Here is a 106,801-nt window from a genome sequence, read left to right on the forward strand (position 1 = left end):
CCCTGATGTAGGGGATGCAATAGAACCTTTTTTATGGGCGGTGATAGTATGGTTTAATTATGGGTTATGCAGGAAGATGAGTGAAATATGAAAAGGTTAGGGCTTAGGGTTAACGTTAACTGCTTGCAGACAAATTATAGATAAGTTGTCAGCAACAGTTGTTAGGAGGCCACTGAGCAAACATAATTAGGCTATTCTCATCCCCCCAAACCAGTCTATATCACTGGTTCATGAAAACAGGGATAGTGAATGGAGGAGGCTGTGAGTTTGCCTTGATCTTTGATTCTCCCTCACTTGGAGAGAGCAGGATTCCAGAAATCAAAAGCCAGGAGGGAATTAGCAGAGCCTGGGGGCAAATAAATATATTCCTAGGACTGGAATACAAGATTACCCCTTATGTCTGTGAGCACATTTTCTACGTGCAGTGAGAGCACTCTGGCTACCTTGGAGGGCAACTTGTTCATCCCTAAAATGGTTGCTATGAAACATGGGAGAGATCTGTGGCTACATGAATACCTACACTTAAGGTTGGGATCCAAGGTGAATTAGTTTTATTCTCTGTCTTACCTAGGATTAAGAGTCAGTGAACACAGCAGGATTAAATATGTATAGGATGAAGCTTGTGTAATTTTAGGACATGACTGTGGCTGTTATATTTCTAAAGACGTTTTCAAGGAAGTGCAAAGCTGTTTGTATCATATTACAAGTTAGAGACTTTTCCAGGAATGCTGTGTTGCAAAACTACAACTGGAGCAAGTTTCTTGCAATCCAAGAAACGCACGTGTCTTCTTTGTCTTATTCTTCTAGGAATTTTCCAGGGTGGCAGCAGTACGAAACCTTCAATCACTTCTAGATAATAAATTGCCTTAGAAAAATTATTATATAGCTTTACAGCCTTCAGTAATCAGTCATGTATGACAAAAAGATATGAAATATTATAAAATAATCTAAAAATTACATAGTTATAAAACCTTAAAGTTAAGGCAGTTCTTTCCTACCTAAAGCAATGATGGCTGTAAGAAATTTTGCAGCTTATCAGGTTCTGATCTGATAACGTGAAGCAAATAAAACAGAACAGGTGATACTTCTGTTAACGAGCAGCTTAGTGAAGGCCAGGTGCATTCTTAGCTTGCTTTCTTAAACATGAGAACTTTTTTTTTTTGCAAATTATATTTACAAAATAATACTGTTTTGAAACCCTTGATAAAAACAACTGTGATCCACTTTGTTATGATGTTTGTTCCAGCTAATTCATATGTCAGCAGGAACCAATGCTGGCATGAAAGGTACTGCCCCAACTATTGCTCCCTATCCTGCATCTTGATTCCATTTGCCAAAAAGTGCTCACTCTGATTAGGGACACGTAGCAAGTACTGTATTAATTCTCTGGCCTTCTGTAGCCTTCTTTAGCATGTTCACCAACTACCATAGCAGGAAAAAAACACAACCCACCAATTAGTGCACTGGAGCAAGAATGGGGCAGGCTCAGTTGCAAGGCTCTATGCTTCCTGTGCTGCTCCTGCAACATCTGATTTAGTTGTAACCTCAGTGGAATAAAGATTTTTTTTTAAAAGTAAACCTAGTAGAGAAAGTGCTGAGTCACAAACAGGATATAGGATTTATATAGGATTTCTCTTCATTTCTTTATCTATATATCTTCATAACTTTGGATCATCATTAAACAGTTGCAAGTTGAAGACTACCTGCATATAGCCGAAACAACTTCATTAATTTCTTTGGGCATTCATAACATCTCAGGACAATTCAGAGTGCCTGTCTGTTTACGGTGTCAAATACCTTTGTCCAGTTAGTGAAGACAGAATAAAGAGGCTTGTTCTGCTTGATGCTCTTCTCCTGGACTTGCCTCATGGTAAATATCATAGCTGCTGTACTCCATGCTGGCTGAACGCCACAATGCACCTCTGGGAGGTTCCTTTTCAACACAGTGACAAGTCTGTTTAGGAGAATGCAGGCAAAGATCTTTCCTGTGATGGGCAGCAGTGAGATAGCGCTATAATTTCTGCAGTCTGATTTGTTTTCCTTATTTTTGTTAGAGGGTCACAATGGCATCACGGAAGTCATTAGGCATCTCCCCTGTGGACCAAATGTGTTCCAAGATGTCTTGAAACCCTACAAGGCATTTGGGATTAGTGCCCATTGAAAAAGTGCTCAGCCGAGTAATTTTTTTTTCAGACCTTTCTGGTCTTTGATCAGGCTCAACCCATCAGATGACAAGGGGAGCATCCTGATTTAGAAGGACCATAAATCCCCTGTGCGCCATACAACCAGAGAAATTACAATATTAATTATAAAATACTAAAGTCAAGTATTATAATTACACTAAAATCAAGGCAAATTTAAAATCACTCTTAACAAATTCCAAGTCAGTTTAGTTAACAGTGCAAAATTTGGCATACGGTTTTCCTAGCTTCTGGGAGAAGGGAATCAAAGGCATCTCCATAGGAATGCATTCCAGCTTTTCCCCACCGACTAGACATCCAAGACTCTGGCAGCTAGCAGCTCTTTGAAACAATTTCTTTTTCTGATCCAAGTAGGACACTGAGCTTGTCGATCAGAAGGTCGGCAGTTTGGCGGGTCGAATCCCGAGTGCTGCGTAACAGAGTGAGTGCCTGTTACTCGTCCCAGCTTCTGCCAACCTAAGCAGTTCGAAAGCACGTAAAAATGCAAGTAGAAAAATAGGGACCACTACGGTGGGAAGGTAACAGTGTTCCGTGCGCCTTTGGCGTCTAGTCATGCCGGCCACATGACCACAGAGACGTCCTCGGACAAGCGCTGGCTCTTCGGCTTTGAAATGGAGATGAGCACCGGCCCCTAGATTCAGAAACAACTAGCATGCCTGTGCGGGGGAACCTTTACCTTTATCTTTATAGTAGAAGTGCTGGTTTCTCAGATAGTCACAGCCCAAAGTTAGAGTTTTGAAGGTCATACAGTAGGTAGTTGGTAATGTCTGCAGATCTTTTTTTTTATTGAAAAGTTTTACAATACATTTTATCTTTAACAATCCCCCCCTCCCTCCACCCACCCCTACCTAACCCCCCCTATCCCTCCCCCCCATTCCCCCCTCCCCCCCCCCCGACTTCCCAGAGCTAAGTACAAGGTATAAAAACAAAGAACAATCATAAACATCCATATGCTAACAACAATAAACTATTAAGTCTATCGCACTCTAGCTCATATGAGATGACTACAAGCAATACTAATATTACATATAAAAGGAAAGAAAAAAAGAGAAAAAAGCTTATTCAAATGCTAAGTGAAACTTTTTAGTCCCATATTTGTTCTGGATATAATCAATCCACTTTTTCCACTCCATAATATAACGTTCTTGTGAATGATCTTTCAAGTAAGCCGAAATCTTTGCCATTTCCGCCAGGTCAGAAACTTTTAGAGTCCATTCTTCTATAGTCGGCAGTTCCTCCTTCTTCCAATATTGACCTATTAAGAGTCTTGCTGCTGTGATTAAATTCAACATCAACTTAATGTCCACAACAGTAGCATCTGTAATTATACCCAATAGAAACAATTGCGGACAAAACTTTATCCTTTGCTTGAAGATCTTCTGCATATTCCACCAAATTTTTATCCAAAAAGCCTTAACCTTTTTGCAGGTCCACCATATATGAAAATAGGTTGCATCTTCACCACCACATCTCCAACATTTAGGTTGATAGTTCGGATACATACTTGCAAGCTTTTTAGGATCTAAATGCCATCTATAAAACATTTTATAAAAATTCTCTCTTAGATTTTGGGCTTGGGTAAATTTTACGTTCCTCACCCAGATCTTTTCCCACGTGTCCATTGTAATAACTTCTTGAATATTCTGGGCCCATTTTATCATACAGTCTTTAACAAGTTCTGTTTCTGAGTCAATATCTATCAATGCAAGATAAATCCGTTTAATATGTGCTGGACCCTGATTTCTAATTTGCTTTATCAAATTTTCATCAGTCATTGAGAAACCAATTTTCTGATCTTCTTTCCACCTGGCACGTAATTGACCATATTGAAACCAAGTTTGAACGATCTTCTCATCTCGCAAGAGATTGTACGGCTTCAAACACCAGACGTTCCTCTCCAAGCTTAAGATCTCCTTATACGTAGTCACATCATGTTTGAAGCCAACATTTATATTTTCTATTGCATGTTTCGGGATTGCCCACAACGGCATCTTGTAGTCTAACTTATGTCTATACTTCTTCCATACTCTCAACAATGCCTGTCTTAAAATATGCACTTTAAACACATTATCTACCTTCTTATCATACAACAAATATGCATGCCAGCCAAATAACAAGTCGTGGCCCTCAAGATTTAATAATCTCCCTTGTGTCAAATTAATCCAATCACTTATTCCTGACAACGCAGCAGCTTCATAATATAATTTAAGATTAGGCATTTTAAGACCACCTCTTTCACGAGTATCCTGCATAATCTTAAGTTTAACTCGTGGCCTTTTCCCTGCCCCCACAAATTTATTGATACCCCGTTGCCATTCTTCCAGATTAGAGTCTTTTTTAAGAATCGGTATCATTTGGAATAAAAATAAAAATTTAGGCAGGACATTCATTTTCACTGCTGCAATTCTTCCCAGTAAAGACAATTGCAATTTTTCCCAGCTCTCCAATTCTTTTTGAATTTTTCCCCATAACTTTTCATAATTATTTTTATATAACTTTGCATTTGAGGGTGACAAATACACCCCCAAATATTTAACCCTTTTAACAATCTCAAATCCAGTTAATCCTTCTAAAAGGGCCTTTTGCGCTGCTGTCATATTTTTGGCTAAAATTTTTGTTTTTTGTACATTAACCTTAAATCCAGAAACCTTCCCATATTGCATTATTATCTCCATCAGGTCCACAACAGAGTTTTCTAGCTGGGTCACCGTAACAACCAGGTAATGTCTGCAGATCTTTTAGTGTAACCATCATATGATGTCTGGCCTTGGCACCAGTAAGCAGCCTTGCTGCCACATTTTGTATCCATTGCAATTTCCATATGCAGATAAAGTGCATAGATACTTTAAGGCCAGCCTCACTTTAAAGCACAGCCAGTAGTCAAGACATAATGTAAGTAAAGCATACAGTAGTTAACTGTCCCTAAGTCACACCAACTGAGAAAAAGCCAGAGTTGCAACTAATCTGATGTTAAAAAAATAGAACTTCACTGTCATCTTGATTTCCTAGTTAGTCTGCAAGTTTTAACGAAAAGACACCAGCCGTAAGGCTGACCACCTTTCTCTGCAGTTTAAACATTTGCTTCTAGGCCATGCTCCAGTCCTCATTTTCTCCCATCTCTCTGTGTACTGATCAGGAAGTCACTGAGGGTTGTTTCATTTCTGCATGTTAACCTTGTTAACTGCTAAGCTTGTAAGCCGCCCTGAGTCTTCGGAGAAGGGCGGGATATAAATGGAATTAAAATAAAAAAATAAATAAAATAAACCTCATTGCAGGATCCAATCTGGGTCGCTCATTGGGTCCATTAGCCTCATTTATTGTCCACATCAAGTCCCAGCAAATACTGTTCCTTATATTTCAGGCACCACTCCATCAGTGACGGCAGATGCAGTTTACCAGGAACCAGGAGGGAGGAGGAGACTTATCTACATCAGTCTAAAACAGGGGTAGGCAACCTTGGCTCTTTTATGACTCGTGGACTTCAACTCCCAGAATTCTTGAGCCAGCCATGCTGGCTCAGGAATTCTGGGAGTTGAAGTCCACGAGTCATAAAAGAGCCAAGGTTGCCTACCCCTGGTCTAAAATAACCAATAGGAACCTTTCAAATCTCACTTATTCCTGGTCACCTGACTTGCCTCAAACAGGATGGATGGCAAATTATAATATATTTTAAATATCTTGGGGTTGTCTCTGATTCTTCATAAGGGGGAAAAATAATAGTAAAGCTCAGCTGACTAAAGTCTCTCTCATTCATGGGCTGGGGATAAGAAGAAAACAACATTTTGTGGGGGATGGCAGAAATCCCCAAGCTTTTTGTTATCATTAGGATTGCTAATCTTGCTGCAAAAATCTGTAACATGGCTAGATGGCAGCAAGAGAGACAGATGGCTGCCACTGACTGATCATCCAGGCATTCGCTGTCCAGATCAGGTAGTCCTAAAATCCAGCATAATAATTGGATCAAGTTGTGGAAGTTTTACTTGGAAGTTGCGGTTTGTGTAGCAACATTTTTTTATTTGTTTTGTTTATTGACTTTGACTCCTGGTGACAAGTTTGTGCTGTTTTCTTGGTAATGTTTTCGGAAGTGGCTTGCCATGACCTTCCTGAGAGAGGCTGAGAGAGAATGACTGGCCCAAGTAGAGGCAGTTTACTCACAAGGAAGCAAGAACCAAGCTACTCTCTTTCACATAGCACAGTACAAAAGTGATTTATAAACATATTTGGGGCAGACAGATAACTGAGTCATAGCCACAAAAGGAGCAAGCCAAACAAAAATAGAAACAATGGGTCATGAGTACATTTCTATAGTAGAAAATAGAAAATGCCTGACAGGATTAAGGTGTTTGCTTCTTCTGCAGCTAATAAACGCTCAAGGCATTGCAATAGAAAAATGTCAAGCCACATTTGGGCAAAAGGAAAATAAGTCTTTTTGGGGAAAAAGGAAAAAAAAGAGCATTCATTAAAAAAAATCCTACCCAGAAGCTGTCATAGGAACTAACAAATACCCAGAGGCTTACTCAGTGTAAGTGCACCTGAAAATACAAACCCTGAAATTGAGTGTCTTCTCAAAAATGCCAAACTGATATGCTGGTTTGATGCTATCATTGTCACATTTCTGTTACTGCTCCATAACATGTACTTGCAAATTCAACAGGAGTTTCTATATAATATTCCTAAAGGAATAAATAGATTCCTAAATAAATAATATTCCTAAGGGAACCCTAACCACAACTGAAAAAGGAATAGTATACTCATTCAAAATCTGTGCCAAACTACTATCTCCCAAACTCCAAGTTTTTAATGCGGGCAAGATGCGATTAACCAACCTATACACCCTAAAAGCAATATAGGCATAGCTATTTAAAAATAACAACAAAGAATTTGTTGTATTGTTCCACAAACTACACTCATAGCCATCCAGATAACCCGTTCCTCTGGTTAGTACTCCCCAAATTCCAAGCCCAAGTTTGATACCTGATTTGATTTAGTTCCATTCCATTACTCTTAATGAATATAAACAAAACAAATTAAAAATGAATATAAAGACTACTCCTTGCAGTTTCCTTGGCAAAGTTTTGGAAAGATTTTGCCATGGCCTTCTTAGGTTTGAGAGACAGTGACTAGAATGTATCATGATGTGTGGAAGTCAAATGTCTGGTGTTTTATATTTCATGAATAATCAACAGGTTGTTTTTTTTAATAATTTGAAGAATATCTGTTAAAATATTTTGCCTGTTGTCACATTAGAGAACTTCAGGAAAATATATTTATTTCAAACCCAACTTGCTGATGGATGCCATGTTAATTTGATATTATACTGCTGCAAGGCCAGCAAAATCAGAATGTTTGCTTATCTACCCAGCTTCACTTAAAAGTACCTCTCACTTGTATGACAAGAACACTGACCAAGTACAGGGTCTCTGCCATTAGAGGCTTTGCAAACATGGAGTGCAATAACCCTAAACTGCCTGAGTAAATAAAAGCAATTACTTTGAAGAAGAGATCCTATTATCTTCAGCATTGAGGAAATCAATGAATGGAGGGAACTTGCATGTTATCTCACTGTGCTGTGAGGGTAGGACATGTAACCTGCCTCCTGCGCAGCCCCTCCCCCCCACGGCCCCATTTGACCTGTTTTCTTCGTGACCATGTCAGTAATGATGCAGTATGGCAGGCAAATGGGCATTGTGCCAATACTGAAAAAAATGTGATAGAAATGCCTACAGTGGTATGACCTTGTTCTATGAACAGTACTCTACAGTGTTGCCTGCATAGGAAGATGGCATAATAAAACTAATAATCTTTATTCTTTATTAGGTTATTTGGGGACTTACATAAACATTCCTTAAAAAAAATTAAAAGCAGACAGATGTAATCCATTATTTTGTTTGGAAGCATGTCCCTATAGGAAAAAATATATATAATCTGGGGGGTATAAAGAGCATCCAAAATAGTGAAAGGAAGTAATTCTGTTTATATTGCAATAAATAGGAGTGATGCTAGCCAAGGCAACCAGTTTGTGAATTAACAAGTCACCGTGCTTGAAAAATGCCCCAAATTTCAATGGTGTCACATTACCTTATCCCATAATGTGATTCATTGCTATGAAAGTAGGTGAAAATAAGAGTGGTCCCCAGAACTGAGTTAGTGAAAAGTAGGTAAGACTTTCCCCACAAAAAGAGAGCATGCTGATGCAAAACAAACGTTTTCAGCATTAGAACTGTCAGCCACACATAGCACCCCCACAGCTATTATTTACGTATTATCTTTCTATTACATCTGAGCACTCACAGCTGATAACAACATTAAATATGAAATATTAAAAATCAAGGGCATAAAAGAATGCTTCACTTAGCAATTAGAAACATGGGCAAAGGAGATATGATTTGATTGCTCTTCTAAAGGTAGAGAACAAAGACAAGTGTTGCTGGACTGCATTCTGCAGCCTGGGAATGGAGGGGAAAGTCTTCTCCATCTGCCAGGAGAGCAGAAGCTTCTTCAGCAGGACTTTCTTTTCGATTTTAACGCCCAAGCAAGTTCATAATTAGAGAGGTAATCCCTCATCTGGTTAGATTCTAAGCCAGGGGTGTCAAACTCAATTTCATTGAGGGCCGGGTGGATATGGCCAGGGTAGGCGTGGCCTGCTGGGTAGGCGTGGCTAGTGCACGTATGGCCTATTGGGTGGGCATGGCCAGCTCTACATCGTTGGCATCAAGGGTGCCTATGGGGGCCTGGGCAGGAGTGGGACAGATCTGAGGGTCTCTGGCAGAAGGAGGGTCTCTGGGCAGGGGGCCGTTCCCTCACTGTTTCCAGGATGGCTTCGCGGGCCACATGAAAGCACTTCGCGGGCCGGATCCGGCCCCCGGGCCTTGTGTTTGACATGTCTGTTCTAAGCCATTTGGGGGCTTGAAGGTTAATACCAACATCTAAAATTGTACCCAGTAAATACTGTAATTGTTTCATACAATGATTGTTTGATTCCTTTATTTTGTATGAATTAGTCTAGTGGCTGAATTAACAGCAGGTTTTGTTTCCAGATGCTTTTCAAAAAATAGTTGCACACACAGTATGTTGCCGTAGTTGAGGGAGAATGTAGCCATAGCATAGATAACCATTGCCAAAATTGATTAGCTCAGAATCAGTTGCAGGCATTAGTTTATTTATAATTGGGCAAAGATGTTCCCCAACTTTATCTCTCTCTGATGATGAAGAAAATCAAGAAAAAGTTAACTTCAGGCCCATTCTTCCAAGGAAAATGCCATGCATCCAAAACTTGTCGAATTTTGAATCCTGGATCAAGTTACTTCTTGAGCAAAGCAGCTTTGTATTGTCTGGATTCAGTTTTACTTTAATTTCCTTCATCTGATCCCTTAATAGATTTGGCTATATTCAAAAATATCAGTTGGTTTTTTGCACTTAGATGGCAAGGAGCAATATAATTAGATATTATTAATATATTTATAATCTCAATTAATGACAAAGTACAAGAGTGAACAAAGCATGGCTACAATGTAAGGAGATCATTGGACTGTTTTCTGATTGATGCATGCCAATCTAAGGTGTATAAAACAATGGTATGTCCAGTAGTTTTATAGAGCGCCAAGTGCTGGCCAATCACCAAATGCACTGAGCACTCTTTACCCACCATGGAGATGTGCATGCTTCATTGGTCATTAGGTATTTCTCTTCGTGACCATGTCAGCAATGATGCAGTATGGCAGCAAATGGGCATTGTGCCAAAACTGAAAAAAATGTGATAGAAATGCCTACAGTGGTATGACCTTGTTCTATGAACAGTACTCTACCGTGTTGCCTGCATCGCCTTCCACTTTAACACAGATGGCAAGCACCCACATGGAAGCCAAAGCAAAGATGACAAGATGGAATAAATGCAGACATGAAAATTGCCCAGTTGGTCCCGGATGCTGTGTTTGATAGTGCAAGATGGTGTTTGTCGATCGAAAAAGTAACCTGCAGGAATAATGCTAGGAAGATAATTTACTCACTCCAAATTTCTGAATGATATCCCCAGCAGTTGCATGCAAATGTTGAATAACACTAGGGGCAGAATGGAAACCTTTGGAAAACCAAACATCAGTGTTTTATAAATGTTGGTCAGTAGTTCCCCCTCCCCACATGCCATATTCCATTCTGAACATGGTCCAGAAGCACTGCATAACAGTGCCCAAGGCTTAACCCTTCTCAATAATCGAGAAAGTATACCATAGTTGATGACAACCAAGTCAAGATTTCTTGAGACCACCAAGAAATCTTAAAGAAGTATCCAAGTTGCAATCTTTCCTTCTGACTGGTGTGGCTTCATTACCATAATATAGCTAAACCCTGGTTGAAATGGGTCTAGATTACCAGTAGCATCCGTTTTTGAGCAGGCCAGAGCAAATCTGACTTTTGAAAGAGAGCTTTGAAAGCTTTCATTTTCAGAAAAGTGTGCATTTAGCATTTGTTTAAAACTCCAGAGTTATGCAAGAGTTGCAGAAGTACGACACAATTTTTCAAAACTAGGCTTCCAGGTGAGCCTGCTAAACAGTATTGCCTGGACTTGCAGAGTTGAGGCTTCAGGAACCATATTCATTTCAGACAATCATGCTCTTGTGAAACCTGACGCCTCTCCAGCAATTTCCATGTGAAAGGTGAAAAAAAATGGCAGTGAAAAGAATAGGCTCATACCTACACATACGTCAGGAGATTCTGGGCTGATTCATCCTCTCTAGGCTGCCAACAACATAGGCCTTTGAGTTGAACAGCATGTCACACCTTGAAATTCCGCTTGGTTGCTGTAAACGTAAGGGGGAAATGCCACTTTAGCACCAGTTCAGCTAAGGATGACTTGACATTGTCGTATACATGAGCTGACAGCATTGGGATTTTTGTCCCTTGGTTAGTTGCATGAGAGGAAGAGCCCTAGAATCATATTTTCAAAAGCAGAAGATTAACATTATGACATTACCATTGTTTCAATTAGCCCAGAGAGACTCAACATGGTATTGGTGGATACCTGCTTTAGTGCTTGGCCAAGCCTCCTGCCTCATCTGATTTTATTTTATTCTAATTAAAAAGAAAAAAGGAGGAGGAGGATATGGCATAATGCAGTGCAGAAGATGCTTTTAGCATCATATTTATGCATCAGAACACATTTTAACAGAATAAGAGAGTTGGAAGGGACCTTGGAGGTCTTCTATCTAATCCAACCCCCTGCTCAGGCCGGAAACTATATACCATTTCAGACAAATGGTTGTCCAATCTCTTCTTAAAAACTTCCAATGTCGGAGCGTTCACAACTTCTTCAGGCAAGTTGTTCCACTGATTAATTGTTCTGTCAGGAAATTTCTCCTTAGCTGTAGGTTGCTTCTCTCCCTGATTAGTTTCCATCCATTACTTCTTGTCCTGCCTTCAGGTGTTTTGGAGAATAGCTTGACTCCCCTCTTCTTTGTGGCAATCCCTGAGATATTGGAACACTGCTATCGTGTCACCCCCAGTCCTTCTCTTCATTAAACTAGACCACAGGTCGGCAACCTGCGGCTCCGGAGCCGCATGCGGCTCTTTGAGCCGTCTCTTGCGGCTCCCAGCCGCCCGGTGCGCGCGCACCTCTTCCAACGGGCAGTGGTGCGCGCGCACCTCTCCAAATGGAGAGTGGCACCGCCCGTTTGGAGAGGTGCACGCGCACCTCCCCGAATGGGTGGAGGTGCGCGCGCACCTCCCCAAACCTTTGGAGAGGTGCGCGCGTACCTCCGCGCGAATGGGCAGCGGTGCCGCTCTTTGAGGAAGCTGCTGCGGCCCGTCTGCGAAGCTGCCGCTTTCGGCAGCTTCGCAGACGGGCCGCGGCAGCTTCCTCAAAGAGCGGCGCCCCTGCCCATTCCGAGAGGTGCGCGCGCACCTCTCCGAACGACCGGAGGTGCGCGCGTACCTCCGCGCGAATGGGCAGCGGTGCCGCTCTTTGAGGAAGCTGCCGCGGCCCGTCTGTGAAGCTGCCGAAAGCGGCAGCTTAGCAGACGGGCCGCGGCAGCTTCCTCAAAGAGCGGCGCCCCTGCCCATTCCGAGAGGTGCGCGCGCACCTCTCCGAACGACCGGAGGTGCGCGCGTACCTCCGCGCGAATGGGGAGCGGTGCCGCTCTTTGAGGAAGCTGCCGCGGCCCGTCTGTGAAGCTGCCGAAAGCGGCAGCTTAGCAGACGGGCCGCGGCAGCTTCCTCAAAGAGCGGCGCCGCTGCCCCTTCGCACGGAGGTACGCGCGCACCTCCCCAAAGGTTTGGGGAGGTGCGCGCGCAACTCCGGTCGTTCGGAGAGGTGCGCGCGCACCTCTCGGAATGGGCAGGGGCGCCTCTCTTTTTGAGGAAGCTGCCACGGCCCGTCTGCGAAGCTGCCGAAAGCGGCAGCTTCACAGACGGGCCGCGGCAGCTTCCTCAAAGAGCGGCACCGCTGCCCATTCGCGCGGAGGTACGCGCGCACCTCCGGTCGTTCGGAGAGGTGCGCGCGCACCTCTCGGAATGGGCAGGGGCGCCGCTCTTTGAGGAAGCTGCCACGGCCCATCTGCAAAGCTGCCGAAAGCGGCAGCTTTGCAGACGGGCCGTCGCCGTCGGGCAACCGGGAACCGGTTCCATCTCATTTTTTAAAAAATGGCAGCCGCGTGCGTCCGCGCATGCGCAAAAAACCTTTTTGTGCATGCGCGTGCATGGACACACGCACGCGGCTCCCTCTTTTTTTAATTTGTGATGGAACCGGTTCCCAGTGGCTCTTTTTCTTTTTTAGGTTGCCGACCCCTGAACTAGACGTTTCCAGTTCCAGCAATTGTTCTTTATGTTTTAGCCACCAGTTCCCTAATCATCTTTGTTGCTCTTCTCTGCACTCTTTCTTGAGCAAGGGTGTCAAACTCACTGTGTCACGTGACGTGTCGTGACATATCATGGCTTTTTTCTCCTTGCCAGAGCTGCAGTGGGCGTGGCTTCCACATGACTCATCTGGCCCACGGGCCGGCAGTTTGACACCCCTGTTTCTAGAGTCTCAACATCCTTTTTACATTGTGGCAACCAAAGCTGGATGCAGGTGCAAGTATGATCTTACAAAGGCATTATAAAGTGGTATTAACACTTCACATGATCTTGATTCTGTCCCTCTGTTAATGTATGTAGCCTAGGACTGTGTTGGCTTTTTTGGCAGCTGAAGCACACTGCTGGCTCATGTTTAAGTGATTGTCCACAGTCAATTTGAGCTTAAATAAATATCCAAAGAGAATAAAAAAAAACTATTTGGTTGAAGCCCAGTGCTTTGGAAATGTGCCTTCTTAACTAGAAAAAAAAACAGGTGTAATTTTGAGGGGTAGTAGAGGGGTGGTGAATTACTAGTAAAGGTGGCGGCTGGCAGACCTGGGTTTAAAACATCTAAACTGCTAGAGGGAAGCAAAGAGATTTATTTTACAGCCCATTATATTTTTATAAATAAACATATCTAATAAACATATCTAATGCTCCTATTTTCCTAATTACAACCCTGTAAAGTGAGTTGAGCTGAGAGAGCGTGACTGGCCCAAGTTCACCCAGCTGCCTTTCATGCCTAAAGCAGATTAGAACTCATGGTCTCCCGATTTCTAGCCTGGTGCCTTAACTACTGGACCAAACTGGCTCTTATACAGGTGGTCCTCAACTTATGACCACATTTGAGTCTAAAATTTCTGTTGCTAAGCGAGGCAGTCAAGTGAGTTGCACCTCATTTTACAATCTTTTTTGCCATAATTGTTAAGCAGATCACTGCAGTTAAGTGAATCATGTGGTCGTTAAGCAAATCTGCCTTTCCTCATTAACTTTGCTTGTCGGAAGCCAGCTAGGAAGGTTACAAATGGTGATCAAATGACCCCAGCAACTTCTCATAAATACACGCCAGTTAGCAAATGACCGAAGTTTGGTCACGTGTTCATGGGGATACTGCAACGGTTATAAGTGTGAAAATTGCTCATGAGTAATTTTTTCCAATACTGTTGTATTTTCAAAGGTCACTAAATGAATGCTTGTAAGTCAAGGACCACCTGTACAGAAAATGCTAACTAATTGGTGGTATTAAGTGGTTTTCTTGTTTTTCTGCAACCAAATCCAGTAGCCCTAGTAAATTAGGTGTTTTGTGATAGGCCACACAGCCCATGGCAGCCATTTTGTCACCAGAGAATTCTTCTCATAAGAGCCATTTTGTGAGAGCATCCATGCTGTGGTCCATTTAGTGCAGGGGTAGGCAACCTTGGCTCTTTTATGACTCGTGGACTTCAACTCCCAGAATTCCTGAGTCAGCCATGCTGGCTCAGGAATTCTGGGAGTTGAGGTCCACGAGTCATAAAAGAGCCAAGGTTGCCTACCCCTGGTTTAGTGGCTCCATATGCTGATCCTAAAAGATTTGAAGATAGAGACTTCTTTCTTCAGAGGATTGGTCCCCACTTACAAAATAATTGAGAATTAAGCAACTACTAGCCTATTATGAATAAACTGATTGTAAATAATAGTCTTTATTATCATGAACTTGATTAATGGGTTAAAAATAAATTCATATTCTGTGTTTGTAAATGTTCAGTTAATACACTGAATATATTTCATGCAAAGACATTTACTATTTTTAACAGATGACATTTCCCCCCATTTACAACACTGACAGTGTGTTTTGACTTATGCGAAAAAATGTACACTTTAGTTTCCAAAGTCTGTTAAAATATTAATTACAATTCATGTGTGCCTGCCAAGGGCAGCTGAACAAAGGGCTACAACTTGATCCCATGACTTCTGGCCACTCAGCCCGTGTTGAAGTACAAAGCTCAAACTGCTAGCTTTGAAACCAACATAAGATACTCAACCAGGTCATACGTCTCTTTCCAATAAACATTGAGTAGACATGATTAAGATAGCAGCCAGCAACAGATTAAAACGGCATGTTATAAACTGCAGTAATCGAAAACTTCAGTCCAGTTTCCTTCTTCCAGAGATTCCCTGGAAACAGATAATTACAATCTTTTTACCTGTAGTCAGGCTGAACCTCAGCACACTTCTTAGCCTGTCTAGACATGGTGTTTTTCAACTTTGCCCACTTTAAGGTCTGTGGACTTCAACTCCCGGAATTCCTCAGCCAGCATGGCTCCCCAGAAAGACCTTTGCTATAGTGCTTCTACAAAGGTTTCTGTCCCAGGAATAATTGCTGGTGATGGTAGTCTCTGAAGGACCATAGCTATAATTCTATGAGAATTTTTGGGAAGCAACTGTGAAACTCAGCAGTGCTTACTTCTGGCAATGTGTGTTTCATTTGTGAAAGACATTGAGCTTAAATCAAAAGAAAAAAATTGCCTGCTCAAATTTAACCATTGGCTTTTTTAAGTCAAATCGTAACATGTTCTTGCAAAGAGGTGCTATTGTTTGTATTGTTAGCATGATGTCAAAGTAGAAGATTGATGAGACAAATTGCAGTAAAACTTGAATTCCTTAGAGCAAGGAAGACCCATCTGATATCCTGTGTAGCAGATGATGCCAGTGTCTGAGAGGTATCACTTTTTTTCCTTAGTTCCTCAGTTCTGAAACAATTGCTATAATAGCATAGACCCGTGTTTTTCAATCTCGGCAACTTCAAGGTTTGTGAATTTCAACCCCAGAATTCCCCTGCCAGATTCACAGACTATCCAGTTCCAGGAACTGAAATCCACAGATCTCAAAAGTGCCAAAGTTGAAAAACACTGGAGTGGGGAATATGAAGATAGATTTGAAGAAGCAATGCAAAAGCAGTAATATACTAAGCACAAGTTTAGACCTGAAAAAAGGAGAAGATGAAAACAAAAAACAATCCCTTGCAATTGCTATGCCTTGCTTCTCTTACCTATTGGCAGGGGGCGGGAGGGGGGCAAAGATTCAGAGAAAAAGAGAGAAAATCTCTGTCAAACTTTCACAATTCTATTATTATACCATGCAACAATAAAGTGGAGTTCCAGCAGTCTTTGTCAAATGTTTTCTGCTCTGGCCTACTTCAAATCTTTACTCATTATTTTTTTTAAAAAAGCATTTACTGTATTATACCATATTTTCTGTATTCATCCCCTTGTGTCTTCTTAGACATCATTTGATGCACTTCATTTATTTATTTTTTATTTTATGGGAAGCACAGTTTGAACAGGAAAAAACAACAAGCCTTTGTTACCCACTCTTTTAATTGAAAAATTTGTCTAGCTGGTTCACTGACCCAATCAGTCATAAAATAATCCATGATATTCTTTAATGCAGGTGGTTCTCATTATTTTGATCAAATCTTGAGGTCCAGGAGAAGAGCCTTTTCTGTCATGGCTCCTGTTCTCTGGAACATCCTGCCCCCCCCAAACCAGGTGAGATCCCATCCTTTTGGCTTTCTGAAAAGGCCTGAAGAAATTGGCCTGGTCCCCAATGAGGGTATGTCATTCTAGAGGTGGCTAATGGACTGGAGAAGACCCATTTCCCTTCCATCCCCAATGCGCATCTTACTCCCTTCCTCTCTGTCATGGTCAATTTTAATTTAATGTGTTTATTGTTTTAATGTTTTATATTGGCGTTTTTATTGATTGTAAGTTTCACCTTGGCGAGATAGGTGGCATATAAGTTTAATAAACAAAAGTAGATACCAGGACCAATTTAACAAATGGCATACTTTCTGCAAAGTCAAACAACCCTCTGCCATTTTGTGCCTATGTAAAACACACAAACAAGTCCAAAACCTTGGATAAACTTCACCTGGTCAGGTACTTTGTATTTTTGGGCTATGAATATTAAGATCATGGGTAAAAATAGCCGCCTGTTGGGTTACCAGATTTGGGCTAAAAAAATTTTGGATAACCACTAAAGAGCAGCATAGAATAGGCTTCCTGTCTCTCTTTCCTGCCCCTCTACTCATCATACAGATTTGTTTGGTCCAGATATGGAAACCTAGTTAGGAAAAAAGAAATTATTAACTGATTTCCTCTCACCTTGTGAACTTTTTCAGAACAGCTAAGTGACTTTGATGTAAAAGTGAAAAGAAGAAAAATGCAAAGAAAACCTTCATCTGCTGCAGTTAATAGGAAGTTAAGCAAACTGTGGAAGAGGAATTCTGTGTATCCACAGCTAGTAGGAAACAACGTCACAGGAACATCTACAAGCTGAAAATGTTAATATTTGAAAGGGGTTATTCAGTAAATATTTCAGAATATCCTTTCCGTGGGAAAGGACATTATTAAAAAAAATATGCTGTGCAGGCATTCCAATTTTAATTCTTCTCTTTTTAGAGTCAAACCAGTACTGTTCATTTACTATCTTATTCCGTTGCAGTGTCTTGATTCGGTGTTTTTCTATTCTCATTTAACTTGTCCTGTAATCAGAGGGCAATGAATTGCTATAACAGAAATAGAAACATCTCTAATACAATCGGGATATTAGATATTTTAGAAGCTGTGGGCATGGTCACTCGCAAAAGATTCATTCAACAGAACAGTAAACTGAGGCCATTGCTCTCTGCTACTTCTACTACAGTAAATCCTTATAAATTTCCTGCCTCTCCAGCTCACCTTTGTCTCCTTTTTGATTTTACAAGAAACCCTGCACTGGCTGCACACGCCCATCATTTTAATTTTCTTGGAAATAAAAGCAATGTTAAAAAGCCTACAGCTTTGCCACATGCCCATTTTCTGTTTAAATATATAATGTGTGTGGGAAGGAAGATATAGGTGCTCTTTTTAAATAATTACATCAAGCAGACCCTTGTACAGTCAAGAAAAGTATCTGTAGCCACAATTAGTATCATGTGGCATCGAAAAATTAAACTCATAGCCACAGCAGTGTGATAGAAACTCAGTCTGTTTTTCATGTTTTGATGTACCCTGGGGACACCCTTGATAAGTTAATTGTGTTATAATAGAATATTGAAGGTGGCAAGGGGGTGACAATAAGCATTGGGTTTTTTTACTTATCTCAAATCAGAACTTAATAGCTAAACAGGATTTTGAGCTCAGCCTACTCAACAAATCTGTTAATTCCTCCGTTGTTTCACATCTTCATTCAAGGGAAAGGAGTTAGCTTTGAAGATTACTTTGCCCCACTGGGATCTGTTCCTTCAGCCCCATATGTGGTACGCTATAGGCCAGAACAAAGCAAAAGGTATTTATTCAGGCAATTTCCCAAGCAGGTCAATTATAATGAGACACAGCCCTGAGGTCGATCTTGTTAGCTCTTAATTGTGAGGAAATGTGTACACACACCAAGAGCAACAGGTGAGAAAATCTTTCTGATGTTTATGTTGGTGTGAGAGAGAGATGTTTCCATGGCCATTTGGCTGGCATGACTATATGCTGAATGTGCTTGGAATGCTGTTACCTTTCCATCAATGTGATATCTATCTACTAGTATTTACATGCTTTCAAACTGCTAGATTGACAGGAACTGGAGCAAGTAATGGAAGCTCACTTTGTTGCCTGATACATTACTTGGTCTCAAACTGTGTCTTAAGCCATTATATGCATGTTTACTCAAAAGGAGCGAGGTTCTACCAAGTTCAATGGAGCTTATAGTGTAGCAGACCGTGAATTAGCAGACTTGGAATTGCTAATATATTTCCTCTCTGCGGTGCTTTTTAATCTTTGTTTTCTTGCAGACGTTTTATTAGGTAACATCTTCAGCGTGTATCTCTTCTGAGCCCTTGGCTACAGCTTTACCTGGAGATGGTAAACTCTGTGTGTACATACATGTGTGTTAATTTTCTCTAATGACTGTAACAACAGAGATATTACTGGCATTGTGAGAAATTGTAATGCACATCAGGTGAGTTCCCAAACAGTAGATTCACATCAGTCTTTATTTAACATGTGCCAGGGTGGCTGCAACAACAGGTATGATGTTATCAATAATCACAATAGAAGCTGTGTATATCTTTCAGGAACAAATTTTGTAATGTATTGGTCTTAATTGCTGCAATCAGTTGCATAATGTTTTGACCTTAATTGCTGTACTCAGTTGAATGATTACTTAACGGCTGTATTGTTTGAAACCCAGACTGCTGGTCTCCAGGATTGTTAACTGTGTTTTGGGCGGGAATTGTTATTTTAAATCTATTGGTTGCCGCCTAGAGGTGATCTGTATATATAGCTGTTCAGCAGCCGTTAGGGCTGCTTCTGTTGTTACTGAATAAACATGTTTGCTGTTTCACCGCTCTGCCTTGTTAGTGCCTAACCGAACCAAGAACTTAACAGTGGCGACGAAGGTGGGATGTGCTGCTTAATGAAAAGAGCCAGAAGTCACTAGGGGGTGAGGCCAGCAACAGAGCCCCGCAGGAACTACATTCCCCCCCACCTTCGGTCTGCCAGCAAGCCACGCTGGGGACCACCAGGCCCTAAGGATCTGTTCTAGGGCCTGCACAGAAGCCTAGCAGCATAAGGCATTGTGAGCAAGAAAGAACTCACCATGGCCAAAGTTGGCAAATTGGAGGAATTTGATGTGGCACATCCCAAGAGAACGAGTTCTTACATCTCTCACATTGAGAATTATCTGCAAGCTAACCAGGTTAGTGAAGATGGTTTGAAGGCTGCAACACTCCTGTGTGTGTGTGTGGCCCGGCTACGTTCGACATAGCCAAGAACCTGGTCGCCCCTACTCCGCTCGAGTTGGTCACCTACACAGATCTCAAAAAGAAGCTCAAGGACCACTTCGAGCCGAAACTGTCCATCATAGCTTGGAGACATGCATTTGACCAGCGGGAGCAACAGCCTGGTGAGTCTGCAACCAAGTTCATAGCCACCCTCTGACAGGCATCTCAGCTATGCAACTTTGCAGACCTAGAGGAAAGACTGAGGGACCGTCTAGTCTGCGGACTTAGAAACAGAGAGCTTTAGCAGAAGTTATTTGCGAAGGAGTCTCTCTCACTCCAAGATGCCTTGAAGGAGATGATGGTCGATGAAGCCGCCGGAGGGGCCCTTAAAGCTTTGTGGTCCTCCAAGAACACCCCCAGTCCAGAGACCGTCCACCATGAGTACACAGAATGAGCGGAAGATTCTGACATGGACCTTGAGGTTGATCAGCTGTGGAAGCAACCGGAGAGGGGACAGAGGCTAGCTGACAAGGCAGTGTCCTTCCCTTGATGCAAGGGCTGTGGAGGCCACCATAGACACTCAGAGTGCCAATTCTGAGCAGCAACGTGCCAGGCATGTGTGCAAACCAGGCCACATTGCCGCCATCTGCAGAGGTCGCCAGAGGGACGGACCGCAAGAAGAAGCATTCAGGAGAGGTATCGGGCCCCCAGGGCAGCACAGAGTAGGGTTTTGCTCCAGCCGGAGGAGTGTGTTCACAACTGGTGCCCATCGCCCCTTTAAAGAGAAGCTTAGATTCAATGTCAAGCTTCAGGGAGTTCCATGCAACATAGAACTGGACACAGGGTCAGCCCTATCCATAATTTCCCCAGGGACCTTCAAGCACATTTGCAGTCGCAGCGGCAGATGAGCTAAACTCAGGCCATCTAACCTTTTGCTGATGGATTTCCAAAACTCCTGCCTAGCAGTCAAAGGAGAAGCTATGCTCAATGTACAGTTCAAGGGTGTTGAGGGTCCACTAGACATCGTAGTAGTGGAGGGCCAGCGCACAAGCCTCATCGGCTTAGACTGGTTTGATGCCTTGGGCATCCAAGCAACCGGCATTCACCAAATGCAAGCGGCAGACCTGTCGACAGTTTGCCAGGAGTTTGCCGATGTCTTCAGCTCAAGTCTAGGGAAGTACAAGGGTCCTCCTATAGCCCTTCATCTTGATCCTACTGTAACCCCAATACGGATCAAGCCTCGTAGAATGCCTTTTGCCCTCAAACCCAAAATTGACGCAGAGCTGGACAAGCTGGTGCAACAAGGGTTGTTGCAGCTAGTAGACAGTGGGGTGTGGGAGACCCCCATAGTCACGCCACTTAAGGCCAATGGTGAGGTGCGCATATGCGCAGATTATAAGTGCACTATCAACAGGGCACTTCAATAGCATGCATATCCAGTGCCTGTAGTCAGCCATATTTTGGCGTCACTACAAGGAGGCCGCGTATTCGCCAAATTAGATTTGGCACAAGCCTACCAGCAACTGTCCGTGGACGGGGCCACGGCAGATGCTCAGACCATTGTCACTCACAGGGGGGCTTTCAGGATTAAGCGCCTACAGTTCGGGGTTAGTGTAGCCCCAGGTCTTTTCCAGGGAGTGATGGAGCACACCCTCAAGGGCATCCCAGGGGTGTGCCCCTATTTCGATGATGTCCTCATAGCAAGGGAGTCAGTGGAGATTTTGGCAGAACGGCTTAAAGCCGTCCTTCAGTGTTTCCGTGAAGCGGGGCTGAAACTAAAATGGGAGAAATGCAAGATTGGAGTAGATTCAACCGAGTTCCTTGGTTTCTGCATCGATGTTGCAGGCATTCATCCGGCAGACTCCAAGCTCCAAGCAATTCAGCAGGCCTCCAGTCCAAAGTCTAAGGGGGAGCTTCAGGCCTTTTGGGGGCTTTTGAACTTTTACCATGCCTTTCTTCCACACAAGGCCGCAGTGGCAGAGCCATTACACTGGCTCTTGGACAAAAAGGCACAGTGGCAGTAGACTAGCATACATGAGAAAAGTTCACAGCAGTCAAATCACTCCTGTTTTCGAACTCAGTCCTCACCCATTTTAATGAAAGGTTGCCTGTCTGCATCGCTTGTGATACATCTCCATATGGGGTTGGGGCCGTATTGAGCCACTTGATGGCTGACAGGAGACAGACTCCCATCGCTTACTACTCTAGGACTCGGTGGAACGCAATTACGCACAAATAGACAAGGAGGCACTTCACGGACCACAAGCCACTTCTAGGGTTGTTCACCATGAACAAGCAGACACCTCAGATTTTATCTCCACGAATGCTGAGGTGGTCTATCTTCCTTTCAGCCTACAGCTACAGGCTGATTCATAAACCGGGCAGGGAAATGGGCCATGCAGATGGCCTTAGCAGGTTGCCCTGCCACACGTAGAGCCAGATCCCGCTCTGGCTGCACACAACCTGGCTATCCAAGATTTGCCGGAGTCTCACCTTCACGCGGGGGGACATGGCTGCTGAGACAGCCTCTGACAAGATGCTTAGCCGCGTGTTGAATTGGGTGCACACAGGATAGCCGGACAAATGTCCAGGGCCAGAATTCCAGAGTTTCCACATGAGGAAAGACGAGCTCTCAGCTCATAAGGGGTGCATTCTTTGGGGGAGTCGGGTCATAGTCCTGAGCTCGTTGAGGCCCAGGGTTTTAGAGTCGCTGCACGAGGGACATCCAGGAATAGTCCAGATGAAGGCACTCGCGAGGAGCTACCTCTGGTGCCCTGGGCTAGATAAAAATATTGAGGCCCAAGTACATGGCTGTTACAGTTGCCAGCAATCCAGGCCCAAGATGTCTCAAGCTCCTGTCCACCGATGGGAAGCCACACACGCACCGTGGTCAAGAATCCACATTGACTTTGCAGGGCCATTTCAGGGACAGCTATTCCTCATTGTGATGGACAGTCACTCCAAATGGTTAGAGGTCACACCAGTCCCAACTATGACTACTGCCAGGACCATCCAGCAACTGCGCAGGATCTTTGCAACACATGGGTTGCCAGACGTGCTGGTCTCTGACAGTGGGGCTCAATTTACCGCTGCAGAATATCAGTTCTTTCTCAGGGCTAACTTAATAAGACATGCCACTTCGGCCCCCTTTCACCCAGCCACAAATGGCCAAGTGGAACGCATGGTCCGAACAACCAAAGAATCCTTAAAGAGGATCGTCACAGGGGACTGGAACCACAGGCTGGCAGACTTCTTACTCTGCCAACGCACAGCTCCCTGCACCTCAACGGGCAGAAGCCCAGCGGAACTGAGATAGGGCCGGCGCTTGATTACTAAGCTGGATCGGCTACACCCTGACCGAGTTGCCTTGGACACAGCACAACCAAAACCACCGCGAAGTTTGCAAGTTGGTGACCGGGTTTGGGCCTAGAATTATGGTCACGGGGCATTGTGGGTGGTAGCTGTGGTTGCTAAGGTGTCAGGGCCACTTTCGTATGAAGTGGTCCTGGAAGATGGTCGAGTAATTCGACAGCACATAGACCATCTGCTTCGGAGGCTAGCGAACCAGTCCCTGGCTGAAGACTCTCAAGCGGGCCAAGCAACAAATCTGCATGCGTTTCAATATCAACAGCCCAGTTGCAATTAGCACAAAAAATGTAGATCAGTTTCAAATAGATTTGAGACTGACTGGAAAATAGAAATACTAGCAGTGTGGAAATGTCTTATATATGCCTTTCCACAGGGAAAGTGTATAAGAAATACTTAAAAATCACCAAATAGGGCACACCGACTATTCTTTATAAACTACTTTAAATATTTTTTTAAAAAAGGAATATAATGGGAAATATTCATTACGAAAAATGAAGTTAAATGAAATGGTATGTTAGATGTACTGTAGTATATAGTAACAAAAGAAAATGTAATCTTACTATTAGCAAATCATGGGGAAGGGGATATAAATAGGAAATGCAGATGAGGTTTAATTTACAAATATTATACGCTGTGTAATTAGAATGAATTCTGTTTTACAAGAGGAAAACTTTCCAAAAGATGCTTTACTTGGGCAGTATACCAACATAAAGTTTTTCTTTATTTGAAGCTCACTCCCCACCCCATCTCATTTTAATCAAAAGAATAATAATTTGTCTTATATCGTAAAGAGGTCTCTTTATAAATGGAATAGAATGTTGTTAGTTGCGAAGTCGTGTCCGACCCATCGCGACCCTATGGACAATGTTCCTCCAGGCTTTCCTGTCCTCTACCATCTTCTGGAGTCCATTTAAGCTCACGCCTACTGCTTCAGTGACTCCATCCAGCCACCTCATTCTCTGTCGTCCCCTTCTTCTATTGCCCTCAATCTTTCCAAGCATTAGGCTCTTCTCCAGTGAGTCCTTCCTCCTCATTAGGTGGCCAAAGTATTTGAGTTTTAGCTTCAGGATCTGGCCTTCTAAAGAGCAGTCGGGGTTGATCTCCTCTAGGACTGACCGGTTTGATCGCCTTGCAGTCCAAGGGACTCGCAGGAGTCTTCTCCAGCACCAGAGTTCAAAGGCATCAATTCTTTTGCGCTCAGCCTTTCTTATGGTCCAACTTTCACTGCCATACATTGCAACTGGGAAGACCATAGCCTTGACTATACGCACTTTTGTTGACAGGGTGATGTCTCTGCTTTTTAGTGTGCTGTCTAGATTTGCCATGGCTTTCCTCCCCAGGAGCAAGCGTCTTTTAATTTCTTGGCTGCAGTCCCCATCTGCAGTGATCTTGGAGCCCAGGAAAATAAAATCTGTCACTACCTCCATTTCTTCCCCATCTATTTGCCAGGAATTGAGAGGGCCGGATGCCATGATCTTAGTTTTCTTAATGTTTAGTTTCAACCCAACTTTTGCACTCTCCTTCTTCACTCGCAACAAGAGACTCTTCAGTTCCTCTTCACTTTCTGCCATTAGAGTGGTATCATCTGCATATCTTAGGTTGTTGATATTTCTTCCAGCAATCTTAATTCCAACTTTTGACTCCTCTAGCCCTGCCTTTCTCATGATGTGCTCTGCATATAAGTTAAATAGGCAAGGCGACAGTATACAGCCTTGCCGGACACCTTTCCCAATTTGGAACCAATCAGTGGTTCCGTGTCCAGTTCTCACTGTTGCTTCTTGGCCCGCATATAGGTTTCTCAAGAGACAAATAAGATGTTCTGGTACTCCCATCTCTTTAAGAACTTGCCACAGTTTGTTATGATCCACACAATCAAAGGCTTTAGCATAGTCAATGAAGCAGAAGTAGATGTTTTTCTGGAACTCTCTAGCTTTCTCCATGATCCAGCGTATGTTGGCTATTTGATCTCTAGTTCCTCTGCCTCTTCGAAATCCTGCCTGTACTTCTGGTAGTTCTCGATCCACATACTGCTGGAGTCTAGCTTGTAGGATTTTAAGCATAACTTTACTAGCATGAGAAATGAGTGCAATGGTGCGATAGTTTGAACATTCTTTGGCACTGCCTTTCTTTGGAATTGGAATGTAAACTGATCTTTTCCAATCCTGTGGCCACTGTTGAGTTTTCCAAATTTGCTGGCAAATTGAGTGTAGCACTTTTACTGCATCGTCTTTTAAGATTTTGAATAGCTCAGCTGGAATACTGTCACCTCCACTAGCTTTGTTGTTGCTCAGCTTTTCTAAGGCCCACTTCACTTCACATTCTAGGATGTCTGGCTCGAGGTCAGTGACCACCTCATTGTGATTATCAGGGACGTTAAGCTCATTCTTGTATAGTTCTTCTGTGTAATTTTGCCATCTCTTCTTAATCTCTTCTGCCTCTGTTAGGTCCCTGCCATTTTGGTCCTTTATCATGCCCATTTTTGCATTGAACGTTCCCTTCATCTCTCCAATTTTCTTGAAAAGATCTCTGGTCCTCCCTATTCTATTGTTTTCTTCTATTTCTTTGCACTGTTCATTTAAGAAGGCATTCTTATCTCTTCTAGCTATTCTCTGGAATTCTGCATTCAATTGGGCGTATCTTTCTTTTTCTCCCTTGCCTTTTGCTTCCCTCCTTTCCTCAGCTATTTGCAAAGCTTCCTCAGACAGCCATTTTGCTTTCTTGCATTTCTTTTTCTTTGGGATGGTTTTGGTTGCTACCACTTGTACAATGTTGCGAACCTCTGTCCATAGTTCTTCAGGCACCCTGTCTATCAGATCTAATTCCTTAAATCTATTTGTCACCTCTACTGTATATTCAACGGGGATATGATTTAATTCATACCTGACTGGCCTGGTGCTTTTCCCTACTTTCTTCAGTTTAAGCCTAAACTTTGCAACAAGAAGCTCATGGTCTGAGCCACAGTCAGCTCCTGGTCTTGTTTTTACTGACTGTATAGAACTTCTCCATCTTTGGCTGCAGAGCATATAGTCAATCTGATTTCTGTGTTGACCGTCTGGTGATGTCCATGTGTAGAGCCGTCTCTTGGGTTGTTGGAAAAGAGTGTTTGCTATGACCATCGTATTCTCTTGACAAAATTCTATCAGCCTGTGCCCTGCTTCATTTTGTACTCCAAGGCCAAACTTGCCTGTTATTCCGATTATCTTTTGGCTTCCTACTTTAGCATTCCAATCCCCCATGATGATAAGGACATCATTTTTTGGTGTTAGTTCTATAAGGTGCTGTAGGGCTTCATAGAACCGGTCAATTTCATCCTCTTCAGCACCGGTGGTTGGGGCATAGACTTGGACTACTGTGATATTGAATGGTTTGCCTTGGATTCGAACTGAGATCATTCTGTCATTTTGAGGATTGTATCCCAGTATTGCTTTTCCTACTCTTTTATTGACTATGAAGGCTACTCCATTTCTTCTGAGGGATTCTTGCCCGCAGTAGTATACCTGATGGTCATCTGAATTAAATTCACCCATTCCTGTCCATTTTAGTTCGCCGATACCTAAGATGTCGATGTTCAGTCTTGTCATCTCTTGTTTGACCACGTCCAGCTTGCCTTGGTTCATGGATCTTACATTCCAGGTTCCTATGGAGAAAAAATCTTTACAGCATTGGACTTTCCTTTCACCACCAGTCATATCCACAGCTGAGCGTCCTTTCGGCTTTGGCCCAGTCGCTTCATTCTTTCTGGAGCTACTAGTACTAGCCCTCTGCTCTTCCCCAGTAGCATATTGGACGCCTTCCGACCTGAGGGGCTCATCTTCCAGCGTCATATCGTTTTGCCTTTTGGTACTGTCCATAGGGTTTTCATGGCAAAGATATAGAATAGGATTACACTAAACATGTTTAATATCTCTCATCATCTCTTTTTGGCTCTTTAAATAATTTTATTATCCAGAAGAACTTTCTATTTTCAAAAAAAGCTGTGAAGCAGAAGTGAAGGAAAACAAGATTTCAGTTTTAGATATCTGTGAGCATTGTGTGGCTTTTCCTTGCTTTGAGTAAACACCCACCTCAACTTATAACAAATATCACTCAAAGTTAACTGAATGATTACAAATGGACATATAAAATTTAATTGATCTTGCCTTACCGCAAATATTCAATTACACAGAGACATAAAAGCAAACATGGGCAAAATCACTTCAATTGAACTCTACAAATATGGCTATGGCTAAAAGCCCCGTGTCCCACAAAATAAATCAACAGTTTAATTCATACATTACATATAAATATAACCATGAGTGCATTCATTCTTAATAGAGAAACATCTTATATTTACTCATTTTTATCTGTAGCAAAACCTCAATTTTCTACAAAAGACAGAAATTGTCATGCCTGTTTACAGATACAAAAATTCTCTTGATACAATATATTCCTTCCAATTCTGAATTATTAATGAGAGCATATTCAGTTTTCATCAACAAGATCTATTTAATCTTTAATCTGTAAATGCATGATTATTTACAGTTACTAGAGTTTATTAAAATTATTAGGTTTTTCTTTTAGGAAGGATTCTTTTTGGGTTTGCTTCAACATAAACAATCTGTTCAACATTTCTCAGGATTCTATTGCTATGCAATATACATAATACTAATAATAATTATAATAATAATAGTGGTAATAAGAACTGCACACAATAGATAAAGAAATCAAATAGCAAAGAGCCTAAGTGTTCAAAATTCCAGACAAAACTATGTGCTAGCTAGCCTGTTGAAGAACTAACCTTCTCAGCTTCATGCTGTCTAAACTCGGTATTGCAATTTGCATTATCCTAGCCAACATGTCAGGAGGTTGGGGAAGGCTGTGACAGAAAAGTCATGAGCCAGCCAACAATGCAGGTTTATCACTTGAATGCCATTTTGAAATGAGCTTCATGTGGATGTTTTTTTCTCTCTGCTATTATTAATGTTTATATTTGCCCAAAATATTTTTGAGCCCTATAAAAGACATTCAAAGTGATTAATAAAAGCAATATACAAACCTAACCATATTAAATAAAGTAGGAGTCTGACCATAAGGAATCAAGAGTAAATGTAAGGTCACATATCTTGGCTTAGGATATTCATAGATATCATGATCAATACTTTGAATAATATTGCAAAATAAACATGTAGCCCAAATAAAAAGAAATAACAAGTAGCCTATTGGCTAGTTGTAGTAGGTAATGTCTGTCTCCTGATTGACTACATCAGTTTCTCCTCAAAACATATACTGAATTCATTTCACACTTGTGCAACTAGCACTGGCATTGCAGTGTGGGTGGACTCCATTAGGAATCCCATTATGCTGTCTGGCTCACATATTGTCTTAAGTTATGTTTTTTGTAATAACTTTTTGTTGACTAAATTACAGTCTTCTTAAACTGCCATTTTGGGGTTTGCATAGCTTGGAAATCTCTGCAGAAAACAAACCACTTAATGTCCTAACCTGTTAAATGAACCAGCATTATTGTTTGCTAGCAGCTTGCAGAGCTTATTTTTGGAAGCATCTATGCCATAGATCTTGCAAATGGACTCTAATTTATAATGGAAAATGGTGAGAAAACAATCTCTGTTTCATGTATTAAAGTGGCAGGCACCTACATTTTGGAACAAAGAAAATAATAGTGTTTGAAATTGCAGTAAGAATTGAAGCCCAAAGTCACTAATAACCCGTTTTGATGCTTAATGCTTCTTTAACTATAATCATTGGGTAGATGAGCTAGTTTCATATCATAATAAAAAGAAATTAAATAAAGTATGCAAAAATGTCCTTTTACCTATTTTCCCTTACAAGAGATTGAATATGCTCAACAAAAATTTAATTTAGCACCAAGATTGCTTTTCTTAGTGATATATTTATATACATATAGCCTTTTCAGGTTGGCTTCACCATATGCTTTGTGTTATGCACGCACATAGATATCTAATCATACCACTGTATATCCTGAATATTATATATAATATAATCTATGTACACATTTACAACCCTTCAAAATACACTGCACTTATATATACATATATTTCATCAGTGGGCTACACATAGTTAAAGAAAGTTCTTCACAAAGCAAGAAACAAGAAATTGTAGCAGAAAATTATAGTCTCATGCTCTGGGCAGCTGTAAACATCACAACAATCCAGTCCTACACTTTTCTGAAACTCCTATAAGCACCAAAGAGTTTGGAGGTTCTGAGCTGATAAAGAAACTTACACACATATTTAATGGATATGGGAATGTGTTGATAATATAACAAGTTCATTTTAATTGTGCTTTGGTTATATATGCAAATTCCATTTTAAAAAAATAAATAAAATCAAAGTCTATTCTTCTGTTTCAAGTGCAGTGTTGCAGCCAAATGGCCTGATTTATCAATTGATAATTCTTATTTATTTATTTTTTTAAAAAAGGTATTCTTGTTTGGAAAAATAAAATGACTTCTTCCTTAAAAACACATTTACATCCTGAGGACAAAAACAAGAGGTTTTGTATTTAGAGCCTTCACTGAAAGATCCCACAAGGAGCCCAACAAATTAGGTTTCAGATTTCAGTAAGAGTGAGTTTGTAAGTTCCAGCAGCTTCTTCTATCTGTAACTGGAAGGTGTCTTCATTGGAATAATGCTTCACAATATTATCATCCATATTCACTAAAATACTAAGAAAAAAATGGGGTATTAAGAACAGGACATATCACAGCTGAACCAAAAACTGTCAGAATCAAAACAAGTTAGCATCTTTGGACCTACTGTCATAATCAGCAGAATATTCTGATTAGCCTAGCAAAGTAATGCACACTTCTCAATGAGAAAATTATATTATATTAAGCAAAGACTTTGTACTTTCCACTTAACAAGACAAAAAATGCCAGTATAGACTAGTTTCTAAGCAAGCCATGGAGGCAATTTAATCAGTCCAAGGCAGTATAAGTCTATTAGCCAGAAACCTTGAAAACGCTAAGACATTAAGGTAAATGTCATAACTTCTATAGGTATCAACCTTTTTTTTTAACCTCGTGGAGCCTATCCTGTTTTAGTTCACTGTAAATAAAAAGGTCATTTGCAAACTATAAACAAGCTTAAATTTCAGAATCAAAATTCTGAAAGCTCAAAGATCTCTTAGAAATGTAAGAAGTGTTCTAGGGGTGTGGGGTATAGAAAAGGTTGGGAACCACTTATGGGCCGTGGCCCACTACTGGGCTGTGGTCTCTTGCCCACCAGGCCATGTGAGTGGCTGGTCAGTGTGTGTGTGTGTGTGTGTGTGTGTGTGTGCGTGCGTGCATTCATGCATGCATGCAGTTCTCCTTTGGCTGGCACTAGCCGAGGCATGAGCCATGAGCCTTGCACCGGCGTTAGTCAAGCTATGAGCCTTACGCTGGTGCTATTCGAGCCATGTCCCAGCACTAGCAGCTCCATTTACAGAGCATGCATGCTCACGGCCCTGTTCGTGCACACGCACGCGCAGTCACATTAGCATGTATACACATGCACACACAAAGGTGCTTGCCCCTTCCTTTCCCACCAGGCCACCCACCCAGAAAGGTTGGGGAACCCTGGTCTAAGGCAATCTTTTAATTCCTGGAACAGATAAAACAAAAATTTTCACATGTCAATTGAAAAAGGCGTTATTTGCTACAAATGTGCTCTTTTTCTGTTGTAACCTAATATCCAAGCTATTAAAAATATCTTATTTGGAAAATTAAATCACAGTAAACTAAGTAAAATGATTAATATCTATATTGAACCCTACTTTATTGGAATCTATCAGCAGATAGATTAAAATCAGTGTAGGAAAATTTCTTACAAAATGTTATTGAGGAAGAAGATTAGAACAAGAGTTGGATTTCTAAGTCCATATTCTCATTCCCTGCCTAGATTAGAGAAAATTATATCAAAATGATTTACGCATTTTGCATGACTCCAATGAAAGAGCGAGAGAGAATTAAAGATAAATCTCTGCTCAGATACAATAATGAGAAGAACATATTTTCATTTGTATGGAGTATACCCAAGGATTAGAAACTTGGGGGGCTTAAAACTACCGTAATAGAAATGGGTGAAATCATCAATCAGGAAATCAAGGTATAACCATAGTTAACTTTGAGGAGAATATTAATTGGTGATAACCAAAAAATTGGAGGCCCATAATGTTATTCTTAAATGGACTTTGATATATAGTGATGGCAGAAAATATTGATTAGTTATACCCTCAAACCGGACACCTTAAGCCATATTCCATTTTTTAAAATATGGCAAAAGATGTGGTTCTTTTCATTAATTTTTGGGAAAAACCCTCTGGCAAAGAGCTGCTTTTGTTATACTCAGATATGGAAAAGTAGGTTCAGTTCTAGAAAAGTTCTAGAAGTGTAGGTAATGTTCTGCTTTAAAAATGTTTGTAATTTATACAACCTTTAAAACAATGGAAACAGAATATCGGACTATTTTGTATGTTGTAAATACATTTCATGTTAACTTATTTTGGTTAATTAATAATTGTTAATAATTATCGATAATCAGTCATAGCTTATTAATAATAATTAAATTCATCAATTACAAAAGCTATTCCCTCTCACAATACTTTTTATTGTAACCAAATTTCTGGCTTTTTGAGAACTTCACGGTATGTGCAGTCTGCCTTAAATACAAAACTCCCAGTTTGCTAAGTAAATAATTTGATATTATGAAAGTATATGCAAGCTGCTGCCACCCTTCCTTTTCAACGAAAATGGAGAAGATACAGATTGAGGGAAGTGAGAAGCTGGCTGTATGCAAGATGAAAAGTATAAAAACCGCACACCTATTGAAAAATTTAATTTATGTATACTCACCCTTTTTTACATTTCTTGAAGACTTTTCCTATTTTGTCCAAGGGGACATCATATTTGTCAGATATCTAAATATAAAAATCAAATTAAAAAGGTTAAATCTTTGAACCACAGAAGGGAAAATACTTTTATACTATACACAACAGCAGGATTACTTGCTAATACCTATGATAAAATGTACATTAGAACTGAAATCATGATTTAAATTCCCATCACATATAGCAAAAAAAGAGCACAATATAAATATTCTCATATGCTGTCATTGACTATTTTTATTGATTTCTATTTGTATTGTATCTCACCTTTATTATTTTTACAAATAACTCAAGGCAACGAACATACCCAGCATACCTCCCTTCTCCTATTTTTTCCACAAGACCAACCCTGTGAGCTAGGTTGGACCAAGAGAGAATGAATGGCCCAAAGTCACACAGCTAACTTTCATGGCAATCGTTCTGACTTTGTGAGTTCATTCTTATTAGAACAGAAATTTCTGGAGGAATGGTTGTATCCAGGGCTTTTTTTGTCATAGAACTCTCAGAACGGAGTTCCAGCACCTTTTTTGGATGGAACCTTGTAGGGTAGGCAAGGTGGGTTGTATGGCACCTTTTTCTTTTACAAAAAAAGCATTGGTTGTATCTACGTCTTATCGATTCATGCATCAAGCCAGCCAATATTTAACAATATCTAGTTTATAAATCATAGTTTCAGACTCTAGTTTCCTCACTGATCACAAATTATGGCCTCCCAAGTCAGAGAACAGACTGAATTAAGCAAAATTCTTTAGCTGCAATTTGGTGTGATATCTGAACTGAACTAATCTCTGACATATACTGTTGAATTTCTCAACAACTGTGCACAACTCATTAACAATAGTATCACAAAGTCTACATATAACTAAATAAATAACTAAATTAATTCAAAATGTTCAGTTATCTTGAATTTTACACAAAGCTGAATATTTGACATTAATTTAATCCATAATTTTTGTTTCACCATTTCTAATAAATCTGTTTCTGGAGGGCATTTCACACGACTAAAAATTTCAAGCAAGTGATTCCTCTTACAAAAAAGGAAATGATACAGTCATAAGAAAAGTGAATTCTTTCCACCAATGAATTACAGGACATTTTCCAGATTCACCTTTTCCTACTGTTATAACCACAAGAATTGTGGCAAAGGTATTGTTACTGCGAGCCGCCCAGAGTTGCTTAAGATGGGTGGCCATATAAATCTTTTAAATAAATAAATGACTTGGACAATTTCATAAACTTTTCAGCTAGCAATCCTTGGAGCAATTCTGAATAGTGTCATTCAACAAGAGAATTGGATACAGGTAGTCTTTGACTTACAACAGTTCATTTAGTGACTGTTTGAAGTTACACCACTAAAAAAGTGACTTATGACCGTTTTTCACACTTATGATCATTGGAGCATCCCTGTGGTCATGTGATCAAAATTCAGATGCTTGGCAACTGACTCGTATTTATGACGGTTTCAGTGTCTCAGGGCCCTGTTATCACCTTCTGACAAGCTAAGTCAATGGGGAAGCCAAATTCACTTAAGAACTGTTACTAATTTAACAACTGTAGTGATTCAGTTAACAACTGTGACAAGGAAGGTCGTAAAATGAGGCAACAACCAATGTTTCACTTAGCAACATAAATTTTGGATTCAATTGTGGTCATAAGTCAAGGACTACCTGTACCCTTTCTGATGCATGGAACCCTCATAAAGTGAGATGAATGGAGGGGAGTACTGATTGGCTTCCACGGAGAACCCATCTCAGTGTCCTGTTTTCCCCACCCCCACCCCATTAGAGGTCCTGGATTACTATGAGAACTGAGAAAATAAGTGCAAAATGCCATTCTGATGTTGTGCTAATTGCATCTGAAAAACTTTAGGAGCATTTTTGTTAAAGCCAGTGGGTAATATCAAGCAAATCTCTATGACTAACACCTAGTTTGCACAAAGAATGGTCACGCAATATATTGACAAATGTAAAAGCAGCAGATACATAGAGCTAATACAGTTAATTCTCCAGGATGGCTTTCCGTCTTCATCTCCACCCAGACCAGGGGTAGGCAACCTTGGCTCTTTTATAACTTGTGGACTTCAACTCCCAGAATTCCATGCTGGCTCAGGAATTCTGGGAGTTGAAGTCCACGAGTCATAAAAGAGCCAAGGTTACCTATCCCTGACCCAGACACATCCAAACTGACTATCTGTTATTTTATAGACAGACTTATGGCAGCTAAATCCTGTCCACAGGGGTTCTGTATCAATTTCAGAGAAAGTATAGGGTTTGGGAACAGGGTCAGATCAGAGAGTCGGATTCAACTCTAAAACCAACATTCTAGAAATCAGTCCTGTTAAACTTACTGAATACCAAGTACTGGTAAATATGTACCAGTCCAGTGAAAGTAGCCTAAATAAAGCTTTTCTTATATATCTCCCATGTTAACAACTTCGACATTTTTTTTAATTTTCAGTTTTTCATTGATTCTGTCTTTTTATAGTAGAATTTACATATACCTATGACCATGAAGATGCATATGCAAAAAATGTCTTCATCCAGTTTTGCAGCATGGGATAGAGATAAAAGAAAGAGAAATAAAATGTATACTTTAAAAATGTAATGAAATGTGATGAAACTGTGATGAACATATAATTCAACTTACAATATACATTTCTTGATAATGAATGCTAAATTTGGGGTGGAAAAAGTTACATTTCTGAAACTTGCAGTTACAGAAGTTGCTTGCCAAACAGAATTCATTTTCTAAGGAAAGTGAAAATTCAGACAACTAAATTTTCTCCAGATAAAAACCACTTCTTGGATGATCAATATGACTGAATACAATCTGTAGGTCTTCTAAAAATTACATTGGTGCCCTTCCCTGCTCTCAGAGGGCTGTGTGGATTAAAAGTATTACCAGTACTTTGTCTTGTTCCTTCTAATCCCTGAATATGTGTCTTCTTCACAAACTATGTTAGCATAGATAGAGTGCTAGAAAGAAATTGGTTTAGCCTGTCTGGTTTATATATCAATTAGAAAAATCTAAAATTATTCTCTAGTCTTTGTATTTCCTCCCAAATGTGCATTTGGCTTAACAAGTGAATAAATAACATTACCTACCAATGAAAATAGATGCCCAGCAAAATTAAAATTAATTACTGTAAATATATACCCATCATTCTATTTCCTTTTGGGATAGGCAATCTTAGGCCACATACAGAACAGAGAGAAAAAAATAGTACACCAATGAAAATAAGGTGTGAAGTGAGAAAAAGAAAATGAAATATAACAAAATATAGTTAATACCCTTTACTATACTTGTCCATATCTTTCTATCCTTGCAAACTACCCTTGCATCTACTACAGTATTCACATTAACCATCTTTCGAATTTAAAATTTCTTATTTCCCTCTTTCTCTCCTCATCCCCATTCAGTCATGACTCCTGTTTCTCAACCTTTCCATTCTTCCGTTCTTTATTTGATTTGCAAATTGAACCTCTCGCACTCTCTCTAAATGTTCAAACATCAGTTATTTTTTATTTAATAATTCATAGGCCGCCTATCTCATATACATGACTCTGGGCAGCTAACAATTAAAAGAGAGTGAAAACAATAAAAACTACCAAAATTAAAGCAACAAAGTAGCATAAGAATAGCCCTTGAACAGCCTTATAAACACAAACTAATCATGAAACAGGCATGGCTCTGAAATGTTTCTGTATCGATCACTCAGTTTTTTGTTTTCAATCTATATTCATTCAACACTCATTCATTATTGATATAATTCTTAAGTACACCATTCCACTTTATTCAACTCTTATGTTTCTGCTCGCATACCCAGCCAATGTTATATTGTTATACTGTATAACATTACAATTGTTATACTTCCATTAAATAGCGTGAGTCGAAGCACAAATCCCTATTTTCCATATGCCACGATTAGCACCAGGCAGTCCTATAAATATTGACTTCTGTCTTCCATTATGGTTATAGTCAATTAAGGTTTTCACATAATTCTTTTTAGGAAGATAGAGACACTGTATTCCTGGCCATCCATAAACACACTAGTGGTCAGGTTCAAATGTTATCCTAAGCGTGCTTATACGTTTCTATGCAAGATAGGATATCCCAGCTAGAAATAATACTGTTGCTTGAATCCCACCAACTAGAAGGTGCATGTTCTATGCCAGAGGTCCCCAACCTTTGGGGCACCAGAGACCGGTTCTGTGGAGAAAGGTTTTTCCATGGATGGGAGAGTGCATGGTTTTGTGTGCTGCCTGCATCCCGCAGATGGGTTTTTGCTTATTTGTGCAGACTGGTTGCTGGTATGCCATGCCCCGATACCGGCCCATGGACCAGGGGTTGGGGACCCCTGCTCTATGGTAACACACAATAAGAATGGAAGTCCAAATTTTTTGTAAGAATTCAGGCACTTGAAAATCCTACACTTAGAAAGAATACAGTAGCTATTTAGATTAAGTACAAAGAAGAAGATATGTAGGTTTCTCCATTTTTTTCTTCAAGTATGATAATAAAAATCCTTACAACTTACAGCTTCGATAAGACCTTTCAGAGATGGAACTTTAAGCATAAGTGCATCAAATACTTCTTCTGATTCTTTCCGGACATACAACAACACTAAAAGAAAGGTAAAAAAAGCAAATAAAATAAAATAAAATAAATTATAAACACTATTTTCTCTGTTTGCCAAAAGCAGGTGACAAAATGTACAAATAGTACGTTTAATATTGCACTGGCCTTATTTTGCTTTGACAAAGCAAGGCAGAATACAGTATATACACACCCTTTCCCAATGCTTAGTTAAACACACTCCAGATTATGTCACCACAGTACAGTATAGCATAGTCTGGCCTCTAGTCCCCTGTAAATTAACCTCCACTGCCGCTGGCAGCAGGCAGAACGTTTGTTCTGAACAATGAGCCAATTAACACTCTGGTACTTGATTTTTTTTTCCTTCAGTTTGTTCAGTGGTTCCTCAAATATACTGAAGGGAATTGATTGTGCAAAGGAGGATGGGATTTAGAAGTCAAGCCACTGCTATATTTAAGTCCGTTTTTTTAAAAAAAATAAACTAAAAACGCATAAAAGATTGTGAAGGAAGAGCTCAGTGCTTCCAACTTATTGCTATTCATCCTTCCATTATTAATATATTACGTGCGTTTCAACATTGCCTAGACAATTAACAAGGACTTTGTGTTATCACGGAATAAACTGTAGAGATTAAAATACATTACTGATCTTTAATAATGTAAACATAAATATTTTTTAAGTTAGGGAAAAAAAACCTTTAAACTTCTACTTACTTTCAAAAGAAAATATTCCCTGTAAGAAAAAGTGATGCCTGGTAGTAATCTAGGATGGAGTTGAACCTTCTGACAATCAGAAGTCTCACTAAATTAATCCAGTTAAACACAATTATCATGTGCTTACATTTTTCCCCCCTTCTGTCAAGTTAGACATGCAACTCAGCAACAGAGGGGGAGGAGTCTCTACAGGATATAACCATGTTTTAGGGGAGAGTGGCAGCATCTGTACCCTTGCTCCATTAGGACAAGAATCATGTGCAAGTATACGGCCTAAAGAGGTTCAACATACCGTACAAGGGACTCTACAATTATGCTGCTATACTTCAATTCGTATTTTGAAGAAACACACTAGTTAATTAACATGTGGCTAAGAGTACAGGAATCTGCTTTATGCTGAATTAAAATGTTGGCCCATCTAGTCCAGTGTTTTTCAACTTGGCAACTTCCAGATGTGTGGACTTAACTCCTAACTCCCCAGAATTTCTCAGATGGCATGTTAGGGAATTCTGGGAGCTGAACTCCATACATCTTGAAGTCAACAAGATTGAAAAATACTGACAGACGAGTGTAATATTGTCTAACCCGACAGGCATTGTTTGCCAGGTATAAAAAAAAAGCTTTCCTAGCCTTACCAGGAAAAACTGAGGATTTTCCCCCTCTTGTAGTTAGATACTCAAATAAATTAGAATGTAATCAGGCTTTGCTTTTCTTTACAATTTTTGTATCTTGTTCTGAAAAAACTGATGAGACTAAGCTCACTTAAAGCCAGAAAGTTCAACGTAATATATTGATTAGTCCTCAATTTACTTCTCCCAAACAACTGATATCAAAGTCCTCTTTGCTCTGTATGATAGCATAATCTAAATCATAGGTGTGCTACTGTTATATTAACAACATGTCAATCAACAAGGGCGAGTTCAAAACTCCAAAGTGAGTCAGGGAAAAAAAATCCTTGAAGCGAAGGAGTTTTTAAGGAGAAGTGAGGTCTGAAAGAATACACAGATAAGGTTCTTGAATTCTCAACAAAAACTAGTGACTCATTTTGTGACTTGCACCAAAAGAGAAAAACAAGCCAACTGACAGCGCTTGCCTTGTTGAAAAGTCACAGGGAGAAAATGTGACATTCTTCTTGACTTAGCTGCTTTTGGACTTTGGACCTGACTCCCAAGTACACGCTACTTAGACAAGGTCTTATTTCTCATGAGTGCCTAGGTCTACGGGCTCTTCTGTAAAACATTATAGGAACTCCAGCTCAATTCTTTCTCATCTTCTTCCTGACTAGTTAATCAAATGATTGCTTATACATAAGAGGTTAATGTTAAGTAAGGCCACTCCAAAGGTATCTTGTATCCACATATTCATTCGGTATCAGGAAAGGAAAGGAGAAGGAAAAAATAGCAACTTTGGGATCTTTCTATGCAATCTGAGTGTATTTATTTATTAGCTGTGTATTCAACAACTATTTGGGAATTCTAGGTTGAGAATATATTCATCTTCCTCCTATTTTTTTCCCCTACATTAAACTTACGAGATAGAGTAGGACCGAAAGACATTCGGACAAAATAACCCAGTGACCTTCTATAACTGAGGTGCACTTGACCCGGTTCTCTTGACTCTTAATCCAGTGTATTTACTACAGCATACTAGCTTGTATGCAGTGAAGAGTTTTTCCCATAATACTAAGGCAAAATACCTCTTGCAGCACCAATTTCTCGATGATACTTTTTTTTTAATACCATGAAATCCTTGTTTAAAACCTGCAGGCTGGAGGCCCTCTGATTAGCACATCACAGAGATACGGTAGGACTTGGCCCCAGGGGCTATAGTTAGCTTGCCCCATGCCTCTTGCAGAAGCTGTATAAGTCCAAACTGGATCAACCAATTCAATGTCATGCATAAGCAAAGTTCTAACAAGGCAAAGTTTGGTCTATCTTGATGATTTATTAATCACCTGGTTTGGGGTTGGGAGATGTGCCAAGAAGATGAGGGGAAATGAGGAATGGAACATGACTGGGAGGAAAATATTTTTATATATAACTGACAGGAGGCAAAATGGTAGGAAACTGCTACTTGGCCATTTCAGGGGAAAGAGGCCTTCCTTTCAGGTTGCAGTCTAACCAAGGCAATCAAGAAAGCAATGAAGGTAAGCCCTCTGACCCACCTGTTTTTTTTACTGGCAGATAAGTTGCTAGTGTAACATCTATTATCTAGGGTGCAATCTTGAATGAAAGCACGGACCTGGCAAGTGATAGAGGCCTGTCTGAGAGCTCTTCAAGCAATTGCCTAATTTGTGATGCAGCAGGCTATGGGTGGCAAGCATACGTTATAGTCAACAGGACTTCTCTCCTACTGATCCAATGCTCCATCCAACAATCTTCCAATTCTAAGTGCTAGTTGCTCTGTTTGAGTGGCTGAGACAGCGTAGAGACAACAACAGTCACAAAAGTCTCTCCTCCTGAATAATTTGGGGTGACCTTTGGCTTAGCACTGGACAGCCCCAGACCTCTTTTCTTGGAGGGCTTCCATGTCCAGGCTGAGATTGCTTAGACATAACTGTACAAAAGATTTGTACTGAATGATCCTCACTGAGGTTGCCTGCTAATTGCCAACCCAGCACTATTTAAGATCCTGGTCTTCTCCATTATAACAAAGGTCCCCAACCTTTTGAACACCAGGGACCAGCTCCATGGAGAGAGGTTTTTCTGTGGACTGGAGGGGGCATGGTTTCATGTACTGTCTGCATCCCATGGATGGGGCTTTGCTTGTTTGCGCAGCCTGGTTTCTGGCATGCTGCGGCCCAGGGCTGGTCCATGGATCTGGGGTTGGGGACCCCTGCATTATAATACAGTTCTGAATATCTTTGGGCCTGTCTGAGGGATCACTTGTCTCACTAGAGAACCTGCTTAATTATTTAGTAGGAAAGACCCTTTTGAAGATTTATTTATTAAATAAATTTATACAGCTGCTCACCTGGCTCCAGGTGGCTTACAGTGTTAAAAGAAGACCACACTCCCAGAAGCTCAGCTATCTAGTACATAAAAGAGGAGGACTCCTCTGATCCCCAACTATGGGTAGGAGATGTATTTAGCCCCCACTCTTCCAGTAATTAGAAAAATGCCAAAAATACAATTCTTTTGACAGACTGAACGATTATACTGATTTAGTCTCAATTCTATTGTTCGGGTTTGTATTTGGTTTTCCTACTGTAAGCTGTTTTGAATGCTTATTAAAGCAGAAAGATGAAATATAAAGTAAATTTAATAACAACCAAAATCCCTTGAGGAATGGATTACCTCTTTTTGGTTCTTCTATTCGGGATATCTTAATTGGACTAGCAGCAAATTCATCTTCATTTATGTAAGCCCCCCTCTTCATGGTAGACCTGGAAGAAAATCAGCCAATCCATTAACCAACCCAAGCAACATTTTAGCATTACTGCAATCACCAGGCAGAGGAGTGTCCCTAAACATTTTAAGGCATTGAAGAGAAATGAGCTGAGAATATAAAATTCCAAGATCCTCTAGTTATCCCATTTCAGTTAAGCATCTAGTTAAGATGCTAATAACCAATATAATCAAGAGAGAATATGTTTAACACACTTCTGTTAACTGCTAGAAGGGCCTTCATTTTATTGTAAGGGTCCTGAAATTAGGCTATCACATTATGTCAGTATGATTTCATAACTAAGAACTAGAATGGGGAGAGCCAGGTTACAATCCAACATCAGCCATGCAAACTCACTGGGTGACTTTAAGCCACTCACTATCTCTCAGCTCATCCTTGGGCATTCAAAGAAAAGGCAGGCTATAACTACAGTAAATAAAAAAGCCACATAATGTTGGCATTGCAGAAAAGTAAAATATATCTTTTCATATGCTCATCTCAGTACCTACTTTCCTTATATGGAGTTTAGATTTGTGATCAACTTATCCAATTAGAGAACACTGGCCAGACAGTCTGTTCCTCAACAACTATTAACTGGAAATCCATTCACTAGATGTGTTGGCAAATTAACCTGAAACTACCTCATGCAAAAGAAGTACTCTTCCGCTGAGTCACTGACTTTCCCCCATGCTGCAGCCCAAGCATTAAACTGTTCACAAGGTTGCACTGAACAGAAAATTGAGAATACACATAAATCAGCTGGTGTATTTGCAAACTTTATTCTGCATGGCATAATTCCCTGTCAATACAGACAGGAAGGCGTCATTGTTTATTGCTATAGAATAAACTAACAGGTACAAGTGCGGAAGTCAAGGTGATTCATCCATATCTGAAAACTGTCTTCTGACTGAATCCTTCTGCATTGCAGATGAGATGGTAATAAACTGGCTGAACTAGCCATTGGTAACAAGGAGACACGATCACAGAAGTAGAGTCAGTCTGAGAATGGCATAAAGGATGCATGAGGAATGATTACTTTTCCAAAACTGAAATGTTTGTTGGCTTCTCTGATGCCACACTCTATAGTTGGAGAAAGATTTAAAAAGCAAATATGGAGAACAGTTTCTTCTTTCTTCTTTTTCTTCTTTTTCTTCTTTTTCTTCTTCTTCTTCTTCTTCTTCTTCTTCTTCTTCTTCTTCTTCTTCTTCTTCTTCTTCTTCTTCTTCTTTTTCTTTTTCTTCTCCTCCTCCTCCTCCTCCTCCTCCTCCTCCTCCTCCTCCTCCTCCTCCTTCTTCTTCTTACAGGTAATCCTTGACTTACTATAGGTAGTGCTTGACCACAATTGAGCTCAAAGTTTCTGTTGCTAAGTGAAACTTTGTTGTTAAGTGAACTTTGCCCCATTTCACAACCTTTCTTGCCACAGCTGTTAAGGGAATCACTGCAGTTGTTAAGGCAGTAACATGGTTGTTAAGTGAGATCTGGCTTCCCCATTGACTTTGCTTGTCAAGAGGTCACAAAAGACAATCACATAACCAAGGGACACTGCAACCATCATAAAATGTGTGTTAGTTACTGAGTGGCAGAAGATTGATCACATGACCATGGAGAGGCTGCAATGGTCATAAGTGTGAAAAACAGTCATCGGTCCCTCTTCAGTGCTGTTGTAACTTTAAAGGTCACTAAATAAACTGTTGTAACTCAAGCACTACCGGTATGATGTAAAATAATTTACTAGCCCAATGAGAAACTGTTCAGGTAGAAGTAAAATTCTTACAATCTCTGACCAGGACAGCGACAACAGGACTGATATAATAAAGAAGACCACAGGAACTACATATAGGTTGACTCAGCCTTCCATCCTTCCGAGGTAGGTAAAATGAGGACCCAGATTGTTGGGGGCAATTAAGCTGACTTTGTAATAATGCCGCTTGGGGTGTGTGTGTGAAAGCCCTCATAAGCAGGCATTATACATAGAATGAAGGCTACTGCTAAGCTTGTAAGCCGCCCTGAGTCTTCGGAGAAGGGCGGGATATAAATGGAATTAAAATAAATAAATAAAAATATAGTCCAATATTTCTAGACAGCACCAGACGGGGAAGGCTATGCTGTATTATACTGCATATTCTGGCCCAGTTAGAAAGCCACTTAACAGGTACAAAAATAGCTAGAGCAATCTGTAAATATGATTGGAACATGAGTGAGAAAAATACTAAGAGAACTTACCCTTCTCCCTCCATTTCATCAGATGCAACAGTAAAACTCTACAAGGGAAAGAAGCTATTTTAAATACTCTAGAACCATGTTGACAAGTTATCAATAGTATAAGCATCATCACAAAGCATGCTGCTATACTGTTGTCCTTCGCAATGTTTTTTTCTGTGGACCAGTTAAATGGTATTCCACTACATTAAATAAATAAATGCAATAGACCACATTGAATAAAGTCTAAAACCTCTATTCGTGTCAAAGAATTTACTCAGTTTCCCAAGCGTTCTTGGCTTATGCTGTGTTTTGTTTTTGTTTTGCTTCTACCTTTCATATGGTAGTCTTACTATTTTTCCAGTTGGAGCTCAGTTTTTATGTGATGGTAACCAAGATTAATTCCCTATACAATACAAAGTATTCTTTCATTTCCAGCTAACTCATGACAAATAGAAATTGTTTCAAAGGGAGTTTGTTTTAATCTTCTGGACTGCAGCTTTGAGAATTGTGTGAAGTTTTTTAAATATAGAGGGTGTCTATTGCTGTTTATAATTCTATTTTGTGTCAAATTTGCTCTAGTTTAACATCTAGTTTAAGTCTCATTGAGATGCTCTGGCATGAGAAAGTGCATTATTTCTTTAGCTGCAAAAAATAAAATGATTTAATTAATTAAATTAGTGCATCTGTACAGTATATGACACTGCGATATAAATAAAGACAATATAGACAGAATATTTTCCAAAAAAAACCCCTCTGCAAGGTTAGAATGCATCAAAACGGAGTTAACCTTATTAATGCTGCCTTCAGGATCAATCTTTGGTTTTCACAAAAGAAAAATACACAGATATATCTTAAGTGAGTGGTTTGCAAGCCACTTGCATGTCCAGCTTCTTTTTGTGGTTCCTAAAGCTTTCTAAATTATCTGGTCAGCATAATCTCCATTAAAATATCTCTTTTGCTTAATTCTCCAAACATCCTCTCTGCAAAGGTAATGCTAAGCCCTCCGTCTCCAGGGATACCGTATCACCATCCAATGTTTAAAAAGGCCAAGGAATTATTGCCTGTCTCTCAAACTGCCAAAAGGGCAACCAATTAATTGCACACAATTAAGATAACAAGGATCCGCTCTCTCCCCCACCCCCTTTTTTAAAATCGCTGTCCTCCTTTGACAAAAATTAGCAAGAAAGAAAACTTACATGAGCTCCACGCTGAATATTTGAATAATGAACATCAGGTATGAAGAGAACTGGCTGAGTATCAAGATCCATAAATGGCTTGAAGATGGTGATATCTGTTCGCTTATGGGAGGGAAGCATGGGTACTTTGACATCAGAAACTGGTAGGGAAGAAAAGAAATAAGGGGCTCTTAAAATTAAGAATGTCTTCTTTTTAAAACACTGAATTGTGAAGCCTGCTCAATTTTAAACTTCTTTGTTGTTGTTGTTAGCTGCGAAGTCGTGTCCGACCCATCGCGACCCCTTGGACAACGTTCCTCCAGGCCTTCCTGTCCTCTACCATCTTCTGGAGTCCATCTAGGCTCATGCCTACTGCTTCCGTGACTCCATCCAGCCACCTCATTCTCTGTCGTCCCCTTCTTCTATTGCCCTCAATCTTTCCCAGCATTAGGCTCTTCTCCAGTGAGTCCTTCCTTCTCATTAGGTGGCCAAAGTATTTGAGTTTTAGCTTCAGGATCTGGCCTTCTAAAGAGCAGCCAGGGTTGATCTCCTCTAGGACTGACTGGTTTGATCGCCTTGCAGTCCAAGGGACTCGCAGGAGTCTTCTCCAGCACCATAGCTCAAAGGCCTCAATTCTTTGGCGCTCAGCCTTTCTTATGGTCCAACTTTCACTGCCATACATTGCAACTGGGAAGACCATAGCCTTGACTATACACACTTCTTACACAGCTGTATTTAGCAATATAAATTGCGGCTGGAGCTAAGACGTTCTCCACCACTGATACATATTGCTGTTCCACGTGCCACTTTTTGTATTTCTCAATTCTTTGAAAGCTGGACTCATCTTTCCTTCCCCTCAACCATAAAACCCCGCAAGCAAAGAGGGAACATTCTGGGCCATTAAGTATTCGCCTTCAGCTGACCAATAGGAAAGGGCAAAAAAAGCATTACCCAATCAGTGTCCAACCCCAAAGGTACCCCAGATTCCTGAGCATCAAAATTCCCTTCCCAACCACTCCAGACAACTGAGAAATAAAAGAAATAACCATTGCTTCTCTTCCCATCCATATGTTTAGTACATGTTGTGTGCATCTGTCAATTTGCAAAAATAATTCTGAGTGGTTGCTGTGAGAAGAAGCTTTCAATTAAAGTACAGCTTACGAGTTCAGTGACAGACATTAATTTATTTTGTCCCATGGCACTCTTACAGTTTGGCTCTGAATCCATTTCTTAACTATGCAAAAGTTTAATATTATGCTTATCGTATAAAGCAAGTCTGTTATTTGTTTATCATTTGTCTGTTCACATCCTGCCTTTTGTATTTTGATAAACAATTCACTATGATCACAGACATGGGGTAAAAAATATCTTAAATGGCAAGACAAATCTCATACATTTCCTATATTTTACAATAAGATGTTATATATTTAAAAACTGAAATCCCATCTGATTTTTTGATATTCTTCCCTGAAATTTCATGCGAGAACATTGAAATCTTGTAAAATTTGGCAAACTAATAAATTTTCAGCCAGAGACAGATAAAGGCATAATGATAAAGGTAAAGTCATGTTTGACTCTAGGGAGCAGTGCTCATCTTGGTTTCTTATCCGAGGGAGCCAGCGTTGGAAAAGGTTCCAGCATGACTATATGCCGAATGTGCACTGAATGCTGTTACCTTCCCACCAAAGTGATACTTATTCATCTACATGCATTTGCATGCTTTGCAACTGTTAGGTGGGCAGGAGCTGGGACAAGTAACGGGAGCTCCACCACTGCATGGTACTCGGGTCTTAAAGCCAGGCTGTCAGTTTTTCAGCTGACAAGTTCAGCATCTTTAACTAGCTGATAAGCTCAGAATCTTTAACTGTTCAACCCCTAGTTATAGTTTTAGACATAAATAAATATAGGTATAGATATACAGTAGGTATAGACCTGTATATATGTTACTCTTACCCCAAAAAGATTCAACTTGGTTACATTATTCCTTTTTCAAATGGAATATTTTTACCTCTTAACTTGAACCAATGGAACCAGTAACTTAATTATCCCTAGTCAATGTAGGAAACTTTCTTTTTCTCAAAAACAAAATAAAAAATAAAAAGGTTTGTTCGTATCTGGTTTGCACAGTAAGGTAAAGGTAAAGGTTCCCCCGCAAATGCGTGCTAGTTGTTTCCGACTCTAGGGGCCGGTGCTCATCTCCGTTTCAAAGCCGAAGAGCCAGCGCTTGTCCGAGGACGTCTCCGTGATCATGTGGCCGGCATGACTAGATGCCAAAGGCACACGGAACGCTGTTACCTTCCCACCGTCGTGGTCCCTATTTTTCTACTTGCATTTTTATGTGCTTTCGAACTGCTAGGTTGGCAGAAGCTGGGACGAGTAACAGGCGCTCACTCTGTTACACGGCACTCGGGATTCCACCCACCAAACTGCTGATCTTCTGATCGACAAGCTCAGCGTCCTAACCCACTGAGCCACTGCGTCCCCATTTGCACAGTAAATAAGGTTTATTTGACGATTTCCACTCCATTAGAGGACACTCACTCTTTATTTTCTACTTACAGGCATTCAGCTGAGAACTGGGGTCACTGCATTTGCCTTTTCTTTTACTCTGTTTCCGTTCTTCATCCCGGATCTTCCTCTCTGCTCCCTATGGAAGGAAGGAAGGAAGGAAGGAAGGAAAGAAAATGTCCATTTCTTGAGTTGTTGTTTTTTAAAATCCACCTTTGGAGTTCAGCTTCCCTAGTCTTTCCGAAGTCAGACGCTACACAAGCTAGTCAAGCTGCAATGACTTTAAGGCAAACTTCTATAATCATGGGTGAAGCTTAAGTCCCACACATACCATTTGGGCATCAGGGCCAAGAAAATCGGGACCTAGGAAATCAGGGCCTACTCTGTAAGCTTACTGACAGACCATTAAGACATTTTATAAGGCCATGAACAAATTTCCCAACAAATATATTCTTTGAAATAGTGGTGAACACCATCATTTACTTGTAAACTACATTTGAACCTGTTTTAAAAGATTGCAGTATAATTTGTGTGCCAATTTTATGAACAGCAAAATGTTTCTTATCTCAGCGAGGAAGAGGTAATGCCCCACCAGGCTGAAGTGACCAACAGGATTTGTACTGATCCTACCCCATAAAAGGCCATTAACCATGCCACTAACACTAGGGCAATGAAATGGGTCAGATTGTACCCACAACAAAAACAAGGGGAAAGAAGATCATCTGGAACATCTAAGGACAACTTAAATTTATCTCAGCTATGGGCTGGGCATGAGATGAAGGCAACATCAGGTGACTGGGCAGGAAAACATAGTTGGTAGTGAGATGGGACTATTTGATTGCACAAAATGCAGTCTTGAAAAACATGGTTGTTTCTCTAGGGAACACAAACAATTGATCTATAACTGTAGGTTAAATGATTAAAAAACCAAATCTTTAAAAGTGCCTAGCTATTACTATTACCACTACCATTACTGTTTATTTATTTACCATCCTGCCTTTTTATTTTTTAGAAATGACTCAAGATGGTGAACATATCCAGCACTTCTCCTATTTTCCCCACCAGAACAACCCTGTGAGATGAGTTGGGCTGAAACAAAGTGACTTGCACAAAGTCACCTAACTGGCTTTTATGGCTAATACGAGACTAGAACTCAGTCTCCCACTTTCTAGGTGATGCTTTAACCACTAGTCTAAACTGGCTACAGAAGTACTACATGTCCAACTTTGTCTATAAACAAGTTTTCAGGGCTTAGACAGCTGAATTAAAAACATAAAAGTATATGGTAATATTAAATACTATAATAAACATTACATTAAAATGAAAAAATAAATTAAAGATTGAGATTTATTATTGACTACAGCATGCAAAAAATCCAGATGTATTGCTTGAAACCCCTGAGGAAATGGCAGGTTGTATCACGCCATCTGATCAAAAGAAGCTGAAATCTGAACTGAGCTTTACAAATTCCTTTTAGCCTGCTCTTGTCTCTTTCAAAGCAATCTTGATTAAAGCAGTCTTAAACACGGATTGAACAGATAAGCCTTATTCCCCAATGTCTCACTTAAATTTGGCATTACTTTTTTGTTGACGGAGACAGAATTTATAGGACAGAGTGACCACTTGATAACCAATGTTGTGGAAATGCCAAAAGTCATTGGGAAAAAAACCAAGTAGGCCAAAGTTGGCAGACTAGATGAAGTACGGTGTTATGTTCTTAAAAGCTGAAAATAACCAGGGTTTAGAGTTTCCCTGGATCAAGAATTGTGTCATGTAATCAATTTATTTAATAAAGATCAGCAGGACTAAAATTACCACAATTTTAAGGGCACAAATCATCTAGGCAGGATTTGTGAAATAAATAAAAATACAATCCAAATACTACCAATTATAAAATGAAATTTAACAGGTGGAATCTAAGAGGGAGTAGCAAAATCCATGTTGGCTGTTACTCAAATTTATTAAATGTCCTGTGTGTATGAAGAATGGAAATCCAGTTTACGTGTGTTTCTACTGGAAACAGAAAGTGCAGTGTATTAGTAGGAATACTAGTAGGAAAAGAATCATCATGACTATAAGAAAGATTCCAAAAACTATGTTAGGAATATATAGTAATTTTGGACTAATTCAAGGTCATAAAACAGTGTGCAGAGTTTTTAGTTCTCCAGGATTCTTCACTGTGCAAAATAATAAACAAAGCAGGAGGAAAAAATGGGGTAGGGGAGGAGAACTGATGGAATCTGCCTTTGGCTACTAACTGTATGAAAGGTAGAATGCAGTTAATCAAATCAGGAACTGTGAAGGGCTGAAAAAAAATTCTGTTTGCATTTCAGCTCTCTCAGGAGGTGCTCTGTGGAACAAACATACACAATACATCATACCTATCTACCTACCTACCTACCTACAAGTAGTCCTCAACTTACAGCCACAATTGAGCCCAAAATGTATGTTGCTAAGTGAGACAGTTAAGTGAATTTTGCCCTGTTTTACGACCTTTCTTGTCAAAGTTGTTAAGTGAATCACTACAGTTAAGTTAGTAACATAGTTGTTAAGTGAATCTGGCTTCCCCATTCACTTTACCTGTCGGAAGCTGATCCTATGATCCTGGGACACTGCAACTGAGTCAGTTGCCAAATGTCTGAGTTTTGATCACATGATAATGGAGATGCTGCAATGGTTGTAAGTGTGAAAAATGTTCATATGTCACTTTTTCCAGTGCCGTTGTAACTTTGGTCACTAAATGAATGGTTGTACATTGTGGACCACATGTAGTGTATGTGCATAGTACACTGTGTTACTTGATGTTCATCTCTTGGCATCTTTTCACTGGTCATCTCCTTATGATCAAGGAATAACCCTCTCTTTCACCAACCCCAATGAACCAAAAGATAGCCGATCATCTTTTTATCCAAATCGCTGGGTGTTTTTTTTCTTTGCATGTCCTGGTCTCCCCCCCCCCCCCGAGTGGCTATATTAAATGTTTGGCCGAAGCAAAAGATTCAAGAAGGACTTGGACAGGTTTACCTTGTCACAGAAGACTTTAATCTGGCAGTAAGCTCTGTGGATGGGTTTGTTGCTTCTGTTGTTGTAGCTGTAGGTGTCAATCTGAAGATTTAGAGGGAGGCCTTTGACACCTTTCTGTGAGGAGAAATCTGTACTAAGGCAGTTCACAGCAATGAAGACCTGCAGGGCAAACCAAGCATAAACTAAATCTAAAGTTGATCTGAAAAATAGTTCAGTATTTTCCATTGTGCTACATCGCTTCCCTCCAATATATACTGAATGTAATCATACATAAATCAGGACAAAGAGACATCTTCATCCATCACTAGCCCATCTCTAACTATAGAGTAGAAACATCCCTATTAGTGATATGTCCTTTCTTGACATTTTGGTTCAGTCCACTGCTCTACTATCCAATACAGGTAGTCCTCAACTTATGACCACAATTGAGCCCAAAATTTATGTTACTAAGTAAGAAATTTGTTAAGTAAGTTTTGCCCTATTTTAAAACTTTTTTGCCCTCTTTGTTAAGTGCAGTTGTTAAATTAGTAACAGGTTGTTAAGTGAATCTGATTTCCCCATTGCCTTTGCTTGTCAGAAGATTGCAAAAGATGATCACATGACAGCAGGACACTGCACCCATCATAAATGTGAGTCAGGTGTCAGGCATCCAAATATAAATCATGTGACTATGGAGGTGTTGCAATGGTCGTAAGTGCGAAAAGCTTTTTTCAGGGCCATTGTAAGTTTGAACGGTCACTAAGTGAACTGTTGCAAATTGAGGACCACCTATGCTGATTTTTTTATTTGACAGTGGTGTACTGTAATGAAATAGCCAAAGTATAGTTTATGATGTTGTGACTTGACTTGCATACTGGACCCAAGTTCAGCCCTTAGTATCTCCGAGTAAAGCATGACAGACTCCCATCTGGGAGGAGACCTACAGAATTATTTTAGTCACCTTCAAACAATCTAGACTTGCTAGCCCAATGCTGTCAATCCATATCAAGAACTGACAAATGCCCTCTTAAAGAGTGTTGCATGCCAAAACAGCTTTCTGCCCTCCCGTGTCATCACTCCGCTGAACACTTAATTCCCACAGCATTGTCTCATTTCTTATCTTTTCTGATTTTCTCATCTTTCCCACTCTCTTCTCCTATTGGTTTCTTATGATTTATCAATTGTTTACAACTTATGCTTAATGATTGTAACTAGGATTTATGATCTATGACCTATTACTTGCTGTTTATATACACACAGTGAGCTTATGCACCAGAGAAAAATTGCTTGCATGTCCAATCACATTGGCCAATAAAGAATTCTATTCTATTCTATTCTATTCTATTCTATTCTATTCTATTCTATTCTATTCTATTCTATTCTATTCTATTCTATTCTATTCTATTCTATTCTATTCTATTCTATCCTATCCTATCCTATCCTATCCTATCCTATCCTATCCTATCCTATCCTATCCTATCCTATCCTATCCTAGTCTACAGGTGAAACTCAAAAAATTAGAATATCGTGCAAAGGTTCATTTATTTCAGTAATGCAACTTAAAAGGGTAAACGTATATATGAGATAGACTCATTACATGCAAAGCAAGATAGTTCAAGCTGTGATTTGTCATAATTGTGATGATTATGGCGTACAGCTCATGAAAACCCCAAATCCACAATCTCAGTAAATTAGAATATTGTGAAAAGGTGCAATGTTGTAGGCTCAAAGTGTCCCACTCTAATCAGCTAATTAAGCCATAACACCTGCAAAGGGTTCCTGAGCCTTTAAATGGTCTCTCAGTCTGGTTCAGTAGGAATCACCATCATGGGGAAGACTGCTGACCTGACAGTTGTGCAGAAAACCATCATTGACACCCTCCATAAGGAGGGAAAGCCTCAAAAGGTAATTGCAAAAGAAGTTGGATGTTCCCAAAGTGCTGTATCAAAGCACATTAATAGAAAGTTATGTGGAAGGGAAAAGTGTAGAAGAAAAAGGTGCACAAGCAGCAGGGATAACCGCAGCCTGGAGAGGATTGTCAGGAAAAGGCCATTCAAAAGTGTTGGTGACTTTCACAAGGAGTGGACTGAGGCTGGAGTCAGTGCATCAAGAGCCACCACACAGAGACGGATCCTGGACATGGGCTTCAAATGTCGTATTCCTCTTGTCAAGCCGCTCCTGAACAACAAACAAGGTCAGAAGCGTCTTACCTGGGCTAAAGAAAAACAGACCTGGTCTGTTGCTCAGTGGTCCAAAGTCCTCTTTTCTGATGAGAGCAACCTTTGCATCTCATTTGGAAACCAAGGACCGAGTCTGGAGGAAGAATGGAGAGGCACACACTGCAAGATGCTTGAAGTCCAGTGTGAAGTTTCCACAGTCTGTGTTGATTTGGGGAGCCATGTCATCTGCTGGTGTTGGTTCACTGTGCTTCATTAAGTCCAGGGTCAACGCAGCCGTCTACCAGGAGATTTTGGAGCACTTCATGCTTCCTTCCGCAGACCAGCTTTATGGGGATGCTGACTTCATTTTCCAGCAGGACTTGGCACCTGCCCACATTGCCAAAAGCACCAAAACCTGGTTCAATGACCATGGGATTACTGTGCTTGATTGGCCAGCAAACCCGCCTGACCTGAACCCCATAGAGAATCTATGGGGCATTGCCAAGAGAAAGATGAGAGACATGAGACCAAACAATGCAGAAGAGCTGAAGGCCGCTATTGAAGCATCCTGGTCTTCCATAACACCTCAGCAGTGCCACAGGCTGATAGCTTCCATGCCACGCCACACTGATGCAGTAATTGCTGCAAAAGGGGCCCAAACCAAGTACTGAGTACATATGCATGCTTATACTTTTCAGAGGTCCGATATAATAATAATAATATAAAGTTGGAAGGGACCTTGGAGGTCATCTAGTCCAACCCCCTGCTCAGGCAGGAAACCCTATACCATTTCAGGCAAATGGCTGTCCAGTCTCTTCTTAAAAACCTCCAGTGTTGGAGCATTCACCACCTCTGGAGGCAGGTTGTTCCACTGGTTAATTGTTCTAACTGTCAGGAAGTTTCTCCTTAGTTCTAGGTTGCTTCTCTCCTTGACTAGTTTCCATCCATTGCTTCTTGTCCTGCTTTCAGGTGGTTTGGAGAATAGCTTGACTCCCTCTTCTTTGTGGTAGCCCCTGAGATATTGGAACACTGCTATCATGTCACCCCTCACCCTTCTCTTCATTAAACTACACATACCCAATTCCAGCAACCGTTCCCTATATGTTTTAGCCTCCAGCCCCCTAATCATCTTGGTTGCTCTTCTCTGTACCCTTTCTAGAGTCTCGACATCTTTTTTTACATCGTGGTGACCAAAACTGGATGCAGTATTCCAGGTGTGGCCTTACCAAAGCATTGTAAAGTGGTATTAGTACTTCACTTGATCTTGATTCTATCCCTCTGTTAATGCAGCCTAGCACTGTGTTGGCTTTTTTGGCAGCTGCAGCACACTGCTGGCTCATATTGAAGTGATTGTCTACTAAGACTCCGAGATCCCTCTCACAGTTACTACTATTGAGCAAGGTACCACCTATACTATACCTATGCATATACTATACCTATGCATAGTATTGTTCTATGTACACTCCTTTTTTTGATTGCATGTAATATTTTAATTTTCTGAGATTGTAGATTTGGGGTTTTCATGAGCTGTACACCATAATCATCACAATTATGACAAATCACGGCTTGAACTATCTTGCTTTGCATGTAATGAGTCGATCTCATATATTAGTTTCCCCTTTTAAATTGCATTACTGAAATAAATGAACTTTTGCACGATATTCTAATTTTTCGAGTTTCACCTGTAGTTTCTGAGTTGCACACAGATAGTGTTCTATTCCTCAGAGAGAGGTTTTGGCAAGTGATTTGGGTCTCACAAACCTGCAGCCAAGGTTATTGATTGCTGTTGTTCTATTTACACTCCCAGGAAAAGTTTTTTTGTGAAATTTTGAACCTCAGAGGCCAAAATAACTCAGCCAGGCCTGAACACTGTGCATTTTGACATCAGGAATTCCACCTCACTGTCTGTGGCTCTGCTTCAAATAAATTACCCAGGTTTGTTAAAAACATTAAATAGTTATATTTAGGTCTAGTTATCTGTACATTGCAGACCAGGGGCCTATTTGTATGACTAAGGCTTTTCAGGATTTTATCCCAAAGTAGCAATGGACATATTAACCCCACAGAAGGTGCACTTACAGATTTTAAAAAACATAGTTCTCAGTTACTGAACAAAGGCTCATCTGGTATTCGGAAAAATAACTGAGGTTAGTGTCTTGATGAACCTAACAATATGTATCACCAACTTAGATTTTTTTGGTCCGTGCTCTCTCTATATATATATTTATATATTAGACACTTTAGGGAAAAAAATACGAAAAGAAAGCAAATAAAAGAGATAAAAGGATAGGATACAAATAATTAAACATGGGAACCAGCTTAGATTTCTGTCTATTACTCTGTAGTTGGCTGTGGTTTATGCACATAAGAAACAGAAAACCTTGCACAACTGTACATGTTCAATGGTTTTTCTCCTCACGTTTATTTTTAGTAAAAGTGTGAAGTCTAGAAAAGCAGAGAACTGGCAGTGCAAGATACTTGTATCTCATGGACTCACCCACTGCTTTTAACTCTTCAAGGTACATTTTAAAAAATCGTTCTTTGAAACGCACTGCCTTGGCATATTTTCAAGGATTCAGGACAATAGTTTCTTTACACACTATGTGAACGCAATTGTCACTCAACAGCAAATATTAAGCAATATCAGCCCAATAATAGTAACGTATAATGTAATATACTTCATTGCTGCTTTCCTTCAAACTAAATTTAGAACTGATGTATGAGGGACGTGAGCCTCTTAGTGGAACAAACCAGACACTGCAGCACAAAACAGATTTCCTAATTTATTTTTGTGTAAAGTATGTCACACCATAAAAGCTTTTAACTACGAACCAGAGGAAAAAAAATGGTATGTCTCCAAGTTCTTTTTAATAATCCCTGCTCTAAAAAAACAGCCTGTATTGCAAATGAGAAAAATTGCAAAAATATGTGTGGCATAGATAGAAAAGGTAAAGGTTTCCCCTGTCCAGTCGTTTCTGACTCTAGAGGGCGTTGCTCACCTCCATTTCTTAGCCAAGGGAGCCAGCATTATCCGAAGACGCTTCCATGGTAATTTGGCCAGCATGACTATATGCTAAGGCACACAGAATGCTGTTATGTTCCCATCAAAGTGGTACCTATTAATCTACTTGCGTCTGCATGCTTTTGAGCTGCTAGGTGGACAGGAGCTGGTGCAAGGACGGGAACTCACCCCACTGCACAGCACTTGGATCTCAAACCCAGGCTACTTTCCAGCTGACAAGCTCAGCATCTTTAACTGCTGAGCCATCATGTTCCCTATATGTGGTATAGTTCCATGTTATTATTACCCCACTGATTAACTGATTATGTGCTATCAAGTCGGTATCAACTCTTAACTACCACACTATCCTGCTACACAATAATAATATCTAACAACTCGGGCACATGCATTTTTCCTTAGAAGCCACATCCTCTTATTTCCAATAATCATTCACATGCACTGAGTGAAAAAACAAAACAGATCTAATATCTGGGGGATTATTACCTATTAAAATTGATATCGGGTTCTTTGAACTTAAATAAGCTGGGCCGGGAGACAAAGTTTTGAATCACTCAAGGCATAAAAGGCATTGTGAAGAAAAACAAACTACCAGTTTGAATGCAATGAGAGCCACATGGTCAACCAAATGCTCCATATTCTATAACCTGTTGCTCAAAGCAACCTTTCCAAAGGCCTTGTTGCAAACTTCTAAACAACCAAATATGTGTCAGTCCCCTCGCTTACTAGGCCTGAAAGCAAGCCCACCTGTCTTGTTAATATCAGAGTGACAAATCATTTTGAGGTCTTCCCCTTGTCTGCAAATAGAAGCCAACTATAAATGCTACATTTTGTAGTGATTATAAGCTCTTTTCCTGGTCATTTTTGTGCTTTACAAAAAGCAAGGATAAGAGAGGTGTCTCAGCAAACTTTGAGATAGCCATCTAAAATACGTTTCTTTTTGTAAAATTGGATTAACAAAACATGATAGGAGTATTTTGAGTCACTTGAATAGCCTCATAATTTTTTTTTAAAAAAGTGAAATTAAGAAAATGGATGCTTTTGGGTAGGGAAAGAATCTTGAATCTGTGTTTTGAAGGGAAAAGAAAGAAAGCTAGGTGACTATGCTAGGTATTTCCCACCCAAAAGTTGCTGAAGAATCATGCAGCTGGTGAAGTTGTACAGCCTGTACAGCAAGATTCCTGTTATGACAGTCTTACTGGTTTTAGAGGACTATTCCGCATTCTTAGATATATGAAAATTGGCTTGTGGGTTTTGATAAACATTTTCTATCATTTGCTCCTCAAATGCGGATTTAGGAAGGGGGAGACTATATACAAGTGTACGTGCTGATGCATTTTGAGGTCCTACTTGTGCAGACAGATCTGACAATTCTTGAGAAACTCAGATATCCACAGGGCATTTATTATTGGAAAATTGCTCAATGCATGCACATAAGAACTGCTACATGCATGGAATCATTATCCTTCACAGAATAAGAAAAGAGGAGGCCTTAGAGAAGCTTATACACTACTCTATCACACTATTAACCAGAGATACTACATTTCAACAACAAAATTAAAGAGTTCAACATATCTCAAGATGCCTGCAAGTATTTTCTGCAGAGATGAGCATAAATTTCTTGTCTCATTATACTCATTTATTTTTCTCTTGGGACATTGCGGGGAGGTCAAGTAGAATATTAGAAAGCAAACAAAAAAGGGGGTAAAACTATCAGTCTGTTGTTCGGCTGTCATTTTTGCTTTTAAGAACAGCCAGTAAACACTAAACAAAGCTTGCCCCTCTCACTGTTCTTGATAAATCCTCCCATAAAAAAATATTGAATGACTCCTATTCCTCTTCAAGAAGGAAAAAAACAACAACAACCATCATTCAAATTAACCCCCAGCATCACCATCACTTTACTGCTCAAAACGTGTGGAGAATTTCGAAAGGACACCTATGCACAATTCAGATTTAACTTTAGAGATGCTTTCCCTAAACGTGAGCCCGTCTGCTGTACATTACCTGTACTGGGATTTCAATTTATGCAGGTCTATGACTATAATTACACGTTTGATTGATTGATCAATTTCTGGAGCTCCCTTCCCTGTCAATATAGCTCACAGAAAGTTCCTATAGCAATTCTGAGCAAGTAGCCGAACTAAAAAGAAATTAGATCTACGAAATTTTAAAGCATCTCTCTCACAAGATAGTAATATGTAAAACAGGAACAGTGGTTTTACCAGAAGAAAACAGTCATAGATACACAGCATTCCGTGAAAACCTAATGGAAGAACAGCATCTGTAACAGCAAGGGAAAAATATTCACAGAGGTAAATTAATATGCCATAAGTCTGCCTAGGTAAGTGGGTGTGTTCGCTTTGTAATATTTTTCCCACACTTAAGAATGATGAGAATTATTCATTCAATGAGTTTTAATAAATGGGAATTATACTCCTGTACCTCTATCCAATTGCCTAGAAATACCATGTCAGCAGATCTAATGTGGATAATTCCATGGGAGATATTTTGTACATTTAGCAGATCCAGGAAGTAGTTGATACAATCTAGGCTACAAAATTTTTTAGCAGCAGCCAAAGAGAAACCTGAAAGAATATATTCATTAACAATCACTGTATTCCATAAGTAGCCTTTGAGAGGAATTTTAATATAGACGGAGAACCAGAAATCTATTTTTGTTAGTCTGCAATAGACAGGAGGCAATAGGGTGGTTTAATTAGGATTGATAGGAAAAGAAGATCCAAGCTGGAACTTGGAAAATGATTGACATATTGTAAAAGTCAATTTGGATTGGTCAGAAGGTAAAGTCACGGCTTTAATAGCAATTAGACAGCTCATGAGGAATGTAAGTGGTGAGATTTTTAAACCATGAAAAGATCTGTCAGACAATTGGAAAATGACCATTTGAATTGGTTCTTCTTGAAAGGAGCACAGGAAACTTTCTAGTTTGAGGGAAATTTGATGGGAAAAGATTGTGAGGCCAAGTCTGAAAACAAAAGCAGCTCATGAGAGATTTATTAGAGGTTAAATGTTTGAAGAAAAAGGTAATGAACTTGGGACAGTTCTGTTAAGTTACAGGAAAAATAATCAAGTATATTCAGTAAAAATTAACTACCTTAACTGTGAGGAAAATGTTTTATCCCCATGGTAAACAAGGGAACAGATAATAGACAGATGACAGATAGATAAATATATAGACAGACAATCAACCAACCAGAAAAATTCTCTTGCCAATGCAATTAAATGTGAGGTAAAACTGAGGGGTTCTTTTTTGGGACAGCAGCTACAAGAGTTATTAAAGTTTAGAAATACGATTAAAAGAATTTATCCAGCAAGTCCCACTTAACTAGGTTTCAAAGGTTGTTGTTCATAGCGAGGAAACCCATTTGGAGTCTTCCAGATACAGGCAAGCAGTTTCCCAGTAAGAAGGATGGAGAGCCTATATAAAAAAAATAGCGCTTGCAAGATATTTGACAATCCAGTGCCATGAACTGTTGAAATAAACTTTAATTATGAAGATTCTTTTCATATAACCCACACTCAGAGTAATGTTGTCATCTATGAAAAGAGAGTGAGTGAATAAACACAGTTTATGGGAAACTTCTGGGTGACGCATGGCCCCTCCCTTGTCTTGCTCACAATCTGGGCCAAGCCAGAGGGCCTGAGGGGAGCCCAGCTGCAAACACCTGCCTTTTATCCCTGGAGGAAAGTGCAGACAGCTGATCCTGTAGTCAGTCTACCAGTAGTAGGGACCCTGGCAGTAGAAGTCAACTGCTTTGGATCCAGCCTTTAAAGGTGCTCCTCTCACTGTAAGGCAGGGGTAGGCAACCTCGGCTCTTTTATGACTCATGGACTTCAACTCCCAGAATTCCTGAGTCAGCTATGCTGACTCAGGAATTCTGGGAGTTGAAGTCCATGAGTCATAAAAGAGCCGAGGTTGCCTACCCCTGCTGTAGGGCAAGAAAGAACTACAAGGCCTGTTTCAAGGAACTAAGAAAGTTGCTTCAAAGCCCTGATGCCTCATTCCTGCAATGCAGGGCTTGGCTCCTGCCCCAATTTAAATGAAGTTCAGCCCATGGGAGAGAGCCTGGGCCAGAATCCACCCCTTGGGCCTGGCTGTTTCTCACTCTTGGTTGAAGTAAAGGTTGCAAGCTTTATTCAGTAAACCGATCAGTTAGGATTGCATATATACACAGATAATCCTATGCACACATCCTACACAGTAGGTCATGCCAAATTCTCTAAGATTGATTTCTGAGTAAACACATTTGATTTGTTATGATTAAAACTGTGCCATATATTTTCCAGAGATTAAACCTTGCTAAATTCAAACAAGCTTTCTCCCTGGTGTACACCTGAACAGAACTGGGTTGCCTGGCTTTGGTGGTGGGAGTTATAAATCTTACTCATTTTGGAGATTATATTGGCTGCAGCATGTTGCAATTAGACTAGAATTAAAGCACACACAGGTGCTTTATAAGGGAAAAAAGATTACTAGCTGGTTAAACTGCAGCTTCTCATACATCTTCATTATCTAAGAAGAGCAAAGTTATGAAAGCTAACTAGCTTTAGCTAATTAAACATATTGTGGTTAGCTATCAGTTTCTTGGTGCTTGTCATCCCAAATAATTGGAACTGCATCCTATCAGGCACTTTTCTTTTTTATTAAGACATAGAGATTCAAAGCAGCAGAAAAGAATTCAGCACAGAGAGATCAGGGATAAGCAAGGATTTTTAGTGGTTCAGTTTGAAGAGCACCAGCCATTTCACAAGATTGTAGTTCTTTAGAGAGGAACCTGGGAAGATAACAGGTCATTTCATTGAATGCTAAGATGTTAGCTCATACGGCTCTTTAACTATTTTCATTCCAGATGGATGCTTGATTGCTATATTAAAACTATGGCAGAATTTGATTTTTTTTCTCTTCCCTCATCATCCCATTTTTCTTTTGTGTTGGGCCTTCTACCTGTAAGCCTAGGCAAGTAAGAAGAGACTGCTTTGCATGTGGAAATATTTTTACTTGTTCTTTAGCTGGAAAATGCCATAAGTTAACAGATGTCCCCAAAAACATATTAAGAGAGAGCAATCTAATAAAACCTTTGCTTAACACCTAGAAGTTTGAAAGCATGCAAGTGTGAGTAGATTAATAGGTACCACTTCGATGGGAAGGTAACAGTGTTCCATGCACTTTTGGCATATAGCCATGTGCATCACATGATCACAGAAATTGTCTTCGGACAATGCTAGCTCCCTCAGCTAAGAAACAGAGACGAACACTGCGCCACACACAGGGTCGGACACAACTGGACAGGGAAACTTTTACCTTGTTTAAAAAAAAATTACATTTCAAATGGAAATGGGAAAAGAGGGAACAATGCACAAAGATCACCTACTCAAAGCAACGATCAGAAGGCTGTGAACTGCAAATACAAGGAAGAAGGAACAAGAGGTTGCAATCCTCTGCACGGTTATTCTCAGCACATTCCACTGAACACATTAGAATTTATATCCAAGGAAATGTGTAGAAGACTGCTAATGCCTAGGCTACAATCTGAATTATTACAAATGCCAAGTGTGACTGACTCATCCATATGTCTCTCATCTAGTTTCATCCTAACCAAACTGGTTTTGCAGAAAAAAGGGGCAACACCTTATTTTGAAGATCCATGTGACTGAGTGTGTCACGAGAAAAAACATCCTTACAGCTGTAAGTGACCTCATAATCTAAAGGAGTGCATTGATATAATCAGTATATTAACTGTAATGATTGAGCTGCTTTCCTCCATTTTTACTTTTAAGAGAATCCTACATGATTCTAAATAATTCTATAACACAGAGGAGAAGCCTGAAACTGTTTCCAGCATCCTATCCTGTTTCTCTGGAGACTGCACTGCTGAAATCTATTCACAAAATGACCATATTTTGCCAGCACATTTTTTCCCCTCTCTCTTTGGTGCCAAGGTCAGGGCTGGAATGAAAACAGAAAGCCTCTGAGAAGTTGCATTGCTTCAGGCCCTCCATTGAACAAAAACTCCCAAACTGTGCCACATTGATCAGCAAAATGGCTAAATTTTACCAGTACAATTTTTGAGTTAAAGTCAAATACAAATGAAAATTGGAGCAGTGGTCCTCTGAGAGAGGAATTGTTCTAATTTCTACCTTTAAGTGTTCACAATGGTGAAAAGAAAATGTTAGGCCCACTTTATTTGATGATGCCACCACATCACTGGAGGTCTCATCCAGCCTGCCAACTATAATAATAATAATAATAAGTTGGAAGGGACTTTGGAGGTCATCTAGTCCAACCCCCTGCTAAGGCAGGACACCCTATACCATTTCAGGCAAATGGCTGTCCAGTCTCTTCTTAAAAACCTCCAGTGTTGGAACATTCACCACCTCTGGAGGCTGGTTGTTCCACTGGTTAATTGTTCTAACTGTCAGGAAGTTTCTCCTTAGTTCTAGGTTGCTTCTCTCCTTGACTAGTTTCCATCCATTGCTTCTTGTCCTGCTTTCTGTCATAGTCATAACTTTCTGTCTAGTCATAACTTACCCACCCTGTGCCACAGGCTGGTTGGAGTCGCCTCTATATGTACAGGTAGTTCTCGACTTACAACAGTTTGTTTAGTGACTGAAATTGCAACAGCACTGGAAAAAAGTGACTTATGGCTATTTTTCACACATGTGACCATTGTAGCATCCCCATGGTCACATGATCAAATTCAGACACTTGACAACTAACTCATATTAATGATGGTTGAAGTGTCCCGGGCTCACGTGATCACCTTTGCAACCTTCTGACAAGCAAAGCCAGTGGGGAAGCCAAACTCACTTAACAGTTTTGTTACTAACTTAACATTGCAGTGATTCACTTAACTACTGTAGGAAGAAAGGTTGTAAAATGGGGGGCAGGAACTCAATTAACAAATGTCTCATTTAGCAACATAAATTTTGGGCTCAATTGTGGTCGTAAGTCGAGGACTGCCTGTATAGCATAATAATAGGTGGTTGTGGATGACCGTTGTGCCACAGGGTGAAACTTGAATTCTTCTAATTGGGATCAGGACTAATACTGGGGAGCAGTTGCCAAAATCCTAAACACTAATAGCCCAGCAAAGATGCCATTTTGCCAATCCACTGGGCCATGACATGTCCTTTGGTTCCTCTGAATGTACCTCTAAGGATTCAACATTGCATTGATAAGAAAAATTGTGGGAAATTATAAACCTGGATTCCAAATCCACCCAGTGGTAACAGATAAACTTAAAGCACAATAAGATGTGTGGTTGCAACCATTTTTAGGTGACTCCTCAATCAGCTTTATAGAGAATACAAATAATCCACTAAAGCCATTTGTCTGGGTGATGCATTTGTCCCTAAGGCAGCCAAGTCATCTGTGTCAGATCAGTGATACTGGCCATGAAAATATGAAAGTCTGAGCTATTTCTAGCCTCTTAGCAGTTCCCATTTGCTTTCTGGATTTCCATGCCGTTCTGAAAATCTTTCTACACAAGGTTGTGCCTGCAAGAACACACTTCAGCCCAATGGCTAATTGGTAATATAAGTCAGATCCATTTTATTTCATTTTTAAGCTTACAGTGGTAGATCAACTATTGGGAAGGAGGGATTAAAAATAAGAGGTTTTTCCATATCAGGCTACAGTGCCTCTTAAATAAGAACTCCTTCCCTTTCTTCCTGCTCTCTCCCACACAGCCAGACTCTTGGCTCTCTTTGCCAACCCAAGATAAGTTTATTCTGGGCTGCAAGGAATAAGCAAAATGTGTTGCACTATCTTGGAATCTTTGGTCTCTTCTTTCCCTATTTCAGGTTTTTCCAACCTTGGTAACTTTAAGGCATGTGGACTTCAACTCCCAGAATTCACCAGCCAGCCAATCTATTGGCTAACTTTGTCCAATCTGCTATACTTTCTCCAGTCTGAAGTAACTGGTTTAAGATGCCATCACAATCAAGAGAAAAACACTAACAGTGAGGATGAGATTTGTGGCTGATGATGCCTAATTCTATCAGTTGCCTCTACCACATGCCGAGCAAAGGAGTTTTTGGAAGAAGTGATAGTGGGCCCCATTGAGGGGGGAAGTCTCTGTTCTGCCCCACTCTGTATCTGCTTTTTGTATTACAATATCCAATTTTGGGAAATCAATAGGTCCATTTGTTTAAAAAGGTGAAATACATTCCCCATGATTTAAGAATTAAATTTAAAATATTATTTTAAAATGAGTAAAAAGGGATGATCAGCAGATGTCTTAGGCTGTCTTAGGCTGTCTAAGAAATTTGAATATTCTTTAACTCACATGATTTGGTCTTGTTCTGTTACAGCTTTGTTTTGGTTTCAAATTAATACCTATATTAATACAACTTTGGAAAGAAACGTGGTATTTAAGGAGTTCAATATGATACTGAACTATATTCTAAATCGTGCAATTTGTCATCTCATGCAGACTTTGACTCTTTTAAGTGGGGTACAATGAAGAAGATAATTCTATGTAGCTACAGAAGAAAGTCACTTTCCTTATTTTAAGGAATGGGTCCAGCATATTAATTTATCTATTTTTGAAAAGGATTTTGGGTCTAAAAATAAGATGATACAGTACCCTGTAATGGGATAAATTTAATGACTTGTAGGTATAGGAATTCCATATAGGTTTTTATACATACCATAGTGATCATTCTTTCTATTAACTAGAGGTTGGATTTTGTTATATGTAAAGGTAAAGGTAAAGGTTCCCCCGCACATGCGTGCTAGTCATTTCCGACTCTAGGGGCCGGTGCTCATCTCTGTTTCAAAGCCGAAGAGCCAGCATTTGTCCGAGGACGTCTCTGTGGTCATGTGGCCGGCATGACTAGATGTCAAAGGCACACGGAACGCTGTTACCTTCCCACCGCAGTGGTCCCTATTTTTCTACTTGCATTTTTACATGCTTTCGAACTGCTAGGTTGGCAGAAGCTGGGACGAGTAACAGGCGCTCACTCTGTTACGCGGCCCTCGGGATTCGACCCGCCAAACTGCCGACCTTCTGATCGACAAGCTCAGCGTCCTAACCCACTGAGCCAATTACTATAACATATGCAGGGTTCTTTCTTTCTCTTTCTTTCTCTTTCTCTCTTTTCTTTTCCTTTGGACGGGGATTGCCTTTGAATCAGTGTTGACTCTGGCAACTGCCTAAACTAGTTCTTGCAATTCTCTTGGCAAGATTTTCAGAAGTGACTTGCCATGACCTTTTTCTGCCTAGGATTGCAGGAGAGTATCACCCAGCTGGATCTGTGACTAAGGCAAGAGTAGAACTCCAAATCTCTAACTTGATGCCTTCACCACTACCCTAAATTGGCTCTCTTCATGATATAATCACTATTTAACATGGTGTGGAGTTTTTTTTCTCTTACGAAGTTTGTACTAAGGAATGGAATTTGGCTTGCATAAGTAGTCTTTGAAATGTGATCATTCAAAGTTCCAATGGACTCTGAAAAAGCTACTTATAACCCAAATCCAAATGTATGTCCGAGTCCCACCCCCCCCCACCCCTATCATGTGACTGCATTTTGGGCACTCTGCAACCGCCTGCCATTTATGGCCGTTTGCAGCACCCTATGATATAGAATTTCCCAGTCTGTGTTTCCAACAGGTGTGATGGTCTTTTCCAACAAGGGTCTTTTGATTTGCACACACCCTCTGCTGGGCAAAAGAACACACAACAAGATCTACAATTTAGACATTGACAAACTGATGACGACAATCATCTGGAGTAATAGCTTCATTTCTCCAATGAGATAGATATAAACAGGTGTGATGGTATATATTCCAACACTTTTATCCCTCTCTTACCCCTAGCTTTGCAAAGAAGCTAACAAAGAAGCTTATCAAAGCTAAGGAGCCCACCATTCAAGAATTCACCAACAGAAGACATTTCAAGGAGAAAGACAACCTAGCTTTTACTCCATACATTTTTAGAAGCTTATTGCCACAAGCGTCACCTAAGGCTAATTATTTGGAAACCTGCAACTTTGTTTAGAAAAATGAGAGTACTGTGGGCTTGTTTTCAAACCCACTACAAAATGATGAAGCAATAATCTGCTGTAAGATGCCAAATGGCCCTGAGATACAAACCTTGTAATGAGAAAAGTGGGAATAGTTGAGGAGGAAGAAGAGAGTGGAAAAGACCAATATTGTACACCACTTTAAGAACCAGGCTATAAATATGTTCATATTTATTTTTACAGAATTGCTTTTCTCAACTTGGTGCTGGCTAGATCCCTCAAGGATAGCATCTTGGTGTAAGCTGCCCTATGGACTGTCATGAATCTTTCCTGATTTCTTTTTATTCTCAGTATGTCCTTTGACCTTCCTTTCTAATTAATTCATATTATATCTGTTTCCCTTCTACTCTCCATTTTGTAACCCAGTTGACTTGTGACTAATTCTGAAAAGGCAAAGTGGGGTGTAACTTACTTAGTAGTTAGGCAGGAGATCATTAGGAAAGCTAAGGATTACAGGCTAAGCTGAGAAGTCCGAAATAAACACCTCAGAAGGAAAGCAGTAAGAAACCATTTCCAGATGATTGCCAAGAGCCTATACGGAGATCAAGCTCATCTCAAAGGACTGCTTATATTTTTATTTCCTAGCTGGTTCTTCCACTCATCTCCAAAGCACCACTGAATTCATACCTGTCACACATTGGTGCCAATCTAACAATGGCGTTAAATGAAGTTTCTCCAAACTAAATGATGGCTTTCCAGCCAATTCATAATATCCTTTAATGCAAAACTTGTTATTGTGATTTGCCACACAAGAAATGTAGTTATTGTGATTTGCCACACAAGAAATGTAGTAAGGACCTCACTTAAACTCAGCTTTTCTCTCTACTTTCACAGCACCACAGCACCACATAAAAGTCTTTGTCTGGTAATTAAAAATAAATAAATGGAGCAGTCAAATGAACCATGTAATGAAAATCGTGGAAATTGGCTAGATCTCTTCCTGATAAGATCAGAGTGCTAAGAAAGAATTGCTGCTCTGTCTACCAGTAATCTGATCAAGAATCACTGTCAAATCTGTTCTCTCTGAAGAAGGAGGAAAAGATTAAATAAGAAACACAGCAGTCCAAAATAGTTATGGGAAATGGTTTTTGCTTCCTGCTATTTGATAATATTATAAGATCAAACTCAATTAGAATCCCTTTTTAAAATATATATATATATATATATATATATACTTGGTCATTTTGACAAAAGAAAAGGGGAGTATTTATAACTGTTCTGCAGCAGCCTTTCCTAATACTTTGACGCCAAAACTATTCGATCACAATTCCTATAATTCCCAGCCAGAAAATATAGTCAAGGATGATTGTTACTTTCAGCAAAATATAGAAACAGAAAATGGGAAAGGATGTTCAACATCATTCTTTTTTGAAGTGAAGGCCATATTTCTCCAAAAAAGGATCAATGGACTGCTCCTATGAGTCTTTACAATTAGGCCAACCTATGTATATAAAACTCCACTATATACATTTCACTATAACAAACAGCTATTTTAATTACTTCATCTAAGGACATTAGGATAGTATAATGACGTGTCTCAACTATCTCGATTTTATCAATATACCTAGAGAATGTTTGAGGAGAGAAGATTGCTACCAGTATGTTCATTGGTAGTATAGGAGAAGGACAGGCATAGCCTGAGGGCAGAGTCAAGAGAGGAATCAGCCTGGAATCCTTACGTTCTAACTCCAACCCCTCTTGAATTCCATTAACCCTTACTAGTGCCAATTTAGTGCTGAACGTTAGTTGACTAGATTCCTATGTATAGGCATGAGCAATAAATCAGCGTAACTAGAATTTAATGTGTGGTCTTGACTCTTCACACCTGACAGGTACTAAGCAATTGATAGATTGATCCTGGGACATCGTAGGGACAACCTTGATGACATGAAGCCCAAACCCCTTCATTTCTCTCAAAGGCTCTGAATCATCATCTCACCCTTATCCACCATCTTGCGAGGTCTCACTCTAGCTGACATGAAACAAAAGAACACAGGAATTATGTTTGCCATGTTACATATGCACACATAATTTAGGATTAGACTGTCCACATGCAAACTTGTACCACTACCTCCAACTTATAGTAAGACTCATATAATATGTACAATAGCTTATCACTGAATAGGCATGTATAGAATTGCAGTGCAACATGTACATTTTTGGTCATCGATGCCCATGCTCCTTCCACTATCAACTTACAGTGTAACACTTACATATTCTGCCAGCATTTAGAAGGTTTCAAGCATCCTGCAGCTACCTATCAAGATGGATTATTTGTTTGCTAGACTTTGGCGTATTTCTACCTGTTCTCAGAGTTTATTTAAGAGGCACACCAGATGAATTTGCATGATGCAGAAATGAACAAATAGGTGGTTCTTTCAACTTGGGCTCCAGTGACTACTGAATTTCAATTACTCCTAAAAAAGTAGTTCAGTTAAAAAAAAGGGCAATACAATTAATACCATGTTTTAGATTGCCATGCAGGGAACCTTGCCATTTGATATCTGCTTCATAATTGTGCCATTTTAAGCATCAGCATATGCTGACGTACTGGAAGGATAAACACATCAGGCTTACATGATGAGGGGGGAATATTTATTTAGCAATAAAGATTTGGAACCGCTTCATGCCCATCCCCTAATCACCTCCTCCTTTGCCCACAAATCCTTCCTTAAAGAGTCCCCTGCCAAATTCAACTGTGAAAGCCTTCCATTTCCTCTCTTCTGAACATTTGCCCAGATCATCTGTCAGGTGCAGCTAAGGAAAGGGCAACAATCTTGTGATTCTCATGTTTTCTGAAGCATTCAAAGTGTGGGGGGGAGTGGAGATTGGGGGGGGGTGAGGCAGGGAACATACACAACAGAGGCTTTCCTTATGTTGTTGCTTGACTGTTAAGGAATATATTGCTCAGTCTTCACAGTCTCCTACCTCACCCAACTTTTTTATATGTAAGTGACTTTTAATTCATTTTTTTATTTGTATCTTGCCTTTATTATTTTTACAAACAACTCAAGGTGGCAAACATATCCAACACACCTTCCTTCTCCTATTTTCCACACAACAACCGCCCTGTGAGATGAGTTGGGCTGAGAGAGAGTGACTGGCCCAAAGTCACCCAGCTGGCTTTCTTGGCTAAGGTGGAACTTGAACTCATGATCTCTTACTTTCTAGCCCAGTACTTTGGACATTATGTTTATATAAAGGCCTAGGAGCCTCACAGATTTTGCAAAATAAATATAGTGCGTGGCAACAGCCTACTGCTCTGTTTGGAAGTATACCTATTAAAAGACACCTAAAAAGGCAAAAGTCAAGTCGTAGTGCAGACAGAGATGAAGGGAACAGGTTGAGAGAATGTGGTTTAACGCACCAAGAAAGTGAATTATTCAAAGCTAAACAGAGATTTTAATCCAGGTATCAGATTATGATTAACATTTTATGATAACCCTCTAGAACAGACATGTCAAACACAAGGCCCGGGGGCCGGATCCGGCCCGCAAAGTGGTTTCATGTGGCCCGCGAAGCCATCCTGGAAACAGTGAGGGAACGGCCCCCACTGCCTTGGCCCTGGCCCAGAGACCCTCCTTCTGCCAGAGACCCTCAGATCTGTCCCACTCCTGCCCAGGCCCCCATAGGCACCCTTGATGCGAACGATGTAGAGCTGGCCATGCCCACCCAGTAGGCCATACGCACTCTAGCCATGCCCACCCAGTAGGCCACGCCCACCCTGGCCATACCCACCTGGCCCCCTGAGGGCAACCGCAATGCTGATGCGGCCCTCAATGAAATTGAGTTTGACACCCCTGCTCTAGAAAGACTGACATTGCAGTCCTAAAAACTGTTAGTTGAGAATAGATCCTACTGAAATAGATCCTTCTGACTAACTATGAAAAATATTATCCTCTCAATCAAATATACAATCACTGCCATCAATACTACGGTTTGTGTACATGGAGTTCCAGTGATGTACTATTCTTCAACAAATAACTCTTGGTCTGAATGTAGTGATGTCATTAGAACTGCTTTGGAAACCATACTTTTGAATTCAGGATCTAGAACAGGGGTAGGCAACCTTGGCTCTTTTATGAGTCGTGGACTTCAACTCCCAGAATTCCTGAGCCACAAGTCATAAAAGAGCCAAGGTTGCTTACGCCTGATCTAGAGCAATGTAGGAAAAAGTTACGCATCCAGAAAGGGAAGCTGATTTACAAGGTAGTCCAACTCCAAATCCCATTTGGTGATACTTGAGAATTAGCTGCTCCTTCTCACCTATAGATTTTATAAATGTTTCTTTGTTCCAAACGAGCAAGGAGAAGATGCAGAAATGGCTTCTGGACTTCTTCCCAACCCCTTAATAATAGGACTGCACAAGGCCACAAAACAAGGAAGGAAGACAGAGAGGGATTTGGAATGGAGGAATCAGCAACCCGCCACAGACTGATTGCATCCCCCATAGGAAAGCACTGGGGAAATTTTCCTGGATTTCTTTTCCCCACAGACCCTGGCCATATCCACCCTATTTCCAAATTTCATTTTTCTTTTGTTGGTTTCTCTTGCCACATTTGGTCCCATTTTATTCAATTTTTAAGAAAGTTGTCCCAAAGGTGCTTTTTTCAAAAGGTAACTGTACTTTGTTTTTCCTTGAAGACGTTTCGCTTCTCATCCAAGAAGCTTCTTCAGTTCTGACTGAACGGTGGCAGATGGAAGGATTTAAGTCAGAACTGAAGAAGCTTCTTGGATGAGAAGCGAAACGTCTTCTCATCCAGTTGCGCTTTCGGAAAAAAAGCACTTTTGGGACAACTATGACCTGGATGACTGACAATCTCCGTAGACATTTTTAGAAAGTTATTCTGTTGATGCAGAGACAGACGTAATTTCTTTCCAACATAAAGCTTCTGTGCTAAATTTTGTTTTGTTTGAGAGGAGATGAGGAATGACATTTGAAACAGCAGCAGTCTTCCCCCCACACATGCACACACACACATGCAGCCAGAAATGCATCTTGAAATGCTGTAGTCCTTCTTGTACATCTGTTACAGGTGCTGCAGCTGTGGGAACAGGAAATGCAAGGTATACCGGAACTCTACTTTATTGTTATAGGGCATAATAGCAGGAGAATCTTGAAAACCTATCAGAGTTTCTCTCCGATACTAAACAGAAACAGGTCAGGATTATCGTGAGGGTTTTTTTTATTACACCAGGGCTAAACTGATGTTTACTTAACACTTCCTTCCTCAAGGCTGTCTCCATATTCCCCTATATGTACACATAGATATGTATACACACGAGGAGGCCAGAATTACTATTCAGAAAGTCTTGGCATACTGGTCATATTCAGGATGCTATTTTTTGTAATTATTTAGCAGCTTCTCCTAAATAGAGGTATACACAGAACCGTGCAAGACAGATTCTTCTTTTGATCCCTAGCAAGAGACAGACCTTGAAAAAAACCCAGCCCGAAATTCTTCAGGAAAGAAAGCGGCGCTCTTGAAATCCAGTGGCAAATTCAGAGGTTTATTAATGTAAAGAGTATTTTTTAAAAAAAACTAAATAGATCGAACAGTGACTTTATACACCTTTAGTTTTATTTATTTATTTTTATTTTAATTCCATTTATATCCCGCCCTTCTCCGAAGACTCAGGGCGGCTTACAAGCTTAGCAGTAGCCTTCATTCTATGTATATGCCTGCTTATTAGGGCATATACATAGAATGAAGGCTACTGCTAAGCTTGTAAGCCGCCCTGAGTCTTCGGAGAAGGGCGGGATATAAATGGAATTAAAATAAAAATAAATAAATAAATAAATAAATAAATAAATAAATAAATAAATAAAACTAAAGGTGTATAAAGTCACTGTTCGATCTATTTAGTTTTTTTAAAAAAATACTCTTTACATTAATAAACCTCTGAATTTGCCACTGGATTTCAAGAGCGCCGCTTTCTAGTTCCCCATTGCAATTAAATCCTCTATCAGGTCAGGATTCTATTAGCTCCAAATGGATTCCTGGTGAAAAGATCCTTTCCACAGCTGCCCTTTCCACGATCTATACTTGCTCTTTATAGGACTCATAGCAGATTAGACAAGCCTTTTCTACCCAAATTCATTCCACATACATTGGTCTTCAATTCACATATTCAGCCAAAATGAACAAAATTTTTGACTATATTGGCTAATGTTTATGGGAATTGGAGAGTAATGCACCTGGACAGGTACCAGTTAAAAACAGCTTCCCTAAGCTATACATTGCTAGAAGAGACCTAGATCACTGCTGCATCTAGGACATGATAGAAATGTCCCAAGACACCTTGGTGAATTTAGAAACAGTTAAGCCCATCATGAGCATGGATGGGCTTCCAGTGTGAAACCCACCCCCCAAATTCTAAGAAATTATTTCAGAATCATTTGAGAATTCTTTTAATAACTCAAATAACTCTGAATATCTTTTTTTTTGCCAAAGTTGAGAATATTTTTGAACTAGCCAAGAGGTTTTGCCAATCGAGATCAAACTGATGGCTTGGAAAACCCTTCTTAATAGGATAACACAATTTTGGCTATTGCACATTGATCAAATTTTGCTTCCCTTTTGAACATCTAATAAATATGAGAATTATTTATTTATTTTTATTAAATGTGTAGGCCGCCTGTTCAAGGAGACTCAGAGTGGCAAATTAGGTTGCCCAGCATTCCCTGAAAGCTCCGTATCGAAACACAGGGAAAGTTCCATAGGTGACATCACCATAAGTCTATCTAGTGATATCCACAGAGCAAATGGAAAATGAAAGGATGACTCCATTCAACTGACATGCAAGGACACTTGGTGGAGGAGATGGACTGTTTGCAGAGGACTACAAGTTCCAGCCTGCAAACACACCTCTGTTTAAACTGAAATGACTGAAAGCTATGTGTTTGAACAAGAACAACAGTCTCAGATGCTGAACCAACCACCTTGTCTTCTGCTGGAAGAATACCGAAAAGGCCCAATGCTTTTTTTGATCAGACTAAATCCAGAGGCAACGGGGGGGGGGGGGGAAGTAGTCAGAAAAGGCTTACCTTTTTTGGGGGGGGCTTCGTGCCATTTCATAATCAAAGCTGTGATGCTTTCATCAGCTTCAAACTTTATTTTCCCAGAAAGCTTTTGGCAATCTTTTAGTCGCTATTTCATCATAGTTTGTTTTCAAGAGAACTTTTCTTTTCTTCCTAGTGTTTTCCCACAAGTGCAGAATCTGCTTTTTTTTTTTTTTTGGACCAACCAACCATTGATTCAGGACAGGAATTGGCTAACCAGCTTGTCATCCAAGCCTGACGTCATAGGCTAAGACAGAGTGACTGGCCGAAAGTCACCAGCTGGCTTTCATGCCTCAGGTGAGACTAGAATTCACATTTTTCTAGCTTGGTGGCTTACCTGTTAGAGAGAACTGGCTCTCAACTTAAGCTTTCCCTTTCTTTCCTTAATACTCAAAAGCATCGGGAATAAAGAGCCTTGGTGGAGCAGTGGGCTAATGCCTCCTTAAGTAACACCAGCTGCCTGCAATTAGTGCAGGTTCGAGTCCCACCAGGCTCAAGGTTGACTCAGCCTTCCATCCTTCCGAGGTAGGTAAAATGAGGACCCCGATTGTTGGGGGCAATTAAGCTGACTTTGTAATAATGCCGCTTGGTGTGTGTGTGTAAGCCCTAACAAGCAGGCATATACATAGAATGAAGGCTACTGCTAAGTTTGTAAAGCCGCCCTGAGTCTTCGGAGAAGGGCGGGATATAAATGGAATTAAATAAAAAATAAATAAAAATAAAGAGCCTTGGCACTTACCTTTGCTTCATCATTAATGTCCCAAGTGAAGGAGATGGCATTATAGGCTATCTCTTCAATATTGTTTATGGTGTTAAAGCTCTCCTTATAATCAGCTGTTGACAACATAAAGGAGGGAAAATATATTAAAATAGCTTAGTTGACTGACAAACACAGACACAAATTAGGCAGTCGTTTTTCTTCTGAACTGTCTTAAGAGAAGACAAAAGAAATCTAAATGATTCTCTGGGCACCCCTTTAAGTTTTGTTTTTTTAAGTACACTGCAAGAAATGAAATTAAGAAATAGCAAAGAAGACAGGCAATACCTGCTACCTTGGTCATGCCCTCAATTTTGCTTGAAAAAATGCTAGCCAGCACAACTAGGATATATTGCTCTTCATAAAAACTTATAATAAAGGAAGATTTGCATGTGTGTCTGCCTTTAAGTGCTAATCCCCACTTTTATTTACAAGAGAGAGAAAAATTGACTGCAACCCAGCCTTCAAACCAAAGGAGCTGGAAATGGGCCAATGACAGCTTGGCTGTACGCAAATGGGTATCTGTAATGTCATCTTTCATCTCCTTGCCCAAACTGTACCTAGGGCTTGACGCCTGCCAGTGTCTCAATCTTAGAACCTGTTTAGCAACCTCAAAGTGTCCTTTCAGATCTCTGACTAAGAAGCCATAGCAGCTTTGTTCATGTGAAGAGTGTCTTTCCCTCTGCACCGAGTAACAATTTCTAATCCATACATTTGTAGGGCCAAGAAGCTCCAGGGTTGATGGCATGAACTACAGGCAACATTGAGGCCAGAGGGGTTTTGGGGATAAGAATTTTTTTTTTAAAAAAAATGTTCTTTTGGGGAAGAGGGACAGAAGAAAAAGAGGATTCTAAGAAGCGATGACTGAAAATGTAATGAAGTTCAGAAAATACGATTATTCAAACTTCTGCAATGTTCAGATACGATAAACTTAATATAGGCAGATACTGCAGCACAAAGCCCTAACAGCCATGGCCACTTCTATTTGAGCAACCTTGCAACCATCTGCTTGAAACACAGTCCACCCCATGAACCATTCTCCAGCTTTTAGCATTAGATTCGTTTCAACGTCCCTTGCAAGTTCAAACTTCTGTTACTCAACTATGGATCCATTTGACCAAACGATTGGTCGGTCAATTGACCGAGCAACAGAGATTTGTATATTGGTTTAAATCTGTAATTCTCTCCAAACTGAGATGTTCTGATGGCCAGTTGGATTTCCATCAAAACCCCAAAAGAGGGGCAGACAAGATTGGAAGCCACGGAAAGCATTGACTGAAGATGGTCCTGAGCTCACAAGCAAACGCAACACCTGAAACCTGCTAAGTTGAGTTTTGGCACCTGCTGCTTGAGAGCTTCTTACCTATGTCAATGCACCTTTGTTTAGCTGTGTGTTGCCTGGAGTGCCAGTACTTCCAGTGCCTGAGCTGATCCTCCCGGCTTTTGTCCTCAGCAAATACAACCATGATGACACTCTGCAAAGAAGAGGAAAGAGAAAGGCGGGGGGGGGGGGGAGAGGAGAAAACCTTGATTAAAAGCAAAGCCATATGGTGAGAGTGGCAGAGGGGGTGGGAGTCCCTGTTTTTTGCTGAAGGGTGGACAGCAACTACCTAGGACTAGCAACTCTGGAAAATTATCTCTGCCATCTGTATTGGTGGGCTCTGAGGGACAAGTGAAGTGAACTTTCCAAGTTGAGAAGAACAAGCTTCTCAGATTTGACGAGGACAGTAGCAGCCGCAAGGAATTAACCATGAAGGGTGCCCTGAAAGCCAGGGAAAAGGCTATAACGCTTCCTCTTTCTTTTATTCAGAACAGCAACACCTTTCTTTTAAAAATCTCACAGGCTGAAAAATAACGTTCTGGAGGTAGGATCTACAACAGCAGCAAAAGCAAATATCTTCAGACAATAACATTTCAAGATATCAAAACTTGGAATAGTTTTAGGAAGCACCATAATCATAAGTAGGATGATGGTATTTCAAGATGTTCCCTACATTCTTCCAAAAGGAAGGAAGAACCACTATTTAAGTCTGGTTCATTATAAGATCATAATCAGTTACATGTTTTTGCAAAATTAAACCAGCCCAGCCACAAAAATTTGCCATTGTTCATGATTTCATACTTTTTCAAGGAGAGGTGTTTTGATGTATGTGAATATCATGAATGAAGAAGGTAGTAATTATTTGTCAGCCTGATCTACCTAATGACCACTGTAAAGAGCATAAAGAAAGAATTGTGCACATCTGGTCCAAAAACTATTGGGCTAATTCGGATTAGCACTACAGACTGTAAGCAAAAAAACTGTCTTTATATTCTAAGGAAAAACTAAAAAGAGGAGAATTAAGTTGATGGATCAGATTAAAGTCAATTGAGAACAGTCATGGATTATTTATAGTCCTACAAATTATGGGTAGACCATAAGAAGTTTGGGTCATCTACAAACGAATCATCTCCCCTTTTGCACACCAGAAATGCTGTTACAAGCCTTTCCCATTAGTTTCTTTCCTACACACTTTCTTTAATCATAACTCACTCTAACTTTACTGATGGGTTGATGGATTCTTTCAGCACCACTAATTTCCTTCAGTGTAATGGGATAAAACTGGCCCTTGTTTAGATAAGTCATCGTATTATCTCCTGGCTTCTGCCGAAGTGATTTTGAAGCTTCCAACGTATATTCAAAGTTGTTCCTGGAAAAAGTCAGAACAGGAAGTTTTACAAACAACTTATTTCATGAAGTCATCCAAACATAACAATCCCAATGCGCTAGATGTTAGAGCGGAAGACCAAAGAGTGGGACTGACCATAAATTGCAGATATGTGAGAAATGCAGGAGGATTGGAAATATAAAATGACACCTTCCCCATGAATGAGGTAGAGAGTTTGCAGAATTTAAAAATGCCACCAGAAGTATCTAGAATTTGGTACTCTGATATAAAAATCTGATGTATCTTGATTGCTCAACTGCTGTGAAAGTATTACGCTCGCTAATCTACACTTGGGTTACAGTATTTTATATTTGGGTAGGATGAGAAAAAAATACTGCATACAAAGTAATAAGAGTAAAATAATAACATTTATATAATGCTTTCGAAGCGCCTCGTTTTCATTGTCTGGTTAAAAGAGCCTCTCCACTTTCCCCCAACTCTCCCCCCAACTCGGAGACACTCTGATTAAAGCCACAAAAAGAGTGCCTGAGACCCACTAATGTGCTTGTGGTAGAAGCGTTTTCTGATTCACAGCTCACTTTCTGTGGCACACCAAGAGAGCAATGAAATACACTTCCACAGACTCAGTATTAATCCACCTGCTTTTCTTTGCGAGGCCACACAGCTTTACAATCTGCAACGCCAAACTTTTAAGTTTCGAGCCAGGGATGGAAAAGTACCTCGTTTTACCTATTCTTGTGTACATTTTCTGATTCAAGTGATATTTCCAAAAGGATTATGGGAGGAATGGTCAAATCTTCCCACTCAGGGCTTCCATCATTTCACACACAGAGCATGAGCAAGAGGACCGAACAAATCTGAGGTGTGCCAAGAGAAGCTTGCAGAGCATCAGAACCCAGCTATGGTGTAAGAGCTAAATTTGCAGGAAAATACAATTACCCAGTAATGCTTTCAAATACATAGTCTTCAGAATTCACATTGGCCATCCGAAGATTCAGTTCAGAAGGGAAAAAAACCTGGAGATATTCATTAAGATTTCAGACAAACAGCCTTTTTAAAATAGTACTTCAGCAATACATTTATCATTAATAGACTATTTGTTGACATCCATAATTCAGATATAAAACAAGCTTAGGATAGAACCAGGTAACCCATGTATCACACTAACATAATTTGCTCACATTCAAGTTGAGTGAGCCACATCCTGTAAAATGAGCCATGTTCTCTTGCTAGCAATTTCATACCGTACAGAAGATGCTTTTGTTTTAAATTTAGAATTATATACCCATATCCAGCCTGAAAAAAAAATCTTCTGTTTCTAATCCACTGGACTGAAATTTCAGGTTTACATAAGATTTAAATAGGAACTTGATATCCCTGTACAGATTAGTAAGTAGATTCAAAATCAGAAGGGAGAGGAGAAGGAATGTCATTGTTATTTATTCTCAGAGCTTTTGAGTAAGTTTCTGCTTTTAAGATGGTCAACATTCAAGTAGCCAAAATTCTAAAATCTGCATTTTTAAACTTTTTCCAACATAATCTCATTATGTTTACTCAGAATCTATAGTGATTATCTTACATGAATGTCTATAGCAGAGTCTAAGAGCCAAGGTTGCCTACCCCTGGTCTGGACAATGAACAGGAACAAAGGGATGACATCTGGTTCATCAAAGTTCTTATAATTATTCCCATCTATTATTTTGTTAAGAAAAATCCTATTGCTTTTCCTGTTTTTATGATTTATATAGCCATAATTTGCAACAGTAAGAACTTATTTTCATAATTCTCTGGAAGGCCAATGGTCTACTCAAGATCACATTCCAATGTTATGTTATGTGGCTTTTCTTCATCACTACAGAAGACCCAGTTCTAGGCAAAGAACACCCATAAGCAAAAGATGCCGGCAATTTCTGTACCTCTTGCACGCCTTCTTTAAAAGACTCTGAGAAGGTGGAATCAGGAGTACGTCGCTGGGAATTTTGAGGCTGGCTGTTGGTGCTAAATTGGTCAGTGTTGAGGCTCCGATCTAAAGTCACCACCCTTTCAGGTGCTTCTGGATGATAGACATTTGGAGGAATGCCCACAGTAAAATTATGTGACTGAGTTTCTGTCTTGATTGAATGGGTGGGCATAGATGCAATGGAGACTGTGACTGTAGTATCTGGAGTTGTCAGGTGCCCCCTTTTGTCAATGCCCATTTGGGAACTGTGTGGAAGGACAATATTCAAAGGCATGTTTTTCAAGACTTGCACTCTGTTCTCCCCAGCAGAAATAAGTGACTGTTCCGTCAGATTTGGCATACTGTTCCTAAACAAACAAGAGAACTGATTGAGTGGTAGATTAAGTGTATGGCAGAAAGAACCAATTTCAAGAGGAGAAAAGCTAATGCTGAACCATTCTTCTATGAATGATTCTCTATTGCTACCAGTGAGCAAAAAACTAATCTAGACAACAGAAATATTAAGCACTTAGGGAATATATCTGACCCTTCCACTATTTCTTCTCCTTTTTTATTTTCTTCAGTCTAGAAATAAGGGGGCAAAACAGATGCATACAATCTTTCTTTCAAACTTAGCATTTTTGAATATTGGGGTAAGTCCTTTGCCCTCTTTGACCAGTGATTGTCTTTTAGTCCCTGTAATCTCTCACAAATTTCTTAGCACCATCCTATAGTTGGTATGTCTAGCTTGAGGCTTTACACTAGCAGTTGTATTCACAAAACACACATTTTCATTAGAGTTCAAGTATCTCAAGTATAGACCAAACAGGCAAATTTATTATTATTATTATTATTATTATTATTATTATTATTATTATTATTATTATTATTATTATTATTATTATTATTATTATTATTATTGATCTGTAGTGATAATCTGGACAAAAAATATGAATGACTTTTGGGAGATGCCTAGTGTTTGAATTTTCCAATAATTTATTCTTTTTGAAATACCCAAGTTTAAGCCACACACTTCTTTATTTGATGTTAATCTACCTATATTAAGCCGAGAACAAGAGTAGAGTGACATTTGCATTATTTCTGCATAAACTCAAGCTTTAAATGACTCGAAAAAGTCTTTCACTGGATTCATATCTTGCACTAATTAAACCATAACTTGGTTGATTGGTTTTGCCATACAATAATGTGACTTGCTAACACAATTATTGCAGCTAATCAATTTGTATAAGCCAAGATATTTTGATTTAATCAACAGCTGAGGGTAAACAAAATATCGGTGTCAACTCAGTATAAAAAAACCCAAATCTCAATGTAGTTAAAAATTATTCATTTCTTTAAAAAGGATCCTAGCTTAAAACATGTATATACACATTTCAAAACTGAATACTGAACCTTTTTCCATGATCTTGATCAGACTGGTCTACATCTGGTTTCACTGCAGAAGTTCTCCTTTCCCGGGGAACCTTAGAATATGAAACGTATCAATTACTTTATTAAAAGAACAAAAACTAAGCACAATTTTTAGATTATTGACAACTACTGGAATACACTGTATCACAAATACATTTTGAAAGCATAAGCATTTGGCTTGGAGATACCAGCTAAAAACAGTCTTGTTTCAAAGCTAACAACTTCAGAACTGCTTTATCATCTGAATAGGAGATAATGGCCAAGACATTCTATTTGGTATATCTCCTATTTCAGTTTAACATTTGTTTTTAAGGCATGATGCTAAATATTGTAGTAATTCTACAGTCTAAAAAAAATAAGAATGAATAACGATCACAGCTTTAGTAAACATGAAGTAGATTATCTGTACTGTAACAACATTTTTTTACAAAGCAATTTGCTTGTTAGCTCAGTATCCTCCAGCATGGAAATCTGCTGTATCAGCAACACCTTTGCATCCAAACATTTTTGTCTGCTAAACACAAACCATATAAATGACAGTGGGAACACCCTCTTTAAGCAACTATTTGTCAAAAGGACAAGAATGTTGTACAAAATGGCTTTAAGCACAACTTAGCAAATCAGAGGGGGGGGTGTTTGTGTGTGTGTGTGTGTGCGCGCGCGTGCGTGCGTGCGTGCAGTCCTATGCGAATCAAGAATCACTGGAAAAATACAGACTCAACTTGTTGGCTTGTAAGTCAACCACAATTCACCTTGGAATCAGAACATAGAATTTTCAGGGTTGGTCTATATGTTTCAGAAATTCTGTGTTGAAACTCCAGGTTCAGTATATTAAAAGATGTGATGGTGATGGTGATGGTGATGATGATGATGATAACAATTAGACCATTGAATCCCTAAGGATTCTTGGCAGTTTAGAGATAAGACACACAAGAAACTATGCATAATAATCATACATATGCATGATAATCATACATATACACTGCTTTGATTTAATATACAAATACTGCAAAATTAAATTAACCAAACCAAAGCAAACCAAAATGAAAGAAAGCCCCAAATGCCTTTACAAGAGCTCCCTTCAGTCTGGCAGTTAGTTCTGAAGAGAGATCAGTACTCCTACTTGGGTTTGGCTTAAGGAGGAGAGAAAAGTAGGTAAAGGTAAAGGTTTCCCTGTCCAGCCGTGTCCAATTCTAGAGTGCGGTGCTCAAATATTTAGGTCTTAATAGGAACACGAGGCTGACAGAAGCCCATACAATTTTCCATTGCTAACCCCTGCATGAAGAATGCAAATTAAATCCAAGCAGTCCGAAGCTTCCATGAGCTACCTTGTAGTAGTCATACAAGAGGCCCAAAGCAGCTGCACTGTCCTCATCCCCATTGATGCTCATCATGGCTTTGGTAGCTGCTGTAAGGGGGTTTTCAAGAAAGGATTTCCAGGCTTCATCCTCACTAGTGTATGGTCGTCTTTGGGAATAGAGGGTATCATTCTGAAGAACCAAGACAGGCCTTTTGCTTAAGAGAGAGAAAGAAAGAGAGAGAGAGAGAGAGAGATTGAACAAAATACAATTACCAGTACAAATAAGTTGAACACAAACTTTGATTGGCATCCAGAAGGTAAAGTACTTCCACCACCCATTAAAGCTGTGTGTCAGACTATAGTGCCAGTGACCACACGTAACTAGAATCTAGGAGATATGAGTTGTCTTACACGCTACGCCAAAATGGTTAGATTCAAACTTACCCAAAACAAACCACATTATGACTTAGGATGAAATGTTGGATGACAATCTGAAGGGTACCCATTCTCTGACCCATCAACTTTAACTGGCATGGTCTGACTTCATTCACAAATAAACACAACATTTTGTAAGCTGTGCATATCTTGCATATTAAATTAACAACTTACACCTTCTTGGCCAGGCTCAATTCATTCTGCAGCAAGGCCATAGCACACAAAGACACTCAGAGGCTGTTTCCCAGCTATGGAACTTGGCGTTCAACTTTATTATTATACAATGTAGAGTATTACTATCCCAATTCTACTTTTTAGGAATGCAAGGAGGCAGAAGATTTTCATTTTCATTAGCTTTTGATGATCAAAATTTAGAAATTGTACACAGTGACTTAAGAATGTTGATCCCATTCCTTTTTCAATGTTCCTCTGGGCTGTGAAACTGCAAGTTTCACGTGCACTGGAATTTCAGTATTCCCCATCATCCTGATCAGCCAAAATTAATATTGGAGGGATTTGTAACCTGTTGTACATTCAAAAATTGATTTGGTCTTGGAATGAGCCACCAATGAACATCAGATTGGGCCATGACAAAAAGAGGAATTTAATATCATTATTTAGATATGACACAGTTAGTATGATTATCACCATTATGCTTCATCATTTTCCACTTTGGCCTGTTAAAAATTTCAAATTTGGTGACAATTTCTGGAGGAGTTCTGCTTACTGTACCCAAATGAGAAGGACAGACAGCCCTAGGGCCTTGCTTGCACACCCCCTGACTTAAGAGATGTCTTATGTGCTTTAAAGGATATAAGGACCTACTGGTATTTGCCTGACATCAAATCAGATAATTAGTCAAGACCTCCCAGTCACGCCTGGGGATTTGATCTACAGGTAGATAACAGGTATAATAATATGTAAGAGACATTTGTTTTTACAATACATTAGTATCTTCCATTAAGTTTAAAACTTAAAGTCAACATATTTATAGAAAAAGCTTGAGAGGAGTTACTTTTTGTAGAACAAGTAATGCGAACTTGAAAAGCAAAAGGCAAACAAAAGGCAAATCTGTATTTTAAAAATATCAATTTTTGATTTCTATGTTTTGGATAGAGTCCCAAAGCTTTCTCTCCTCTGGTAAGCTAGAACACAGCAATTCAGAGCTACCTGTAGCCTGACCAGTGCTGGATACAGTCCTCTCGCACTGTATTGTGGTTTGGTATGCTGGCCTGACAGCCGCGGATAGGCAAGTATTGCAGAGGGTGGTGAGCACAGCACAAGATATTGTGGGCTGTTCCCTGACACCACTGGATGACCTCGCCAGGGCTCGCTGCCTTGGAAGAGTGAGGAAAATTCTCAGGGACGACTCACACCCTAGACGGTATCTCTTTACTCTCCTACCATCAGGTAGGAGATATAGGAGTATAGCCAGCTGTACCAACAGGCTGAAGAACAGCTTTTATCCATGGGCTGTCAGGCTCGTGAATGGGAAATAATTTTATAATTTTATGTATGATTGACTTGCGAGGCCGGTGTGTTGTGCAATTAGCTCACGTGGTGTAACAAGATGGTGGGTTTGTTGTCACTGTGAGTTGGGGGGGGCACGAAGGGAGACTCAGCCAATCTCAATGTATACATGGTTGTACTTTGACAATAAAGTCATATAAGTCCCATAATAAATAAATAAATAAATAAATAAATAAATAAATAAATAAATAAATAAATAAATAAATGGTTCATTCATATCTCCTCTAGCCAGCAATCTTATCCCTATCAACTGAAACTGTGTAGAAAACAGTGTGAAAGGCAACACCATTTTTTGCCCTCGAAAAAGGGCCCAATTCAAGCAAGACTTTTATTTCTGGTGACTCAGATTGATTAAACTCAGTGAATTGTCTATTTCTTATTTCAGCATGCACACTTATTTATCTATTTGTTTGATTTCTATAGCTGTCCAGAGTCAAGTTGGTTAAGTTGGGCGGCTATAGAAATCGAATGAATGAACAAACAAACAAGCCAACAAACAAACATTGTGTGTAGAAGGAAACTTGCACAGAGTAAGGCCCACTATCTAAAGGTTTTCTTTGGCTAGAAAATATGTTTAAAATATTCAACACAGAATTTTTTAGGTAATTTCTAAAATGCTGCTTATCCAATATCTGCTTTGTCCCAGCAGATGAGATAATACTGCTTGAGCTGGCTTTAAACCAGTTAAAACACAGTTTGTCCTTGAGTGTGCACAAGATTTAGTATTTAAGACAGAATCAGTTTTGCTTCTTATGATATATTTCTGGGAGGGGTGGAACCACATGTAACCATAAGAAACTATCAGTCTTGAAGCAAAAGTAGCAGAAACTTACAATGGACACTATTTTCTGTCAGGCACTGATGTTGGGAACTATAATTCCCACAATACCAAGCCAACAATCCTCAATTATCTAAATGCCACCTGGCTGGAGAAAATGAATCTCACTCTTGATCACACATGCCCCCCCCCCTTTTTTTAAAAAGTATAAAATATGGCTCAGATGACAGAATTGTTGGTTTCATAATTCGCTGAATAACCATTTCCACAAAGTACTCATAAAGGATTCCACATCAACTTGTAGACTAATAATAATATCAAGAGGAATACCACAAGGCTCCAGCTGTCCAATCTTTTTATTAACAACTTGGACCCAGATGATTATCATATTTCCAGATGGCCCAAACTAGAAGTAGTTAACAATTGAGAAGAGGAAGAGAAAAGACCTAGTCACACTTGAACAATGGGCCAAAACAAACAATACATTAATTGGGAGATTTGCGAAATCCCAAAGCTAGGGAGTAATAAGAAAAGGTGTAAGTATAGGATGGGGAGCACCTGGCTTGGTAGTAGTCTATTTGAAAAAAATATTTAGGTATTCTATAGAAGATTACAAGTTGAACAAGCCAATAGTTGTAATGAGGCTGCTAAGAAAGCAAACGCTATTTTGGGATAGATTAACACAGAGTCCAGAAGCAAAGAATAGAGCACAGGAAGAAATTGTCCCAATCTGCTCTGCTTTGCTTAGATAACATTGAAATAGCTTGTTGTTCTTGGCACTGTGGTCTAAAAAGGATTTTCAACAAATGAGGGGATTCAGAAAAGGGCAACCAAAATGGTGAGAGAATGAGAAATCAGGTTCTGCAAGGAACTACCTACATATGTTTGCCTGCAGAAGAGAAGACTGAGGAGAGGATTGTCATACTGAGGAAGAAGTAGAATTGTTGCTGTTGGCCTAGGGGACAACGATCGGAACCAACGGCTTCAACCTCACAGATTCAGGGTACATAATTAGGAGGAGTTTCCTACCGTCAGCCAGCAGAACAGCCCATTTCATGGACTGGTATATTCTCCTTTAGAGAAGCAGTCTGAGCATCCATTTGTGCAAAGTGCTTCAGCAGCAAGGCAGAATAAAATAACCTCTGAAGTCCTTTTCAATTCTATCATTCAAACTTTCAGATTAAAGAACAAGAACTGCTGGATTTGCTCTGGGCTATAATTTCTGTAAGGAAAGGACAGAAAATCACCTAGAGTTCTCTGAAGTTTGCAATCGATTGGACAGAATTTATTTCTGAATTGCTTGATTTATATGGGGATGGAAGCCAGTGAGTTCCGCTCTTAACTGAAAGAGAGATGTGGTCCCCACTGCTCCATAGGGCAATCGTGTGGGATTTCACACAGGATATATTTTCCTCCCACATTACTCATGTAGTATGTTCATGAAAATACTTAGCAGAGATACCTAAAAAAGCTGAGGCATGGTATAATATTTACCATTCTCTTCCAGTAAATCCCAAATGAAACAATAGATTTAGGTATTTTAGTGACCAGCTGGATTAAGCCAAATTATGTAACCTGGTTACACAGCCTAAGGGGCATTCTGGGATTTATCCCCATACCTAAAATCTAAATAATGCCTGTCAAGCAAAATAGTTTTTTCCACCTTCACCTGTTTTACCATTTATACACTCTTCTGCAAAATAAGGATTTGTCCTATTAAAAATCCACAGGTAACTTCTAGAACAGGCTACTGCTCTTGAAAGAGCTGAGAAGTTTCATTCAGTCCACCTAGTTGTGAATTGTCACTGTCTTCAAAATCCATGTTTTACAAGTCCTAAAATAGCTAAAATTTTAATTCCATGACGAAAATCTAGGTTCTAATGGTTACTTTTAAAATCCTAGTAGGACTATGTAGAGATCTGCCTTTGAAGCATGGCCTGGAATGTGTGTAGGTGTGCATGTTAGGCCAGTCAGAATTTCCTTAAATCAAAAGCATATTTTACTGGGATTGTATGTCTGCCAGTGTGTGTGCCTGTGGAAAGACACAGTTTCTTTAAGTAGCTGCTGACAGGTGCAATGTGTATTCCAAATCACCTTTTCTTTGTTAAATCCAGAAATTAGCACAGCTCTAAATTCTTTATTTTGTGGGACCATGACTTTATACATGTACCTTTTTACTACATCATCCTGTCTGGACATCTATTTGTTTTATAATCACATCAAATATATTGAAAGGGTGCCTTCATTGGCTGAAATTAGACTGGCATCACCAAAAACAGATTTTCTCTAATGGCAACAAGAATAGGTTAGAAATGGGGTACATTTTAACCAGTTGTCAGCGACTGAAAACATCAGACAAGATTTTGATTCCGCAGGGTAAATGCAGTTGTTGCTTTCCATCCTCTTTCTCTACTAATTCCTTTGCCTGCCTAATTTTCTCCCTAATCTATTATATCAGGGCTCTTCAACCAGTGGTACGGGTACCACCTGTGGTACATTGGCACCTGGCAGGTGGTACACGACCATCCTAGAAAAGTGGTAGCGAGGGAGGGGAATGAGCTGAACCGGTGGCAGCACCGCACAAGCCTAAGCAAGAGATGGCTGGAGCTGCAGGGCTGTCAGGGCTCAGCGGAAGCTGGAGCTCGGTGCTGATCCCGGTGCTTCTGCTGAGCCCAGAAGCACCAATCAGCTGGAATGTTGCATCATTAACAGGTCTTGTGATTTACATTCAGATGCTTGGCAACTGATTCATATTTATGACAGTCACAGTGTCCCATGGTCATGTAAAGTGACCAAAATCTGCTGCAACCACCCAGAAGAGGGAGGGAAATAAAAACCAAGCACCCCCCCACCTCAACAGAAATGCTCACAACAATGAAAACCTCGGACAGGAGGAAGAGCGCCACTGGATGGGCAGGCTCGGCTGTGGCTTGGGGGGCACTTTTTCCAGTGCCATTGTAACTTCGAACAGTCACTAAACGAACTGTTGTAAGTCGAGGACTACCTGTACTTCATCACTTTTTTCCTCTTTTTTTTGGTCATCACGTTTTTGACACCTTGGTAGGCGACTGGTAGTACTCAGATGTTGCCATATCCTAAAAGTGGTACAATGGGTGAAAAGGTTGAAAAGCCCTGTATTATATGGCCAAACTAAAATTCTACTTGCTCCTGAAGTCAAGGCAGGTCCAGCATTTACAGGTTGTTCTGCTATATTTAATGGAACACTTAAGATTACCCAGTTTACTGTTGACGTCCTTCATCTGGAAGGTCTGCCCATACAGTCATGAAGGATTCCCAAAATGTGTGTGAAATTCTGTGCAACACTTTCTACTTAATTCCCCCCCTTATCCTCGAACAAAGAGCCATGAATAATATGCATGATTTCTCTAGCAGATTAAAACTGCCCTCATCTACATAGCAACCACCCAGTGATTAGTAGATGTTGCACCAAGATTATGCGCCTGCTTGAAGTCTCCTATCTTCCTATGCAAGCTGTTGTAGTTTAGTAATAAATTTAGGATTAATTCAGCCCAAAGAGTACAGGACAGTTTTATTATTCCTACAACTTCAACAAAAAAAGTAATCCATGTCTAAAAGACACCTGCATATGAAATATTTTGATGGACACTAGTCTGCCAAATAGGTATAATTGAAAATGTATTTTAAGTACTAGGTCTTTAAGAATTGTCCAACACCATCTGTAAAGTTACTATTACTGGCTGTGATTAGATATTCACGTATATGGTTTAATAGTTTAAATTAAACAAGACATGGTTTAATGAACTACAACTGAAGGGGTGAGAGAATATACACTATACTAAACAAATCCTATTATGGTTTAGTGAAATAGGTGAATCACAGTCTGTATAGCATATGGAAGGGCACACCAAGGTATCTAGTAAGCCAATGAAGTGTTTTCCTGCTGTTGGAAGACTAGGAAGCGCTGTAAAAAGTTCTACTGGTATTAGGGGAGATTCTACCCAAAGCCACCTATGTTTTCATTAAGTGTTTGGGTTTTGAGGTCCTTCACTTCTTTTCCAACTACTTCTGTTCAGGGTAGAACAAATTTCATCCAAGACCTCAGTCAGAATCAGGATTTGGATCTGAGTTCAGCCAAGTGGTTTCTTACAGTGGTGATTTAAAAGTTTGCGAACTTTTGAAAGTTCAATATTTTATTTTATTTTTTTTTATTTTTTTATTTTAATTCCATTTATATCCCACCCTTCTCCGAAGACTCAGGGCGGCTTACAAGCTTAGCAGTAGCCTTCATTCTATGTATACATTCTATGTATATGCCTGCTTATTAGGGCTTTCACACACACCCCCAAGCGGCATTATTACAAAGTCAGCTTAATTGCCCCCAACAATCTGGGTCCTCACTGCATAATATGACCTAAAGCAGTGGTTCTCAAACTTTTCTTCACCACGGGCCCCTTTAAATACCTTTAGTGACCACAGACCATGGGCACAGACCCCCAAGACTTAACTCATAACATTTCTTCAGGCCTTCACAGAGCCCCTGTGACATTGCACCACCCACGGGGTCCACAGCCACAGGTTGAGAGCCGCTGACCTAAAGGATAATCTGTTCTCCACACAATTCCTAAAACTAGATAAAGACAACCAACTTAAACAAATGAGTCAAAAGGATTGTACTTATTCATTTCTGGGTAAATTATTATGATATTTGGCCACCATAAGGTGGCCTAGTAGCAGGCGAAATTATGAGGAGACGGTGTTTTTTCCTAAAAATAAATATAAAATAAAAATAAAAAATAATTTAGTCAAATTATACCATTGCTAATATATAAAAAAGGCAAACTAACTACATGTTTTCTGCACCATTCTCATTGCATCATCCCCAAATAAAATCCTCAAATGCCTTAAAGAGCTAAGCTAGCTCTGTTAAAAAGGAGTGTAGAAAGAATTATCTCTAGAGCTAGCCACAAAGCCCAGGGCTTGGCAGTAACTCAATCCCTGAATAAAATGGCAGGTTCTTTTAGGAAAATGAGACCATGTTTTCTAAAAAGCCCGCAAAATGTGTATATTTCTAATAGCTGCCCTGTGTCAAGTTTTAAGTTCTGATGAGTCGACTGGCAGATTGAACTAGCTATACAATACTAAAAAGCATTTGGCAAGATCTGCAAATAAGTCTTCTGTTGTGCTTGTAATTACTTCATAAGTACCACTTTGTTTTCTGCTTGAATAATTTGCAAAAAAAAAAGAGATAGCAAAACATTACAGCAGTAAATGTTCTATCAATTACAGGGATAAAGTAGTTATAATACAGAGGATGTTCAGATGACAAAGAGTTGGGACTTTTCTTGGAGTCATGCTTACAGAATGCAGAAATATAGTTCACTGTGTTCTGGGAAAGACATAGTAAACTGAGGATAGTTCTACTAAAAGCAGAGCCAGCGACAGTGGAACGAAGAGCCAGCAAACAGACTGTAATTCCTCTCTGGATAAGAGGAGGACTTGAGATTGCCCACAAGAGCGCCATTCAATTCCTCCTCATGAAGAGACTGTAAGACAGGGGTCTCTGGTGGATTTACAGCTCTGGGAAATGAGAGAATAGCCATCTTTCTCAAACTTCAGTTGGTATCTTTGAAAGGACACTAAGTTCACATATTTCCTTTTCTCAGGGTTTTTTTTCTCATAGAACACCCAGAACGGAGTTCCGGCACCTTTTTTGGATGGAACCTTGTAGGGTAGGCAAGGTGGGTTGTATAACATGTGTGAGTTCCGGCACCTTTTTCTTTTACAAAAAAAGCACTGCCTTTTCTAATCATTTTTGGAAATTGTTAACTGCTTTGCAGCTGTTAGGAACCTTTGGTTCAACAGGTTTTACAGCACCGAATGAGTTTCCCTCAAATCTTAGTGAAATAAGTTTTAAATACAAGTTTAAAGGCTTGTATGGATGTTTAGTGAACAATTTTAAAAGAATCAATGGTCACACCTCCTCAATTAGAGCTCTATAAAGCTAGAATAGCCAAAGAAGAAACATATTTAACAAGTTTATTTCTTTTAAAACTTAGTGCAATTAAAAGTACAGAACATTCTTGTTCTTTCTTTTGTCTACCAAAAAGTTTTAGCCTACCAGAAAGTTTCATGCACCAATCAGTTATGTCCACTTAATGTTGGCTGTCTTGTATTTTTTCCCTTCTACCTAATGGGTATGGATTTGGGTTATTGATGATGGACAGTTCCTTTGTGGATTTATGAACCCACATAATCACAACAGGGATAGCTCACCAATCAATTATCTCTGCAGTGGGCAAATACTTTTTAGACATATTTTAACACTAGTGGCAGGCAGGAACAGGTGCCACTCAGGAAATATAAATAAGGGTACATAGCCTTTTGAAACTTTAGTCTCCCCCAACAAGCACTGTTTGGAACCAGACAAGGTTTTATATTAAATGGGGAGAAAAAAATACTTTATAAAGTTAAGAGAACAAAGAGCCAAATACAGAGGGGTTTGCCAAACAAAAGACTGTTTAATTGCATGATTTGACAAAGCAATCTCTGATAGTTTTAGAGAGAATGAATTAAACAGAATAGCAAGTCACATTTGCAAAACCCTGAAAATGCAAATAGCTTTGATTGTCTGGTCTATTGAAAAATAACCATGCAATCACAGAACCAGTTTCCAAATTCTGTTTTGGTAAAGGACTATATAGAGAAGTGGTATTCCAGTAATAACAAAACTAAATACGCTGGCTTCACATAAGTGTACATGAGAAGAGGCATTTAATTTTTTTTCACACTTATTAAATCTTAACAAAGAGCACAGCTGGATTTCATCTTTAAAAACAACTTGTCAATATACATGAATTCTGCCAAGTCTCCTCTGTGATGTCTTTCAGTAAAGAAAACAAACAGAGTACCCTTAAAGGCAACAATTAAAAAGTATGATTAATAGAAGATATTCTCCTTCTCTTATGCTGGAATACCATTCTAATGTCTTACAATTTTAGAGCACAGCAGTTTTCCCCAGTGATTTAATTACTATCACAGGAAAATGTAGTCATTACAAAATGAAGAATTCCAGGATTCAGCATAATGACTCTAGTTTTAGACAAAAATCATTGGTGGTGACTTCAACAATACCTACAAACTACCGAATAAACCATCTACACTCTGAGCTTGGTTGGTTTCTCGCAGACATTTCATTACCCAAATTAGTACCGATGAAGCTACCTAGTTTGGGTAATGAAACATCTGAAAAAAACAACAACCAAGCTCAGAGAGCACCGAGGAGCCCTCATTTCAAACCTGAGTTACAAATACTCTCCTTTATTGGTAAACCATATATAATAACAATGCGATCAGCTCTAGATGTGGATGAGTGAAACTACTATATGGGACAGATATAAAAAAGCAACAAAGGGAAACAGGTACCTTGTCTTAGCTAATTCTGCAGAAAACTCCTTCAATTCTAGAAGTCAAATTTGCTCTTATCATAAGAAGTGTTATCCATACTACCAGGCCACGTAACACTAAAACAAGAAGCTTTTACAACAGGGGCTGTCCTCCAATTCTCAACAACCCTCCATGGTAATATATAGACATGTGTAGCTGAATGCAACCAAAGGTCCTCTTACAAAGAGACACGTATATGTTGCATCGACAGATCAATAAAGTCCATGTTGCAAAACCAGCAACGAAAACAGATTCAATTTTAGAGCAGCAATACATTCTCAAGATTCTTGCATGGCCAGATGGCTATTGAAGCATAAAATTAGATTTAGAACTTGGGAGCCCAAAGAATGACAGCTTTCTATCTGCAGCAGTGTTCTGTCCCCAGAGCCAGGACAAGCAGTGATGCATTCGCAAAAGGTGTCTCTATAAATATTGTGTGTGTGTGTGTGTCTGTCTGTCTGTCTATCTATCTATCTATCTATCTATCTATCTATCTATCTATCAAATTGTAGCCAAGATCCAATAAGCTTCTCCACGAAGCTGCCTTTGATAAACTTCCCTTCCAAGAGGTAGCCTTGTATATTTACCATGGAACACATAATTTAAAGAAATTTTAAAAACATTATCTCACCATATACTAGCTAGACATGAAGCAAAAATATTATTAAAGGGGTTCTTAAGTCTACCTTGCATGCAATCAGTCCAAAAAGCCAATCCCCAAAGTTACATAGCCATTCTTTTATCCTAGGTAATAAAGGCACAAACACTTGAAAAGAGACTCATCAGAGTCACCACACACAAAATAAAGTCATGGCTAAGTGCAATTACTTATCACTTTATATGTTTTACTCGTACACATATAAGGTCATTTTAAAAAATGTCTACAAAAAAAAGCAGATTACCTGGACAAATCCACCTTTCCTAGGGAATGATTTTCATAAAAATCCATTAGTTTTTTTCTTCAACAAGGCATTAAGAGGTGCCTCTCTGATATCCACGGAATAAGCCTGCACATCAGGGCCTACCAGAACCTCAGTCTCAAAGCTCAGCAAAATCTTAAATCAACAGCATTCAAAGCAATTAACACAAAGTAATGATGCCCCAATTAAGGCAGCTCTCTCATTGCCCAGCCCTTGTCCTCATCTTCAAAGAAGAAGGAGAAAAAAATATATGTACAGCCCTTCATTAAGTTTCTGCACTAGATAAATCAGTCAGAGGGACAGCCCTGGGGAAGGTGAAGGCTTGCACTGGAGCCACCTCTGTGGACATTACTCCCCCCCCCTCTTTTTTGGAAGGTGGGGACCTTAAGCTCCTCCCAAGACACAAGTGATTATTCATCACACTCAACATTTAAAGAGGCAGTGGTGGAGAAATGGGGGGGGGGGGAAATGACGAACCTCTCAGCATGGGTGTCAAGTTTCAAAGGCAAGCTCTTCTCAGTCATGACTTCAAGTGGAAAGAGCCATACAAAATCCAAAAAAGCAACCAGACTGCTTTGGCCAAGTCAATCCAGAACATTATAAGGCAGAGAATAAAGAATGTCACTTAAATTCATGTCTCCCTGCTGTCTCTTCTGCCTTGGGGGGGGGGCACTGTCCCAGGCATTGCGTTCAAACGCACTGGTGAATTTGTTTGCAAATCCAATCCTGATCTAGCCAAAATTGAACACCTATTCCCCCATCGGATTCTACTAAAGACCGCTGCGCTTAACACTCTCTCTTCCTTCTTGAATCTCAAGACGGGCCGGAGTGTTTATCCTTAGCCGGATCGTTTCCTAACAGTGATCAGGTGGACGAACATCAACAGAACACACACACAAAACACACTTGTTCAGCCGGCAACCTCTTACAAGCGCTCGATCGCCAGGTTCGAACTCCTCCGACAGGTGCCCTCCAGTAGGATCTCAATGCTGCTAAAGTTACACGGCAGCTATGTATTATGGGACTTGTAGTCCGACGCTGAGGGAAGACCCTAGTTAAGGGACGCCCATTCCAGCAAGTAAGACAACCTGATTTCTGGGAAACGAGCCACGAAGAATCGATGCACCACCCGCTACTGGAAATATTTGGGAGAGGCAACGTGCGGGTGTAGGTTGTGTAAAAATGGAGCTGGGACACAAACTCATACAGGTGTTAGGCGCAGGTGTCGCAAGTAAACGGAACCTACGCAGTCTTGACTTAACCTCCACACAGACGGGCGAGATTATGGTCGCTTTGGGGATAATTTCGGGAATCAAATCTGTTCGCCTGTAATTGCACAAACTTAAACCGGGTCGACTGCCACTTTATAAAACGCGCTTCAAATAGCGTCCCGAGACTGAATCTTAACCAGATCAAGCCAAGATCCGCTGCGAAGGTTTACGAAGGGGCGAGGAGGAACCGGCGCGGCTGCTCGGGACGGGTCCCCAACCCTCCAACGACTCCGATCGCTTCTCCCCCTCCACCATTAATAACAGCAATCAAGAGTCTGAAAAAGGAACACAAATCCCACGGGGGGGAGGGGGCGGAGTGTGGGTTAGGGGTAGGCACACCGGTCGAACCTGCCCAGACTCACCCCCCTTTTCCTCTCCTTCCAGTCTACCCAGCTTGATCACTTACTTGTCGTATTCTTGTGTCATGTCTGGCAGTCAGTGGGTGGCAGAACTGGCCTGGCTGGTTGGGACGGAAACTTGCTGCGGCCCAGGCGAGTTAGGGAGGGGATGAGGAAGAGCAAAGAAGAGCAGCGAAAGAAAAGATCGTACGCAGATCGCCGCACAAACGGGTTTTGTCGGCTTTTCTCGCTCGCTCAGGTGGCTCCCGGGAGTCGCAGGTGGATTCGCAACTGCGCCTCGCTTCCCATTGGCTGGAGCCGAGAGGCTGGTGCTCGGGTGGGACGGAACGAGCGCGAGGCCACGCCCCAGCGGCACGTCCGATTGGAGGATGACAGAGAAGAGGGCGGGGCCAAACGGTGTCGCCGAGTTCTAAATGGAACTTGGTGGTAGATGTGTTGTGTTCCTTGTTGCGCTGCGCCGGCGGCGGATCGCATCGGATCCCACAGAGGTTCTGTTAACAACGCAGCGTTGTTGTGACGCTGCTTCTACGCCGTGGTTCAGGCTCCCCCTCGAAGCTCCTCGGTGCCGCCAAGAGGAAGAAAGGGCCAAATTATGTAAACGCCTCCCCGCGGAGTTGAGAGAGACGCCGTGGTTGCGTTATTTAAATCCTGGCTGTGGTTAAGAGACGCAAGAACGGAATGAGGATTTAAGCGTATCTCAAGTGTGTCACTGACGGTGATTCCGACGGGCGGGGGTGGGGATATCTGGGTCCGTGTGTTTGTTTGTTTCACTTGCCGGAACTAAATCCAAACCCGTGCCACGATTTCACTTTTATGTAGAATGCGGGCGCGTTCTACTTATATTTAAATTTCTATTTTTTAACCTTTCTGATAGAATAATCGTTGAAACGCGGCTCAACTATCTCGAAGTGTGGCTAAAATCTATATTCCGGGTAATATTTTTTTTACTCGGAAAAAAGCCAATAGTGCGACGCAAAATAAACATCAACCTGAAAGATGCATATCCTGCAATGGTGCTTTATGCAAATAGTTGACTAATCAAAACAAAAAACAAAAAACCACCCAATGGTAGATGCATGATGCTAATTAACCAATTCACTTTGGGTTTGCCTTCCAATTTCTGAAGACTGAGACTAGGCTTTATGACGTGGTGACCTCTGAAGGTATACCAAACTGGCAGGAGTAGCCAACACCCCAGAAGACCAAATAAGGATCTAAAAAGATCTTGACAATCTTGAACAATGGGCCCTATCCAACAAAATGTACAAGTACAGATTGGGCAAGACCTGGCTTAAAAACAGTAACTGTGAGAGGGACCTTCTAGTGGACGATCACTTAACCGTGAGCCAGCAACGTGCAGCAGCAACCAAAAAAGCTAATACAATCCTGAGGCACAGAATCAAGACCACACCTGGAATACTGCAGCCAATTTTGGTCACCATATCACAAAAAAGATCTTAAGAGTTTGGAAAAAATTCAGAGAAGAGCAACGAAGATGATCCAAGGCCTGGAGACTAAAACATATGAAGAACGGCTGCAGGACTTGGGTTTGGCTAGTCTAAAGAAAAGAAGAAATAGGGGAGACATGATAGCAGCATTCCAGTATTTGAGGGGCTGCCACAAGGAAGAGGGGGTCACGTTATTCACCAAAGCACCAGAGGGCAAGACAAGAGACAATGGTTGGAAACTGACCAAAGAGAGAAGCAACCTGGAATTAAGGAGAAACTTCCTGACAGTGAGGACAACCAGTTGAATAGCTTGCCCCCAGAAATTGTGGGTGCTCCATCACTGGAGATTTTTAAAAAGAGACTAGACAGTCACTTGTCTGAGATGGCATAGGTTCTGCTTGAGCAGGGGGCTGGACTAGAAGACCTCCAGGGTCTCTTCCAGCTCCTATCCTATCCTATCCTATCCTATCCTATCCTATCCTATCCTATCCTATCCTATCCTATCCTATCCTATAGGTTCGTGTAGACATGCTGTAAACAAAATGCTTCATCATACTGATTTCTATCTTAACTTCCCAGTAGAATGGATAAAGAGACTTGCCCAAGGCAAATATTTTGATGAAGTATGGTTTTTTAATTTAGCCATTTGTTTTATCTCTCTGTTTCCTAGTGCTGTACTATGACACTGAAATATGGGTAAGTTTAGTCATTAATAAAGGATGAAAATTGTCACCAAAACATTAAAAGTCACTGCCCTTTGAAAAGATAATTGGACAATTTCTTTCAGTTTTGTTGCTTGTATATTGGCATGCTGGTGTCTTGTATATCAGCTCCCTTTTTCCATAATTTAGAGTTGCATTACCAAGCCTCCATAACCAAATGTTCAAAAGTTGTAACATTGACATTGACGGAGGAAACATTTAATATTCAAATCACATATAAATCACAATTCAAAAGTTTAATAATAAAATCAGCAAACGTTACACTCCAATAGTAGAATGGGAAAAATGGAGGAATCAAACAGGAGTTTGAGGGGAAATTGTACATTGTGCAACATTGCAAAATGGCATGGGGGGAATTTGGTTGTGTAACATGAATCAATAGTGAAAACAAGACAAGATATAAAAAAGTGAATTTGTCAGTTGGAGATCCCAGAATGAATGAAAGTCTTTAGTAACTAATTTTAAGGAAAAGATATATTTGTTTCGATTATATGATTTCAACATAACTCTTTTAATATATAGACACGGCAAAGGAATGAACAGAATTCTAAGAACATGATTTATTCATTTGTTTAGAATGAAAGATTGAATTCGTGAAGGATACAATGATGGTGAGAGATTCTAAATGTGGCAAAGATAATCTCTTGCTAATATCAAGAGAGGATTTCAGGAAACAAAAATGTACATGGAAGAAAAAGGAAGCAAACTAGCATAAAAACAGAGCTGAGGGAAGAGAAAATTTGACTTCTGTATGAAAAAATATTGCTAGACAGGTGACTCTCTGCAATGAATAGAAGAAGAAACAAGGAAAAAGGATTTGGAGGTATGTGGGTCAGAATGAAAAGTGTCACAGACTGCATAGAAGTATGAATTGCTACAGGTAATTCTCAATTTATGACCACAATTGAGGCCAGGATTTCTGTTGTAAAACAAACCAGTTGTAAAGGGAATCATCATGTGACCAGACCTGATTTTACATCCAGTTTTACTGTGTTTGTTAAGCAAATCTAATTTCTCCCACTGACTTTGCTTGGTGAGAAGCCAGCTCAGAATGTCACAGATCCCAATCAATTGACCCTGGGATGCTGTTGCAACCATCAATAAATGTGAGCTGGTTGCCAAGTTCCCAAATTGTGACCTTAATGACTGCAGGGGAGGTGCAACAATCATAACGTCAAGGATAGGTCATACGTCACTTTTTCCAAGGCTGTCATAACTTCAAGCTGTCATTAAACAAATGGTCGTAAGTCCAGGATTACCTGCACATTAATAGGAAATGTGGGGAAAAAATTGCTTAAAGGAATGATCAAGTGAGGGGAGCTGAGGAGGAGACAAAATGTATAGAGTAGAAATGAGGCCAAAACAAAGATGCAGTCTGATGAGAAAGAGAAAAAGGTGGCTACAAAGAATGTAATAAAACAAGAAACTCTGAAAGTCCAGAGAGGCAGAAAAACGAAGCATGATTTTGACTCTTTATCTTAATAAAAGCTCCATTAAATACATGAATCTTAAAACAGCCAAATGCTAGTCAAAAGATAATAGATAGCAACTAAAATGCCTGTGCAGAGGAGTCTGTGTTTGTCCACTTTATAGAGGTGAGGATTGGGTGTGTCAAAAACATAAAAATAAGTGGAATGAAGTGGGATTGTTAAGAAATGGGTGTGGTGAAACAGGGAGAGACAAGGAAAAATGAGGGAGATGAATTAATGTGGATTGAATTCATAGTGGCCAAGTGTTGTGGTGAAACCACTGGTGTGATTTGGTTAGATTGAGAAAGGGAGCATCAGATTTCAAATCAAAGAAATGAAAAAAGAATGGGAGAGGAGGAAGAAACAAAAATCAGTATTGATGGAGTTTGAATTGTTTGAAAGGATGTACTGTATGTATGTATGTATACACACACACACATGCATGCACGCACGCACACGCACACACAAACTAAGCAGGGGGGAGGTTTATGTGCCGGTTGAAAGAGGAGCGGTTTGAAAACCAAGCTTCCTTAAACAAGCAGCCACCTTTAGTCCCTGCATACCAGGCACTAAGGAATTGGGAAGAGGAATGACATACACGATATGGAGGCAAACAGCGCAAGCACTTAAAGAGCGCCTCATTGTATCAAAATCAATATTGCACAAATGTACAACCACCCTGCATTGTAGAACACAGTGAAGAAGAGAAATAACTATTTAGAACCTCTGGTATAAGAACACGGGCAATGACTAGAGCTATGGCTATAACACACAGAACTGTCAACAATTCACTTTTGACAACAGACACCCAGAGACAACTACATCCCCCCAAAAGGGATGCACGACAACTCAAAGGAATACGGCCAGCCTCAACAAACAGACTGGTGACGCACTCCATGAGCGGAGCACAGAGACATCAACAGTATAAACGCGATCTCCCCACCCCAGCGTTTCCATCCTGACGACGTTGACAGTTAGCTAACGAAAGCTTGATCTTGTCAATTTTAATATGCCTGGGATTCACATTTTTAAACTTATCAAGAAACTTATCAAGGAATACACACACACACACTATATATATATATATATATATATATATATATATATATATATACAGAGCCTTGGTGGAGCAGTGGGCTGATGCCTCCTTAAGTAACACCAGCTGCCTGCAATTAGTGCAGGTTCGAGTCCCACCAGGCTCAAGGTTGACTCAGCCTTCCATCCTTCCGAGGTAGGTAAAATGAGGACCCAGATTGTTGGGGGCAATAAGCTGACTTTGTAATAATGCCGCTTGGTGTGTGTGTGAAAGCCCTAATAAGCAGGCATATACATAGAATGAAGGCTACTGCTAAGCTTGTAAGCCGCCCTGAGTCTTCGGAGAAGGGCGGGATATAAATGGAATTAAAATAAAAAAAAAATAAAATAAAATAAAATAAAATTATATATATATATATATATATATATATATATATATATATATATATATATATATATATATATATATATATATATATATATATATATATATATATATATATATATATATATATATATATATATATATATATATATATATATATATAAAGTATTTGTCAAGGCTTTGTGAAAGCACCTTGCTAATTAACTCTTTCATTCCTGCTTTGGCCTGTCTCAAGGCTTATCCACAGGATATAGTCAACTATGACAGCTCATTATTTGTGCAAATTATTCAAATTGCTAATAAAGAATTTTGGGAGATGAGAGATGAGAACATAAAGAGTTCGAAATGGCCATCTCAGCCTCCCAAAATTCTTTATTAGCAATTTGAATAATTTGCATATATATATATATATATATATATATATATATATATATATATATATATATATGAATGTCTTTTTGTAATCAAACAATTTTTTTTGCAGAATTTTTATAAAATCATATTATTGGATAAGTAAAATGCTTTGTCCCTAAAGGATGGCTGCAAGAGAGTAATTAATCCAAGTCATCCAGTGAGACTCATGAGGATGGGAAGACTTGAACCTGATTGTTGCAGTCCAACTCATTAGCCTCCCCATTGGCTCTTTGTGGTCTTTATTGTGGTATTTTTCTCACTCATAACAGAAAAAGAATGTCTATTATATTTGTAGGTGGCCATCCAATTAAAAGTTGAAACTGCACCCTAGAAAAATCCAATGGCAAACCCCTCCTCTATTAAATCTAACAAAATGATTCTTAAATGCTACAGTAACTTTAAACTTTAAACTTCTCATACCATAACCGTGCCACCCAAATCTCAATTCATGACCTTCTAATTCCAATTGCCTTTTATTTCTTAGTTACCCACTTTTTCATCAAGGAAATATGGACAAGTCGCCCCAAGTGCAGATAGGAGAAATAGGAGGGAAAAAAATATAAAGAGGGAAGAGAGACAAACAGGGTTAAAAGATCCACTTGTAAAGAAGTGGAATTCTGGGAGAGTTAGGTGATTGTTTTTATACTTCCTTTTCATATTTATTTATTTATTTATTTATTTTATTAGATTTATATACTGCCCCTCTCCCGAAGGACTCGGGGCGGTGTACAGGGCAAATTAAAATACAATATACAGCACATAATATACAAAAATTAAAATAAATTAAACCAAATAGCCCAAGCAATAAAACACGTTCTAAAATTTAAAATTTGGAATTTAAAATCTAAAACCCCAATCCCTCAGTCCAGGCCGGCAAGTTCAAATAATCAAGTCTTCAGGTTACGGCAAAAAGAGCGAAGGTCGGGAGCCATCCGGAGCTCAACAGGAAACTGGTTCCAGAGGGCAGGCGCGCTCACAGAGAATGCTCTCTCCCTGGGGGCCGCCAGTCGACATTCCCTGACCGACGGCACCCTGAGGAGGCCCTCTCTATGGGAGCGCACAGGACGATGGGAAGTTAATGCCAGCAAAAGGTATTCCCGTAAATAATCCGGGCCCATGCCATTTAGGGCTTTATAGGTCATCACCAGCACCTTGAATCTCACCCGGAAGACAACTGGAAGCCAATGCAGCTTGCAGAGCAGAGTTGTTACATATCTCCCTCTACTCTCAAAATGCCAAACGTGTGCCTCTAAATTTGTTTGAATTAAACATTCAGAAGAAAGCTACAGCTCCTACATCAACCAGGTTGATTCAGGGGTGATTCCATTCACAGAGCTGCTTTCGGTGAAGTAACACCCTTTTGTTGCACAGACTGGGTGGCTGCAACACATTTGTCTAATGGGCCAAATAACATTGCTGTAATTACACTGGAGTTGAGAAAAGCTGTTTACAGCTCTGGTTTTCAGTCTTTCAATTCCTACTGGTTACTTTCTGTGAAAGCACCTGGGGTCCCACAGTGAGGGAACAAACTCCCTCCCAGGATATTTGTATGGTACACAGGCGTTATAATTGTTTATTGGTTAAAAGATTTCATTGAATTCTACATGACTTATCTTGTTTTCCCATATAGATTACTTCTGAACTCGCCCATAAAGAACATGCTAGCCAGTTGAGAACCATTGTTTCATGGCCTGAGGCTGTAGAAACCTCCAGCATTCACAGATGTCTTTTCTAACTCATGAATAGAGGAAGAACATTACCAAGGAAAGTGAAACAGTCATGATAGCAGCCGACTTTTATTTTATTATTATGATAGATTGGGCAATGAGCCACGACATGCTTTTTATATCTGCAAATCAAATCCAGGGCTTTTCAACCAGTGGTACGGGTACCACCTGTGGTACATTGGCACCTGGCAGGTGGTACGCGACCATCCTAGAAAAGTTGTAGTGGGGGAGGGGAATGAGCTGAACTGGTGGTAGCACCACACAAGCCTGAGCGAGAGATGGCTGGAGCTGCAGGGCTGTCAGGGCTCAGTGGAAGAGCCAGGATCAGCGCCAGGCTTCAGCTGGAGCTCGGCACTGATCCTGGTGCTTCTGAGCCCAGAAGCAGCGCCGATCAGCTGGAATGTTGCAGCATCTCCAGGGTCTTGTAATTTACATTCAGATGCTTGGCAACAGTGTCCCAGGATCATGTGAAGTGACCAAAACCTGCTGCAACCACCCAGCAGACGGGGAGGGGGGGGATAAAAACCAAACACCCACCACCCCACCCCCGCTACCAATCCTCAACAGAAATGCTCACAACAATGAAAACCTCAGACAGGAGGAAGAGCACTGCCGGGCGGGCAGGCAGGTGTCTTGCTCGGCTGTGGCTTGGGGGCACTTTTTTCAGTGACATTGTAACTTCGAATAGTAAGTAAATGAACTGTTGTAAGTCGAGGACTACCTGTACTTCATCATTTTTTTCCTTTTTTTTTTTTTTGGTCATCAAGTTTTTGACACCTTGCTAGGCGACTGGTGGTACTCAGATGTTGCCATATCCTAAAAGTGGTATAATGGGTGAAAAGGTTGAAAAGCCCTGGTCTAATCATTTCAAAACATTTGTCACTTTTGTGGAGCATCCTTTTTTTTTAAGCACTCTTTTGTCTGTGGAGTGTTTGGTAGCCTTTGAGCTTCGTTGTTTTCTTGCAGATGTTCCATTACCCAACTAGGTAGTATCATCAAAGCATTGATGATGTTAGCTAGTTGGAGAAGGAAATGTCTGCAAGAAGACACGGAAGCTCAGAGACCATCAAGGATTCCATAGTTCAATCCTGAGCTATAAATATACTCTTCTATTGGTATTCCTTTACTACTCCTTCCAATCTTTACTGACTCTGGGCTGTATTAATTTAATTTTTTCCCCCTCTCTTTTGTATTGTTTTTGACTTGCCCTGTGAACCGCCCTGAGTCCTTCGGGAATAGGGCGGTATATAAATTCAACTAATAAATAAATAAATAAATAAATAAACCCTACCTTGTTTGCAAAGGGAGAAACAAGTTGTCAGGGAACAATATCCACTATTTGATTTCTGGTAAATTAATGTTTTGTGGCTGCCTGAACTTATGTAATAATGACCCAAATGCACCCATGATATGTGAGAATTTCCCAAATGCTCAAAGATAATTTTTGCTAAGGAACAAAGTTTCAGCCAGTAATACACAGTAAACCTTTTACAGTTTGATGAGGTGTAGAAACAAAGGGTAGACCTTGAATTGGCATAATTGTTGCAGTATTTAATCTTATTCTTACAGTCAACCTTTTTTGTTACTGAAGATAAAATTAGCAGGTAGTAATGTGCCATACTTTATTTTTGTTAATGATTTAAGCCAGTCAGTTTGATGACTCAAACCAGTCATGTGATGGCTCATATTGCTTGTATTGCTTTGGAGTATCTTCAACTAATTACTCATCATTTGTTCTTCAAAGCATTCAGGTTACTATTCGAAGTGGAACCCCCAACAAACGTGTTTGAAAAGCGTATTACTATGGTCCAAAATAATGATTCCATATAATTTTCAAAGTGTGTACAGTCCTAATATTTAACACATTACTCAAAGCTGCCCTATATATTACAGAGGAAATCAACTCTAATGTTGTTATTGAAAATCTATAATGTCTGAAGGGTTTTCCTTCCTAGAGGCAAGGACATCTGTGTACTGTCAGATGTCGAATGTTGTAAGAAAAACATACTTCAACCAAAGAGAAACAGATTTATTTTTGTTTTAAAGTGTGAGAAACGGGAAGTACCTTAAAGTTAGGAATAGAATTTGCCAAAGTATAGAATATTTTTGGTAGCCTGTTCAATCATTCTTCATGCTGTATCAGAGCCCTTAGGATGGATGGATGATGGACAGATATATGTATTCTTCTACTTATACTTAAGAGAAATTAAATCAATGGGTTTTTTTCATTATAAATGCAGACACACAAGATCAAACCACTAATATCTCCTTAATAAGTTTACAGAGTATAACAGCAATTTTATGGTAGCCTGAGCCAAGAATAAATTTACCTAAATTCACTAAGGCTTTATTCTTGCTTCATAAATTCAACTTTCAAAACACAGAGAACTTCAGCCAATTTTAACATTGAATTATTTATGTAAAAATTGTGGGAAAAATGGTACCATTTAAGTTAGGACGTGGCAAACACTTCACAAAGAAAAAAGGAATATCTAACCTTTGCTTCCTTATGGGCTCTGCTCTTGGATTCCCCCCCCCCTTCTAATTTGTGACAAATATATCTTGAAAGCTTTTCTACTAGCTTATTGGCTTGCTAGCACAAAAAGAGCCTATTACCCTACTGATTTGGGAGATAACATCATCCTGCTTTGAAAAACTCTTCTAAAAATTTGTTGCCCTCCCACTTCACTCTATTTTAAGAATCCGAAGATGGAGCTTGTTCATGGCACCCCGTACTGTACCACTTTACAACAGTATGAAAGTATAAATCCACAGGGTGAAAATTTCTGAACCTCTTTTTGCTTCTGAATGCTTGGATGTCATCTCCTGGCTTTAGGGACTATTGACAAGCTTAAGCTAGGAAATCAGACCAGGTGATGGTAGTCTAATCCTAACAATACAATCCTATGTATATATCTAATCAAGAAGTAAATCTTATTTTGTTACTGGCTTATTTCCAAATAAGCAGAGGACTTCAACCTCACGTAGTCATTGTTGCAACACCCTCTTCATAGGACTGCCATTCAGAGATTTGAGTTGGAATTCTATTTTTTTCAGTAGGAATTTTAGTCAGGCAAGAATGTGGTAGCAAAATTCAGAATTGTAAATCTATGTCTGTAACCTGTATTACAATGAATTTCTCCCACTGTACGTTAGCTATAAGTACAATTCAACGTATTTATTTCTGCAGTTAATACAGATCTAGGATACCTAACAGGTTATCTCAGCCATGATGGCACAGTGGTATTTCAGGCTAACTCACTGCTCACTCTAGGAGTTCGATTCAGACCGGTTCAAGGTTGACTCAGCCTTCCATCCTTTCCAGGTCAGTAAAATGAGGACCCAGATTATAGGGGGCAATATGCTGACTCTGTGTAAACTGTTTACAGAGGACTGTAAAGCACTTCTGAAGCGGTATATAAGTCTAAGTACTATTACTATTGCTACTGGGCCCTATTATTCCTTTAAATAAATGTTTTTCAAAGTTGGCAACTTGAAGGTGTATGGCTGGGAAATTCGGGGAGCTGAAGTCCACATGTCTTCCAGTTGCCAACTTTGAAAAACAATGCTTTAAATTTAGTAAGGGAAATTATTTTATACATTCTGCTGATAATCATAACATACTTGTTTGTTGCCCAAATCTAGAGGAATTACTGAAATCTCTGTAGCTGCACCTGATTACAGTATGGAATTCACTTCCTGGGAAATTCAACACAGACACACCCTGCTTCTGTTCAAGATGCTGTTGTTTTAGCAGGCATTTTCCTTGATGAGCTGAATAATTTCATATGCAGATATCATTTCTTAAAATGCAAGTTTCCTTTTCCAGGATGATATGTAGTATTTTATTAATTTGGCATTTGTGCATGTTTTACACTGTTGAAAGTCACCTGGACTGTTCTGACGAGAAGACTGAATTTTTATTGAATAAAAAAGTATATTAGGGCTTAATTATTAAAGAATGCTAAAGTACTAGTTACAGTATTAGTGTTCTGTGTCTGAAGCAAGGAGGACTGCTATTAAATCAAAAGTAGAGCTGGAGATACACAATTAAAAAAACATTACTATCAATCATTATTAATTACTTATTTGAATTAATTATAGCTGCCCACACCCATAGACTCTGGGTGGCTTACAAATACAAAACAATAAAAACAGTTAAAAATATACAATCCCACAGGCAGCCCAGACTAAAACAATTAAACGATATCAAACTAAATCAGGGACCCCACAAACTCATGAACTCCAGGCCTGGGACCAAAAGAGCTTTCCAGAACTCTAGGAAAGAGGTGTCTGATTTTTTTTTATTTTTTTTTGGGGGGGGGGCTGTTCCAGAGAGCAAAGACTGTGACAAACAAGGCACACTTCCTTGCTGCCAGATGACTGCATTTAATAGGAAGGGCCTGCGCATACTCCCTCTGCCAGAACATACTGGGCAGGCAGAAACAATTGGAGATCAGTGGTCCCTCAGGTATCCAGGCCCTGTACCATAAAGTTGAGAATGCAATGCAGGTAGTCCTCAGCTTACAACAGTTTGCTTAGTGACCATTCGAAGTTAGGCACTGAAAAAAGTGACATGACCATTTTCCACACTTATGACCATTGCAGCATCCCTGTAGTGATATGATTGACATTTGGATGCTTGACAACTGATTCTCAGAGCCATACGATTACCTTTTGCAACCTTCTGACAAGCAAAGTCAATGGGGAAACCAGATTCGCTTAACAATGGTGTAATTAATTTAACAACTACAGGGATTCATTTAACAAATGTGGCAAAAAAAGTCGTAAAATGGGGCAAAACTCACTTAACAAATTTCTCACTTAGCAACATAAAGCTGCAGCTCAGTTGTGGTCATAGGTTAAGGACTACCTATATAACAGAGTTGGAAAGGACCTTAGTCCAACCCACTGCCCAGGAGACCCTATACCAGGGGTAGGCAACCTTGGCTCTTTTATGACTTGTGGACTTCAACTCCCAGAATTCCTGAGCCAGCCATGCTGGGAGTTGAAATCCACGAGTCATAAAAGAGCCAAGGTTGCCTACCCCTGCCGTATACCATTCCAGACAAATGGTTGTCCAGTCATCCTTTTTTTTTGTCCACCCACTTCAAGGTATATGGACAAGTTCTATGATATTCAGTTTCCTTATCAGCCTCACTGTGATCCTCATTACTCAGTATTTTCCACAGAGGTTTGAGATGGGAAGCAGATCACAGGGTGACAAAGAAGGAAACAAAAATACAAGAATGTGTAAAACAGAAATGAACTGCTGATTCCTATAGAAGAGTATATATGTAGCTCAGAGTTGAATTGTGAAGTCCTTGGTGCTCTCTGAGTTTGGTTGTTCACTTGCAGACATTTCATTACCTGACTAGATAACTTCATCAGTGCTAGTGAGTGTGGGATTATTTCTTGTTTACACACAATAGCTTGTACTGCCAGTTTTGGTGAGGGTTTTTCACCTTGGTAGTTCCCTTATTATTATTTTCTGATTGTTTGTCTGATGTTAATCCCTGTTTATTTGGTTATAAGCTGCTGAAATAGATGTATTCTACTCTGTTTCTGTCTTAGCTTTTTATTGTCTCTTTTGAATAGTTTGTAAATGTGATTTATCACTATGTGTCTATTAATGGCTGATTTGTCTAAATACTGCATTTCCAAGAATTCCCGTGGTTTTGAATTTAGCTTGTTCTTAGATGCTCAGTTTCCCAGGTGAAATTATGGCTGAGTCTGTCCACGTTTTGTGACTTTTCATTGTGTCTTGTGACTGCTAATTGGCGTTCATTGATGTGCTATCTTTGGTCTTCTATCCTACATAGTGGCTTTACAGTCCTTACACTGTATGTTGCAGATGGCTTGTGTTTTGTATTGATCATATTTGTATAGCTGCCCACCTCACATGAAAGTGACTCTAGGGAGTATTGTTGAGCTGTTGGGTCTACTGTGTGGTTTACTAGAGACGTTTTGGAGAGCTTTACTTGGTTTATGTGCTATACCATATGGTTGTTTCCGAGATGTTTTTGTTGTATGGCAGTTATCCTTTTCAGGGATTGTATTAATTGTGCTGTAGGGAGTTAAATATCTATAGTCAGGTACACTTTGATGTTGCATGGTATCCATTCTGTTGGAAGATGTATAGGCAGCCTGTTTCCTTTTTCTGGTGTTCTGGGTTAATGTAGTACATTTGTACTCATCTGAATAATGTTCTTACACAGCTTCTCTTATGGGAGGTTGGGTTGTTACCTTGGCAATGGAGTACTTGGTTAGTATGGGTTGTTTTTCAATATGCTTGTTTTTTTAATTTGCTGTCACTTCTTCTGCTGATGAGGATATCCAGGGATGGTAATGTATTGTTGCTTTCTTCCCTTGTGAATTTTATTCATTTCAAAATGTTGTTGATTGCTTCATGTGTCTTCTTTTCTAGTTCTTTTTTTATTACTATGGAGGTGTCATCTACATACTGGATCCATACTTTTAGTTGCACATGTTGGAGTGCTATTAGTTTCTAGATGTTGAATTATGGCCTCTGCTGGATCCTAAGACTGGTGATGGGTGTTCCTCATATTTGTTGGTCTATTTGTCTATGAAACTGAAAGTTGGTAGTGAGTCAGAGATTGATGAGGCTTATGATTCTGGGTATTTCAATCTGAGTGTATTTGACTAAGCTGGTGTTGTACAGGCTCCTGTGGATCTTTTACTCCTTCTAGATCTATGGGTATAAAGAATGCTGTGACATCAAATGAAACCATACTTTCATCTTCTATTATTACATCTTTGATTTATCTGGAGGCACTATAATAGGGAGTCGATAGAATATTTGTTCCCCTCTATGAGATGTCTAAGCTTTGGACATGTCCAAATTGCTGATTTTGTATTTGGGAAGAGAACAAAGAATG

At 39.9% G+C, this 106,801-nt stretch overlaps 1 protein-coding gene across 3 annotated transcripts; it reads right to left on the minus strand.

The window, feature by feature from the left end:
- Positions 1-27,001: 27,001 nt before the first annotated feature.
- On the minus strand, positions 27,002-92,982 carry GRHL1 (grainyhead like transcription factor 1). Of its 3 annotated transcripts, none has more exons than XM_081313693.1 (16): positions 92,750-92,982; positions 80,013-80,199; positions 78,667-78,737; positions 77,231-77,621; positions 76,254-76,330; positions 75,179-75,335; positions 74,009-74,120; positions 72,628-72,722; positions 49,616-49,774; positions 46,643-46,730; positions 44,105-44,244; positions 42,930-42,967; positions 40,616-40,704; positions 36,548-36,633; positions 31,979-32,043; positions 27,002-29,809 (listed from the first exon to the last, which is right to left on the minus strand). In XM_081313693.1, the coding sequence occupies exons 1-16, from the start codon at positions 92,767-92,769 to the stop codon at positions 29,695-29,697; spliced, it is 1,890 nt and encodes a 629-aa protein (XP_081169819.1). In that variant the 5' UTR covers positions 92,770-92,982; the 3' UTR covers positions 27,002-29,694. The 3 variants fall into 3 exon arrangements, with proteins under 3 accessions (XP_081169819.1, XP_081169820.1, XP_081169818.1); XM_081313694.1 differs by lacking the exon at positions 92,750-92,982 and adding an exon at positions 91,055-91,397 and having other exon boundaries at positions 77,231-77,519; XM_081313692.1 differs by lacking the exon at positions 92,750-92,982 and adding an exon at positions 91,055-91,397.
- Positions 92,983-106,801: the final 13,819 nt, after the last annotated feature.

The sequence above is a fragment of the Vipera berus genome, assembly GCF_964194415.1.
Source record: "Vipera berus genome assembly, chromosome: 1".
Taxonomy (NCBI): domain Eukaryota; kingdom Metazoa; phylum Chordata; class Lepidosauria; order Squamata; family Viperidae; genus Vipera; species Vipera berus.

Bases quoted from the DNA above. Each gene is read 5' to 3' on its own strand.
- GRHL1 (XM_081313692.1), bottom strand. From the start codon at position 91,101: ATGGATTTTTATGAAAATCATTCCCTAGGAAAGGTGGATTTGTCCAG. The intron at 72,723-74,008 runs GTAAGAAGCTCT...TGTTGTCAACAG, and splicing joins ACAAAGGTGCATTGACATAG to CTGATTATAAGGAGAGCTTT. The intron at 49,775-72,627 runs GTAAGTGCCAAG...TTTGCCCTGCAG, and splicing joins ACATTAATGATGAAGCAAAG to GTCTTCATTGCTGTGAACTG.